Here is a 133,511-nt window from a genome sequence, read left to right as displayed (position 1 = left end):
GGCCCTCAGTTCTGATCAGTGATCCCCTGGTTATAATTACATGCAGGGAGGTAACCTTTGAGAGGGGTAAATAGCTGCAGTGTAATTAACCTACTGTTTGATCCAATACTGCACTTGCCAAGTATTAAAGGATACATTTTGTGTGGCTGCTGTATAAAAAAATAAGTAACATCCATGTTGGAAAGTAACTATCCCCTGTGTACAGGGAAGTAATAAAAAGACTAAGGGAAAGGGGTTAAAGCAGAGGTGGGTAACCTTTTTTCTGCCGAGGGCCATTTTGATACGTACAACATTATTTGTGGGCTTGGTGCAGGCCACGCTGCCTCCGTGTGATGCAGGCCACGCTGCCTCCGTGTGATGTCACACCGGGGCGGAGCCACAATCACCGGTGATTACAGCAATGCCCGGAGCAACCTGAGGATGCTCCGGGGAACTGTAAGGGCAGCGGTGTGACCATCTGAAGCATCCTAAGGATGCTCCAGGCGGCACTGCTGCATAGATTCTGGCTGCAGTGCCATTCAAGGCACCTTGCTCGTCAGATGAGGCAAGCAGAAAAAACTCAGAGGGCCAGACCAATTGATTCCGGTAGCCTTATACGGCCCCCGGGCCTGAGGTTCCCCATCCCTGGTTTAAAGGCTCAGGAGTGACCAAATTAATTTACTTCCGTACAACATGTACCAAACGTAAGTAGTCATTATGTTCCCAAATAGTCCCATCATTCTTTTTTCTTGTCTTTGAAAGTATATGAATAATTTAGAATTAATTTACATATTGTTTTTATTTTTAATATTTTATTACATTTTTTACTGTTTATTTTTTCATTAATTAAACATTTTAGCTGCAGTTATTATATCTCTAGTTTCCTATGTCACTATGAATTATGTATCACTTTTGTCACTGCATATTAGATAATAAGGTTCTTTAGGCTCCCATACATCAGCAATCGATTGTGGCAGTGGTGCATTTTGCAGATGATTGTGCACATAGGCCCTGATTCAGAGCCGGACGCTCTGACCAGAGCGCTCGCTCTGAATCAGGGCCCACCTCCATAAATATGGAGCGTCCTCCTGGACGCTCGTATAGCTGTGGGTCACCACCCACAGCCTATACGAGTGTGCAGGATGATGGCCAGTGCGAGCAGAAGCCTGCGGTTGAGTTTTTCAACCGCAAGGCCCGGAGTGATTTTGGCTCTATCAGAGCCAAAATCACTCCCACTGACATCACTAGTGATGTCAGTGGGGCCGGCTTCTGACGGTAGGCGTTCCCTTGGGAACGCCTCCGTCTGGCAGGCACGCCCACCAGAGGGGGCGTGCTGTCAATCAACATCAACAGCACGCCCCCTTTGATCAGACACAACGAGCGAAGGAAAGTCCTTCGCTCGTCGCGTCTCGCGCATGCGCACGACGGAGCTACCTCCATCGCGCGCATGCGCAGTGCACACCATCGACCCACTTGCGAGCGGATAGCCGCTCGCGAGTGGGTCTGAATCAGGCCCATAATCTGCAATGTATGGTCGCAGATTTCAACCAAAAAGTAATTGGAATAAGTAAATCAGGTTGTCCAACATGTTGTATTTCACAGATCAATTGGGGCTGTAGCTTGCTAGTGTAGGGTAACAATCGGCAGATTTGCAGACCGTTATTAGTAAACGAATGGAACTTTCAAGTTTGGCAGATCTGTTTTTGCTGAAAATGATCTGAAAAATCACTGAAATAGATCAGTGATGTATGGGTGCTGATTGCTAGATTAGGAAATCCATCGGACAACAACTCTTCATATTGTTCAATTGTGGTTTTGTTGAGTGCTGATGTATGGGGGCCTTTTCTCTACTGGCATTAAGGAAACACCAGAGACTTCACATGTGAAATGTATTTGACATTTGATGTGCAAATAGCACTTAAGCCGCATACACACGGTACGATGTGCTGTATAAACGATATTGGTGAAATATTTCCCTTGAACTTTGTGTAGTACAGGACAAACGTTTTTGGGTGTACAAACTGAAAGATATGTTTGAAATATATCTTATAGTGAAGTCATCCTGCCACATCTCTGAAATGGCAATTCTTGACGATATACTGTAGTCCAAATTGGACTGCATGTACGGATGACCAAAGATATCGTTATTGTCCAGCGGGAGAGAGCATCATTGGTTGTTCATTGCATACACATGGAATTATATGAAATGTATATCATTGAACGATATCGCTATTAGTCATATCATTCAAAGGTATCATCTTGTGTGTATGCCCCTTTACACCTGCAGTTCAGAACAAGAAGTGTTGTCGAAGCTGGATAATTGGCTAGGACAAGATCAGCTTAAAATTAGATCGAAACGACGCAATCTTGCGAATGGCCGCAAGACACCATCTTGAAAATGAGATCTGCAAGACGCCATTTTGCGAATGGCCGCTCAGCGCCATTTTAGCTAAACTCACACTTAAGTACATATGGCAATGATATTATTAGCATCTGGCGATCGCATATTTTTACCAAACCCCATATGCACATTAATACTAGGGGTGTGCACCGGCAACTTTTCGTGTTTTGGTTATGGATCTGGATCTTTCTTCATGTTTTCTATCTGGATTGGTTTTGCCAAAACCACCCTTCCGTGTTTTGGGTTCTGGGTTTTGTGTTTTGGATCTGTATTTTTTTTTAAAAAAGCATAAAAACAGCTAAAATCACAGAATTTGTGGGTTTTTCTGCTCCTATGCTATTATTAACCTCAATAACCTTAATTTCCACTCATTTCCAGTCTATTCTGAACACCTCACACCTCACAATAGTGTTTTTATGTCCAAAAGATTGCACCGAGGTAGCTGGATGACTATGCTAAGCGACACGAGTGGGCGGCACAAACACATGGTCCATCTAGGAGTGACACTGCAGTGGCAGACAGGATGGCAGTTTGAAAAACTAGGCCCCAAACAGTACATAATGCAAAGAAAAAAAAGAGGTGCAAGATGGAATTGTCCTTGGGCCCTCCCACCCACCCTTATGTTGTATAAACAGGACATGCACACTTTAACAAACCAATCATTTCAGCGCCAGGGTCTGCCACACGACTGTGGCTGAAATGATTGGTTCGTTTGGGCCCCCACAAAACAAGCTGGCAATTAATCTGTCCCTGCACAAACTGGCTCTACGGAGGCAAGATGTCATCCTCATCCTCCTCATCCACCGATTCCTCACCATCTTCAGTGTTGTGTACATCCTCATCCTCACAGAGTATTAATTCGTCCCCACTGGAATCCACAACCACAGGTCCCTCTGTAAGTTCTGGAAGCTGGTCTCCCTGGAAGAGTTGATAATTCATTTTATGAACATCATCTTCTCCACATTTTGTGGAAGCAACCTCCTACGCCTTTCGCTGACAAGGTTCCCGGCTGCACTAAACACTCTTTCGGAGTACACACTGGAGGGGGGGCAACTCAGGTAAAATAGAGCCAGTTTGTACAGGGGCCTCCAAATTGCCTCTTTTTCCTGCCAGTACAGTAGTGCCAAGCGTACGGACTGTCTGACATGCCTACTTGGATGCTGTCACCGATGTAATCCTTTAACAGACAGACACATGCTTGTCGCTGCTGCTTTGAGGATGTAGGTGCGGCTACAGCCCACACAATTCACAAACACAGAAAAAAAAGAAGAATTTTTTATTTTTTGTGGAGCGCACTTTGAGGGTTACACCATCCTTTAACAGACAGACGCACGCTTGTCGCTGCTGCTTTGAGGATGCAGGTGCGGCTACTGCGCATACATTTCACACACAAACACAGAACCAAAGAAGATTATTTTATTTTGTTGGAGCGCACTTTGGGGGAAACACCACCCTTTAACAGACAGATGCATGCTTCTCGCTGCTGCTTTGAGGATGCAGGTGGAATCTAGATGGGATTTGGAACCGGGGACACATTACCTCCATCAATTGTCTAACTCCCACTGCACTAATGGCGGATACCGGATGCACGTCTAACACCAACATAGCAGTCAAGGCATCATTTATACGTTTTGCTTCAGGATGACTGCTGTCGTACTTCATCCTCCTCGCTAAGGACTGTTGGAGGGTCAATTGTTTAGTAAAAGTAGTGGTGTTCCTACTTCCTCTCTGGGATGATGAACAACTCCCAGCAGCAGCAACAGCACTAGGAGGAAGTGGTTCTTGATCTTTCCCTATTTTATTTTTATTGGAGAAAGTTTGGTCCTCCATTTATGTTATATTGATATATACGTGCGGCTAAGGCGCACACAAACACAGAAAATAAGTTTTTATTTTTGTTGGAGACTAGTGCACTTTGTGGGTTACACCACCCTTTAACAAATGAGCCAGCCGGCCCTTTACTTATGGGACACAGGCGCACGTTTGGCGCTGCTCCTTTGTTGATGCACGTGCAGCCACAGTGCACACAATTCACAAACACAGAAAATATTGTTTTATTTTGTTTGGAGTGCACTTTGCGGGTTACAGCACCCTTTAACAGTCAAGCCAGCCGGCCCTTTACCTATGACACAGGCACTACGCTTGGCACTACTTTGTTGATGCACGTGCGGCTACTGCGCACACAATTCACAAACACAAAAAAATATATTTTTTTATTTTGTTTGGAGTGCCTTTTGGGGATTACAGCACCCTTTAGCGGTCAAGCCAGCCGGCCCTTTACTTATGGGACACAGGCGCACGCTTGGCGCTGCTCCTTTGTTGATGCACGTGCAGCCACAGTGCACACAATTCACAAACACAGAAAATATATTTTTATTTTGTTTGGAGTGTACTTTGGGGGTTACAGCACCCTTTAACAGACAAGCCAGCCGTCCTTTTACTTATGGGACACAGGCGCACGCTTGGCGCTGCTCCTTTGTTGATGCACGTGCAGCCACAGTGCACACAATTCACAAACACAGAAAATATATATTTTTTTGTTTGGAGTGTATTTTGTGGGTTACAGCACCCTTTAATGGACAAGCCAGCTGGCCTTTTACTTAAGGGACACAGGCGCACGCTTGGCGCTGCTCCTTTGTTGATGCACGTGCAGCCACAGTGCACACAATTCACAAACACAGAAAATATTTTTTTATTTTGTTTGGAGTGCACTTTGGGGGTTACAGCACCCTTTAACGGTCAAGCCAGCCGGCCCTTTACTTATGACACAGGCGCACACTTGGCGCTACTTTGTTGATGCACCTGCGACTACAGCGCACACAATTCACAAACACAGAAAATATTATTTTTTTTGCACTTGGGGGGAGCACCCTGATGGACAGAGCACCCCTTGGACAACACTACAGCACCACTTTAGGACTGGGACACTACACAGGACTTTGGAGTGGACAAAGCCCCTATGGACAACTGACTGCACAACACAGTCCATCCAGCCCCTATGGACTTTGGAGGAGTGGACACAGCCCCTATGGACAACAGCAGCACAGCACAACACAGCCAGCCCCTATGGACTTTGGAGGAGTGGACACAGCCCCTATGGACAACAGCAGCACAGCGCAGCACAGCACAACACTACACTGCACTACACTACACTACACTACACAGCCAGCCGTAACTCCCACCCTCCCTCTTCACTGTCCACAGCCGAGTGAGAAAACTGGCACCGATGCGGGTACCTTATATAGAATCCAAAACCCGCGAGACCCGGAAGGTGGGATGATGACGTTTTGCCTCGATTTCAGTTCCGAGTCAGGCGGGAAAAGTCGAGCCTGACTCGGATCGGCCTCGGATCGGGGGGCTCGGGGGGGGTTCGGATTTCAGAAATCCGAACCTGCTCACCCCTAATTAATACACACAGTTGCGCTGTTAACATGTCACACATTAGCGAATGCATAATATCCTGCCCCAAGTTAACTAGCGTCTTTTTCCCAAACCCCTAATACTTACACAATGCACACTCACATAAAAGGTTCCATAGCTTCAAAGTGTAAGATTCAAGTTTTATGCATTTATTACTAATGCTGTGAAATAAAGGCTATTTGGTATCTATGGTTTAATACGTGATAAGTAAACCGTGTTTGGTGTTTTACTAATCTGCACTTTCTCAACAGCTTTCCGGTATCATCGGTGTGAAGATCGCAACATGCATTCTCAACTTATGGACCGTAGAGAGTTAAAACACCAAAATGTACTTTGTAAAATTAACAGCTTAGATCTGCATGAGGTGGGAAAATGGAGACAAAAGGCTGTCGGAGGCAGGCCTGTGTCCACTTGAATCGACCTGTTAAATGTCCTGTAACAGAAGCACCGTGATGGAGAACCAATGGGATCGCAACAAACCTCTCTATTGTGTTGTCTATTTCTGTAAGGGTATACATATATGTGTGTTATGACCCCCATCTGGAGTCTTCATGCTGATGCTGTTGATTGAGGTTTCTTGTTGATGCCGGTAACTGGTCCCAGAGCGTGTGCGTATGCATATCTGTACCTTGGGTCTGTATAATTTCTTTGCGCTAAATTGTATTTAGACCACAGCATGTAATTATCTGTACTTTGCTTGAATAATAACCTTTCTGCGTTGGAAACACATTTTCTCAAAGTCTGAAGGCATTTATTTACTGTATGACTGCGTACGCAAATAGCATCAATTTTAGAAGGTATAGGCAGGTTTTAGAAGGTATAGGCAGGAGCGTATAGAGGTTTGAATTCACTATCCTTAGGGTCAATAGAGGAAACCCTGTACTACTTGTGTTAGCTTATACCCCTTTTACACCACTGCTAAAACCTGGGTTATTGTAGGGTTTACCCGGGTTGCTGCTAGGTGTAAAAGGGACAAGGGTTGGATTCCAGGGTCAAGTGGCCCAGCAATCCAACCCAAATAGCTTACAGGGTTTAACATAGGATCAACCCGTGCATCCTTGTAGTGTAAATGGGTAACCCGGGTCCTGTTTACAGCATGAGGACATCCGGATTTCTCGGCACTTGGAGATGATGTCATTTCCAAGCACCAGGAGAAGTGTTCCACTGCACCACAGAGACAATGGTTCTGTCCTGGTTCTGACCTGTTTTGGAACTGTGAGCCTGAGCGCTCGCAAGCGGGTCGATGTTGGCCAAGTGCGCATGCGCACGATGGAGGCGGCTGCGTCGTTATGGGTCTCGCACCAAAGGGGGCGTGCTGTCGATGGTGAGTGACAGCACGCTCCCTTTGGTGGGCGTGCTGGGGGCATGGCTGCCCAGACGGAGGCGTTCCCATGGGAACGCCTACCGTCTGAGGCCGGCCCCACTGACATCACTTGTGATGTCAGTGGGAGTGCTTTTGGCTCTGATAGAGGGCTTGCGGGAACGAGACCCTACCACAAGGGTCTGGTCACAAGCCTGATGGTCGCGATGATATTGACCATCGCGACCATCTTTTTGGCCGCTCGCTATAGCTGTGGGTGGTCGCTCTTAATTTCAGAGGGACGGCCCTGATTCAGAGTGAGCGCTCTGTCAGAGCGTCCGGCTCTGAATCAGGGCCTGTGATCCAAATCTCGGGTCAGACCCTGAGCTTAGGTGAATAACCGATATTACAGGCATCTTAAGTAAATGGAGCATGCAACATTAAAAAGATTCTGCCAGCATGCCTCTACTTTCAACAGCAGATGCAAGCAAAGTGAGTATGGGGCCATTGAAACTAATAATTTTCATGCTTTTAACAGCAATGAATTTTATTTAGCCTGAGTCAGATACATTTAATGAATGGAGCAAAAGACATCAGTACATGGCACCTGAATGCTACGTTGGTATAGTAGCGAGAGTGGAAATACGCACACTTATCATCATTAGAGTTCTTTATTTGTTAACTTATTACAAGATACACAGTGCTGTACATTAAAGGAACCATGATACAAATAAATTACATTCCATGACATTAAACAGAATGTAATGATTGCCCTGACCACAGAAGCTTACAATCTAAGAAGTTTCGGGAACATCTGACACACAAGGTAATGAAATTACAGTTGTACAGAAGCTGCTGGTGAATGGCTATTGTATGGCATTGTCGGTGTAGTAGTGTGATTATGGAGCGGACATGCTTCTTACTGTAGCACAAGTTAGTCTTCCTTGGTTTTAATATTGAGAGTCTAAATGGGCAGTGTAGTAAGTTCCATGTAACGGGGATCTGCACAGACGGGGCCCAATTCAGAGGTGGACCCTGATGTATCCTCTCTTTCATTTGTTGGCGTACTCACGGGAGTGATAATATGCCAATTCTAGTTTCAGCCTTCTCCTGATGTAAAAGCGTGTACTACCTGTGCAAGTACTGAGACGCCCACTTTCAGCTTCTCTGCAAGCTGTAACACCGCCGGTGATTCTTGGCACTGCACCATTGAAGCACCATGGCCGCACCTTTGACACTCACACCTTTCTATGGCAGGTGCAGTTTCTCCATGGCCTCTGTGAAAGCGGCTGTGCATCTGTACAGCCGCTATCACTGACACCCCTGGGACACTTCAATCACACGTTAACTTCACGCCACCTCCCAGACACTGCCCAGGAATGCCTATCACTCTGCCACCCCATTACTAATACTGTCTGCCCCGATCGCTTTAGCACCTTTGTGCGCACACTTAGGGAAGCCAATAAAGAGATTTCCAGAGAATGGCAGCAGATAAAGAAGAACAGGATGTAGAGTATAAATGTGTCTTGTAACATAGGGCCTGATTTAGACACGCTCGTGAGCGCACAGTGCTCGCAAGCGGGTCGATGGGCCCCCACTGCGCATGCCGGCTCTGGCGTGTGCATGCGCGAGACCTGGCCAGCGACGGATGCTCCATCGCTACGGGTCTCGCACCAAAGTGGGGCAGCTGTCGATTGTGATTGACAGCTTGCCCCATTTTGGAGGTGGCAGGGGGGGTGGCTGGCCAAACGGAGGCGTTCCCGAAGGAATGCCTGCCGATTGGGGCGGCCCCACTGACATCACGAGTGATGTCAGTGGTGAGCTTCCGGCTCTATGAGAGCCAAAAGCTCACTGGGGCTTGCGGAAACGGGAACCTACCACAAGGGTCTCGTCGCAAACCCCGATTGTCGTGATGGTCGTGTCCATCGCGACCATCACCTGTCCGCTCGCTAAAGCTGTGGGTGGTCACCTACAGCTATGCGAGCGGCCAGGAGGCGGTCTTTAAAAAAAAACAGGGATGCAATGATTCAGAGCGAGCACTCTTAAAGAGCGTCCGGCTCTGAAATAGGCCCATAGTTCATGATTGATCACATCGGCAGAATAGAAAAAAGATGTTGGAAATATATGAAAACAGCAGTGTTTAATAATAATAAGTCACTTTATACTGCATGGAACCCTCATGTTATGTGAAAAAAACATTAACAACTTAAATGATGATTTAAAAAAAAAAACTACTCAGAAATAGTTTTTTTTCCTTTAGTGAATTAGGTGAAGAACATATATTTTAACTTATGCAGAATGATTTCATTACAAAATTTTATATATATTATATATTATTATATGTATTTTATATACTGTATATATATTTGTAAAAAAATGTTTTTTTTTTCAAACTTGGGAACATCGAATCGCCACTATCGGAACTTCGGTAACATCACTACCATTGTGACTTTCTTTTTCCCAGAGGCTGCAGGCCCCAGGTACACACTAGGGGGCTGAGAGGGGGTTAATTTACTTTCCCCAGCTGCGGCTAATCTCTGCAGCCATTGGGTGGGGGGTCTTGCAGTGGTGACCAATCAGCAGTGATCGGCAGCATGACAGACACTGGGTGGGGTGCACGGAAGCAAAGAGTCCGGTAGGTCCCTCTGAGAGCAGCAGCTGCGGGAAAATTCTCTTCCCGCAGCTGCCTATGCTGTCTATCTGATCAAATTGTTTGAGACCAGATCAGATAACAGACAGCCTGGTGTGGTCACAGATGATGCGACCATGCCAGGCAAGTGGTTAGTTCATGCAGAGGCGAGGAAGTGGTAGCCTGCACATTTATTTATTACGTTGAAAAAACAATATTTGTGACTGCTTTGTAGCATGGCCTGTTGCAGAAAGTAATTGATGGATTCTTGCTTCAATCTTTACGTTATTCCTTACCTAATGTAGAGTAAAAGAGATATGTCAGAAACAGACTACCCTTCTTTGTATGCACGACTCAGTAATATGGAGCTTTTCTTACACTCCCATGAATCTGTCAAATGTCAAGGTGGTTACATGCAATTGTTCTGCAACGCCTAATTCCTGCCCTGAAATGCCCTATGTCACAAAAAGACAGATCTGGCCTGGTTCCTTCAACTCAGAATAGGATAGACATATGCACAAATGCAGCAATTCACATCTGTGCATGCACTTAGTTTATACACAAACTCACTGTCTGCGTCTGTACTCATAGATCCTTCTGACTCAGAATGAGGCTCATTACCAGCACCAGAGTTTTGGGTTTCAACTGTCCAAACCACTGGATAGTAAATCCTGTGATTTGGAGGTAAAAGCCCCGATGCTGGAAAAAACACTTTATAGTATATTTAACACCAAATCTTAAAAAAACTGAAGAAAAATAAAAAAAAACATCATATAAGCTAAGCAATTTCCAGTGAATAATGACTGTAACATTTTCCTTAGTGTTTATTAAGCTTACTGGTTGCGTGGTTTACGGCCATGGACATAGAAAAAACTGTCATGATCGCAGATATCCATCCTTGACCTATCATTACAGAGAGCTACTTTAATTTCCTCAATTTCATAACCAGCTTCTTTAAATGCTTTTTCTACATCCTCTTTAGTTAAGGACAGGCAGGAAAATATTTTCTGACCGATATAGTAGAATGTGCAGTTAAGAACACCCTGAAGAATGATGTGACCTCCCGGCTTAAGCAGGTCATTAAAACTTTTCAGTGTGTTGCAGAAGGCTTCCAGGTCTTTACATGGTGCTTCCAAACAGAGACAGCTGAGAAGACAATCAGCTTCTGGCATAACCACAGGATCATAGGGGTTCTTCTTCAGTGCATCACATTGCAGAACTTTTGTCACTTTTCTCCGCAGCTTTTCTTCCTTTTCCTCCCAGTTGTCGCTGGCAAGAAAGTTAACATTAGAGATGCTTATTTCTTCAATCCTATGATTTACCCATTGTGGCTCTTAGCACTATGTACATTTATGATACGCGTTCCTAAAGGATATGAAAGACATCGTTGATGTCTACGGTCTAGTTGTGAATTTATATCACATTTACTTTAATTCCCTTACATGGGGGTGATGTATCAAACCTTCTAAAGAGTACAAGTGAAGATGTTGCCTATAGCAACCAATAAGATCTTACCTATAACGTTATAGAATGGACAAGATAAATAATATCTAGAAACTTATTGGTTGCTATGGCCAACTTCTCCACTTGTCCTTTTTAGAATTGTGATACATCTCTTCTTTTTTTCCATAAGTTAGGTGAAGTACTTAGTATATCATAATACTCCTACTAAGTGATTATTTCTGTTGGTACTCAGTGGAATGAAGTACAGTCACTTTTAATTCTTATAACTAGTTCAAGACACAGAAATAAATCAATATAAACATTTCATAAATGAATAAAATAAGCTGATATACACCTATCCAGAGAATGGACACTACTAAATATATTGGATCAACTTGTATCTTTAGGTGGTAGCCAGTACCTCTTTTTCCTTGAAAAAAAGGCACTGCTTATGCCTCGTCCTAGTCGGAGAAGGGTATGGAAGACAATTAGTAATAGAAAGCAAATGTTATGGTATTAACTTGGTACTGAGTATATTATTTTTTGATTTGGTGATCTATCTTATTCAAAGTTGTGATATACATTAAAAGAAAATATAACATATATAAATGCTATCTTAAATCTATATGTAGCACCCTGTGTTGACACAGCACACTGTAGATGAGAACGTCCACCGACGCTGTTAGTCACTAGAAGACCTTCAGTCACCCCAAATCCAAATGCAATTACTCTCTATTTGATTGCAAAACACATATCAAGAGTGTGTGTTATGTTTTGTTTCTCTCTCTCTCTCTCTCTCTCTCTCTCTCTCTCTCTCTCTCTCTCCCTCTCTCTCTCTCTCTCTCTCTCTCCCTCTCTCTCTCTCATACAAAACAGCCAGTGCTCACGTAGAAGATGTAATGTTCTGGGTGCTACATATCGGAATCCCAGAACCTGATCCAGGACTGCAACTTCAACCATATAAGCACAAAAACATGAGCACTCGCCTTGCAAAATACATAACAGAATCATTTATTTATTACCCAAAACCAGCATGGTCATTGGGGGCTGAATATGGACTTCGAAACTAAGTGGTTTCTTTAATTTAGTAGGTGTGGTTCATATTTATATTTTTATATATTTATACATACTAAAGGATAAAATACTTTTTTATAAATTTATTAATTGATTTTATACCAGTGAGATCAATATTTGAGATCCAAATTGATGAATTTTACCTATTACAATCAGAGGATAAGGTAAGTTATCCCATAAGAGAGGAGGTATGCATATCCACCACATTTTATATCAGTACACCATATTCTGTGGACCTTGTTGAGATCTGGCACCTTTTTCCTATATGTAATACATACACTAACTGTGGATCATGCTGGTATCTAGTATTTTTACACTTCATATATGATATGATTGCATATGTATATGTACAATTACTTATATATACCTGTATTTATGGATTTTTTCATTTTTAAAACTATAGATACATATTCTTATTTTTTAAACTATATTTTATGTATTTCTTAGATTTGATTGCATATGTTTTTTTTGTATATATGTACAGTCAGCTGTTATTCCAGCCCCTATAAGAGGAAGGAATTGAGTGTTCAGATTCTTCCTATGTGGAACGCACAGCCATGTTCATTTGCCAAACACCCGGTGTCCACATTCCCCGCCTGGAACGCACGGCCATGTTGCCTGGATCGTGGACGCCGGGTGTTTCCGGTCGGGGAATGGCATACTAGAGGTGCATCAGCTGTGTTGGTCCCCTAGGGTAGAATGGAGCTCTTCAGTTTTCCTGCTGCTCGCAACCTATGTAGGTCGCCGCCAATGAGGATGAACTTCCAGCGGAAATATGTCCAGACGTGGAACGCATAACACGGAACTTTGGGGATGTGTATATATATATATATATTTAATAACCACAACACCGAGGTGATATTTATAAAGATTATATATGAGTTTGTCATACATAAGAAATGAGGTGCATTTTTGTTTTTGGTTTTATTTACTTATGATTTACCCCGACTCTGTCCCTAATTGAGACGGAGGGACGAGTGAGGGTATTTAAATTGATATCCCAGCCCTAGCAAGGTACACCTTGACAAAGACTGAGGTCGAAACGCGTTGGTGGATGGGCTAGGATATATTTTTAAAGTTGGAGCCTTGCTTCCCTGCTAGCATGGTAGTCCGGACCTATATCCACGTTTTCATGTGATTGCATCTTTTCTATCTGCTCCATTTGTATATGATTGTCATTGGATTTTTATATGCTAAATAAAAGTGTTGGAATAAATCCTAATACTTAATCTCATATAAACAAAATCAAAACATGCTTTATGGATATGAGATGAAAAAGAGGATTGGCAAAGGAGGAGGGACTGTATCGAGTATATAAAGAGACCTTGATACGTCCATCTCAACTTGGTTGATTGTGAGTTTGGGTACGCCCATCATCGTTTTCATTGTTATTTATATTTCTGGATATATTAAGAATTCCATTCCTGTTACCGGTTACATAGAGGATAAAGAAACCTTTTTTGGTGTTACATACTCCGTTTTATACGTGAGTATGGTATGTTATCTGTATACTGAGGATTTAAAGGGGAAGACTTTGCTCAGAGGATTACCTAGACCTACTACATTATTGGTTCTCCCTTTGTTTTTTTGTTTCCCTTTTCTTGAGGATTACTTCATATGGAAGCAGGCATTTGAAAATCAAGACCACCCATAGGACCAAGGCTATTTATTGGGAGAAATAACACTTGGATTGAACTTACTAAAATAAGTAACTTTTTTACTTTTTGGGATATGAAATTGTTTTCATACTGTGGTAAATATTGTACCTCTACTGATTAGTTTCTCAGCTGTGCACAGTTACGGGAGCACTTTAATCTTTTTGCAGCATGTTCATTGAGACCAGTTGTGGTATCCATAGCACATTAGTGCAATTGCAAAGGAGAATATATAACAATAGTCTACGTTTCATTCATCTCTGTGACCATTTTCAAGACCAATAGCCATAATCTGTAGACTGCTCTCAACAGTATCATCCATTAATACTGTTGGGAGGGGTCTACAGATTTCTGTTGGTGGTCTTGAAAATGGCCACAGAGATGACCGAAACTAAATATATATTGTTTGGGTCTAATTACATTTCCATCAGATAATTCAGAAAAATGACCACATACTTCCATATATTTCCTTGGATTCTCTCTCTTCTGCCAACAAACTCCCCATTTCTAGTTTTATTACTGAGCAGTGTCTGGACCTCGGCAGTGCCTCCAAATGAAACCCTCCCTTACAGGGCTATGGTTTACTATGCCTCCACCCAAGCTACTCTCTCTCTCTCTCTCTCTCTCTCTCTCACTCACTCTTTTCCAGTTTAGTAAACACCCAATATAAATCTCTTCTCTGACCTCCCCTCCATTATCCTTGGTGACTTCAATATTCCAATTGATATCCCCACAGAATCCAAACTCCTTACCCTCACATCTTCATTTGGTCTCTCACAATGGACCTCCTCACCCTTACATGTGAGTGGGCACTCACTTGATTTAGTCTTCACTCACCGCTGTAATATTTCTAATTATTCCAACTCCCCATTCCCCCTCTCTGATCATCACCTTCTTTCTTTTAGCCTATCTCTCTCTCCCTCCTCTCCTCTACCTCCGAAGGCCACCATCACTAAACGTAACATTGAGGCTATCAATGCCGTTTCTTTATCTTCCCTGCTTGACTCACTTCTCTCCCCTATCCTCTCTCTCTCCTGCCCTGAACAAGCTGTTTCCCTATACAATGCCTCCTTTACTTCTGCTCTGGACTCTGTTGCACCGGCAATCACTACTCTCCCTCGCAGATCCACACTACAACCCTGGCATTCCAAATGCACCAGATAACTGCAAAGGTGTTCAAGAACTGCCGAGCGACAGTGGAGAAGATCAAGCTCTAAGGCAGATTTTCTCCACTTCAAATGTATGCTCATCCTACAGTGTTGCCCTTTCCCTATCTAAACAGTCCTATTTCAAGAACCTCATTTCCTCCCAGTCCTCAAATCCCCAGCGTCTCTTCACCACCTTCAACTCCCTCCTCTGTCCACCCCCTCCCCGCCTCCCCTCCTCACTCACTGCCATTGACTTTGCTACCTACTTTACAATCAAAAATCGATTCAATACATCAGAACATCACATCCCACCAGTCCCCCTGCTCTAGACCTCCTTCTTTCCCTGATCACCCATCTCCATCCATTTCACCGACTCTGACATTCTTCTCCCCTGTATCTGGAGAGGAAGTCATGGCTCTCATCCAGTCCTCCCCCCTTTCTACCTCCCCCCTTGACCCTATCCCTTCACGTCTCCTCCTTGTGCCTGTTCCCATCTTGCCCACCTCCTCAATCTCTCCCTCTCATCTGGCATGTCCCTTCTGCATTCAAACATGCGATAGTCTCCCCCATTCTTAAAAAACCTACTCTTGATCCCAACACTCTCTCCAACTACCGTCCCATCTCTCTCCTCCCTTTTGCCTCCAAGCTCCTTGAGCGTGTTGTTTACAAACGCCTTACAACCTTTCTTTCATCCCACTCCCTCCTTGATCCTTTTCAGTCTGGCTTCCGTTCTCTCCACTCCACTGAAACTGCCCTCACAAAAGTCAGCAATGACCTCCTTGCTGCCAAATCCAAGGGCCACTACTCTCTGCTTATTCTCCTTGACCTCTCTGCTGCATTTGACACTGTTGACCACCCTCTCTTGCTGCAAATCCTTCACTCCCTTGGTTTACGTGACACTGCTCTCTCATGGCTGTCGTCCTACCTCTCAGACCGGTCCTTCTCTGTCTCTTCTCATGACTCCTTTTCCCCACCACGGCCTTTTACAGTAGGTGTTCCCCAAGGTTCCGTTCTTGGACCTCTACTATTCTCCCTCTATACATCCTCTCTAGGTGAACTCATCAGCTCTTTTGACCTCCATTATCACCTCTATGCTGATGATACTCAGATCTATCTTTCTTCCCCTGACCTCTCCCCCTCTCTCCTCACTCGTATCTCCAACTGTCTCTCTGCTATTTCTTCCTGGATGTCCCAGCGATTTCTTAAACTTAATATGTCTAAGACTGAGCTGATCATTTTTCCACCCTCCAACATAACCTCACTTCCCACTATTTCTTTAACAATTGATGGCACAACTATCTCTTCTAGCCCCAAGGTGCACTGTCTTGGAGTAATCCTGGACTCCTACCTCTCCTACAAACCACATATCCAGAGCCTCTCACAGTCCTGTCACTTCCATCTCAAAAATATTTCCAAAATTAGACCCTTTCTCACCCAGGATGCCACCAAAACCCACTCACTGGTCATATCCAGATTGACCCTTTCTCACCCAGGATGCCACCAAAACACACTCACTGGTCATATCCAGATTGGACTTCTGTAACCTCCTATATGGCCTCGCCAACTCCCATCTCTCTCCTCTCCAGTTTGTCCTCAATGCTGCTGCTCGACTCATCTTCCTCTCCAAATGCTCTACATCTGCCTCCCCTCTCCTACTAGCCCTCCACTGGCTCCCCTTCCCTTTTAGAACCCAATTCAAGGTTCTCACACTTGCTTACAAAGCCCTCACCCATTCCTCTCCCATTTACATCTCTGACCTCATCTCCCTCCACTCTCCTGGCCGCCCCTTCATTCAATCAATGCACGCCACCTCTCATGCCAACTGATTACTTCCTCCCACTCCCACCTCCAAGATTTTGCCCGTGCTGCTCCCGACCTTTGGAACTCTCTCCCTCTCCCTATCAGACTCTCCTCCTCTTTACAATCCTTCAAACGGGCTCTCAAGACCCACTACTTCATCAAAGCCTTCCAGCTCCCATCCTAACTTGCTGCAACATGCTCCTTCCTCCGTTTACCCCATCTGTGTCACACCTGTTTGTCTGCCCCTCCCCTTTAGAATGTAAGCTCTTACGAGCAGGGCCTCTACCCTCTTGTGCTTCTCCTTACTTTACTACTAGCACTAGCGCTTGGCTCAGCCTCAGACACAGCCCGGCCTTGGCAGCCCAGCTGTGTGTGGCATGATGTCAATGAGGTCACGCTGCGCACAGCAAGGGAATTGGGGTGGGCAGTGTCTGAGGCTTATCCGAGCTCTTGTGCTCAGCAACACTGCCCTGCCCCAAAAAAATACAATCACACTTGGCCCATTTTAAGTTCAATTCAATCCTGGGATCCTAGGAATCCCAGTATTGACATTTTTTTGAATCCCGGGAGCTAAAAAAATGGGCCGGGATTGGCCTCCCTACTCAGTACTGTCAGCCCACATCAGAATTCCTAACTTTTGTGGATGCAAAGGTGGCTCCCATGAATCTCTCCACCCTGTTTGCCTACTGCAAATGTGTTGACAGGATAAATTCCCTTGCAATGCCCTTGTGTTCCGGTTGCTGAATTAATCATGGTCTATCTTTTCCTTGATACCTCTGAGTAGATTTAAATCTGCAGGTTTAAAAAAGCTTTATAGATCCTACGATGTTTGAGGTTTGCTTTAATATATTCTCAGCTTTAAATTATACTCAGACACAGTCCATATTCTTTTTATCTCAGCACAGTCATTATATAAATATTTCAGGTACAAAATATAAAAGGACATGTCATGGATGGCAATCCAAGGGGGTCTGCCCCTAAGGACATTCATGCACTCCCGTAACCTGTGCAGGTACAGACATTGCCCCTGGTGCATCTCGCATGAGGAAACATCTATGCACTTGTTTTGGGACTGTACTTATCCACAGTTGTTGTTAGATGCCCTGGAACAAGAACTCAGAGACTGTGGGCCTGATTCAGAGCCGAACGCTCTGACCAGAGCGCTCGATCTGAATCAGGGCCCTCCTCTGAATGGAGCGGCCTCTTGGACGCTCGCATAGCTGTGGGTTAGCTGCATCCATGATGATGGTCACGATGGTCAAGACCATCGTGACCATCGGGCTTGTGACGAGACCCTGCGGTAGGGTCTCGCTGCCGCAAGCCCTGGAGTGATTTTGGCTCTATCAGAGCCAAAATCCCTCCCACTGACATCACTACTGATGTCAGTGGGGCCGGCCCCAGACGGTAGGCATTCCCATGGGAACGCCTCCGTCTGGCAGCCACGCCCCCGGCATGCCCACCAAAGGGGGCGTGCTGTCAGTCACCATCGACAGCACGCCCCCTTTGATCAGACACTACGAGCGAAGGAAAGTCCTTTGCTCATCGCGTCTCGCGCATGCGCACGACGGAGCTCCCTCCGTTGTGCGCATGCGCATTCGGGCACCATCGACCCGCTTGCGAGCGTCATTCGCTCGTGAGTGGGTCTGAATCAGGCCCTGTGTGCCAAGGAGCAACCTTTCGTACCATTCAGTACTTTATGGACTGTTTCCTGGCACCCACACTTATGGGGCAATCCAGGAGGCCTGGCACCTTATGAACTGTTTCAAGGACACTGTGTGCCGCCTCATTCTCAGGAGGGAGAGGATGTCTATCCAGGACTGTCGCAGGCTGATTCACAGCCTGCTAATAGACTATTCCATCATGAACAGCCCTGAGGAAGAAGAGGACTAAACCCCCCCTTCTTCTGTCCCTCTCCCCATGTGTGACTGTCCAACAAGGACTGGGACAGTGGGCCCCTTCCCCCTTTTCACAGTGCTGATGTTTTATTGATATGTCTTTCTATTTATTCACCCTCCCCATATATGTGTCTGTCTTTCAATAAAAACTTCAGATCTGTGATTCCCCCTCCCCTCTATCCTCCACACCCATAGACCTTGTTGATTTTTGTGCTTAAGTTTTGAATGACTAGTGCTGAGCATTATGTATAGCATAGGTTGTCTTGGGCTATATGTTTTGCAATGCATTATATTGTATGTTTGATTATGTTTGATAGTGTATTGGGTGTAAGCTGTGCTGCGACACAGTACACTTGTATGTATGGTTTATGTATGTTTTTTGCTATCTTTATGTTAATAAAGAATGCTTTTTCAATCAAAAATATAAAAATCTACAGAAGTTTCTTTAAAAACAACATTGGACTTTGTGCCTCATTTAGCTTTCCTTTGCAGGAGTAGTAATACATTGCAGGAGTCAGTACTATTGTGCAGTGTAATAAGTCTCTTATTAGATCTGACTGCCAATGGAAAGGATTACATATTAACCTTTTTCTACCGTGAGCACAAAAGATACAGTTTATTCAAGCTTGCGCAACTAATTAGGAACAAAGGGGTCAGTTTATTAACAAATCTAAACACCAGCTGCATATTTCTATTTCTGAATCAGGGGACCATTAATAATAATGGGGATTGCGATCTGCAGCGCTAATAAGCACTTTGCATTGTGCTGCTAGTACATAGGATCAATACATACAATTATGCATTGGTACATAGGCCCCTCAGTGCATAAAAAAGTTTAAACCAATGCTTTTTGGAGCTGATTAGCAGCCACTGATCTACATAAATGGATGTGTGACATTTAATTACAGACTATGGCCCTGATTCAGACCCACTCGTGAGCGGCTGTCTGCTCGCAAGTGGGTCGATGGTCTGCGCATGCGCACGATAGAGGGAGCTCCGTCGTGCGCATGCGCGAGACGCGACGAGCGAAGGACTTTCCTTCGCTCGTAGTGTCTGATCAAAGGGGGCGTGCTGTCGATGTTGATTGACAGCACGCCCCCTTTGGTGGGCGTGCCTCCCAGCGGAGGTGTTCCCAAGGGAACGCCTACCGTCAGAAGCCGGCCCCACTGACATCACTAGTGATGTCAGTGGGAGTGATTTTGGCTCTGATAGAGCCAAAATCACTCCGGGCCTTGCGGTTGAGAAACTCAACCGCAGGCTTCGGCTCGCAGTGGCGATGGTCGCGATGGTCAAGACCATCGCGACCATCATCCTGCACGCTCGTATATGCTGTGGGTGGTGACCCACAGCTATACGAGCATCCAGGAGGGCCCTGATTCAGAGCGAGCGCTCTGGTCAGAGCGTCCGGCTCTGAATCAGGGCCTATGCTATTACTCTACATAAAATAATTACAGTTATCAGTTTCCATCACGTTTAACACACCATAAAATCAAATAACATATGCATGAAACCTAAGCCATGTGCCTCTTTTCACATAAAGGGCTAGATATATCGGCGTGGGGCTAAATTTACTAAGTGAAAGTTTTTAGAAATGAAGACATTACCCATAGCAATCAATCAGATTCTAGCTATTATCTTCGCGCTTCAGGGCATATTAAGAGAGGAAGAGGGTCGGTGTGCACTCCCTGTTTGGGTCCTTCTCCTCTCTCCCGGACAACCAGCAGCGCATTGACCGAAGCAGTAGACTCTGTGCACTAGACATTTTCCCAGCGATTTCCCTACTGCGCATGCGCAAAACACCAGAAGAATGGCAGTCAGTGGTTGTCATTTTCGAAGGGTTTTGTGCAGCACTGCTACACCCAATGTGGGACTTCGGAGAGAAAAGTATTAAAAATATGGGTGCAGGGTGTGCGTTGTGGGCCCCCCCCGCAACACACACCCTGCACCCATTATAGATACGCCCCTGCAAGTGTTGTGACTGCATGCAGTGAGAGCGGAGCTGCAAATTAAAAAAAGTAATAAAAATATACTTTCTATTGCTTGTACTATGGGCCTGATTCAGACCCGGTCACTATATGCTTTCTCTCGCAAGCGACCCGATGGTCTGCGTGCACGCATGCACACGCATTGCAGTGCGCAAACTACACATTGTGATCGCATACCGCCCGCTCGCCCAGCAAAGACAGTCCAGCAGAGTGAGTGACAGGAGAGGCCGTTTGTGGGTGGTAACATGGCCAGTCCATTAAAAACGGGGAAGAGGAGGTGCGAACACAGGCGTGCCTGAGTGTTTCAACGCCATTTTTAAGGCGTGCATAATTAACAGGCAGCGTCATAGTTCACGTCACTTGGCTGTTTTTTACACTGAAGTCCTCATAGTGATTGCGGTAGGGTAAGGCAACTGTAAGTGCTGCATTAGCTTCAGATGGTGCTTGATGTACCAATGTTTTAAGACACCTCCAGGAGATGACGTGCACTAGTGGGTGGCTCTACATACTCTGATGGGCGGCTGCATGCGCAGAGCGATGGCCCGCACAGCCAAAGTGGGTGTACTCTTGTCTATGGATAACAGTCAATCCAGAGAAGAGCAGGAGCAGTAAGTAAATACTAGCACTGCAGCTGCTGACACCAGTCATGATGAATCCATTACTAGTCCTTTAACATCTATTAAAGCTTTAGGGCATCTGAAATCAAAAAGTCAATATTTTTCAGTGGTAAAGAAAAAACACATCTACTAAAGAGAAAGTTTAGTGCAAAAGAACATAAAATTGCCAACATGCCATTCTCCACACGCAGTGGCAAGGAAAGGCTCAGGTCTTGGCCTTTACTTATGAGAGGAGGTTCTGCAACTGCTATCAGTGAGACATATTATTTTGCCTCTCATGACTATGTAAGCTCTTCGATGATATAGAAGAGGTGTCAAAAAATGTAAACCCGGAAAATCAGTGCCGAAAAAATAAACAATAAGGCAGTAGAACAAACTATATGTTCAGAAAAGTCACAAATCCCTGAGAGGAGTCTAAGTGTGTCCACGAGTGCTATGTGTGAGCCAGACTTTTTTTATGCTGTACTCGTTGAAAAGCCTCCTTCCATTTCTGCACCCTCTACAAATGTGGGGATGAGCAGCACATGTACAGCTTGTGACATAATAGAAATCGAGAATTATAGTGAGGAGGAAGTGTAACAAGAGGATGAGGGGGATATTTGTGTACCATCTGAGGATGTTGATGATGGGGATGTTGTTTGTGTAAGTCAACCACCAGTGGCAGCAGTTCTTGCTCATGATAAAGAGAAAGCCATTGTCATACCTGTGTATAGAAAATCCACCTTTTGGGTGTGGAATTGTTGTAACCAAAATCCTGACAACATTTGTGAAGGATTCTGTACCACTTGTGAGGCCAAAGTCAGTAGAGGTAGGGACATTAATCAGTTAGGCACATCCTCCCTGTTAAATAAATTGCATGAACTCAATGCAAATGACATAACAAAATTATAATAATTTGTAAAATAATAATAATAATCTGTCCGGTATCAGCTACCAGCAGTTTGGACCAGCACATGCAAAGTCCATTGCCAACACCCTCAACATCAACCTCCTAATTAATGATTGGAGGTAGTTCTTCCCAAAAAATTTTTGTGGGACCCCAAACAAACCCAGGACTTCAGCCACAAAAGTGACAGTCCCTATTGCTGAAGTACTTGGTTTGATAAACTGTGCATGTCCTTTTTAATATACAGCATAAGGTTGTGTGAGAGGGCCCAAAGACAATTCCATTGTGCACCACTATTTGTCAAGATATTGTGTGTGTGTGTGTGACAGGCAGTGTACTGTATATTGCTCTACTTTACTTTTGTATTTTGCAATGTCATTTATCACCATTTCTCATCCAGCCATATAGGCCCCATTTCTTGCAGCTTCTTAGCAGATGCAGACTAGTATCATTAAATCATATAATTATTTATTTAGTTTGACTCATAATCAACTTAATTGGGATTGTGGTTGTTTGTTTTTTAACAATCCTTTCCACTACTCTTATTTGCTATTTTATGGTTACATTAGCAACACTAAATAATCATGTGTGGAGATTGTATATTCTCCCTGTGCTTGCATGGGTTTCCTACATATACTCCTTTTTCCTCCCACACACCAAAAATATACTGGTAGGTTAATAATTGGCTCCCTACAAAAATTAACCCTAGTGTGTGTGTGCACATGTGATAGGGAACATAGATTGTTGTAAGCTGCACTGGAGCAGGAACTGATGTGAATGGGAACATTTTCTCTGTAAACCACTCCTCTCCTACCTCATAAATTTGCTTCGTAATCAAAAAATTAACTTATAGTATATTTACAAATTTATCAGTCCTTCCTTCCTTTCCCTGCCTTCCACTATATACTGTACATACTCCACCTCCCTTGGGCCAGTGATCTAGTTCTTGATTAATGAAAACATTCTTGGTATCTAATATGGGGTTGTATAGTGTATTAACATAGCCATCCTGTATGCCACTACATTGCCACTCTGTTTTCTAGATGTGCCACTGCACTTAATCCAGTTCCAAAACCAAAACATGGGGGTCGGCGCACATTTCTATTATTAATATACTAGCTGAGATACCTGGCTTTGCCCAGGTTGAAGACTGGACCTGCAACATTATCCTTGCCTATAAGCTCATTCCAATTATTCTGAATTGACCCCACTATTTGCTAACATACATGCAATCAGTGGTGTAAGTACCATGGGTGCAAGGAATGCAGTTGCTATGGTGCTCAAACTGCCTCTGTGGCTTGTTGGTTCCCCTGCACCCAGTCAACAACACAGGGTGGGCCCGTCATGTTAGCAATATTGATATGGTGCTGGCAGTCATGGAAAGACAGCACTGCAGGTCACAAGGCAATCACAGCTTGCAGATCGGAAGCCAATCAGCAGTGGTGGCTCCTGATTGGCTGCTTGTCTGCAAGCACTGATTGGCTTGAGACAGGCACCAGATTAAAATTGAGCCAGTGGCTCACCTTCCCCTGTGTGCCATCTGTAGTTAGCTGGCATCACGGTCCCACCCAAATCCACACCTGCTAGCTGCTGATGGCACACAGGGGAAGGTGAGAGGCTGCTGGAGGGGCACTGGGAGGTGAGTTGCTGGGGGGGGAGGCATAATGTGTAAGGGGCACTGCTATTGTGTGGAATAATGTGTTATATGGGGCACTACTACTATGTGGCATAATCTGTAAAGGGATATTCTGGTATAATGTATAAGGGGCATTACTTTGTACTATGTTCTCATTATGCCCTTGCATACTGTACAAACACAGAGGCTAATATTAACTTGCATGTGTCATCAAGTTTGCTCAGACTGAGATTAAAATGATACTTTTGTTGCATTGTCATAGATTTTTGGCAGACATCCAATTTCCACTGGATCCAGCTCTAGAACCTGTGTAATTTAAAATGCTCCCCATTTTTAGGTATTGTATGACAGTGTGTTGCCCTGATGAAGTTCAAACCTAGGAAAAAACGTAATCCTGGTCAAACTACACCACCATGCTAAATTTGGTGGAGCTAGGTTCAAAACTGTGGCCGTGCATGAAGGACAAAAAGACACACAGACAGACATGTTTTCTCGCTTATTATATAAATAATTCTAAGTTTATACTTAACCCTTTAATATTTGTTTAGTTATCAGTCCCTACCTATTATTTTCCAGCTCACACACAAATTTCACAATTGGCGTCCAGTCAAAGGCATCAGGGTCCTTCCTCAGCCACTTCTGCAGTTCTCTGCGATTTTGCTCAAGAAAATCAGAGGTGATTATGTTGTTGAACACTTCACAAGCAGAGAGGAGGTGGTAAATTGTTGGCCCGGCACCAAAATCAATTAGTAAATCTCCTTCAACACGACCTTAGGAATAAAACACAATTCAAGTTTCAGATCAGTAACCTTAAAACTTTGAAATGTGATGGGCAAAAATAAACTATGAATATTTATGTTTTCTCAGAGCATGCATGGAAACACTGAACCCAAATGGACTACTGTGTATTAGTGCTATCTGTGTTCATTCAAATAGGTAGCTCTGGGCCTTTATATGTGAAAGCAACACAGCCAGCTTGCTGTCATATGGAGGATTGCTGGAATAGATTATTTTAACACAAACAGAAAAACTTTCTCCAAATCACTTTGCCTGACACAGCACACTTGCACCAGCATGTGAAAAGACAGTCATAATTAGGATTTTTAGAAATCTTGCGCTTTAGGAATCTCAGTGATATTAATGTGTCCATTTAACTTTGCGCAATCTTTATGAAAGAATCAAAGTTAATAAAAAATAACGATACTTGTGTACTTTACGGACACATTGCAGAGAGACTTGTGTACTTTAAGGACTCATTGCAGAGAGACTTGTGTACTTTATGGACTCATTGCAGAGAGAACCAAATGAATGTTTTAAATGGTACTTGTGTACTTTACAGACTAATTGCAGAGAGAACCCAATGAATGTTTTAAATGGTACTTGTACCGAAAGTTGTCCACACCGAAATAAGAAAGTTGTCCCCTCGCGGGCTTGCCACGCTTCGGGCTTGGTTATATTCACCATCTATGCCCACTTGGATGGTAAGGAATGATGCTGGACACTGGCTGATGACGTCCGGGTCCTCTCCGTGAAGGGGATTTAGACATTACCATGATTGATAATAATAATGAGTGTAGGACACTTGGGGTCTCTCTGTAATTAGTCCGTAAAGTACACAAGTACCAAAATAACTTCTTGATTGACAGAATACGAACCAATATGACATCAGACTAGTGCATCTAAATATCATTTAGAGCTGAAAACTTTTTTATACACAGAATAATTCCTTTAAAGTACAATACAAATGTAGTTGCATTGAAACAGAACGTAAATAAATAAAAAAAACAATAAACTCAGCACTCGCCATCATAAAATCACCCACCATAATACATTAATAATGGATTTTTGGTTCATGGATTGATTAATACATTTAAGCCTGCAGCCCACATCACGTGACCCCATTTCTCTGCAGGTCCTACATTATCAGTCATAATTTTGAAAACCTGGTAGCTGCTATCACAGAGTTTATACTAAAGACATGTTAACTAGTTTAAACTTTAAAGCTCACCTGCCAACTAACTTATGGCTTTTAAAGGTAAAACAGTAACTAAACATAGCTGCTATCATACTACCAAGAAAGCAGCTGATACAAGTTAAAATAAATGAGCTTGTATAGGGGTGCATGAGACAGTTGTAATCACAAAAATGTTAATTAACAATTAACCAAACATACAAAGTCAGAAATCAACTGCACTCGCCACTCCTAGATTTGGGCTATGTATAAATTAAATTTTTGCTAAATTACAAATCTTTTCCCAGATAAAGTTTTTAATGTTTACCTGGAGCAAATGTTTCTTGAAGATTCCGTAAGGCAAAATCCATCCATTCTCCAACAAAAGCTCCTTCCTTTGGAGCATAGTATGTCCTGAAGTAATCTATGATGTTAAATTCATCAATGTAAGTCTGTGATGGGGTGTATGGGGTCACCATGTTCTCGCCTTTGTAAAGGACAAATAACACTTCCTTCACTTTGTCACTAAAGGATTGCTACTGGAATATGTAATAGCAGCCTTTCCAATCAACAACACTCATGTGAGTACAAGTAGGAAGGGCTGGAGTTAGTATAAAATGTTAACCATTTAACTGATGATTTTATTTAATCAAAAATGTTGCTTATATTAAAATTGAATTGTTTAAAAATTATTTAAAAAATTTATCTAGGGGATGTTTGCATCACCCCCAATCTTCTTGTCCATAGGCTCCCATTGTCATTTAACATCACCCCCCCATCAAAGGAGCACCCGTGTCAAAAGATCTCCAGCAATACCAACCTCCAACCCCCTAGTGATAATTGGTCCCTCTGACAGAGCCCCCACCCTCATCCCAAGAGACAATGGTCCTCATTCAGAGGCGGTTGCAAGAAGCGAGCGCTCGCTCTGAATGAGGGCAGCTGCTTGACTTTTCAAGTGCGGCCTACTGGTTGCTAGCTAAGCTGTGGGTTACCACCCACAGCTTTAGCGACCGACCAGGTTGATGGTCGCGATGGTCAAGACCAACGCGACCATCGGGGCTTGCGACAAGACCCTAAGGCTGGGTCTCGGCAACCGCAAGCCCCAGGGAGCTTCCTGCTCTGATCGAGCAGGAAGCTCCCCACTGACATCACTGCTGATGTCAGTGCGGCCACCCACAAAACGGCAGGCGTTCCTTAAGGAACGCCTCTGTTTGTGAAACCACCCCCCCCGCCACACCTACAAAACGGGCCGAGCACAGTGCGGCCGCTGCTCGTGCATAGGGCCTAAACATTGACCCGGTTGCGAGCACTCAGCGCTTGCAACTGGGTCTGAATTTGAGGTCCAATGGGTGCCCAAGTTGGTCCCCCCTCACCATGTGTTGCTATATATATGTAAAACAATTTTTAGATATCCCTACCCCTAACCAAAAATATATTTTAATGCTCTGCATACCCCCACTTACCCCATTACCCCCCTCCCTCTGTTGTCTAGCCCCATCCCCTCAGGTTTGCAGAGCTCAGTGAAGCATGGGGCAGGGGGGACTGATCATCAGTCCCTGCTGCTGCAGCCAATCTCAGCACTTGTTCTCAAGGGGAAATATGTTCCCCTCCTCACACTTTCTGGGCCACCATTCTGCCAGTGATGTCTCCAGTCACAGACCATTACATCACTGCAGGAGGGTCCAGGGAAACAGAGGAGATACGTTTTTGTACAGAATGGATCTCCTCTGACTAAAGCCAGGGGACAGAGCAAGCTGGCATGGTCGACTGTGAGGCTCTGGCCAGATCACATACGACCACACCAGTTAAGTGGTTAAACAGATCTGATGTTCTTCACAGTTACATTATTTATTACCTCTAAACTGTTGTGTTAGGTGTTGGGATATGATTCTTTCCATGTTCTCTTGTTTTGTATATTGTATCTTCATTGTACTGTATGCCCCTCTCTCCCTACAGGTATAAAAGGCTTGTAAGTATATCAGAGATAGTTGGAACATTTTGTGACCTGTTCCTATAGCCAGCCACACTTTTTATCTGTGCTTGCTGTGTTCTTGGCTTTTCTTCAGTCAGGACCCTTGAGTCTTCCATTAATTTTTATTAGTCTGTGTCTTTTGTATGCTGTTCCTCTTCCCACTCTGTGTCTGCCCTGTTATCCTATTATTGCTACAGTAACTTCCCAATTCTCTGTGTCCTAGTCATGTCACTTCTGTCTTCCTCTACTGTAATTATAAGGTTCACTGTGCTATTTAAGTCCTGGGGCATGAGTATACCCAAAGGTAGTGTTAAATTGAAATGTAACTGCTAAGGACCACAGGTAATACTGAGAGAGGGAACTTTCTCTCCCATAGTTGCTTGGATGCCACTTACTTTCTCTCCCCATGAATACTGTATCTAATTACTGCTTCATTTCTGTCTAAACTTTGTAGTGTTTTTGTTTCAAGGAGAAGCTTGTAGCAAAGAATGATGTTCAGTGTCGGCCTGGAACATAAAGGGCCCACAAGGGGAATGCAGTGGTAGTGGCCCATGCTTAAAAGGTGTGGTCGTTGTGACCAGCCACCACAGACTTTTATCTAACCATTAGGTAAAACTTGATGTCGTTTCTATAGAAGGGAACCAAGACCCCATGTTGATCAGTGGTCCTGCTCCACCAGGTAACTGGTGTCTAATAGTTCAACAATCTATAATTTGAAGTCTTGGAAAGTGACACCTAGAAGAGGGGGGTGGGCCCAGAGGAAGTGGGGCCCACTGGGGATTTCCCCTGTACCCCTGTGGCCCAGTCCAACCCTGGTGATCTTGAAAGAGAAGTGTGCTACTGTGCAGACTCCATCTTCCTGTCCCTCCAGGGAGGCTTCATTTACTGTATTAAGATGGCTGCCATAGATAGTATTGCACATGCATGGCACCATCTTACCACTGTGTGGAGTGAGATGGTGGGATATAGACGTCTCCTACTTAGCTCATGAGCGACTGGCTATTACGTGCATAAATGGCTGTTCCAGTACCCTATACCACTACCCTCAAGTATCATACACTCACTGGCTGGTGAGCTGTGTAAAACCCTGTTCTGCTCTAGTACCAGTGTTTATGTAACAGTGAGTACGGCTCATTTAATGAGTACAGCTGGTTAAATAAATGGGCTGTTCGTGGCTGTCTGACTACTCACCAATAACAACAACTGTAAACACATAATTTCCAACATGTAGTGCCTGTGGTCTCTTTATTTATTTTCATTGACCTTTGGGATTGATTCCAGACTGATTACATATTTTGAGTTTTGACCTTACGGTGCGTGACTATTCTTTTGTCATGACACTTGGGTACAATAGCTGTCTTTATTGTATATCCATGAATACTAAGCCCTCCTTCAATAATCTCCTATGCTATCAATCCTTTCCATTAATGTCTTTGCCCTGCAATTCCATTCTATGATCACATGCTGATACGTACATCTAGTGGGTCAATATTTAAGAGGTGCCAATACTTGTAGTACAAATAGTCTACTTATCAATCTAACACTGGACCTAGATATACTGTATTTAAAATATAATCAGTCATGACCTCATACATTTTCTTATGGGTAATTATACAAGTATGTATTAATGTAGCATGTGATTATGGTGGGTATTGCAGTATATGTTGTTCACTTGATGCTTATCTTGGACACTTTTGCATATGTACTTTTTGGATATGGGAATTTGGAACTTTACTGTATGTCTCATTTGTAATAATTACTGCTATAGATTTCCTGGTGATCTAAAAAAGTTGCTGACACAATAACTATTTTGTAAAATTTGTTAACACAATAAAAACACTTAATACAGTAAAACTGGAACTGATGCAATGATGCATGGTATTATTTTCACATGATATTTTTATATAACCAGTTCCAACACTGGAAAACTATTTTTTTTTTTAAAGAATCCCTCCCTTTCACTATGGATGTTCAGCGATCTATGATTAATGGAGAGATGTATCAAGCTGTATCAAATATGGTGCTAGATAATACTTTTTTCAGACCAAATTACTAGGTCAACCCTGGCTCACACTCCTTTCACACTGCACTATGGACCCGGATTATTGCCGGGTCGTCCCTATTCACACTGAATCTGTGTCATGCAAAACAGTATGTGTCATATGAAATGGACTTTTTTTTGGCACACAAAATCAGCTAATTTTAGGCATGGTCCAGGTCATAGACCCAGTCTGTCCAGTGCATGTCCTTCGGGTATCGTTATTTTTTATTTTACCAAGACCTTTGGACTACTACCTCGAGGAGGAGACTGACTTCCTTCAGGTAGTAGGTAAGTATGTAGTGTGAGTGTGAGTGAGTGAATGAATGTATAATAATGATTACAGTATTTGTTGTGTGTGTACTGTGTTTTGTTTAACATTTTTTTCACAATGGGGGTACAAGAGCCTCCGGCCTGCTGGCACTTGTAATTTTATGAGTGCAGCAGGGCAGGCTGTAGTTCCACTATGAATAACAATATTGCGAAATCATTTAACCCATTACTCCTGCACCCACCAGCCAGGGGTGCAGGGAAGAGCCCTGGGCTTTCAGATCAGGGCAGTTTAATGCTCCAGAGGCATCCCCACCTTATGAAGATTGCCAGACCAGGACTGACCAGTTTGGGGCTGGTTAATGCTTTGTCAGGAGGACCTCATGCTGTGTGTTCTCCTGCTGATGCAGCATTACCACCCCGGCTGGTTCAACCTGGTGCTGTTTAATGGAAAATAGGGGCAACCTCATGCCGGTTTTTCCCTCGATTTTTCATGACTAGACCAGGATAAAAGGTCCAGGGCTGGTTCTGAATTTTTTTTAAACTATTTAGCTGTTTTAAGCCTAAGAAGCATGCACGGATCATAGTGATCTGTGCATGCTTCTCCCAAACTCCACTGCCTCGGGCAGGTGTATTATTTGGGTGGTTTGAATTTTTTTTCGATTTCCAATCCGACTATTAGTAAATGAGCTGGCTATGGGAAAACATTCTTGTTTGATTGATGTTATAGTTTGGTCAGGATTCAGTTTTACAGTCAATTTTATATTCAATTTTTACTTTAGTAAATCCCTGATTTGCAAACTAAAATTGAAATGGACTACAAATACAGCAATATCGACCAAAAATCAAGAGTTAGGGTTAGGCACCAGGATGGATAGTTAGGGTTAGGCACCACAAGGGAGAGTTAGGGTTAGGCACCAGGAGGAAGAGTTAGGGTTAGGCACCAGGAGGGATAGTTAGGGTTAGGCACCAAGGGAGGGTTAGGGTTAGGCACCAAGGGAGGGTTAGGGTTAGGCACCAGGGGGGAGAGTTAGGGTTAGGCACCAGGAGGGAGGTTTAGGGTTAGGCACCAGGAGGGAGAGTTAGGGTTAGGCACCAGGAGGGAGGGTTGGGGTTAGGCACCAAGGGAGGGTTAAGGTTAGGGTGAAGATCAGGGCTAGAAAACAAAAAAAATCACGTGTCGACCATTTTTTGCTGCGACTTTTTGACCCTGCCGACCATTTGCAACTGTCAACCTCCTTGCATGTCGACCTTTATTGTGTCGAACTTTTGTTCCTGTCGACCTACTGACTGTCTATCTCTTATACCACATCCTGATAACAGGAGAACAAAACAGAAACAAATATAGGGTCTGATTCAGATTTGCTGTTTGCATCACTGCTGTGGCCTTAGATGCTGTAGCAGGGCTGTGGTCGGTGACACCTGGTGCTCCAAATAGCATCATGCGGCTAAAATGGGGGTGTGGCCTCACTGCACACACCACTTTCATCCCAATTTCGGGCTGCCCCCAGATGTTAATGTGCAGCACCTGGCTCCCTGCCACTGAGAAGAAGCTGGCATTTTAGTGTCACCCTCTCGGAGGCTGACATCCAGTGTGGTCTGCCCATCCCCTCTCCACAAACTGTCACAGCATGTCAATCATAATGCAGTTTAGGGCACTGTGACCATAGTCACAGTCAGGGGCGCCGAGTGTGTGTGGGGGGGAGCGGGTACTATTTACCCAGCCACAGCAGTCTCTTATACCTGTGGGGGAGAGCGATCACACTGATCGTGCCCCCCTGGCTTTGCGTGGGCTGAGGGGCTCACAGCGTGTTTCAAATGTGTGTTTTTTTTTCTCGAGGGGGCGTGGCCACGCCTCCGACGATTAGGCCATGCCACCATCTTTACCTGGGCCCCTGGTCACAGTAGGACACCGGCACTGATAACAGCGAATGTGCAAATCTTTAACAATCTGATGGTTGCAGACACATAATGGTTTGCATACAACTTTGAATCTGGCCCACAGTGTAGTATAGACCTGATTCAGAGACAGATGCCATGTTGATTTTTACGAAAATTGAGAGATTGTTTGCAATTGCACATGCATATTAACCACACTGTGCAAGTGCTGTGATCCTCTTGTGATTGCAAATGCACTGAGAACCCATACACAAAGTGAGTGACAGTTATCGTTATGCACTAGTAAGCTTTGGAACTATTACCATCTTTTTGCATTAGTATCCTCAGCACAAGAATGGCTCCCAGGGGGGAGGGGTGGGCCAGGGGCCACCTGTAACAATTCTTCTCTCTGGCCACTATCACTGCAGCTGCATCTGTATAGCACAGCACCTCAGGCAGTGAAAGAGAGGAGATTGCTTATGCTCAGTGGTAGCAGATTACTCTCCTTCACTGGAATGTAGCCAGGAAGCCAACGGTCTAAATGCCAAATGCCGGCTTCCTGACTGTCAAATCCCGGCAAGGTACTAATGACAGGTGTTGAAAGCCCGGCATACCGAACGAAGGTAAGCCACGCGCCGGGCATGGACAACCACGGGGGGGTTAGGTATTAGGGCTCCTGGGGGGACTTAGAGCTAGGCACCCCCCCGTGAGGGTTAGGTTTAGGCTAGGGGAAGGGGGGGTTAGGGTTAGGCACCCGCCCCCTGGAGCCTTAGGTTTAGGCTGCGGGGACGGGGGGGTTAGGTTAAGGCACTTAGAGGGGGGTTAGGGTTAGGTACTTGGGGGGGTGGTTAGGGTTAGGCACCCCTAAGGGGGAGTTAGGGCTAGGGGGGAAAATAGGATTAGTTATACTTACCTTATTAGCGATCAGGATCTTCACCCCTGCCGGGCTTCCACTGTCATTACATACTACAGCACTCTCACTACCCAATGTGCTGCTGCAGCAGTGGTGGGCAGAGAGGAGAATTTTTCACATGTGGCTTCCCCATAGCTGCCCCCCCTTCCCTGCCAGGTCTCTCCAGCCAGCCTGAGCCTGGGTAAGAAGTACACGCACTTCCCACCTCTTGGTGCCCCTGTTCTTATGTTGCTCCCCTGTCCAATCATTTACGTATACCTTTATTTCCACCGCCACTCCATCATCTTTTATTGCTCAAGGCATCACTTCTGTAACTTAATAAAGGACTACTTTTCCATGTTATCACCGATCCTCAACTTAACTTTCTCTAGAGTGCTGTGATGTCTGTCCCTGATACTATCACCATAGCCTCCATTAATGCCTGGGGCCTAAACATACATGAGAAGCAGTCTAAACTTCTTTGTACCTCAGAAGCAGACACCATCCTTGTCCAGAAAATAAATTTTAAGCATGGCCCCAAAGCCCCCTTTCTTTGTGGACATAATTTTTGCAAGGCCTTATTTAGTAATAACATTGAGGTGAAGTATAAGGGTGGTGCAATTCTACTCTCTAGAAAACTTTCTGTGATAATGTTGCTGTTCATAGTTTGGTGAAGGGTAGACTTCTGATAACTTGTAAAATGTAATTTCCCCAATTTACATTTCTCAATGTTTATGCTCCTAATCAGAATTAATCAAATTTTTAAGGGATATTTTAGATATTTTTCCTTTTTGGTGACCTCAACTTGGATCTAGGTCCTGCTGTAGATATGTCCAACAATAAATAATAATAAATCTAGTAGGTTAATGACAAGACAAGAGCACATTGAGCACAGAGGTTCATTTCCTACATTCACTCTGTCACAGATGATTTCAGTTGCATGAATTTGGAAATACAGTATATGTTAAGCCACCAGGCCATGGCAAGTCATCTCTGTTATGAGGTCCTAATGCTACATGATTACCTACTTTGCGTCATATATTTATACATTTCTATTTATTTACTGACACGCTCTCTGGTACAGATGTCTGTTGAAACTGGATGCTTTAATGAGATCTCTGTTCATGAAAACACCAGGACCAGAGAAGCACTGACAATAGGGTAGGCCACTAGATCAGGAATTGAACCAGAGTATAAGACTGGAATGCAAAGTGGACACAACCTGGAATCAATCATGGAGAGTTCAACCGCAGAACCTGATCCCAGGAAATTGAAGCTGGAACTCACTACAGAGAACCCAAGATCATGCAGTCAATGGAAACTCAGCACTGGCACAACCTAAAACTGGAGTCAAGAACTCAAGACTGAAACCAGGAATGAAAATGTCATAGCTGTGCACCGAATACCGGAGCACAGACCTGGAACCTGCACACTGATCTGCAGAGCTGGAATTGTAACATGAAACTCAGCACTTTCTCCAACTACCAGATAAAAATCTAGAGACCAGATACCTGCACCTGATGGTATGCTAGCAGAAGATACTAGCTGCACGTGGTAGAGAGACAGGTGTTTCCTGCTGAATACTGGTTGAGAACAGATACAGATGGCAATAAAGAGTACTTGTTGGAGATCAGGCCTAGATGATAATACAGAGTGCTTCTCAGAGATCTAGCAGACATTTTAGTGCTTGATCTCTAGCAAATCTTTTTGCATTATCAGGTTCTGAGTGAAGCAGAGCATATACTGGAAATCAGGCACTTGCAGAGTCAGAGTGTTAGCAGGAGTGCAGGCACTTAGTTTAACAGAGTGGAGCTGGAGATACAGGTAGAGAGCAGGAGCAACTGGAACCTGGAGCCAGGAAGTAATCCTCTTCCATAGAAGTGAGTTGCTCTGGCACGTAATAAATTACTGGAGCAGGTTTAAGTAGGGCAATTTTAGCACTAATGTGAGTGCAACTTTGGAACCAACTTTACTAAGGAGTTAACCTGGGAGGAATCAAATATAGCCATGCCCATGCAGCCAGACAATTAGCATATAATGGAGAGGCTGCACTGGATGGACAGAAGTGCAGGCAAATATAATGTGACAGCAAAAGATACGATAAGTGGGACTAAGACCCCGATGTGTGGCACTCTCCCCCAGACAGAAAAAACCCTTCATAACCCTTTCACTATACAAGAAGTAGAGCAGACTAACCCCTCCTCTCCTACTGGTAAAGGTCCAGGTTCTGATGGCTTCACCATCACCTATTAACCACTTAATTGACCATTTTCTTTCCAAAAACTGCTCAGAAATTGTAATTTTTTTTGTTGTTGTTATGATTGAATTAGGACAATAACATCTATTTATAACACCCCACAAGACTTTCTATAAAAAAAAAAACTTTTTTTGAAACACATAACATTAATATTGATTTTTAGTAGATTGGTCATCGATATATCAGTCCATCAATGTTTAGAACATCGCGACTATCACAACTTTCATTTTCCCAGATGCTGCTCCTCTGAGCAGCCACCAGGTATGCCAGATGGATAATTTACATTTCCCTTGGTGACTGCTCCTCACTGCAGATGCTAGGTGGGTGGTTCTGTCGTGCTGGACTATAATCAGTGATCGGCAGCATGGCAGACACTTGAGGAGGGTGCAGTCACCAACTGTACATTTCTGATATAAATGATATGACCACACCAAGCAAGTGGTTAAAATCATTTTTTAAAGATAGTCTTGCTCTGTTGCTTTGAATGCCAAATCTAGAGGCCCACATTACCATTATATTTAAAGAAAGCTTCCAGTGTCCCAGCTACAGGCATACTGTATTTCACTTGTCAATTTCAACCTATGCATATACAGTATGCCAAGATAATTTCCAATAGACGACATCTTCTACTCTGGGTTTCATCAATTGTCATAAGGCGCAAGACAACATGACTAAAGCCCGAAACTTGATACACATTGTGTCACAGATGCTGATGATTAGCAGCCATCTATGTTCCCAATTCGATGGAAGTACTTTTTCCATCGAATTGCAGGTATTCAATGGTTGCCAGCCATCAGATGCAGATTTCAGATGCCCATCTGATTGTTGGCTGGTCTTTTTTGAGCTGCAGACATCCCAAAGTTGTGTTCACAGCTCAGCTAAAGTAGAACATGTGTGAAGCTTTGACTGCCTATGCACATGTGCAAAGTATAACCATCGATGATGGCTATACCATTGAATACAGTAGTTATGATGCGATAGATAGTAGCCATTGCATTCCTAAACAGGACTCTATGGGTCTGATTCAGACCCGCTCGCGAGCACATAGCACTTGCAAGTGGGTCGATGTTTGGCCCCTGCGCATGCGTTGCCTCCGGCGTACGTATGAGCGAGCCCCAGCAAGTGACTGAAGGTCAGTCACTCCGGGGATCACTACAAGACGGGGTAGCTGTCGATGTTGATTGACAGCTCGCCCCATTTTGTAGGCGGGGAGGGGGGGTGGCTGCACAAATGCAGGCGTTCCCTTAGGAACACCTGGAATTTGTGGGTGGCCCTACTGACATCACTCATTATGTCTGTAGTGGACTTCCTGCTCTATAAGAGCAGGAAGTCCACTTGGGCTTGCAGGAGCCAAGACCCTACCACAGGGTCTCATCGCAAGCCCATGGTCACAAAAATTGTGACCATCGCCATGCCATTCGCACAAGCACGTGGGCGGAGAACCCCTGATGGACAGATCACTCCCTGGACAATATTACAGCACCCCTTTAGGACTACAACCTTTATGGGACACTGCACAACACAGCCCAGCCAGCCCATATAGACTTTTGGAGTGGACATAGCCCCTATGGACAATTGACTGCACAACACAGCCCAGCCAGCCCCTATGGACAACAGCAGCACAACACAGTCCAGTCAGCCCCTATGGACAACAGCAGCACAACACAGCCCAGCCAGCCCCTATGGACTTTGGAGGAGTGGACACAGCCCCTATGGACAACAGCAGCAACACAACACAGCCCAGCCAGACCTAACTCCCACCCTCCCTCTTCACTGTCCACAGCCGGAGTGAGAAATGGTGCCGACACGGGGACCTTTTATAGAATCAAAATCCCGCGAGATCCGGAAGGCGGGATGATGACGTTTTGCCTCGATTTCAGTTCCGAGTCAGGCGGGAAAACACAAGCCGGTCTTTGTTTCTGGCTCGAATCAGGGAGGCTTGGGGGGTTTGAATTTCACAAATCCGAACCTGCTCATCCCTAATTTGAAGTTGTGTGAGTCAGATGTGGAGGAGGAGGTGTCTGTGCAGCAGCCTTTGGAGGAGTCTGAGGTTAATGATGATGAGTCTTTGGTGAGGGCAAAAAAAAGAGTGACCGCAAAAAGTGTTTCTCCTTTAAGGAGAATGTGGCCCTCGTGTGAGTGGTTATAAAACGTTTGGCCGCCATGCCTCAAGAACTTGTGGACGCAAAAAGTCGATGATATGGAAACACATTTTGGATGAGGTCAACTGCTCTGACTTGTTAAAGCGCAGTGTGGAGGTGTGCAGAAAGCGTTTCAGCTACATAACACGTTGTGTGTGTGCAAAAATGCAGCTCAAAAGGCAAACTGAGGATCACCATTCCAGTAGGAATGGCTGGAATATGAGGAGCGACTGTGCAGCAATATTTCTTCTTAGCTGATGCAGTCATTCATGTGCACAACTCAGAAAGCAGAGTGAGTAATGTCTTAATGATAAACTTTAGATTGTTAGTTTAATGTTTTGTGTATAACATAATGGGGCCTATGTATCAAGGCTGGGAGAGAGACAAAATTGTAACAAATAAATTACCAGCTAATCAGCTCCTAACTTTCATTTTTAAAACACAGCCTGCAAGATGTGAATTGGAAGCTTATTGGTCAGTACTTTATCTCTCACAATTTTTTATCTCTCCCAGATTTGATACATAGGCCCCAATATCATATAAAAGATATTTATACAACTTGATACCAAATCTGCATAATACTTTACAAACAACGTCCTGTGTTTTGTACATACATGAAATTATTTAGGAATCATCATTTATATGTGTTCACACAACCATAATATTTTTGATGCCAATATAGTAACTTGTTTGTGAAACTCCCAAAAGTACAAATTTATTTCACCCAGAAAAAAAGCCATGTGTAGTTCTTTCTGCTATTGTAAAATGTTTACATGCTTTACGTATTTTCATGATTTAAAGGCTAAGCATTATGCAGGGGCATCTTTAGAGAGGAGGGGGCCCGTGTGCATTCCCCGTCCGCGGCCACCTCCTCTATTCTGCGGCGGCCATTTTTCCAACTTTTTGTACAGCGCTGACACCCGGCGCAGGACCTTGGAGAGGTAAGTTCTAAATAATATGGGTGCAGGGTGTGCAGTGCGGGCCCCCCTGGACCCGGGGGCCTGTGTGCACCGCACACCCTGCACCCATTATAGATACACCCCTGGCATTATGGCTACAAAAGTACAGTTGCTTGTCTGGTATTGATATGGTTAACCCAGTGTACATAGGATCCATCTCTCATAACGTTCTAAACATGCCCATGCACGTGTTGGCAGACTACATGGACATTTAGTAGATTAGTTTAAAAAAAAACCCTGCATTCTTGGATTTAAGTATTTTAATCTATTTTTACCATGTTACATCACAGCAAACGTACCAGTGGAAAAAGGCCAGCATCACAGGCACCCATAAGGCACAATGAGGGCAAGGCAGGTAAATATACCCTTGCAGGTTTGTGGTTTGTTTACTCAAATTGTGCCCATTAAATTGACATGTTTCAATTATTTAGTGCCCATCTTCAGCATGCCAATCTGGCAAGCAGCCACTGCAACCTTCTAGCTTGACTCGGCCAAAACAACCAAAACCTTCATGTGCACAGCCATTTGGTGAGTATCTGTAAAGGATAATAAAAAAACTTATTATGTTTTATTTCAGGCAAATGTCTTTTTAACAGCTTAACACATTTGTTACTTAGGGGCTGTTTTATGAAGCTTTTTTACCTAGTGCTGAGAAGTGAACACAGTGGAGAGGTTCACCATAGCTAAGAATCTGCATCTACTGTACAGTACCTACCATTTTTTAAAGTGTCCTTTTTAAATGCTTCTGCTAATTTACTGTATATACTGTAGTTGCTATGGGAAGCTTCTCAAATGCCAAACTTTACCAATATTTTCAAGCTTCATACATCAACCTCTTAACATTAGATACACAAATCTAAACACCTGCTTATTGTCCTGCTTTATGTCCTGCCCTTTCATAATTGTTTTTTTTTTTTTAAATTGAGGCATATTCTACAATTGCCCATTCTGCTGTGTGTACAGTTATATCATCATTTCACACATACTGACCAACTGGTCTGCTTTATTTCAAAAGAGTGGTGAGCCACATTTGCCCACAAAAGAACAACTTGCTGGACCTGTGGTAGCACAAGAAGAATATATCATGATATCATGTTAGAGATGTTTCCTGCCATACCAGTAAGGCCAGAAACACCATTCCCACCCAGGCCAGATTACAAGAGCCCCCCACCAATCAAAATGCTGATGCTGCCTCTGCCTTCCTCGCCTCCATGGCTGATTTCAATGACCTTCATGTGGGATAATGGACACACAAATGAGAAAGTTGTTGCAAATGAACAGGCATCTCCGTAAGCATAACAGTAGCCCCTCGGCCAGTAATGAAAGCATCAAGCAGCTAATTCTAATATTGATTCAAATTTATAAAATCTTGTCAGATTACTGGAATTAAACCACCTTGTGTTTGAGGCACAAACAAATGCTAACATTATTTTCCAGGAAAATTTACGTTGATCCACATAACGGGGATTTCTTTTTGGGTCTCTTTAGAATGTTCCAAACTCAAACCAATGCCTTTAGGGATATTAACCACATGAACTCATTGGGTACATAAATTATTAACTGGTTACCTGAAGCACAAAGTATCCCCAGAACCAGTTTAAAACCCTCACTTGCACCAATGTCTCCTGTGAGCCAATATTCTGTGAGCCAGTTACGGTGTATCTGCACACTTGTGCTAATAGAATGCATTTTAGGGTAAAAAGATGCATAAAAGACGCTCGGCACTACCGAGTCACACAGCACTCCTGCGCTATGTGTGGAGCAACTTGTAGGACACAGAGGATAGATGTATTTGGACTCATCTCTATTACTGTGCTGAAAAGTACCTGTCCCCAAAAGTGACCCTACAGTAGATGCATATTACTGTACCGAGTCCCAATAAAGCAGCCGTAAAGTAGCTAACATTGACCAGAAGATGCACACTAAGCATTACATAATGACAGAGCAACTGAAGTTCAGTTATTTTAAAGAACTCTACTGAAATGAAAACATTTCTCTCAACATCCCACCGCAGTACAAATTTTATCAGTGGAGCACTCACCACCTAGAGGTTAAGCAGTGTATTACATGCCATGGCTTATCTTTCATTGTAGAATACCACGGTACGCCACAGTACAGCCATCACATAACATTCCCTGGAGTGACACAGGAGGCCTGAATGGCACGCTATGAGCAACAAACTAGCTGGGCACATCTGTAACAAACAGCCCTGCCTGCTCACTGTCTATTGTATAATCTGGTGGGGGAGGTTGTTGCAAGCACAGATTATGTAATAAACTGCAGATGAGCACAATGTCAGAGATTTTATCTAAGTAATAGAGCAAAGTCCTGCAGGTTTATTAAGACAGTGGAACCTAGATTTAATAGCACAAATGTAGGTTCTGTCACTGAACTAGTGATTATCAATATATTTGCACTCAGCAGGACTATCCTATCAGGAAGCAACGATTGAGTTAGAAGCCAGGAGATGCAACCATACCCTAAAAAATGCAGTTGAAGGTTAACATGACAGAATTTATAGGTGTATAGGAGGAATATGTACTTACCCAGTAGCCATCCCTCCGGTATTTGTCCCACTTCAACTTAGAATAGAGGGATAACTGACTGAAGATAAAAAGCATCATGACATGAGCCAAGATAGCCCACCACTGCTCTCATGATTCTTTGTTTTGCATCACAAACCATTTGTACATTCATAGAATGCCCATGGTGATGGTTAAGGTAAATGTGGGCCCTAGCCTTAGGCAAACTCAGCCCAATATGTGTGCAGTCTATAGCACATAGGGCATTTGGGATTCCTGAGATGCTTCAAAATACTAATCTGACATCATACCACTATGAGTCCTGGCTAGGGAAGCAGATCTAGGTGTAGAAAAGGGGTCTTGAGTGTGGCTAGGACTTGGCACAGATAGCGGGAGAAGGTGGCTAGCAATATGCCAACCACCCTCCCTGTCACTTACTGACATTTTCTAGTAGCAAAGAAGCACAGAACAGCCAGCAGTTTGTGCAGGCCTGATATGGCTCATGACTATGCAGTGTCTGCCTCAAGCTGAGTATTAACAAGGTCATGCAGGTTCATTGAGTTGTTGCAGTTGTTGTGGAACATCTATATGACCTCATCATCAGACACTGCATTGAGATGTAACCGTCCATGGAAGAACCTAGCCCTATGTATGTTCTGTGATACCTCCACCTCTTGGTGTCTATTCTGTTTCTTGCTTCTGGGCCCTTTCAGTCAGATGGTGCAATCCACATGAAATTGCAGTCTGTGCCCTAAATTGCAAGAGAGAAATAATTGCTGTCCAGACAATAATTGTGGTTCCAAAGCACAAAAATTCTTATTGCATTCAAAAAGAAAGGTACACGCTTTCATCTAGCACAATTAACACAAAGACAACACAGAAAATAAGATACAGCCCAATACATATGCGTGCGCACTGGTCCCAGCATACAATCATCAGTCCAGAAGCCTGTGGTCATCCAAGGAGAATGGCTGTATGTTGGGATCAGCAAGCAGGCTATATACTTTACAGATCACAGATAACAACAATGTAGACAGACAAACAAAATTCCATTGGTTCTTGCTCTTGATCTTTGTAGTACGCTGTAGTTCATAGGACAGTTCATATGTTGTCACTAGGGGTATGTCCCAATTCTCCAACAATATCTTGAGATTACATTGTCTTTCTTTAACTGGTTTAAGACACTACATACAGAGTATACATTCTAACCAATAATTCCCTATGATCCATAACCATCGAATGCAAGATGCGACTCTCTCGCTGATAGACTTGAATATCTGGAAATAAACATGGTGTCAGTATAGTACCAAACATGCCATGTCTACCATGTTGTATATCTTAAATATCATATAGGCAAGAAGTCTGATTTTTTTAACAAAGGCGTTCCTATGCTTATTTAGAATACAATTGTTAGTTCTTCTTAAACACATCAGCATTGGACACAAGGCAAACAATTGCTGACGATATTTAAACTTCTGACAATTGTTCCTAACTCTACATTCAGAACACTTCAATTGTGCATATCAGTGTCTGTGTTATATTTCAATTGCCACAGACATACTGTATCTGTATGCAGAGCTTCTCAATTTATATGCAAAACACTCACAGTATCTTTGTGTATTTGTAGTTACTTTTCTCAGACATACTCCTGCTTCTCACACACTTGGCTAAACCTTGAATTATATATATATATATATATATATATATATATATATATATATGCACATTTGTGTGCATCGGCTTGCTTCCAATGCAGAGTAGCATCCGATTTTACTCTTTATCAGCTCATAAATGACTAGATCGTCAGATAATAATTACAAACGATCATGACCAATTATTTGACTTCGACAGTCCACATGACAGAAAAGTCTGCTTCAGCCATGATTGAAATCACTGGATAAAAAAAAAAAAGAAGAGAAATCAGGGTGTGCTGACTATTTCTCTCTCAAATAAAAAATCAGGAGCATGTACAAATAATGCATTTATTAAATCTTAAAACGCATAAAAGGCAAAAAATATAAAGAGAAAGAAAGACATGAAAATGAATGATATTGTGACAGGGTCAGCATAATACCACATGAAGTAAATGTGGAATATCCAGATCTCCCAGGTTAGCCAGAGAAAAGGCATTAGGAATGTGTAATGTCCAGTTCAGGTGTTGACTTAATCAGAGTATGGAGAGGCAGCAGATTACAGACTCCTATGTTAGGCTGGTTTAAGAGCTGCTGAGACACTGGGGAATCTGATCTTGATTGTGAGATAGTCATCCAGGTTATAGGCCCGGGGGTGACTACTGTTAGGGGTCCTGGACCTGCGAGCTCACTGAAGAAATACATTGCTGTTTGTAAGACTTTGTGTCACATCTTGCCAGTGAAACTGCTACAGTATATCCTGCATACCTGCCTGTGGTGAGAAATAAAGCTCCTGATGGATTTTACCCAATCTATGTGATTCTTGTCACATTTGGCACCCAAACAGGGACTTGCTGGAAATTACTATGGAGCCCGGATACACCCACAGTGGTAGTGAGATGGATTGCAGGATGCTACCCGCTGCGCAGCGGCTTGGTGAGTCTGAGTCGCTTTACTAGAAGCTGGGTAGGTGAGTGTGGCAGGCAAGCCATAAAGCGGCAGTTGTTCACAGTGATAACTTGTCTGTGTATAAGCAAATTGTGCACAATATAAAAACTGCTTAATTCCTATGCATGTGGTTGATTACCCAGGGAAGTAGTGCAGTTTTAAAGCCAGCTGTTATAGATTGCTGGGGATCTGGCTTGCAAAAGAGAATTTATAAAGTCTGATAAGTTTGTCCATAAAGGAATAAAGCAGGGTAATATGGAGCAATTTATAAGTGTTTGCTGAATTGGCTACAGGGCAGCAGACCCAAATTCAGCTATTACATGCAGAGTTAACTGAAGTGAAGAAAGGTGGGCAGGAGCGAGAGATGTTACAGAAGCTTACTCCATCTGATGACATTGAAACTTTTCTGCGCTTCTTTGAGCGTACTGCTGCATGTTTAAAATGGCCTGAGATGGAGTGGGCTGCCAGAGTTGCTCCCTGTCTCACAGGGGAACCTCAGAGACCATATGTTGATTTAAACGTGACTGAGGCAAACTCCTATGCGCACTTGAAAAACGCCATATTAGGAAGAGTTGGATTGAATGGACCTAGCAAAGCTGAGGAGTTTCAGGAATGGCAGCTAAACCCATCTGAAGCTCAAAGGGTGAGCTAGCCAAATTAGCCAGGCTGAGTAAGGCATGGTTGCAGCCGGATAAGAACTCTGCTCAGCGTATAGTAGAGATGGTGGCTTTGGATCATGTTGTGTGGGTACTAGATTGTGTGGTGCAACAGTGGGCTCTACAGGCTGATCCTCAAATGTTTGAGAAGTTAGCGGTGGTGATTGAATGGTACCTGACTCTTAGGGAGTTAAACAAAGCCAAACAGGGATTCCAGCCAGTTACCAAGCTTAGAACCCAGGTCCCAGTTGTTAAAGCCAACAGCCCACCTCCAGCTATGTGTTTTGACTGCGGCGAGCCCGGTCATTTGCGCCGGCACTGCCCAAAGCAGTCGATGGACTGTAGTGCTGGAAAAACAACTCGACCAGTGGTCAGCATGGCTGCTGGAAGCATTTCCCCAGCGCAAACCACCTTGTTTCATTTGATGGTGTGAGTTGAAGGATGGGAGGTCTGGGCCTTAGTGGATGCTGGCAGTGAGTTAACCATCATCTCTGCCAACCTGGTTCCACCTGGGGCTGCTCAGGTGCTATCCCCGGTAAAGATTCTAGGTCTACATGGGGATGTTGAAGAATGCCCTCGAGTGCACTTCCCAATATTGATCAAAGGGCAATCCCTGAAGGTGATAGCCACAGTAGCCGCCAGGCCACCCTACCCATTGATCCTAGGTCGGGAATTTCCGTTGTTACAAGAGGTGGTTACGTGGCACGATGACAACAGAAGGTCCACATCTGAGGTGTCTCAGGAGTCAAGCTCTGCTGTTTCACAAAGTTTGGTGGCTGTAATGTCCTGCTTGGCCAGTGAGCAACCAGAGGGGAGTGAGACCGAGACACAGTGGGTTCCCATTGGCAAGGAAGTGTCCTTGCAGGACTTTGCCCAGGATCAACAGAATGATGGGAACTTGATAAATGCATTTGAAAATGTTGTGGAAATAAATGATAGAGTAATCACGGCTTTACCAGCAGGTGTACCATACTTTGCATTTAAAAATGATTTGTTATATCATGTAACATATTTGCAGTGTAAGAGACTAGACCAATTGTTTGTTCCCCGGAAACACGAGCAGTTGGTGTTAAGGGTGACTCATACACACCTGTGGGGTGGCCATTTGGGGGAGGAGAAAACTCTCCAGAGCCTTCAGTTAAGATTCTTCTGGCCCAGCATTCATGCAGCAGTAAAGAAGTATTGTCAGGAATGTCAAGTGTGTCAAAAGACAGCACCCTGGCCAGGGTTTCGGGCACCCTTGGTTCCCCTCCCTGTCATTTCTGTACCTTTTGAAAAAATTGGTATGGATCGGTTAAGGCCGGTGGAAAAAGCTGCTCGTGGGCATCAATATATATTAGTTGTGGTAGATTATGCCACAAGGTACCCGGAGGCCATCCCACTACGTAACATGAAATCTAGCACTATTGCCCGGGAATTGTTGATGCTATATACCCGCTTGGGAATACCAAAGGAGGTCTTAATGGACCAAGGTACCTCTTTTGTCTCTAAACTAATGAAAGATATGTGCCGACTGTTAAAGGTAGATATGCTTACTACCTCAGTTTACCACCCGCAAACAGAAGGGCTTGTTGAATGCTTTAACCAGACCCTTAATCAAATAATAAAAAGACCGGTGTCTGAGGAAAAGCGAGTTTGGGAGTTACTCCTACCCTATTTAATGTTTGCAGTGTGTTGAGGTACCCCAATCCTCTATGGGATTTAGGGCTCGATTCAGACCCGGACGCTAAGCCGCGGATGCACGCTATGGGTGATTGTTGCCCTTCTGTGCATGCGTATGCATTGCAGTGCATGCACCAGTCATTGCCTGAGCGCTACTTTGAGTGACAGATAGTGCAGTTTGTGGGTGATAACAGGGGAAGGTGCTTGTGAATGGGGGAGTGGTGCTGACAAATGTAGGTGTGTCTGGGCAACAAAACAGAGTTTTATGGGTGTGCATATATGCATGGAAGCATCATTGTACACGTCACTTGGTTGTATTTCAGCCTGAAGTGATCACAGTTCTTGCGGTGGAGTAGAGTCTACCTCAAGTGCTGCATGCAGCTCCGATGGCTCTCGATGGTTCTGATTAATCATCCACTTCCTGGAGATGACGTTTGTTAAGAAAGAAAAGTGGGCATCTTTATACCAGCATAGCGGGTAATACTGGGTTTGGGATGCGCTTCGGGGTGGTGGTGGTGTTGTGGGATATAGAGGGTTGGATGATGGAGGGGGGAAGGTTTGAGGACAAAAAAAGGGAGGGAGGGGGGGAGAGAGAGATAGAGAGAGGGGGGGTCCAGGTGTGGATGGTGCTGCACCGTACAGTAGGGGTACCTGATCCTACTATTGGATAGATATGGTAAGATTGGAGGGTACGTGCGCTCCTTGGTTGTGTGTGTGTATTGGTGGGGAGAGGGAGGAGGGAAAAAAATGGGGGGAGGTTGGGGGGAACAGATGGCTGTATGGTTGGCTGTATGTGGTGGATGTGTTGTTGTAGAACAGAAATACTGGAGGCTGGATGGGTTGTGGAAGAAACAAATACGTTTATTTGTATCTATGTGTGCACATAGGGGGTGGTAGTTGCTCAGTAGGAGGCACAGTGCTCCTGGAGGATAAATGTCTCTTAGATGGTTCGTGGCAGCATACACTGCCCAGTTGTTGGTGATTTGGGGTGACAGGGCGTATCCACAGTGTGGGGAGTAGGGTCAACCCTTTCAGGGGGCTCCTTGACATGCAGTTCTGACTACTGCATGCTTCCCTGCTGGACCTATGGTCGACAGACTTCTGAACTGGGATGCCCTGTTGGAGGTGATCAGGGGTGCTCCCACTTTGCGGCATCCCACACTGGTGAGGAGAATGGGTGCTGACCTACCGGTAGGTGCCCAGGTCCATTGGTGTGGGATCAGTTCTTCTCAAAGTCCAGTATGATGCCGCCGTGGGGGACGTGCACTGTTTCAGTGGCTCACGTCCGTGGATGCAGTGCAGGTGAAGCCTGTGCTGCGTACGGTGGTGTGATCAGCGTGTGCAGCGCTGTCGTTTGGCAGAGGCTGGGGCTGGTGTGAGTGGGGACCAGCGTCCGGTTAAGCGCCGCTGCTGCCTTTCAAGAGCCCGGATTGGGGCGGATGTAGATGCAGGTGGGTTCTAGATGGGTAGGTGTCTTGGGCTCTCCAATGTGTTTCGGCACAGGTGCCTTCTTCAAGGAGGTGTCACCTTCTTGAAGAAGGCACCTGTGCCGAAACGCGCTGGAGCCCCAGACACCTATGGCAGCAGCGGCGCTTAACCGGACGCTGGTCCCCACTCACACCAGCCCCAGCCTCTGCCAAATGACAGCGCTGCACGCGCTCATCACACCACCGCACGCAGCACAGCTTCACCTGCACTGCATCCACGGATGTGAGCCACTGAAACAGTGCACGTCCCCCATGGCAGCATCATACTGGACTTTGAGAAGAACTGATCCCACACCAACGGACCTGGGCACCTACTGGTAGGTCAGCACCCATTCTCTTCACCAGTGCGGGACGCCGCGAAGTGGGAGCTCCCCTGATCACCTCCAACAGGGCATCCCAGTTCAGAAGTCTGTCAACCATAGGTCCAGCAGGGAAGCATGCAGTAGTCAGGACCGCATGTCAAGGAGCCCCCTGAAAGGGTAGACCCTACTCCCCACACTGTGGATACGCCCTGTCACCCCAAATCACCAACAACTGGGCAGTGTGTGCTGCCACGAACCATCTAAGAGACATTTATCCTCCAGGAGCACTGTGCCTCTAACTGAACAACTACCACCCCCTATGTGCACACACAGATACAAATAAACGTATTTGTTTCTTCCACCACCCATCCAGCCTCCAGTATTTCTGTTCTACAACAACACATCCACCACATACAGCCAACCATACAGCCATCTGTTCCCCCCAACCTCCCCCCGTATTTTTCCCTCCTCCCTCTCCCCACCAATACACACACACAACCAAGGAGCGCACATACCCTCCAATCTTACCATTTATGCCAGCATATGCTCACTCTGCCGTCGCTCTTTAAGACATAGAGGGCGTCCTTACACCAGACAGTGCGATCGTGGAATTTGCATACCCGGCCCCTTTTGGCAGCGAGAGAGTGCAGCTTAGCGTCCGGGTCTGAATTGACCCCTTAGTCCCTTTGAACTCCACTATGGGAGGCACCCTAGAGGGATTTTAGATCTGGTGAAAGAAGGATGGGAACAACAGTCATGCCAAGAGCCTAACATCATTCAGTTTGTGACCCAATTGTATGGCCATTTAAGGCAAATTGTGCCACTTGTGAATGAGCACATGGATAGGGTACAACAGCAGCAAAAACATCGATATGATGTGACCGAGGTTAATTGTTCTTTTAAACCGGGAGACAAGATACTGGTTCTGGTACCCACCACTGAAACCAAAATGTATGCCCAGTGGTGAGGCGCTTATGAAGTTATAAAGGCAGCAGGACCTGTTAATTATAAGGCTCGACAGGAGGGTAGAAGGAAAGAGGTGAAAATCTACCATGTAAACCTGTCAAAACCCTGGAAAGAGAGCGCTGGTCAGCACTCTTTGGTTGCTTAGAAAATCCCCGAATGTCAGGTATCCATTAAAGTTACCCTTAATCCCTGCCAGAAACAGGAGGCCGTGAGTTTAGTAGCACGGCACCAAGATGTGTTCTCTGCCATTCCGGGATAAACCCAAATTATCCATCATGAGTTACTCCTCCCAGAGTGATAATAAAACATAGGACATACCGTATACCCGTAGCAGGCAGTGGTTAAACAGAAAGTAGAGGAAATGCTGAGCCTAGGGGTCATAGAGCAATCAAATATCGAATGGAATCCCATAGTATTAGTGCCTAAATCTTCAGGTACTTTAAGATTATGGAATGATTTTCGCTAATTAAATAAAGTGTCACAGTTTGATTGCTATTCTATGCCCCGAGTGGACAAGCTGGTGGAGAATTTAGCTACCAGCCAGTATTGCACCACCCTAGATTTGACAAAAGGGTATTGGCAGATTCCTTTAACTGAGACTGCTAATGCCAAAACAGCCTTCTCTACCCCAGAAGGTTTGTTTCAGTATAAAATGCAGCCGTTTGGTCTGTATGAGGCTCCGGCAACTTTTCAGAGGGCTATGAACAGGTTGCTGGGACCTCACAAGGAATATGCAGCTGCATATTTAGATGAAATAGTCATCTTTAGCCCCGACTGGGAGTCACACCTTCCAAGAGTAGAAGCAGTGTTGCAATCATTACGGGCACATGGGTTTACTGCTAATCCTTAGAAGTGTGCCATGGGAATGGTGGAGGCAAAATATTTGGGATATATTGTAGGCAAACGGCAGATAAAAACTCAGACCAGAAAGGTGGAGGCAGTCCTCACATGGCCTAAATCCAAATGTAATTCCCATCTCAGAACATACCTTGGCCTAGTGGGTTACTACCGCAGATTCATTTGTGATTTTGCCATTAGGGCAGCACCATTAACTGAGTGTCTTAAACAACAGTCCCCAGACAAGATAGTATGGTCTAGAGCAGCAGGAGCTCATTGGCAGGATTTAAGGCTCGTCTTGTGTGCAGAACCTTTTTTGCAGGCTCCTAACTTTAAAAAGCAGTTTATATTGCAGACAGATGCTTCTGGTACAGGATTGGGAGCAGTCCTTTCCAAAGTGGTAGAAGGGGAAGAGAAACCCATCCTCTACCCTAGCTGGATATTGCTGCCCAGGGAGCGCAAGTACTCAACTGTGGAGCAAGAGTGCTTGGCAATTAAGTGGGCAGTAGATTCGTTAAAATATTTTTTGTTTGGGAGGGAGTTTTTGTTGGTTACAGATCATGCCCCTTTACAATGGATGCACATGAACAAAGAAGTGAATGCTCGTGTAACTCACTGGATTTTGTCTTTACAGCCATTTAAGTTTGAGGTGCGGCATTGTCCGGGGAAAAAGCACCTCAATGCTGATGCCCTTTCCAGAAGGTTTGTTGGGCCGATCCTCCAAGCAACCCTGTGGTGAAGCTAGAGGAGGAAGAGGGTGAGGATAGCAAACTGTGGAAAATGGTAGAGAGCTGTATACTCAGACGGATGGCACAAATAGATGTTGGCAAGGCAGATAGCTAACCTGAAAGTGTTTTAGCTTTACCAGGGTGGTTGAAGCTATGGGGGGAGGAGTGTGATAGGGTCACCATAATTCCACATGAAGTAAATGTGGAATATCCATATCTCCCAGGTTTGGCAGAGAAAATGCATTAGGAATGTGTAATGTCCAGTTCAGGTGTTACCTCAATCAGAGTCTAGAAAGGCAGCCGATTACAGACTTCTGTGTCAGGCTGGTTTAAGAGCTGCAGAGACACTGGGGTGAGATAGTCATCCAGGTTATAGGCTTGGGGGTGTGATAGTCATCCAGGTTATAGGCCTGGGGGTGTGATAGTCATCCAGGTTATAGGCCTGGGGGTGTGATAGTCATCCAGGTTATAGGCCTGGGGGTGTGATAGTCATCCAGGTTATAGGCCTGGGGGTGTGATAGTCATCCAGGTTATAGGCCTGGGGGTGTGATAGTCATCCAGGTTATAGGCCTGGGGGTACTAGTGTGAGGGATCCTGAACCTGCAAGTCCACTGAAGAAATACATTGCTGTTTGGAAGACTTTGTGAAACATCTTATCTGTGAAACTGCCATATCCTGTATACCTGCCTGTGGTGAGAAATAAAGCTACTGATGGATTTTACCCATTCTACAGTATGTGATTCTTGTCACAATATATATATAAAAAAATAAGACATTGAAAGAAATCCAGATATAAGGATCTTAAAACACTACATAGAATCCTTGGTGTATTGTTGTAAAGGTTGCAACAATGTTAATATTAACTCATTAGAAAAAAGAGAAAAGATAAGATATAATGTCCAGTGCACTTTCATGGGTTCAATGTGCCCATGTTATGTTTTCTGAATAAACAGTAAAATATAACTTTTATTATGTTTCTTAAAATATGATGTACAGATATACTTGGCGAAATATAAAATTAAAGAATTTAGAAAGTGAAAAAAGATTATAATGAAAAGTGATTAAAAACACTTCCTGGTGCTGTCAGTCATTCGGATCTTTGTTAATATCTATCTGTGAATGCTAAATTGGCTAGGTTACACTGTAACAAAATTGTATAAAGTAACTTATGGGTGTTGTCTCAAAGTACCTTTCCAGAGACTATGTAGTAAGAGGTTGAGTCTCCCATATCCAAATATTCCGAAATACGGAATATTCCGAAATACGGAATATTTTCAGCATGACTGAGATAATGAAACCTTTGATTTTTGATGGTTTAATGTACATAAACTTTGTCTAAGGCACAAATTATTAAAAAGATTGTATAAAATAACCTTCAGGCTGTGTGTATAAGGTGTATATGAAACATAAATGAATTTCATGTATGTACACAAACTTTTTTTGATGCACAAAATTATAAAAAATATTGTCTAAAATGACCTGCAGGCTGTGTGTATAAGGTGTATATAACACATAAATGTATTCTGTGTGTATATTTGGGTCCCATTTCCAAGACATTTCATTATAATATGCAATTATTCCAAAATACGGAATATTCCGATATCCAAAATACCCCTGGTCCCAAGCATTTTGGATATGGGAGACTCAACCTGTATCATGTAATTACCTAAGATAGCAGCTTTTATATCCAATAATATGTGAGGCGTTACCTGGGTGCTGCCGGTATCTGCACAATTGAATGCGGCCTTAGGATCAAACTTTGATATTGTTATATAATGTGTGATATGTGTATGTAAGTGTGTTCGTGGGGACTAATGCCCGAATCGGGAGAGAGCACTGGTGTACCCACCTAGCTTACTATTATACCCGCGGGACACCCAGGGACTATTGAATCCTAGAGATAATACTGAAACATATTACCTGAACTATTCTGGATCATTGTGATATACAGACAAGCATTTAATCTATGATCTATGAAATAATTAACCTCATCAACACCGAGTGACACAGTGCTATTATGAATGTTTTATTGGCTACAGTTATTTAAGGACAGAGCAATGATATATCATCATCATAGTGAGACCTTTATGGCAGTATAAAGATTTAGTGTCAAGATACCATTAAAAGGTATAGGACTCACATATTATTGGATATAAAAGCTGCTATCTTAGGTAATTACATGATACTGTCTTACTACATAGTCTCAGGAAAGGTACTTTGAGACAACACCCATAGGTTACTTTATACAATTTTGTTACAGTGTAACCTAGCCACTTTAGCATTCACAGATAGATATTAACAAAGATCCGAATGACTGACAGCACCAGGAAGTGTTTTTAATCACTTTTCATTATAATCTTTTTTCACTTTCTAAATTCTTTAATTTTATATTTCGCCAAGTATATCTGTACATCATATTTTAAGAAACATAATAAAAGTTATATTTTACTGTTTATTCAGAAAACATAACATGGGCACATTGAACCCATGAAAGTGCACTGGACATTATATCTTATCTTTTCTCTTTTTTCTAATGACAATACTTATATTAGATGGTCTAGTGGCACCTCCAAACAAATATATTTTGGTTTAATATACCTATAAAATATAATGTTATATGGGGTTTCATATGAAGAGAACATTTAGTAAAATTTCTGAATATAATAAATATATATGAATAATAAGGTCGGTGCGGCACCAATAGTGTTTTTTTTTCTGCTAAAAGTTAATATTAACTCGCTCATCCAGAAACAATTGTAACATATAATTCCTGAGACAAAGTAGCACTTTTTTAATTATCAGAGTCTCTTACTATAGCATAGATAAATCCTCCTTGCATATTAAATAACAGAATTATATTATTCTGATTAATTGGCAGCAAAAACACTCACCTAGTTGCTATTAAAATATGATCCTTATTTGAGGCAGTAGATATCAGGTAATTCTGCAAGTAGTCTTAATTATATAAGCACAGATAGACCAATGCACGGTCTTATCAGATTACTGAGGAGTATGCTTAATTGACCTGGGTAAAATCATGGTCAGTAGTTTACCCCCGATACACTCGCCAATGCCCTTGTTAATTTCAGATTGAGGTCTGTGGGTAAGCGGCTTTAGTTCAGGGGATTCATATCCTAGCTCCACAAATTCTTAGGAGCAACCATTGTGCATATACAATATCCACTGGGAGAAGATCAATCTCTAGCTCCACGCTTACTCATAGCCTGATTGTGGCAAGGTTGTACTGTGCAAGTAATGTGTGATGACTGGTGGGCTGCAGTTCCAACCGGTGGGTGGACAGGTTACCGGTGTCCAGCTGAAATATTGAGCAGACTTGTCAGTAGCCAGGATTTCACGAGTGCAGTTGATGCAAGTGCAAGGTATCAGGCACCGCAGTTTGTCACAGTCTGCAATTCTGGTGTCTAGGTGGGTAGGGTGTACGGAGGTCAGCATTATCAAGTTCCCACCGCTTCTAACGTGTTTACCCTTACAGCGTGAGGAGGATTGTGAGTAACTGCTCTAAGGGCTGTCTTAAATCACTCTCCAGAGTATAGTGTCTGCTGTATAGGGTCTTTGATTAAAGTTTGCCATTCCTTGTTTGTTACTGGATGGTAACATATAAAGCAGCAGTCTAAAACAGAAATCATTCAGTCTCAAATCAGATAATTAGCTAATATACTGTATATAATAGAAATATTAAAAGAACATATTTGAGCACACAGAATGTGCTGAAAATAGGAAGCTCAAACTCTATACATAATCATATATAAGATCATATAATATTGATTAAATCCTAATGTGAAACTATAAACAATATTCATGCTAAATAGTATAAGAAACTATTTCAATATTATTAATATTTATATTGATTATTTTTTATTTATTATTTTGTACATGCTCTTGATTCATGAACCGCAAATGCTTATTCGTAATAACCCTCATGGTGAAAGTTTTACTTTCTTTATTGTTTATTTATAATAGCAAAAAAAATCTATTTAATGCAAACTTCTAGAAATCCATCTTTAATACGATCTACAGTATTTCCCAAAAGAGATCATAAAGGGAAGTACACTAATAAACCTGATAATCTATATTAACAATAGAAGGTTTCTATTTGAGGATAAACCTAATTATAATCTACAGTATGTCAATATTGACAATACAGGATTTAAATATAAGAAACTACATTACCTTAAAGGATATGAATAAAGATCAGACATTAGTCTATAATAACCATTATTAAAATAGCATACACATAACCAATTTAAGGTGTATATATACACATATAAAGAAGTGTACACATATACTGTAGATCCCTAAGAAAGATCATAAAGGGAGGTAGACCATTAGACCTAATAATAATCTACTGTATGTCTATGGTTGAAATCACACAGTGCTGCAGCAGAGTTGGGCGCCTTTTATAAGCATCTTGTTTGAGCCTTTCCTAATTGAAATGTTTTGCATGTGCAAACAGGCCACTGATTTGGTCGCCTATTCATTATGTACATTGCATTGCGATTTGCGTGCGAGTTCACTTGTGTTGGCAAACACAGATCTTAGTAAATCCAATATTTGTATTCATGTTAGTGTTATTTATTCAATGCTTGGTCGATGGGGAAATGTAGTGCAAAATTGTGTTTGACATGTGAAATCCATGCGAGTTGGCATTTAGTAAATCCCCAATTTGCAAACTTACAGGTTTATAACTGACAAAACTAAATCTCACCAACATGGTTCTTAGTCAATTTACACCTCCACAGAATATTGACATTATGTGATTCTCCTTCAATCAGAGTCCAGGTCAATGGCACACTGTCAGACCAATTCTTTATAAACAGTGGTACCAGACAGAACTATCCATTGTCACCAGGAGCACAGCAAGACCTATATTGGCTCCATAGCAACATTTTTCCACATTCCCCCTTACTGAAGGGAAGCATATCTGCTGTCACGGGCCCTGCCATTTCTTTCTTCCTCACTAATGCTTGGAGGAAACCTGGCCAGATGTGTAGCCAAGACAGTAGTTAGAATTAGGAGCATAAGTGTAGGTGTTTTATTTCAAGTAGCAACCACACCTACTGTTACTGATTGTCACCCTTAATCATCATTCTTTGTATGGAGACTCTGGCAAGATTCATCAGTGGGAATCTCAAAATACAGTGTCTGGAATTCTGGATGGTGGAGATGAACACAAATTGGCTAATAATTTGCTGGCTACCATATCTAAGCAATTCACCTCTCTTCCACATTTAATTCTTGACTTTGAGAAATTTAGAAGACTTTCCAATTTAATTTATTTTTTCCAATTTCTTGGCCCTCAACATTTTTTCTTCGCCCTCTGCCATTTCTGACCTTAGGTAAGAATTCCTGTTTACCTGGCACCCAACCCACATAAGATATCGAAGTGTCAAAATATTTTTTTTTGTTTACATGAACTTTGAGCAACTGCTCTCATCGCTCCATTAAGGCTTTGATAACTGGTATTTGAAACAACACTCCTGGATAGGCAAAACCAATGTGGTGAACAGATACACACTTCCTACATTGCTATACACCATTCAAACACTAGCAATACATACGGTATACCAAACTCCTGGTTTCAAACAATACAATGTATAATTTGGAAATTAATTTAGTATTGGAAAACTCCTAGAAATAGGCAAGTTGATTAATCTCAACCTAAACACTTGGAAAGTCTTGAACTGACATAAAAATATTACCACCATAATTATTTTGAATAGAAGTATTATTTGGACCAGAAACAGAGATATCAAACAATGGGTCACCATAGAAGGTTTCTCTTTAAAACAACAATATGAAATAGTAAAGTCCCTTGATTGTTTTGGATCCTGGGAAAATAGGGCAATCACCTGACAATCACTCCCACTCATACTGTACCACATGTCTTCTCTGAGTTTCACCCTGTTACTACCTTCCTTGCAAACCCCAGTTCCCTTTTGGGATCTAACCCCACCCATTTTGGGTAATAGTATAGAGAGAATTTTTCAAGTTTTCTAGTTGGTGATTATATCTGGGCTACATCAATTCTCACAAATTCACTCTAAATGGGTTACTGTATGTCTCACACTCAGTTTTGGAAGTATCTACAACTCAGATATATTTTGTTGAGCTCTGACAGACTAAAACTTGCTAAAAAGGATTTTACCCTCTGTGAAATGTATATATTTCCCAAGTTACCCATACATACATTCTCCTCATTTTAAAATCTTGTAAAAGATAATTTATCTAGTACCTTCTCTGACTATACTAAAGCTTGGACAAGGGATCTGAGATCGTCTCCGGCAGAATTAGATTGGCAGGAAAATAACCTCAAGACCTACTCCAGTTCAGTTGGTTATACTGTTAGGGAGACACAATACAAGATATGAATTCAATGGTGTAGGCCGCCCTCCCTCCTCCATACTATTTTCCCCTCAATTCCTGGTAAATGTTGGAGATGCCGTGGTTTCTTAGGTAAATTGCTCCACATATGGTTGGACTGCCCATTGATGAAACTCAGGTGTCAATGTCATTGCTATACAACTCTTGGGTGCTCATGTCCTTATATGCCCAGCCTTCTGGCTATTGGCCTCATTCTCTGACAGCCAGCTTTAAAAAAACTCTTCTTCTACATTTTAGCAGTGCCACTAGATTGGTAATCCCTGTATTTTGGAAGTACCCCATACCCCCAAACATAGGGATTAGTTCCTTAGACTAGATTACTGTATGTCAATGGAAAATACTGTCCTCAGCAGTAAGAGTTTAATAGCAGGTAATGTTTTTCATATATGCATTATAAAGATTCATATAGAAATTACATGTCTACTTTGCCCTCACCAGGACACAGATCCTAACCCATTCCTGTTTCTAAAGCTCTCTTTCCAGTGGACATTGATCTGATGTCCCTTACTGTGCTTACTCCCTCTGATCAATAGTCTCATGAGTGATCCTGTACCTCCCACACTCATCTCAAGACCTTCCCTTGTTTCTTATGATTACCTTTCATGTACCCTTTGCTCACATAATTTACAATAATGATGCAGTTTTTTGCTCTTGGCAACTATCGTATATTGTAGTTATTGTGAAATTACCTATTGTTATTCACCTATATTGTGTATTGGTCTTATGCTAATATTACCATGTATCTGTTTGGTACAAATGTGTCCACATACAATTATCCTCCGTGTGCTACAAGTCACATTACGCATAATGTGTGAGTGCCTTGTGACTCGGTAGTGCTGAGCGTCTTTTCGTGTGACTTTTTACCATCCAGTGCACCCTATAGGACGCACAAGTAGCTTCTGCTAATTAAAATTATATGCAGCATGCCCAGTTAGCAGTATCTGCTCCCTTTTTGGTTAAGGCAGTAATAGGAATTTTCATGAAAGAAAAATTGTGAATAAAACATCTATAATAATTTGTAAAGCCTAGAAATCTCTGTTTTGATTTCAAGTTAATGGGTAGGATTCTCAAATTGAGAATGGCTTATAGTTTGCTTGGATTCATTAAAAACCCTTTGGAGGTGATAATATATCCCAAGAAAAAAAAAATTTTCACCTCAAGCTCATACTTTTTAAGTTTGAAAAACAAATGATTCTCTCAATGTTTTTGTAAAACTTGATTCACATGAAAACGATGCATCTCAGTAGGCTGAGAAAATTAAATCATCTAAATAGTCAACCATAAATTTTCCAGGATACTTTCATAACACATCATTGATCAAAACCTGAAAAACAGCAGGTGCATTGGAAAGACCAAAAGGCATTACCGGGGATTCATAATGTCCATACTAGGTATTAAATAGTGTTTGCCATTCATTCCCTTCCTTGTTACAGATCATGTTATAAGCACCTTGCAAGCAATTTTTGAAAAGATAGTGGCTTTCTTGAGGTGATCACGTAATACAGATATGAGAGGTAACTTATAGGTATTCTCAGTGCTATTTTTCAGCAGGAACATGCAGGAACTCAGTTCCTGACCCTTTCATTAACTGTACTGGGCCAAAATGTATTTTCCACAAGATAAGTTTTATTTGAAATGCCCTTTTGAGTGCTTTTTTTCTAAATACAATACATATATATATATATATATATATATATATATATATATATATATATAGCACTAATCCAAGGCACTCACCGTTCCTAGATTTGGGGTGCAACATGGTAAATGACCACATTGTTTAAATAGAAATCACGGGGGCTCTGCACTCACCATAATAACTAATAATAATAATAATAATAATAATAAACATAATAAACAGTGGGGTTTTAGTTCATGAATTGATCAATGTATTTAAGCTTGCAGCCCATTGTCATGGGACCCAACTTTACTGCAAGTCCCTACTCTATTGCTCAGAATTATAACATGGGCAAAGCCTACACATTAGTGTTAAACTCAGGATATGCTATCAAGGTTTAAAGCTCACAGCAACTTTGCTTTTAAACGTGAGACAGTTACCAAGCACACCTGTTGCAAAGCACCTAGGAAAACAGCTGACACAAGTTAATTAAACTAGTTAAAAGGGGTGCATGAGAAAATGTGATCACAAAAATTATTAATTATAAAAAATAATCAAAATAAACAAAAAGCACTAATCCACGACACTCACCATTTCTAGATTTGGGGTGCAACATGGTATGTGACCACATTGTTTAAAAAGAAATCACAGGGGCTCTGCACTCACCATAATAACTAATAATAATAATAATAAACATAATAAACAGTGGGGTTTTAGTTCATGAATTGATCAATGCATTTAAGCTTGCAGCCCATCGTCACGGGACCCCACTTTACTGCAAGTCCCTACTCTATTGCTCAGAATTATAACATGGACATAGCCATCACATTAGTGATAAACTCAGGGTATGCTATCAAGGTTTAAAGCTCACAGCAACATTGCTTTTAAACATGAGACAGTTAACAAGCACACCTGTTGCAAAGCACCTAGGAAAACAGCTGACACAAATTAATTAAACTAGTTAAAAGGGGTGCATGAGAAAATGTGATCACAAAAATTATTAATTATAAAAATTAATCAAAATAAACAAAAAGCACTAATCCACGACACTCACCATTCCTAGATTTGGGGTGCAATATGGTATGTGACCACATTGTTTAAATAGAAATCACAGGAGCTCTGCACTCACCATAATAACTAATAATAATAATAAACATAATAAACAGTGGGGTTTTAGTTCAAGAATTGATCAATGTATTTAAGCTTGTCAGCTGTTTTACTAGGTGCTTTGCAACAGGTGTGCTTGGTAACTGTCTCACGTTTAAAAGCAAAGTTGCTGTGAGCTTTAAACCTTGAGAGCATACCCTGAGTTTAACACTAATGTGAAGGCTATGTCCATGTTATAACTCTGAGCAATAGAGTAGGGACTTGCAGTAAAGTGGGGTCCCGTGACGATGGGCTGCAAGCTTAAATGCATTGATCAATTCAAGAACTAAAACCTAGGGGTGAGCGGGTTCGGATTTCTGGAATCCGTACCCCCCTGAGCCCCCCCTGATCCGAGGCCGATCCGAGTCAGGCTCGACTTTTCCCGCCTGACTCAGATCTGAAATCGAGGCAAAACGTCATCATCCCGCCTTCCGGGTCTCGCGGGTTTTGGATTCTATATAAGGTACCCGCGTCGGCGCATTTTCTCTCTCGGCTGTGGACAGTGAAGAGGGAGGGTGGGAGTAAGGGCTGGCTGGGCTGTGTAGTGTAGTGCAGTGTAGTGTTGTGCTGTGCTGCTGTTGTCCATAGGGGCTGTGTCCACTCCTCCAAAGTCCATAGGGGCTGGCTGTGTTGTGCTGTGCTGCTGTTGTCCATAGGGGCTGTGTCCACTCCTCCAAAGTCCATAGGTGCTGGCTGTGTTGTGCTCTGCTGCTATTGTCCATAGGGGCTGTGTCCACTCCTCCAAAGTCCATAGGGGCTGGCTGGACTGTGTTGTGCAGTCAGTTGTCCATAGGGGCTGTGTCCACTCCAAAGTCCTGTGCAGTGTCCCAGTCCTAAAGGGGTGCTGTAGTGTTGCCCAGGGGGTGCTCTGTCCATCAGGGGTGCTCCCCCCAAGTGTAAAAAAAAAATATATTTTTTCTGTTTGTGAATTGTGTGCACTGTGGCTGCAAGTGCATCAACAAAGGAGCAGCGCCAAGCGTGCGCCTGTGTCCCATAAGTAAAGGGCCGGCTGGCTTGTCCATTAAAGGGTGCTGTAACACCCAAATTGCACTCCAAAAAAAATAAAAAATAAAATATTTTTGTGTTTGTGCATTGTGTGCGCGGTAGCCGCACGTGCATCAACAAAGTAGCGCCAAGCGTGCGCCTGTGTCATAAGTAAAGGGACAGTTGGCATGACTGTTAAAGGGTGCTGTAACCCCCAAAGTGCACTCCAAACCAAATAAAAAAATATTTTCTGTGTTTGTGAATTGTGTGCACTGTGGCTGTACGTGCATCAACAAAGGAGCAGCGCCAAGCGTGCGCCTGTATCCCATAAGTAAAGGGCCGGCTGGCTTGTCCATTAAAAGGTGCTGTAACCCCCAAATTGCTCTCCAAAAAAAAAATATATATATATTTTTGTGTTTGTGAATTGTGTGCCCAGTAGCCGCACGTGTATCAACAAAGTAGCACCAAGCGTGCGCCTGTGTCATAAGTAAAGGGCAGGCTGGCTTGACCGTTAAAGGGTGCTGTAACCCCCAAAGTGCACTCCAAACCAAATAAAAAAAAAAAATTTGTGTTTGTGAATTGTGTGCACTGTGGCTGCTTGTGCATCAACAAAGGAGCAGCGCCAAGCGTGCGCCTGTGTCCCATAAGTAAAGGGCCAGCTGGCTTGTCCATTAGAGGGTGCTGTAATCCCCAAATTGCACTCCAAAAAAATAAAAAAATATATATTTTTGTGTTTGTGAATTGTGTGCGCAGTAGCCGCACGTGCATCAACAAAGTAGCGCCAAGCGTGCGCCTGTGTCATAAGTAAAGGGCCGGCTGGCTTGACCGTTAAAGGGTGCTGTAACCCCCAAAGTGCACTCCAAACCAAATAAAAAAATATTTTCTGTGTTTGTGAATTGTGTGCACTGTGGCTGTACTTGCATCAACAAAGGAGCAGCGCCAAGCATGTGCCTGTGTCCCATAAGTAAAGGGCCGGCTGGCTCATTTGTTAAAGGGTGGTGTAACCCACAAAGTGCACTAGTCTCCATCAAAATTAATAAATTATTTTCTGTGTTTGTGTGCGCCTTAGCCGCACGTTTATATCAATATAACATAAATGGAGGACCAAACTTGCTCCGATAAAAATAAAATAGGGAAAGATCGAGAAACACTTCCTCCTAGTGCTGTTGCTGCTACTGGGAGTTGTTCATCATCCCAGAGAGGAAGTAGGAACACCACTACTTTTACTAAACAATTGACCCTCCAACAGTCCTTAGCGAGGAGGATGAAGTACGACAGCATTCATCCTGAAGCAAAACATATAACTGAGACCTTGACTGCTATGTTGGTGTTAGACGTGCGTCCGGTATCTGCCATTAGTGCAGTGGAGGTAGTGTGTCCCCGGTTACAAATCCTGTCTAGATTCCACTTCACTAGGCAGGCGATACCGAGACTGTACAGAAACGTCAGAACAAGTGTCCTCGGTGTCCTGAAAAATGCCGTTGTACCCAATGTCCACTTAACCACGGACATGTAGACAAGTGGAACAGGGCAGACTAAGGACTATATGACTGTGACAGCCCACTGGGTAAATGTATCACCTTACGCAGCAACAACAGCAGTGTCACCAGTAGCAGCATCTCAGAAATGCCAGCTCATTCCAAGGCAGGCTATGCTGTGTATCACCGGTTTCTGTAAGAGGCACACCGCCGACAACCTCTTAGAGAAACTGAGTGAAATCATCGCCCAGTGGCTTACTCCACTTAGACTCTCCTGGGGATTTGTGATATCTGACAACGCCACCAATATTGTGCGGGCATTACATCAGGGCAAATTCCAGCATGTCCCATGTTTTGCTCACACAATAAACTTGGTGGTGCAGAATTTTCTGAAAAGCGACAGGGGCGTGCAGGAGACGCTTTGGGGGGCCCAAAACATTTCTGGCCACTTTTGCCATTCAGCGACTGCGTGCGCCTGTGTCATAAGGAAAGGGCCGGTTGGCTTGTCCGTTAAAGGGTGCTGTAACCCCCAAAGTGCACTCCAAACAAAATAAAAAATTCTTTTTTTTTTCTGTCTTTGTGAAATGTGTGGGCTGTAGCCGCACCTCCATCCTCAAAGCAGCAGTGACAAGCGTGCATCTGTCTGTTAAAGGGTGGTGTAACCCTCAAAGTGCGCTCCACAAACAAAAAACAATTCTTCTTTTTTTTCTGTCTTTATGAATTGTGTCTGTAGCCGCACCTGCATCCTCAAAGCAGCAGCGACAAGCATGCATCTGTCTGTTAAAGGGTGGTGTAACCCTCAAAGTGCGCTCCACAAACAATAAAAAAATTCTTTTTTTTTCTGTCTTTGTGAATTGTGTGGGCTGTAGCCGCACCTGCATCCTCAAAGCAGCAGCGACAAGTGTGCGTCTGTCTGTTAAAGGGTGGTGTAACCCTCAAAGTGCGCTCCACAAAAAATAAAAAATTCTTTTTTTTCTGTCTTTGTGAATTGTGTGCACTGTAGCTGCAAGTGCATCAACAAAGGAGCAGCGCCAAGCGTGCGCCTGTGTCCCATAAGTCTGTTAAAGGGTGGTGTAAACCCAAAGCGCTCCAAAAAATGAAAAATATTTTTTTTCTGTGTTTGTGACTTGTGTGCGATGTAGCCGCACGGGCATCAACACAGTAGCAGCGCCAAGCGTGCGCCTGTGTCATAAGTCAAGGGCCGGTTTGGACATCTGGTCCGGACTGAAGGCCGTGCCAACAATTTCTGACAAGTCTACTGTCACTGCATATGATACTGTCCTCAAAGCAGCAGCGACAAGCGTGCATCTGTCTGTTAAAGGGTGGTGTTACCCCCAAAGTGCGCGCCAACAAAATAAAATAATCTTCTTTTTTTCTGTGTTTGTGTGTGAAATGTATGCGCAGTAGCCGCAACTGCATCCTCAAAGCAGCAGCGACAAGCGTGTGTCTGTCTGCTAATGGGTGGTGTAACCCCCAAAGTACGCTCTAACCAAAATACAATAATCTTCTTTTTTCTGTCTTTGTGTGTGAAATGTATGCGCAGTAGCCGCACCTGCCTCCTCAAAGCAGCAGCGACAAGTGTGCGTCTGTCTGTTAAAGGGTGATGTAACCCTCAAAGTGCGCTCCACAAAATATAAAAAATTCTTCTTTTTTTTTCTGTCTTTGTGAATTGTGTGGGCTGTAGCCGCAGCAGCGACAAGCATGCGACTGTCTGTTAAAGGATTACATCGGTGACAGCATCCAAGTAGGCATGTCAGACAGTCCGTACCTGCACTGGCAGGAAAAAGAGGCAATTTGGAGGCCCCTGTACAAACTGGCTCTATTTTACCTGAGTTGCCCCCCAGTTTTGTGTTCTCCGAAAGAGTGTTTAGTGCAGCCGGGAACCTTGTCAGTGAAAAGCGTAGGAGATTGATGAAGATGATGTTCATAAAAATGAATTATCAACTCTTCCAGGGAGACCAGCCTCCAGAACATACAGAGGGACCAGTAGTTGTGGATTCCAGCAGGGACGAATTAATACTCTGTGAGGATGAGGATGTACACAACACTGAAGAGGGTGAGGAATCGGTGGATGAGGAGGATGAGGATGACATCTTGCCTCCGTAGAGCCAGTTTGTGCAGGGACAGATTAATTGCCAGCTTGTTTTGTGGGGGCCCAAACGAACAAATCATTTCAGCCACAGTCGTGTGACAGACCCTGGCGCTGAAATGATTGGTTTGTTAAAGTGTGCATGTCCTGTTTATACAACATAAGGGTGGGTGGGAGTGCCCAAGGACAATTCCATCATGCACCTCTTTTTTTTCTTTGCATTATGTACTGTTTGGGGCCTAGTTTTTCAAACTGCCATCCTGTCTGCCACTGCAGTGTCACTCCTAGATGGACCACATGTTTGTGCCGCCCACTCGTGTCGCTTAGCATAGTCATCCAGCTACCTTGGTGCAACCTTTTGGACATAAAAACAGTATTGTGAGGTGTGAGGTGTTCAGAATAGACTGGAAATGAGTGGAAATTAAGGTTATTGAGGTTAATAATAGCATAGGAGCAGAAAAACCCACAAATTCTGTGGTTTTAGCTGTTTTTATGCTTCTTTTAAAAAAAATACAGATAAAAAACCCAGAACCCAAAATACGGAAGGGTGGTATTGGCAAAACCAATCTAGATCCAAAACACGAAGAAAGATCCAGATTCAAAACCAAAACACGAAAAGTGGCCGGTGCACACCCCTACTAAAACCCCACTATTTATTATGTTTATTATTATTATTAGTCATTATGGTGAGTGCAGAGCCCCTGTGATTTCTATTTAAACAATGTGGTCACATACCATGTTGCACCCCAAATGTAGGAATGGTGAGTGCCGTGGATTAGTGCTTTTTGTTTATTTTGATTAATTTTTATAATTAATCATTTTTGTGATCACATTTTCTCATGCACCCCTTTTAACTAGTTTAATTAATTTGTGTTAGCTGTTTTCCTAGGTGCTTTGCAACAGGTGTGCTTGGTAACTGTCTCACGTTTAAAAGCAAAGTTGCTGTGAGATTTAAACATTGAGAGCATACCCTGAGTTTAACACTAATGTGATAGCTATGTCCATGTTATAATTCTGAGCAATAGAGTAGGTACTTGCAGAAAAAGTGGGGTCCCGTGTCGATGGGCTGCAAGCTTAAATGCATTGATCAATTCATGAACTAAAACCCCACTGTTTATTATGTTTCTTATTATTATTGTTATTATGTTATTATGGTGAGTGCAGAGTCCCTGTGATTTCTATATACAGTCAGGTGCATAAATATTGGGACATTGACAGAATTTTCATATTTTGGCCTCTATTCACCACCAAAATGGCTTTGAAATGAAACAAACAAGATGTGCTTTAACTGCAGACTTTCAGATTTAATTTGAGGGTAATTACATCCAAATCAGGTGAACGGTGTAGGAATTACAACGGTTTCTATATCTGCCTCCCACTTTTTAAGTGGCCAAAAGTAATGGGACTATCAACTCAAAAGCTATTTCATGGACAGGTGTGGGCTATTCCCTCATTATTTCATTATCCATTAAGCAGGTAAAAGGACTGGAGTTGATTCTAGGTGTGACATTTGCATTTGGAATCAGTTACTGTCGACTGTCCATATGAGATCCAAAGAACTGTCACTATCAGTGAAGCAAGCCATCATTAGGCTGAAAAATCTAAACAAACCCATCAGAGAGATAGCAAAAACATTAGGTGTGGTCAAATCAACTGTTTGGAACATTCTTAAAAAGAAAGAACGCACCGGAGAGCTCAGCAACACCAAAAGACCCGGAAGACCACGGAAAACAACTGTCATGGATGACAGAAGAATTATTTCCCTGGTGAAGAAAAACCCCTTCACAATAGTTGGCCAAATCAAGAACACTCTCCAGGAGGTAGGTGTATATGTGTCAAAGTCAACAATCAAGAGAAGGCTTCACAAGAGTGAATATAGGGGGTTCACCGCAAGATGTACATCATTGGGGAGCCTCAAAAACAGGAAGACCAGATTAGAGTTTGCCAAACAACATCTAAAAAAGCCATTACAGTTCTGGAACAAGATCCTATGGACAGATGAGACAAAGATCAACTTGTACCAGAGTGATGGGAAGAGCAGAGTATGGAGAAGGAAAGTAACTGCTCATGATCCAAAACATACCACCTCATCAGTGAAGCATGGTGGTGGTAGTGTCATGGCGTGGGCATGTATGGCTGCCAATGGTACTGGTTCCCTTGTATTTACTGATGATGTGACTGCTGACAAAAGCAACAGGATGAATCAATTCTGAAGTGTTTTGGGCTATATTATATGCTCATATTCAGTCAAATGCTTCAGAACTCATTGGACGGCGCTTCCTAGTGCAGATGGACAATGACCTGAAGCATACTGCAAAAGCAACCAAAGAGTTTTTTAAGGCTAAAAAGTGGAATGTTATGCAATGGCCAAGTCAATCTCCTGACCTGAATCCGATTGAGCATTCATTTTACTTGATGAAGACAAAACTGAAGGGAAAATGCCCCAAGAACAAGCAGGAACTAAAGACATTGCAATACAGGCCTGGCAGAACATCACCAGGGATGAAACCCAGCGTCTGGTGATGTCTATGCATTCCAGACTTCAGGCTGTAATTGCCTGCAAAGGATTTGCAACAAAGTAATAAAAAATGAAAGTTAGATTTAGGATTGTTTAGTTTGTCCCATTACTTTTGGCCCCTTAAAAAGTGGGAGGCACATATAGAAACTGTTGGAATTCCTACACCGTTCACCTGATTGGATGTAATTACCCTCAAATTAAATCTGAAAGTCTGCAGTTAAAGCACATCTTGTTTGTTTCATTTCAAAGCCATTGTGGTGGTGAACAGAGGCCAAAATATGAAAATTCTGTCAATGTCCCAATATTTATGCACCTGACTGTGTGCGTATATATATATATATATATATATAAATATATATTGTGACAGTATCACCAGAGATGGCACTGGTGAGCAGCAGATCCTGTGTGGGGCAGGAGAGAACTGCCCACACAGAGAAGAAAAGGATTGTGGGAAGATGCCTAATTGCTGGCCAGTGGATTCAGTCCAGGGAGGACTGAGGCAGACCAGTCAGACAGTCCAGGTGGGACTGCAATTGGAGACCAGTGTGTGCTGGGAAGCCACCAGTAGCTAGGAAGCCGGTGTTAAGACTTACTGTAGTGAAAATCCTAAAACCTCTAAAAGGCAGTGTTCAGAATGCAACTGTGAGGCTGTGGCAGCTAGCCAGCTAAAGACCAGACCAGAGCCTGTGTCAGGATAGTTGACAATTGAGAAGCCAGAGGCTAAGCCAAACCAGGCTAATTATCCTAGTGTGAAGGCCCCCATACATCAGCAACTGATTGCAGCAATCGTGCAATTTGCAATCGATTGTGTATGATAATCTTTCCCTTTTTCAATCGATTGCAGATTGCAGAATTGCCACAATCGATTGAAAAAGGGAAAGAGTTTTATACACAATCGATTGCAAATTGCACAATTGCTGCAATCAATTGCTGATGTATGGGGGCCTTAAAATGCTTAAGCTCATTAAGTCAAGGCATTGTACTGAGAGAACAGAGATTCCTTTTGAAAGGCTGTTAAAGAGACAGTGCTTGATATATGCTGGCAATTGTAATGTCATACAAATTAAAATGTTTTGCTGTGTTGAAAATACTTTTGAAGGCAAAGTGTGATATAGTGAAAACAAAAATGAAAGTTATTCCTGTGCATTCTGTGAAAAGAATTATAGAAAATAAAAAGAAATATGTTAAAGGCAGAGGGCCTGCTACAAAGACCCAGTTTCAAGCTGAAGAGCAGCAAATCCAGGACTGGATTACATTTTTACCGTTACTATGGTTTACGGGCATGGACATAGTAGTGACTATGGAAGTGATTTAAAGTTACTTAAAATCCTCTTTGGCAACTCTTTTCAAAATACTGGGGCTCAGATTAATGTTCCAGAGAAAGTGACATTTAAATTGCCAAAGCAGAGTAAAACTGTCAGTGTGTGTAATAAGGTGCTTGGTCCACCAGATTGTCATCATGGAAGAGTTTGACCATATGAACAAAGTTATGCATGATAGACTGACATATTGTTATGCACAAATAAGTGACTTGGAGAGGAAGTCAGCTAAAGAAGTGTTTGTACAGTACATAAGCCAGTGGAAGAAAAGTTGCTCAGTGAATTGTCCTCTTTGAAAATGTCACTTAAACAAGAGCAAGATGAGAGAAAGCTGGGGATTGAGGCTCTTAAAGAGAGAGACCTCAAATTGGCAGCTGTGTCTGGACACCTTGAGGAGGCTGAAGCATTCAAATGTATTACAAAGTATGAGAATGATGTGCAGCTAGCAAAGAATGAATTATAAGAGCAAGACATTGTTGAATTGCATCAAAAGTCTGAAGTGAGTCAGTGCCCTGGGTGTTTATTTTCTTTGTACAATATGCACACAGTAAAGCAATTGTCTTTTATTTATACCAGGAATGCCATGTGTGGACTCTAACTCTGCACCTAACACTGCACCACTGACGCCCATCTACTGGGCTAAATACCCCTGTGTTATCACAATATATAAAAGTATACTGTATATAATATTTTTTTTTCTATAGCTCCACCCCCATTAGTTTCACCCATACTGTAGTTCCTGAACCTTTTTTTTTTTCAGAGAAATAGCCCTGGGTATTCTTGACTGTGATTGTATTCAAGCCTGTGAAATCAAATCGATGCCAAAGACCTCCATCTTTCTTAGAAACAAATAAACATCCTCCCCCTACAAGGGATTTAGAAGGACTAAAAAAAAGCACCTTTCTCAATATTCTCTTGAATATATTCCTCCATGGCTTTTGTTCCTGGTACATATAGAGCATAGAGTCTTTGCTTATACAGTTTAGTTCCAGAAATTAATTCAATATCACAGTCATACAGTTTATGGGGAGGTAATGTATCAGCTCTGCTTTTAGAAAAGACAATAAAAAAAATCAGGAAATTGTAGAGGGAGCCCTTCTGGAACGTGTTGCACTATTTGTGCTGGCAATGACAGACATTAATCAACACAGTTAGAACCCCAATAAATTGTTCTGTTATCACGATTAATTATTTGATTATGATGTTTAAGCCAAGGATGTCTCAAAATGAATGGAACCATAGAACAATGGGTCAAAGGAACACCATATTTTCAGAGTGCAAGGAACCCACTGTTAAATGGACTAGAGGAGTCTGAAACCTAATTTTGTCACTTATAAAGGGATTTCCATCCAGACTGTAAACCACAACAGCTTTAATATTATCAATACAAGGAATACAAAGAGATTTTCACAGATCATATACTTAAAGTATATATGTAGAAAGAGTGTGGTTATAATTTCATGTTCATGAATAAGAAGAGACTGTATGGGTGTTTATAGAAATAGCAATAGATTTTAATAAATTTAAAAATAATCAAAATCAATCAACATCGATGCTGTGTTGGGGCTAAATCACACGTTTACCATATCAAAAAATGTCGGTTAGTAAATGTGTGATTTAGCCCCAGAACACATCAATGTTGATTCATTTTAAATTGATCAAACTCGATTAAAACCGACCTTTAGTAGTTTTTTTGAAAAATAGAGTAAATGTTTACTGTGTCTCTGTGATATTATTATAAATTTTTATTTAGAAGGCACAATAGGCATACATAGTACCTTTGAGGGAGAAAACATGTTTGCACATTACATAATAATTAGGGATGTGCAGGCTCGGATAGGTTCGAGTTTGCACATTGACTTCGGATTTTTCCCTCCAAAAAAACGGAACTCAGAAAGAGGCAAAACGTCATCTTGCATGGACGAACATCATCATTCCTGGACTTTTGTCCAGGAATGATGATGTTCGTCCATGCAAGATGACGTTTTGCCTCTTTCTGAGTTCCGTTTTTTTGGAGGGAAAAATCCGAACTCAACGTGCAAACTCGAACCTATCCGAGCCTGCACATCCCTAATAATAATGGAGTATACAAGCACGAGTACAATACACAAATGGTAAATATAACACAAAAACATACTGAATCATAGGTAAAAACATTTTTATAACATCACAGTCTGGGTAAAACAAAAAACTGGGGAAACTTGGTGTATCTTGAAGGAGACGGTAGTGGATAGTGAGTGGGGAGTCAAATAAGTAAGTACTCAATGAGCCCACAATTAACATATGGGTGAGACAACAGTGTCAGTGTCCCTGAAGAGGATAAGGGAGTGGACTAAAGAATTTCTGATGTTAGTTTTACCTGGAAAAACAAAGTCAATGCAAGCAAAATAAACAAAATAAAAATTTGAACCAAGGATACCACTGTTTTAGTGGTTCCAAGAAGTGATAGGTTACATTTTTACCGTTACTATGGTTTACGGGCATGGACATAGTAGTGACTATCATGGTCACAGATATCCATACTTGACTTATTATTCCGAGGAGTAACTACTATTCTCTCAATTTCAAAACCAGCATCTTTAAAAGCTATCTCCAGGTCATTTTTTGTTACCAACAAGCAATTAAACCGTTTGTTACCAACATAGTAAAAGGAAGAATTAAGCATACTTAAAACCAATAAGTGTCCTCCAGGTTTGATCAGGTTTTTAAAACTTTTCAGAACATTGCAATATGATTCCATGTCCTTACAAGCGGCTTCAAGGCAGAGACAGGTGATGAGACAATCAGCAGGGGGCAGGACAAGAGGCTCATAAGGGTTAGTTTTCAATGCATCACATTTCAGGACCTGTTTCATCTTACTGCGGAGCTTCTCAGCTTTTTCTTCAAAGTTCTCTCTATAAAAGTTACACATAAACTGTTATTAATTGCCATATATTTCTACTCATAGTTATATTTCATAAAAAAATCCATAATACACTATTATAAAAAGTGAACTAAAGTTCAGAAAGAATATAAAAGGTATCTAGTATTTAGCAGCAGTATTCAAACATTCTACAACACAATATAATGAGCCATCAAGTTCTTAGCATACAGGTGGACATTAACCTCAACTCAATATATCTGGTTAGTTGGCAGATACAGGTACGTCATTGCCTCCCCTCCTCACTCTCTACCCTTGAATTTGCCACAAACTTTACATCTAAAATTGAATTCAGGACACCACTTCTTACCGGACCCTTGTCCCCACATCCTCTTCTTACCCTGCCAGCCTCTCCCCATCCATACAATCTCTTAAATCTTTCCCTCTCATTCTGCACTGTTCCCCCTACATTTATGCATGTTCTTGTTTTCCCATTCTTAAAATAAAAACCTGATCTTGACACTTTATACCCAATCTCTATCCTCCCCTTTGCCTCCAAACTCCATGAGCGAATTATCTAAAACCAAATGACCACCTTTTTTTTCCTCCCCTGCTTGACCAATTTCAGTCTGGCTTTCATTCTCTCCACTCCACAGAAAACTGCCCACACTTAAATTAGCAATAACCTCCTTGCTGCCAAATCCACCACTTTTTGCTTATTCTCCTTGTCCTCTCTGCTGCTACTGACACAGTGGACCACCCTCTTCTTCTGCAAATATTTCACTTTCTTGGTGTGTGCAATACTGCCCTCTCCTGGATGTCCTCCTCCCTCTCTGACCAATCTTTCTCTGCCTCCTCTCATGATTCCATTTCTCCCCCACTTTCACTACCAGATGGTGTCATCCAAGGTTCTGTTTTTGAACCTCTTCTATTCTCCCGTGGCATATCCTCTTTAGATGAGTTCATCAGCTCTTTTGGCCTCCAATATCAGCTCTATGCTATTGACACTCAGATCTACCTCTCCTCCCAGACCTTTTCCCTTCTATCATATCTCAAGCTGTTTCTATTCAGTTTCCTCCTGGATGTCACAGTTCTTTCTTAAATTTAAAATGTCTAAGACTGAGCTGATAACCTTGCCAGCCTCTAAATAACCTCACTTCCCTCAATGTCATATTATTAACAGAATGTAGAACAAAAAATGAGGCCTGTAGCCTCACCAGAGAGCACTGTTCAATTGATTGAGATTCAATTCATATATTCAATTTTATTAACATTAAAAAACTAATTCATATATCAACATATGATAATGCCGGCAATAACACGAAAAATCAATAAATAATATCTCACACGTAAAAAATACAATGATCATTATAATTAGTGTACTCTATTCCAATAATAAACATATATGGAGACCTTGGTCCTTATTAGCAACAACCAGGAACAACATGTATCCCAAAGAGCACCTAGATATTCTGCAGTTTAATAGGCAAAGTTTGTTAGAGCCAACAGCTGGCAATATTCCTTTTGGAACTGATTAATGTCCCTAAAGCAGAATAGCAAGATGGCTTTTGTATATAGAGATTGTTAGTCAGTTTAAAAAATCCAAGAAATGAAAAGCTATATATCATGCAATTCAACCTTTTCTGAATGGTTAGTGGGGTTAATAAGCGCTTATAGAGTGATGTTAGTAATCAAGATCATGCATGCTATAGTAAGCAGCTATTTGTAATCCCGTTTAGTTCTGAGGAAGCCGCTGATGGTGCACACTAGGCGGAGAAACACGTTACACATGGTACCTTGACGGTGGAGGCGGTAAAGTAATATTGACAATTGTCATAGCCCTATTTACTTATTTGGAGAGAGGACTGCATGGTTACAACAGACTCCCTTGATACCTGTGGAACAGCAGCAGAGAATATTAAACCCAACATGTGGTGAACTAAACAGGATTAAAATTAGCTGCATACTATAGCATGCATGATCTTTAATCACACATCACTGTAATGTGCGATGCCCATCAAACTGTAATGTGCGATGCCAGCATACTGTAAATTGCGAGGACAGCATATTGTAATATGTGATGCCGACATACTGTAATGTGTGATGCCAACGTACTGTAATGTGATGCCAACGTACTGTAATGTGTGATGCCCAACACACTGTAATGTGTAATGCCAACATACTGTAATGTACAATGCCAACATACTGTAATATATGATACCCAACATACTGCAATGTGTGATGACAACATACTGTAATGCGTGATGACAGCATACTGTAATATGTGATACCAAAATACTGTAATATGTGATGCCAACATACTGTAATGTGTGATGACAGCATACTGTAATATGTGATGCCAACATACTGTAATGCACAATGTCAACATACTGTAATGTGTGATGACAACATGCTGTAATGTGTGATGACAACCTACTGTAATATGTGATGACAACATACTGTAATGCACAATGTCAACATACTGTAATGTGTGATGACAACATGCTGTAATGTGTGATGACAACATGCCGTCTCAACCACTGAAGTAAAATTTATTTTTAGATGTTCTTTAGATTTCTTCATCCTTTTTTGTACAAAATGCCATAATTAGTATGGTTTAGAACATGATGTATTTTACAATATTGACTATGTTTAATAAGGAATTACATCATGTGGCTGATAGAGTTGTACACAAGTCAGCCGTATGTCGTTGTCATTGTATGCTTTGAATCAGACCCTAAATATTCTTCACCATTAGACCAACATGCTTTATTTTATGTGATAATCTGGTGCATGCATTTTAACATGAAGGTGCTGTCACAACTCACGGATGGATAGTGGATGCCTGCCCCTTCATTGGGATTGACAATATAGAGTACTGAGGCATGGAGTCTAACGTGGCAGCAGTATTCACCAGGGACCTCCGCAAGGAAGTTTGGACTTGGCTGCATTTGACCCGCAGGTCGCAGCCCTCAACCTGGTTCCCTTGTACAGTTGCTGGTGTTTATTTGGATCATGTTGAATTCAATACATGAGTATCAGTAGTCAGCAGGCAAAGTCAGAACCAAGCGGACAAGATGGTATCACTGTCACAAGGCGCCATGCTGTCAATGCTGTGCAGGGAGAACTCCAGACAAGCGTTCACTGAAGTCTCCTTCTTCCTCCTGTTAGAATCTGTGGTTAGCAGCATATTGTTTGCAGTTCCAGTCTTGGTTGCTGCTGAGCCTCTGAACTAATTACTGCCTGTCAGATGCACACTGATTGATTATCCTATCTGAACACAGCCCAGGTGCTCAATAATCTGGCATTAGGGAGACTTGCTCTGGTTGGGCCCTGTTTCTGTTATATTCCTGCCAGCCCTTCACTCATTGCTGGTGATAGAGCTTCTCGTACTTCCAGTTGTTCCAGTCTCCTGTTTTCCAGTCAAGTTCCTGAGCCAGTCTACTGTGTTTATGTACTGCCGTTTGTCCCATCCAGGTGCCGCAGTCTGCATTCCACTTGCTCGTGCTGCTTGTGTTATCTAGGTGGCACAGTGTGCTTCCTCCACCTAAAGTGCCAGTCTGTGTCCAGCACCAGTGTCGACCCGGCGACATTGTCCGCAACTCAGCGGTCCAAGTGCACAATCCAGCGCACCGATGCCAGTGTCATCCCGGGGACACTGGTAGCAACTCAGCATCCTCAGTGCGCAATCCAGTGCACCGTCGCCAGTGTCATCCCGGCCGCACTGGTAGCAACTCAGCATCCTCCTGCCAAGTCATTCTGCCCTCAAGGCAAAAACCAGCTCAGAGGCTGCTATCGGCCCAAAGGCTGCATCACCACTCATAGGCCCACAGGCCTCAACCAGCCCAGAGGCTGCTAACAGCCCAAAGGCTGCATCACCACTCATAGGCCCACAGGCCTCAACCAGCCCAGAGGCTGCTACCAACCCAAAGGCCACTTCACTTCTTTTAGGCCCTCAGGTCTCAACCAGTCCAGGGGCTGCTACTGGCCCAAAGGCCGTATCACAACTTATAGGCCCACAGGCCTCAACCAGCCCAGAAGCTGCTACCGGCCCAAAGGCCACACCACAGTTTACCAGCCCTCAGGCCTCAATCAGCCCAGAGGCTGCGACAGGCCCCAATGGCCACATCACAACTATACGGCTGCATCTTGCCAAGATACTCCAGCCCTCAAGGCTGTGCAGGACTTTTCCCCACTAGCGACTCTAAGCCCTTATCAATACCGAAGCAGAAAAAACAAGTCATGGAGGATAGCCAAGGTCAAAACCGTTATGCAAGCACAGTATCACGGTGGGGACGGAATCAGGTCATGAACAAAGCCAATGTCAGGAACTAGTATCAACAATCAGTAGAAACGCTGGAGTATGGTTTGGGAGTCTATACTTTGGCACCTGCCTTGTGCGCAGAGACTCCCTTAATAGGAAGGAGTTCAATTCAATTCTTCGTGCTAAACATGATGTCACATTTGGCGCATCTGTCTCTTTAAATCTTCTTGCAGGTCAGTGCGTGCACCCCTAGGGCAGTCACTGGGTGAGGACAGGAGAAGGACCTGGGATCAGAACACTAGCTGCAGGTGCTGGGGACTCCCCACCTGCTGCCCTATGCTGACCAGGACTCCAGTGCTGGCAGACCTGGTAAGTGGGTGACATGACATTAGCCCCCCTCTAGGGTTGGGCTCCGAACACCCCAAAAACAGCTTGCCAGGGAACTTCTGATGAGATTTTTGGAGAATTTGAGGTGCAAGGATATCTGAGGCCTTGACCCAACAACATTCCTTGGGACCATATCCTTTCCAGTCCACAAGGAATTGAACTGTACCTCAAAAAACACTGTAGTCCAAAATCTTTTTCACTTCATACCCTTCCTGCTGATCCACTAGAATAGCTGAAGGACAATCACAAGGTGTCGAAAACTGATTCAGAACCTGTGGTTTCAAGGGTGAGATGTGAAATACATTTGGTATAATAAACATGCCAGGAAGTTTAAGGGGGTATGCCTCTGGGTTGACCACATGGAGGATACGGAATGGCCCAATGAACCTGGGTTCAAATTTCAATGTGGGCTTCTTCAGTCGCAGATCATTGGTTGAACAGTTGAGGAATCCTCTTCCTATTCCTGTCCAGAAACACTTTATACCTTGAAGGGGCTATGCACAAATTTTCTTAACCTCTTTTCAGATATTGAGGAACTGATTCACTAGGTCATGGACAACTGGGAGTGATACTGACTGAAGGGCTGGTAGACCATACTGAATGAAAAGTATCGAGTGGCCTGAAGTCTCATGGAAGAGCTAGTTATGCGTGAATTCAGCCCATGGTAGCAAGAAGACTCAATCATCTTGCCTGACCGTCACATACATTCAAATTAATTTCTCCTGATTCACTCACTCCATCTGACCATTACTTTGGGGATGGAAGGCTGATGAAAAGCTCAGGTTAAACTCTAAAACACTTACATAATGCCCTCCAGAATTTGGAGGTAAATGCACCCCATGGCCTGAAACAATGTCCAGAGGGAAGTAATGCAACCTGAATATCTCCTTTATGAAAGCCTCCGCTAGCCTTGGAGCTGAGGGTAGGTCTATTAATGGAATAAAATGCGCCACTTTAGAGAACCTGTCAATCACTACCCAGATGGTATTGAAACCTTGACAGGATGGCAGATTGGTGACAATGTCCATGGAAATATGGGTTCAAGAATGATCAGGTACTGGTAATGGATGCAGAGGACCTAAAGGCAAGTGAAGTGGAACCTTATGTTAAACACAGGTAGAACTGGCTGCCACATAATCCTTAGCATCTTGACAGATTATTGGCCACCTATACTCCATAAGTATAAGCTCCACCTGCATGACTGGTGAAACGCAAACCATGTGCCCATTGGAGCAGTTTTGCATGGAGTTCAGGTGCTACAAATGTCTTTCCTATGGGAATTTTGACCCTGGTAGTTACTGCCACAAAGCAGGCAGGATGGAGGATGGGCTTATCCTCTCAAACCTCATCCTCCTCAGCTAAACTAAATGAGTCAGCTTTGATGTTTTTGCTACCTGGCTGATAAGTGATCACCACTTTGAAGTGGTCAAAGAACAGTGACCATCTGGATTGATGATCATTCAGACAGTAAGCAGTCTTAAGTTAAGTAAGGTTCTTGTGGTCAGTGTAAAGCATCACTATTTTGCCCCCTCTAATAGGTATTGCCATTAATGCATGGGCAGTTTGATGGCTAACAATTTATTTATCCCTGACAGCGTAATTTTTCTTCGGAGCTCAGGACTTGTTTGAAAAGAAACCACAAGAGTACCACTTCCCCTCCTCATTCTTCTGCAAAACCACTGCTCCAACACCAACTGTAGAGGCTTCCACCTCCATATATAAAGGCAGGTCACAATTGGGTTGCCTCAGGATGGGAGCAGAGATGAAGCACTGCTTCAAGTGATCAAATGCAAACCCAGGTGTCTTTGAACTACTTGGTAAAAGATTTGTGAAGGGAGCTGCAACAGATGAATAGTTACTGATGAACTGCTGGTAAAAGTTACAGAAGCCCAGGAAATGTTGTATTGCCTTTAACCCCACTGGACAGGACCAGTTGACAATGGTGGGGAGCTTCTCTGGATCCATTTGGAGACTAGAGGCCAAAATAAAGTAACCCAAGAATGCCAGCTCCTTTTGTTCAAAGGAGCACTTCTCTAACTTGCAGAAGAGCGGTTATCCCGAAGTTGTGACAGCATTTCGCATACTTGCTTACGATGACTATGACCATAGAGAAGATCAGGATGTCGTCCAAATACACCATGATGTACTTATATAACAGGTCTTGAAAGATGTTATTCATGTACTTTTGGAAAACAGCAGGTGCATTGCATAAACCAAAAGGCATGACCAAGTGCTCATAATAGCCATCATGCATGTTAAAGGCTGTCTTCCACTCATCTCCCTTTCAGATCCTGATTAAGTTATAAGCACCACGGAGATCTAATTTAGAAAAAAACTTTTCCCCTTTTATACGATCAAAGAGTTCCGAGATTTGTGGTAGTGGATACCAATTCTTGACGGTGATGGTTTCAGAGCCTGATAATCAATACATGGTCTTAACCCTCCATCTTCCTTTTTGACAAAATATAAATCAGCTCCTGCAGGTGACTTAGACTCCTTGACGAACCCGCGCTCAAGGTCTCCTTGATGTATTCAGATACAGCTTAGGCCTCAGAAAGCAAGAGAGGAAACTTTCTCCCCATAGAAGGCATCTTCCCAGGCAGTAAATATAAAGTGCAGTCCCATTCCCAATGATCTTGGGAGTGTTTCAGTAGCCTTCTTGCTGAATATATTTCTAAAGGACTGGTATGGAGCTGAAAGGGGGTCATCTGAAGTGGCGGACGAACTCTGTATTACACAATGTGGAGGTCTAATAGTTATCAAGCACATCTGATGGCACTGAGTTCCCCATGACAGGATTTGGGGTTTACTCCAATCTAATGTGGGAGCATGCTTGCATAGCCATGGAAGACCTAGGATAATAGGACTCTTGGCTAATGGGAGTTTGTAGAAGGATATAAACTCCCGATGGAGAGCACCCGCTTGCATGGTAATGTCTGGAAGTGAATGCTAGCTGTGGGAAGTTTATTCCAGTCTACTCCAATGATAAAGAGTGGCATATGCTGCAGCATACTATAAATCCCTAACTCCTGAACCTTTTTTTGCTGTAATGAAGTTCCTGTCAGTGTCAGAGTCCATGAAGGTATTGAGTGTCTCTGGGGTCTTTTCTAATAACAGGATCACATCAATTGAGAACTGAGAAGGACTGCCCTCTTTTGGGGTGTGATTAAATGCACCTAACCTGACCACACTTTAATCAGTTAGGGCCTCTCATTTCCGGGACACTTGGAACAGCTTGCAAGGAGGTGACCCAGTTTGCCACAGTACTGGGCTCTACTGGAGACTCAATCAGAGCTGTGAAATCTTGAAGCACCAAGACTGTTCCCTCTCTCATGCCCTCTCTTTGTTGCAAATGTCTACCAAAATACAAAAGGATATTAGGTCATCCAAAGATGCTGGCAATTCTCTGGATGGCAGTACATCCTTGAATTACTCTGACAGACCGTGCATTATGCAGCAACCAGGACTTTATTGTTCACCCCTAACTCTGAGGCCAGGGTTTGGAAATGCATGGTATATTGTCAATTGGTTGCCTTGCTTCAAATGCAGAATAGCTGATACTGCAGAAGCTACTTGTGTGGGCTCATCGAAGACCTTCCAAAAGTCTGCAAGGAAATCAGTGATTTTATTGACAAGTGGGTCACTCCTTTCCCATAATGGAGAGGCCCATACCAATGCCTGTCTGGACAATAGCAAAATTATTTAAGCCACCTTTGTCCTCTTGGAAGGAAAATTTGCGCTTGGACCTCAAACTGAATTGAGCACGGATTTAGAAATCCACAACAGCCTTTAGAATCCCCATAATATGTCGAGGGATTCAGAATTCTTTGTGGTGCAAAAGTACCTGCAGCTTGAATGGCAACCACGGGAGGTGTTGCTGGTTGTACTGGAGGTGGCTGAGATACATCAACTCGTTGCATCAATGTCTGTAGACACTGCATAATCTGGGTCTGGTCTTGTTCTTGCTTTCTGAGTCTAGCTAGGAGATTATCCAGCAGATCTTGAGGTGAAAAATTACCAGCGGCATCCATTTTTGGCCAGAGTATTCCGTCACAACTCAGGGATAGATAGTGGATGCTAGCCCGTACTTCTGGATTGACGAAACCCAGTACTGAGGTACAAAGTCTAATTTGCCAGCTGATTCACTAGGGACCCCTACAAGGAGGTTTGGACTTGGTTCCCTTTTGTAGTTGCTGGTGTTTTTTTGGAGTAAGTGGAATACAATTCAGAAACTTATAATGGATAAATCCTGCACCAGTGTCCAATGGACCAAATATGTATTTTGTTGTAATACCATAGGTTCAAACCTCATCAATTCCATTAAATCATTAAATGAATAAATTTTTTATTACTTCTAATATAAATTTTTAATTTTTAATGAGGGTGCTACCATGATGCTATACGTCATGGACAATTGTTTCAACAAGAGAAAAGAAGAAAAAAAGCATCTTTTTGGTGCACTCTGAACCAAAGTTCAGAGTGCACCAAAAAGATGCTTTCTTTCTTCTTTTCTCTTGTTGGAATACAATTCAGGTATATCAAATAGTTGACAGCTTGATCAGAACCAAACACGGACAAGATGGTACCAGGAAGCATATAAAAACAGGATACGGAGTATAGCCAAGGTCAAAACCGGAATACAAGTGCAGTACCAGGTAAAAGACGGAATCAGGTCGTGAACAAAGACAAGGTCAGGAACAAGTATCAATAATCACTGAAAATGCTGGAGTATGGTTTGGGAGCCTTAACTCTGGCTCCTGCCTAGTGCCCAGAGACTCTCTTTATAGAAAATAATTAAATTCAGCCACCGGAGGACAGGAGAAGAAGCTGGGACCAGAACACTAGCAGCGGGTGCTGAGGACTCCCTGACTGCTGCTCTAAGCCGACCAAGATCCAAGCACTGCCCTACCCAGTAAGTGAGTGTCTGGATCGGCCACGCTGTGACAAGTGCATTGATAATAGCTGCACTTCCATATTACCAGAATCAGACCACCTGAAGCTCACCATGTCCTGAGCAGTGCTTCTGGACAGCCTTATTTATGGAACTACTGACACCTGTTCCTGATTAGAACATCTTCCAGACAGCTACAGTGTTCTTATTGGCTGTCAATGATGTCAGTGGAGATTGCAGTGTGGTGAGTGGTCTCCCTATAATTTTAAGTCCATGGATGGACCCACTAAGATGTTCTCTAGTCTGAAGTATATTGTTGACCAGATATATCTTTTAATCAAGTTTGTCTCCATTTAATCTTATGTGGATTACGTGACCAAATAAAATGATCCAATTCTTGATATTTCATCTACAATACTTACAGTATTAATTGGACACAGACTTTCTTGGTTTAATTATACATCAGACTTGAAGCTTTTTTTACAATACAGATTTTTTAAATGATTTTTGTGTTATATTTTGATATGTATATTTTTTACTGTATTTATTAAAATTATGTCATTGTATGTTTGAGCTCCTTTCTAGTAAAAATATTTATATTACTCACTTAAATGCCCTTAATTGAAAACATTTAAATTAATATATCTTTTCCATTTTTCAGATTGTCCTTAAAATGATCTGGTTCAAAAGGATTTACTCTGGTCTAGGAACTGTATCAACTTTATATTTTGGTATACATACATATTGGTGTTTAGATTGTTGTGCCTGAATTTTATTGTTGTTTTTTAATTACTTTACAAAAACACTTCATGCCTCCATTCTGCCTCTCCGGTGGTAAGTGTAGATGCAAACAACTGCATATGACTTCGCATAACGGCTTATTTCCTTAGCAAGCATAGGGGGTATTCATACAAGGTACACTATGCTAATGAATGTACATTTAAATCTGCATCAGCTCATTAAATTTAACAAACAAATGATTTAGGGTGCCCTCATTTACAATGGCTTTAAGGGTAACACCACACAAAAATAATAAAGTAAGACTGAAACATGTCTGTTTCTCTTATCCAGTAGACATTTTGGAAAGAGCTGATCTCCTTATTAACATATCTAATCATGGAAACATGCAACTGACATTTTTTTAATCGAGTTTGTGTTGAGTTAGCCTTTTAGCTAGGCTGATCTCAACTCAAGACCCTACTTATGCCTGTTTTTCCAGCTCGTACACAAATTTTACATACAGTATGTTGTCTAGTGTAAAACTTTTCAAACCCTTCTTCAGCCATTTCTGTGACTAAACAAGATTTTCTTCAAGAAAATCAGAGGTGATTATGTTATTTCAGTAAGTTGAAGTACAAGTAAGGTAATCATTTTAAGTTATGCTTAATTCAAGTGAAGACGCTGTGCATACCTGTTCCCTTCAAGTTCGCATACATATTTAATAACATGAGTCCAATCTAAATCACTGGGATCCTTCCTTATCCATTTCTGAAGTTCAGCACGGTTTTGTTCAAGAAAATCAGAGGTGATTATGTTGTTAAATACTTCGCAAGCAGAAAGTAGTTGGTAGATGGTCGGTCCAGAGCCAAAATCAATCAATGTGTCTCCTTCTACACCACCTTTGAAAAAAAAAATAGTGTATATATATATATATATAGTGTCCTGGAACAGGCGTCACTCGCGGCGTCTATGATAATCAGACTTCACATACTCGTTGTTTAAATCAACGTTTCAGGACTCTTTATTGGTCCCTTCGTCAGGATACAAAAAAAGTAAGTGACAATTTCTTACCTTAAATACACCTTTGCACCCAGTGAAAAAGCCTGCTGAATTTCCTTCAGACGCCGTCAATGTGACGTCACAAATGGAGTGCTCCCCATCACCATAGTAACATTGGAAGCTTAAGGCTACGGAAGCCTACAATAGCCAAAATACAATAAATAGCAAAGTGCATAATAACCTATAGGGTCAATTAGCGCACCACGTAGTGGTACAAGTATCTAATAGCTAGTTTCACATATTGCAACAACCGATGTATTCAACCTATAAGTTGATCAATATTAAAACTAATAAATGGTATTTCAGATATACTTGAAATAATAAACTATCTTGAATGGTATTTTAGATATACTTGAAATAATAAATTATCTTAACATACATTTTCTTCATAAGCTCAATTATAACACTATAACTTGTGCCACCTATCCCTGGGTATAAACATACTGCTTGTCAATTAAAGTCACATACACAGATATGCAAATATTTATAAAAAACATTGCAAATTCAACTGCTCATTTAATCCCTTAGGTGACATAGTATCTAATTTAAAGATCCAGCTAGATTCAAGCTGTAAAAATTTTCTAGCTCTATCACCTCCACGGATGTTTTGTGGGACATGGTCTATTATCCTATAGCGAAGGCTTGACAAGTTATGCTTCGCTTCCACAAAATGCTTGGCCACTGGCTGATCACTATGGCCTTTGTTTAAAGCAATTCTAATCGCACTTCTGTGGAGGGCAATACGTTCTTTAAACATACGTTCAGTTTTGCCCACATAGCTTTTGCTACATGGGCAGGTGATCATATAAATCACAAATTTTGATGAGCACGTCAGGAAATGCATGATGTTATATTTTTTCCCCGTGTGTGGGTGGTGAAAACTATTGCCACTGATCATATAGTTGCACGTAGTGCAATTAGGGCATCTATAACATCCCAATTTTTTACCACTTAAGAAATGACTGCCCAAATAGTTGGCCTTTTTAGTAGTGACATCTGGTTTCACTAATAGATCCCTCAGACAGCGTCCCCTTTTGTAGCAATGCATAATAGATTTATTATGTAACAATGTTAATTCAGGGTCACTGCTAACTATGGGCCAAAGTGTTTTAACTGTTTGTGATACCTTCTCACTGGCCGTACTGAAATGATTCACCCAAGGAATTCTGTTTTCTTTATTCTTTTTGACTTTAGTGACAAGCAAAGAGGCTCTTGAATGTTTCAGAGCCTTATCTCTCTGTTTAATGAGATCCTTCTTTTTGTAACCTCTACGTTGAAATTTATCCAACATAATATCTAATTCCTGTTTAAGGGAGGACTCATTACTGTTAATACGACAAATTCGGGAAAATTGAGAGTACGGCAAACTAGTCGGATGGAAGCTGGTATAATGCAATAAGTTGTTACGATCAGTGGGATTGTTGAATACCGAAGTGCACAATTTGCCACTCATCAAAGAAATTTTAACATCCAAATAGTTGATTACATCAAGATTCATTACAAATGTAAACTTCACCGGGTGTGCTAAACTATTATGTCTAACAAACACATTATTCAGATCATCCATTTGGCCTGTCCACAACACTAGTAAATCATCTATATATCTAAGATATACAAATAAGTATTTCGATATTTCAGGGTCAATAAAAAATATTTCTTTTTCTACAGAAAACATGTAGCTATTAGCGTAGCTTGGTGCTACCGCCGAGCCCATGGCACATCCTGATACTTGTAGAAAAAAATGGCCATCAAAAAAGAAATAATTTTTAGTCAAAATAAATTCAAGCAGATTAATAAAAAAGTTAATCTCCGGTCCTGTGTAGGCAGGATTATTAGTAATTAATTGCCTTACAGCCCACAAACCTTCCCTATGCAGGATACATGTGTATAGGCTTTGAACGTCCGCCGTGCACAAAATCAGATTCTCCGGTATCGATGTAAGGGAATCCAAAATCCTCAACAATGATGTCGTGTTTTTAAGCCATGTCCGTTCTTTTTGTATACATGGTTGCAAGTGGCTATCTAAGTAGACCGCCACTGGTTGCATTAGTGATCCCCTGGCCGAAATAATCGGTCTTCCCGGGGGTTTCACCATGGATTTGTGTACTTTAGGTACAGAGTACATCAGTGGACAAACTGGGTGATCCACAGTCAGGGCTCGCTGCAGCTCCGATGAAATGATGCCTTCTACAACTGCTTGTGTCAAAATAGAGTCAAGTTCTTTTTTAAAAGATGTTACCGGGTCACCTTGTAATGGTAAATAAACTTTATGATCTCTTAATTGGCTATAGATCTCCTCCTTATAATCATCTACATTTTGAATTGTTATTGACCCACCTTTATCCGATGGGCGTATTACAATATCATCATAGCTCTGGAGATCTCGTAAAGCCCGTCTTTCTGCTTGATTTAGATTAGGAAAAATCTGAGGCTGACATTTAATTTCTTCAGATACTGTTGTTTTCAATAGTCGGGAAAATGTTTTCAATGAGCTATTAGATGTTGGTGGATCAAAGGCTGAACCAGGCTGTAGAGCTTTAACTTTAGCCGGAATTATTTCACCTCTATTAGATGCAATCTGTGGCGATGCTTTGAAGAACTCTTTTAATTTAAGTGCTCTATTTAATTTAAAGTTCTCCACCTGCCATGAAAAATGATTAAATCTGGTTGTGGGAATAAACGAGAGGTCCTTATTCAGGACATTGCTTTCATGATTTGATAAAGTTCTCTTCGAGAGATTAAATATTATATTCTCCGATTCTGAGGTGGGCGCCTGTTTCCACTTCTCCCTTTCATTTTGCCGCGACTTTCGGGTGCGATGTCTCTTATTCCTGATGGGAATGCTCTCGTTGCTGTGCCTAAAGGGTACTGTTGTGGTGTTGAGTTAATATCTGCATCACTCTGTGCTGATTCAGCTGATGACTCAGTATTCGAGAGATAACTGCGGAATCTCCTTGTTTTAAAATATCTCCTCTCTTGTAGTTGTGAACCCGTCAACCAGCTATACACCTGTTGCTTCTCATAATCATTTTCAACCTTTGCCAATTTGGATTTCTTAAATTTAATCAACTCTTTAGTGTGTTGATCCATTTGGTTCTGGATCTTTTCAATCCAGTTAATAGAACCATCTTTCTCTAGAGTATTTTTATTCATTGCCTCAAAAGAGCTCAATTGATCCCTGGTAATTTTTAATTCCTTGGTCGCTTCCTCTATCACTAATAAAATTAGGTCTAGAGAGCATTTGTTTAAAATGGCAATCCATTTTTTACAAAAAGGAATGTCATGTCTGCCAATAGTCGGAATATTTTTTATACGAAAGCCCCTTGGTGTTTTCTAAGATTTGTAGTAGTCTGACAAGGTTATACAGTGATACAAATAATCAGTCTCTCTTTTTTTAAGCTTAATCCAGTCACGGAACAAGTCCTCATTAGTCACTTTATCTTTTTCTGTTAACCTCTCTTTAAACAGTATCGATTGAGCTTGTGCTTCAGTGTAGCTAAATGTATCTCCTGTTTGCAATTGTATACAAGTAGTAATTCCTTCCACTTCATCAGTTTGCAACATAATGAAAATCACTGATTAACTATTGTAGCAACTGAATTCCAACCACTTCCAATATTGATAGCAAATAATATTGCAATGTATCACAGTCTTACAAGGACTAATCACTTGTTTAGAAATGCAACATATAAAATAGATGGTGGGTGCCTTGCCTGTGGAGACTCCAAAACGAGTTTTGCTGAACTCTCCAGATAAATAGTATATAGTCTTGCCGGCACTCCTCGATATAAGGTAAAGTACTGCGCCCGGTGCCTTCCTTATTACCTCTTTCAAGTTGGAGAGGAAAATACAAAGTCCTGGAACAGGCGTCACTCGCGGCGTCTATGATAATCAGACTTCACATACTCGTTGTTTAAATCAACGTTTCAGGACTCTTTATTGGTCCCTTCGTCAGGATACAAAAAAAGTAAGTGACAATTTCTTACCTTAAATACACCTTTGCACCCAGTGAAAAAGCCAGCTGAATTTCCTTCAGACGCCGTCAATGTGACGTCACAAATGGAGTGCTCCCCATCACCATAGTAACATTGGAAGCTTAAGGCTACGGAAGCCTACAATAGCCAAAATACAATAAATAGCAAAGTGCATAATAAGCTTCCAATGTTACTATGGTGATGGGGAGCACTCCATTTGTGACGTCACATTGACGGCGTCTGAAGGAAATTCAGCAGGCTTTTTCACTGGGTGCAAAGGTGTATTTAAGGTAAGAAATTGTCACTTACTTTTTTTGTATCCTGACGAAGGGACCAATAAAGAGTCCTGAAACGTTGATTTAAACAACGAGTATGTGAAGTCTGATTATCATAGACGCCGCGAGTGACGCCTGTTCCAGGACTTTGTATTTTCCTCTCCAACTTGAAAGAGGTAATAAGGAAGGCACCGGGCGCAGTACTTTACCTTATATCGAGGAGTGCCGGCAAGACTATATACTATTTATCTGGAGAGTTCAGCAAAACTCGTTTTGGAGTCTCCATAGGCAAGGCACCCACCATCTATTTTATATGTTGCATTTCTAAACAAGTGATTAGTCCTTGTAAGACTGTGATACATTGCAATAGTATTTGCTATCAATATTGGAAGTGGTTGGAATTCAGTTGCTACAATAGTTAATCAGCGATTTTCATTATGTTGCAAACTGATGAAGTGGAAGGAATTACTACTTGTATACAATTGCAAACAGGAGATACATTTAGCTACACTGAAGCACAAGCTCAATCGATACTGTTTAAAGAGAGGTTAACAGAAAAAGATAAAGTGACTAATGAGGACTTGTTCCGTGACTGGATTAAGCTTAAAAAAAGAGAGACTGATTATTTGTATCACTGTATAACCTTGTCAGACTACTACAAATCTAAGAAAACACCAAGGGGCTTTCGTATAAAAAATATTCCGACTATTGGCAGACATGACATTCCTTTTTGTAAAAAATGGATTGCCATTTTAAACAAATGCTCTCTAGGCCTAATTTTATTAGTGATAGAGGAAGCGACCAAGGAATTAAAAATTACCAGGGATCAATTGAGCTCTTTTGAGGCAATGAATAAAAATACTCTAGAGAAAGATGGTTCTATTAACTGGATTGAAAAGATCCAGAACCAAATGGATCAACACACTAAAGAGTTGATTAAATTTAAGAAATCCAAATTGGCAAAGGTTGAAAATGATTATGAGAAGCAACAGGTGTATAGCTGGTTGACGGGTTCACAACTACAAGAGAGGAGATATTTTAAAACAAGGAGATTCCGCAGTTATCTCTCGAATACTGAGTCATCAGCTGAATCAGCACAGAGTGATGCAGATATTAACTCAACGCCACAACAGTACCCTTTAGGCACAGCAACGAGAGCATTCCCATCAGGAATAAGAGACATCGCACCCGAAGGTCGCGGCAAAATGAAAGGGAGAAGTGGAAACAGGCGCCCACCTCAGAATCGGAGAATATAATATTTAATCTCTCGAAGAGAACTTTATCAAATCATGAAAGCAATGTCCTGAATAAGGACCTCTCGTTTATTCCCACAACCAGATTTAATCAATTTTCATGGCAGGTGGAGAACTTTAAATTAAATAGAGCACTTAAATTAAAAGAGTTCTTCAAAGCATCGCCACAGATTGCATCTAATAGAGGTGAAATAATTCCGGCTAAAGTTAAAGCTCTACAGCCTGGTTCAACCTTTGATCCACCAACATCTAATAGCTCATTGAAAACATTTTCCCGACTATTGAAAACAACAGTATCTGAAGAAATTAAATGTCAGCCTCAGATTTTTCCTAATCTAAATCAAGCAGAAAGACGGGCTTTACGAGATCTCCAGAGCTATGATGATATTGTAATACGCCCATCGGATAAAGGTGGGTCAATAACAATTCAAAATGTAGATGATTATAAGGAGGAGATCTATAGCCAATTAAGAGATCATAAAGTTTATTTACCATTACAAGGTAACATCTTTTAAAAAAGAACTTGACTCTATTTTGACACAAGCAGTTGTAGAAGGCATCATTTCATCGGAGCTACAGCGAGCCCTGACTGTGGATCACCCAGTTTGTCCACTGATGTACTTTGTACCTAAAGTACACAAATCCATGGTGAAACCCCCGGGAAGACCGATTATTTTGGCCAGGGGATCACTAACGCAACCAGTGGCGGTCTACTTTGATAGCCACTTGCAACCATGTATACAAAAAGAACGGACATGGCTTAAAGACACGACATCATTGTAGAGGATTTTGGATTCCCTTACATCGATACCGGAGAATCTGATTTTGTGCACGGCGGACGTTCAAAGCCTATACACATGTATCCTGCATAGGGAAGGTTTGTGGGCTGTAAAGCAATTAATTACTAATAATCCTGCCTACACACGACCGGAGATTAACTTTTTTATTAATCTGCTTGAATTTATTTTGACTAAAAATTATTTCTTTTTTGATGGGCATTTTTTTCTACAAGTATCAGGATGTGCCATGGGCTCGGCGGTAGCACCAAGCTACGCTAATAGCTACATGTTTTCTGTAGAAAAAGAAATATTTTTTATTGACCCTGAAATATCGAAATACTTATTTGTATATCTTAGATATATAGATGATTTACTAGTGTTGTGGACAGGCCAAATGGATGATCTGAATAATGTGTTTGTTAGACATAATAGTTTAGCACACCCGGTGAAGTTTACATTTGTAATGAATCTTGATGTAATCAACTATTTGGATGTTAAAATTTCTTTGATGAGTGGCAAATTGTGCACTTCGGTATTCAACAAGCCCACTGATCGTAACAACTTATTGCATTATACCAGCTTCCATCCGACTAGTTTGAAAAAAAGTTTACCGTACTCTCAATTTTTACGAATTTGTCGTATTAACAGTAATGAGTCCTCCCTTAAACAGGAATTAGATATTATGTTGGATAAATTTCAACGTAGAGGTTACAAAAAGAAGGATCTCATTAAAAGGCTCTGAAACATTCAAGAGCCTCTTTGCTTGTCACTAAAGTCAAAAAGAATAAAGAAAACAGAATTCCTTGGGTGAATCATTTCAGTACGGCCAGTGAGAAGGTATCACAAACAGTTAAAACACTTTGGCCCATAGTTAGCAGTGACCCTGAATTAACATCGTTACATAATAAATCTATTATGCATTGCTACAAAAGGGGACGCAGTCTGAGGGATCTATTAGTGAAACCTGATGTCACTACTAAAAAGGCCAACTATTTGGGCAGTCATTTCTTAAGTGGTAAAAAATTGGGATGTTATAGATGCCCTAATTGCACTACGTGCAACTATATGATCAGTGGCAATAGTTTTCACCACCCACACACGGGAAAAAAATATAACATCATGCATTTCCTGACGTGCTCATCAAAATTTGTAATTTATATGATCACCTGCCCATGTAGCAAAAGCTATGTGGGCAAAACTGAACGTATATGTTTAAAGAACGTATGGCCCTCCACAGAAGTGCGATTAGAATTGCTTTAAACAAAGGCCATAGTGATCAGCCAGTGGCCAAGCATTTTCGTGGAAGCGAAGCATAACTTGTCAAGCCTTCGCTATAGGATAATAGACCATGTCCCACTAAACATCCGTGGAGGTGATAGAGTAAGAAAATTTTTACAGCTTGAATCTAGCTGGATCTTTAAATTAGATACTATGTCACCTAAGGGATTAAATGAGCAGTTGAATTTGCAATGTTTTTTATAAATATTTGCATATCTGTGTATGTGACTTTAATGACAAGCAGTATGTTTATACCCAGGGATAGGTGGCACAAGTTATAGTGTTATAATTGAGCTTATGAAGAAAATGTATGTTAAGATAATTTATTATTTAAAGTATATCTAAAATACCATTCAAGATAGTTTATTATTTCAAGTATATCTGAAATACCATTTATTAGTTTTAATATTGATCAACTTATAGGTTGAATACATCGGTTGTTGCAATATATGAAACTAGCGATTAGATACTTGTACCACTACGTGGTGCGCTAATTGACCCTATAGGTTATTATGCACTTTGCTATTTATAGTATTTTGGCTATTGTAGGCTTCCGTAGCCTTAAGCTTCCAATGTTACTATGGTGATGGGGAGCACTCCATTTGTGACGTCACATTGACGGCGTCTGAAGGAAATTCAGCTGGCTTTTTCACTGGGTGCAAAGGTGTATTTAAGGTAAGAAATTGTCACTTACTTTTTTTGTATCCTGACGAAGGGACCAATAAAGAGTCCTGAAACGTTGATTTAAACAACGAGTATGTGAAGTCTGATTATCATAGACGCCGCGAGTGACGCCTGTTCCAGGACTTTGTATTTTCCTCTCCAACTTGAAAGAGGTAATAAGGAAGGCACCGGGCGCAATACTTTACCTTATATCGAGGAGTGCCGGCAAGACTATATACTATATATATATATATATATATATATAATCCCACATTGGACCGGCACTCCGTACAAACAAGTTAACTTCGCCCGGTGCCCCCACAAAACGACTGGATATCCTACAAATGGTGCGGCACTCATGGACAGGAACAAATCAAATAGGTGGTGGATACATGAATTAACGTTTCAGTTGCTTTATCCAACTGTCTTCATAAAATACAAAGATATAACAAACACCTACCTTAAATACCCCATTTCCAATCACCACGTGAACGGCGACGTCCAGCTGTGTCCATTTGTTCAACCGCTACTTCCGGCTGCAGCTGATGATATCAGACTCTGCGCGCACACCACGTGACCCAACACCCGCGTTGCTAGGCAACAATATAACATTAGTTTACATCAGATCGATAATTTGCTAAAATAGCAAAACATATAATATCACCACAACAGCTATGTCTAAAGTAGGAATCAAATCAACCAATTGTTTTTAATAAACAAATGTTAACTACAGTCACTATTTACGTACTGATGTTACTATTCACACCGCTAGACCCAATCTAACATTAAACAAGAAAACATGAAATATACTGTCATTATGTTTATAATTATATAGTTCTATCATAACCACCTTCCAAAATTGTAAAATTCTTTTCACATTAGATCAACACCATGAAAAAATTCTGAGGACAATTTTGAAGAAAATTTTTTGAAAATTTTTTTTTATGAGAACAATATCTGAACAAAAGACCCATGCTCACTAGGAAAAACCCCAACTAACCCAAGATAGTGTACATCTTAGCAGAGATTGAATGTAACATCGGCTCAATATATCACATAGCCCAGGCCATCGATACCTCAATTACTGAGTACTTGGGTTAGTAACAACACCACAACAATTAGCCAGGTGTCCCTTAAATTCCAATAACACTAAAGAAAGTATAAATCAAGACATCCAAAGGGAACTCTAGTCTGACATGATTAATCCATTATTTAGTCATAGAATTCAACAAAAGCCAGCCAGAGGAAGATTGTCATTTAGACCCCTAGGATGAAGTACATCAAGCCTCAATATCCATTCTGCCTCCCTCCTTAATAACATTAACCCACGATCACCACCTTGCATTAACGGGGGGATGTGGTCAATCATGCGATATTTTAATGACACTAAAGGGTGTTTTAATTCCTGGAAATGTCTCGCTACAGGTTGTTCACTGGATCCATTGGCAAGTGCAGCTTTAATAGTGGATCGATGTGAAGCCATTCTTTCCTTAAATTTACGTTGCGTTTTTCCCACATAGGAAAGTCCGCAGGGACAAACAATTTGATATATCACAAACACACTATTGCATGTAAGATGATGTTGTATTGTAAACTTCATGCCCGTATGTGGATGAAAAAAGACATTGCCAGGAATTAGAAACCTACATGTAACACATGTACATCTGAAACAGCCACGGTGTTTGGTGGCCAAAAAATGTGATGGACCGCTAGACTCTTGTGAAAAATAGTTGGTTTTCACCAAAAAATCTTTTACATTTTTTCCCCTAGAGTAACAGGGCATCAGGTTCATGTCACCTAACCCAAGATCAGGGTCGCTTGCAACCATTTGCCAATGTTTTTTTTAAATTTTATTAATCATGGCCGAGTGTGTATTATACCGAGTTACCCATGGGAACCTATTACCACTAACCGTACCAGATATTTTACAGAGCAGATCCTCTCTATTCAATGTAAGAACCTTTTTCTTAGTTATTAATAGTTGATGCTTATCATAACCACGCAAAGCGAATTTCTCTACCATATCATCAAGTTGACGTGACGCGATGTCTTTATCGCTATTGCTTCTAAATACCCTTAATATTTGGGATTATGGCAACCCCATCTTTAACTTATGAGGATGGCAACTTTGGAATTGCAATAATGTATTGCGGTCTGTTGGTTTTGAAAATAGTGTTGTAATTAATTTATTGCCTTCTTTGATCAATCTAATATCCAAAAAGTCGATCTGCGCCTGGCTCATTTTAAACGTGAACTTCATCGGGCTATCAGTAGCATTATGTGCCTCCATTAGAGTGATACATTTCTCTTCAGTACCTTTCCAAAATATGAGCAAGTCATCAATAAAGCGTGTGTAGAGAACAATGGGCCTAATTCAGAGCCGCTCGTAAGCGGCTGCTCATTCGCTCCCAGCGATGTTTGCCCAACTGCGCATGCGTACGGATCGTTATACGCATGCGCGAACCAGTCAGTGCGGTTGAAATTCATGTGCTCGCAAAATAGCGAATGCCTGATAATTTGAGTGACAGGAGGAGGCGTATGTGGGTGGTAACAGGGGAAGGTGCTTGAAAACGGGGAGTGGAGATCTGAACGCAGGCGTGCTTAAAGGTCAAAATGGGCATTTTATGGGTGTGCATAATTAAAACAGCAGTGTCATTGACCACGTCACTGGGTTATTTTAAATCCAGAACTGCTTGCAAGATTGTGGTAGCAAAAACCAACCACAAGAATAGCGAGCAGTTCATACACTGGTCGATGTACTCGATTAATCTAATAAATAGCTGACATGACGTAGGATGCGAGCGGCCAGGGGGCGTATTTATCCAAAAAACGACCGCAAGTTTTGTTCGCTCGTTCTGACCTAGAGGCGTGAACAGACTGCAAAGAGCGAACGGTTCATTTAAATAGCCACCCCTATTTTCTGGACGATCGATCGCTAATTGCGTCCGGCTCTGAATCAGGCCCAATGTCACTACTGATATTCTGATCTTGAAAAAACAACTTTTGCTCCACCGTTAACATATAACAATTGGCATACGCCGGAGCCACGGAGGACCCCATGACGCAGCCAGTTATCTGTTGATAGTACACCCGATCAAACATGAAGAAATTCTTTGTAAGAATAAGTTCCAATAGGGTCATATACACATCAATCTGGTCCACACTGTAAATGTCACTGCCCGTCAATAGTTGTCATACTGCATCCAACCCCACACTGTGGGAATGATAGTGTACAGGCTTGACACATCCGCTGTAATCAACCTTATGTTCTCATGCAAGGTCCCAAATGATTTAAGCTTGTTGAGAAGAAAAGTACTATCAAGCAAAAAATTTGGGTAACTTTGAACTAGTGGTTGTAATAATGAGTCCAAAAACACCGATGCAGGCTGAAACAACGACTCTCTGGCCGATATAATGGGTCATCCAGGGGGTGGAGTTATACCCTTGTGCATCTTCGGCAAAGTGTATATCACTGGTGTGATAGGATATTGTGGAATAAGAATTTTAAACAACTCATCATCAATAACAGAACTGTCCCTAGCCAACAATAAAATTTCAGAAAGTTCTCTTTTAAATTGGGGAGTCGGATCCCCACTTAATTTACAGTATGTATTAACATCACTAAGCTGTTTTAAAATTTCTTGAACATAATCCGGGGTATCCTGTAATACAATTGATCCCCCCTTGTCAGCAGGGCGAATAGTTAAATTTGAGTTCTTAAATAGAGATCTCAATGCTTCTCTTTCCAATTTAAATAAATTAGGATGAACAGGTGGACTGTCTCTAATTTCAAGTGTCACTTCTTGATCCAAGGTTCGCATGAAGGTTTTAATAGATTAATTATATGAGATAGGGTCGAAATTCGATTTATCACTCAATTTTTTCAGTTTTGTCGGAATTGTCACGTTAGAGGAAGAAACAGCTGGCTGTTTAGGATTTTTATGGAAATACTCCTTCAATCTTAGTTTACGCTGTAGTTGATATTTTTCAATTTGCCAGTTCACATCCTCAAGCTGACAAGATGGAACAAAGGAGAGACCCTTTTTCAGTAAAACTAGTCTCGCTATTAGTTAATACATGGGAGGAAAGGTTAAATATTACTTCCTCCATGGTAGTGGAGGTTTGTTGCCACGTTTGCCCTCGTTTATTACCCCCACATCAGGTCCGTGAGCATGGGTCTTTTGTTCAGATATTGTTCTCAAAAAATTTTTTTTAAAAAATTTTTTCTTAAAAATTGTCCTCAGAATTTTTTCATGGTGTTGATCTAATGTGAAAAGAATTTTACGATTTTGGAAGGTGGTTATGATAGAACTATATAATTATAAACATAATGACAGTATATTTCATGTTTTCTTGTTTAATGTTAGATTGGGTCTAGCGGTGTGAATAGTAATATCAGTACGTAAATAGTGACTGTAGTTAACATTTGTTTATTAAAAACAATTGGTTGATTTGATTCCTACTTTAGACATAGCTGTTGTGGTGATATTATATGTTTTGCTATTTTAGCAAATTATCGATCTGATGTAAACTAATGTTATATTGTTGCCTAGCAACGCGGGTGTTGGGTCACGTGGTGTACGCGCAGAGTCTGACATCATCAGCTGCAGCCAGAAGTAGCGGTCGAACTGATGGACACAGCTGGACGTCGCCGTTCACGTGGTGATTGGTAATGGGGTATTTAAGGTATGTGTTTGTTATATCTTTGTATTCGTGTGTCCACCACTTATTTGATTTGTTCCTGTCCGTGAGTGCCGCACCATTTGTAGGATAAATATATATATATATATATATATATATACACAGACATTTATATTAAAGTCATATTACTTTTTACATTCACGGTACTTCCAAACAGGTCTACTTTGAGGCACATGCAGCAGTAAGTTACCTTGTGGGAGAATTATCAACGTGTGGAGAGAGATCAAGTGCCTTCCAATCAGATGCTATCTGTCATTTTCAAACTTACAGTCTATAAAATAACACTTTATCTCTCTCCATGCTTTAAGAAATATCCCCCTTATCTCTAATTGTATTTCCCACTCCCACAACCATCAGACCATTATTTTAATCATAATGATACCCACATAGACTTAGGACCATATACTTGTTTCTAGTAAATAAAGACACATGTACATTCTAATCTTTTTTAGAATCCTTCAAATTTAAAAAAAAAAAACTACATATACTGTATGGAAAGTGCTCAAGGTTTTAGAAACTGAATTAAAACTATTAGTCTGCTGCCATTCAAACTGCAAAAGTTTCTATATCTATAATTTGATAATATGCCACCTAATGATATTGTTCCTCAGATCATGTAAGCTCTCACGGGCAGGATTGTCTTCCCTATGTGTCATGTCTTTCCACTATCAGTCTCCTTAACATGCCCCTGGTTCTGTATGTGAATTGGTTGAATTTGCATCCATATTTCTAATTCTGGATAGCAGTATTGTTTATGTCTGTACTGTCTGTCTTGCATTCCCTGTGCCAATATGCCGGGTTTCCATGCTGTGACAGGTGCATTAATAATAGCTGCACTTCCATATTACTGGAATCAGACCACCTGCAGCTCACCTTGTCCTGAGCAGTGCTTCTGGAAAGCCTTATTTATGTAACTGCTTGATAGTCTTATTAGGTATGCGCTCACTCACAATTATGCCATAGTGGCTGCAGGAGCTAGAAGAGGAACCTTATCTCTTTGTTCTTAAATGGGATCAAAAGGGGAAGTTCCTGAGCTCAACTATGGGTGATTGGTTCTGTGGTTGGTAGTGTAAAGTGTATCACAATTAAACAATATACTTGTGTCCCAAAATGATTTTACTCATAAATTTAAACCTTAATTTAGATGAGGTTTCTCAGAGGAGTGATTAAGCAACACATATGTAAAATGAATAGGTCATATAACTAGATAGGTTCTAGACATTTTTACATATTGGTGATTAGATTGTTGTGCTTTGTCTTGAATCTTATTGTTGTTCTTTCATTACTTTACTTTTCTACATAAGAAAACGCTTCATGCCTCCATTCTGCCTCTTCGGTGGTAAGTGTAGATGCAAACAACTGCATATGACTTTGCATAGCGGCTTATTTCCTTAGCAAGCATAGGGGATATTCATACAAGGTACACTATGCTAATTAATATACATTTAAATCTGCATCAGCTCATTACATTTTACAAACAAATGATTTAGGGTGCCCTCATTTACAATAGCTTTAAGGGTAACAGCACGAAAAAATTATAATGTAAGACTCAAACATGTCTGTTCCTCTTATCCGGTAGACATTTTGTAAAGAGTTGATCTCCTTATTAACATATCTAATCATGGAAACATGCAACTGCCACGTAAAAAAGTCTCACTGGCAGGATTGTCTACCCTATGTCTTTCCACTATCTGTCTCCTAAACATGCCCGTTTCTGTATGTGATTTGGTTAAATTTGCATCCATCAATTTTCTTCGGGATAGCAGTATTGTTCATATCTGTACTGTCTGTCTTGCATTCCCTATGCCAATATGCCGGCATTTCCATGCTATTGAAAAGGCAACTCACATCTCTTGTGGCTAACTGAATCAACCCCTTTGAATAACATACAGCATTTCATCTCAGACATAATAGGTACCATAGTTAATATGTCTCATCATTACCTAATGTATGATACTGTTTGCCTCTACTGTTTCATCCAATATACAGCTTTAATGCTTATCCACAGAACCCTTTTTTTTCCCTATGTACAAAAGACATCTATAAGTACGAGGAAACACTGCATCAGCATACCCTAACATATAACCACCCAAATTTGTGGATGGATATTAAGATAATGTTATCAGTTATTGTCACAATGTTTCTCTATGCAGCATAAGTATCACTATGTCAGCATAGTACCATTGAAGACATAACCACACTTGCATTCTCTCCATATGATTCTATTGTTTTTGAACAACACTGTGTGTATATATATTTTATTTGTATTTTGTCATGTATCTTTATGCATATTCTCATTGAAAATTATCATTGTTTTGTATAGGGATGAGTGGGTTTGGTTCCCTGAGAACCGAACCCACCCGAGCTATGGGAATTCGAGGCAGATCCGTGTCGACACGCGTTTTCCCACCTCACTTGGATCCGAAAATGAGGCAAAATGTCATCATCCCTCTGTTGGATTCTCACTGGTTTTGCATTCTATAAGGGTCCCGTGATCATCGCCATTTTTTGAGTCTGGCTGTGGAGAGTGAAGAGGGAGGATGGAGGGAGCTGGAATCTGTGCTGTTGCATGCTGACATTGTGCATAGGGGCAGGCTACTGTTGTCCATTTATGGGCTGGCTGTTGTCCTGTCCATAAGGGCTGGCTGTTGTCTATAGAGGGGATGGCTGGCTGTTTTCCTGTCCATAGGTGCTGGTTGTTGTCCTGTCCATAGGGGCTGGCTGCTGTCCTGTCCATAGAGGCTGGCTGGCTAGCTGTTGTCCTGTCCATAGGGGCTGGCTGTTGTCCTGTCCATAGGGGCTAGCTGTTGTCCTGTCCACAAGGGCTGGCTGTAGTGCTGTGTTGTCTAGGGGGTGCTCTGTCCTTCAAGGGTGCTCTTTACCCACCCCCAGTGTGAAAAAATAAAAAAAATTGTGTGTTAGACACACTTGTCATCAGCGCAGCAGTGCTGTGCTGCTGTCTGTTTAAGGGATGTTGCTTCTTTCAGGGGTTCACCCCAGTGGTTAAAAAAATAAAATAAACAATTTTTTTTGTGTGCGTTTAGCCACATCTGTGTTGTCTGTGTCTGTGTCATCTGTGTCGTCTCTGTGTATCATCCAGCAGTATTCAGCCATCATGCTGACGTCCCAATGACCCTGGTATCTTCTTTCTACATCTTTAACATCTTGGTGGAACCGTTCACCCTGTTCTACACTGTAGTCTCCGAGATTATTCGGGAAATGCGTTTCGACCCGCATAGGGTCTTCCTGTGGGAGTGGTGTCCACTCCCAGAGGAAGACCCTATGCAGGTCAAAACGCATTGGAGGCATACCCACGATACTATTGCAATCTTTCTCCGCTGGCACTCGCACCAGGGCACTCTTGTTTGAGACCACACACAGATGTATCATGTGAGTGGTCCCGATCACATGACCCGGAAGAAGCAGAAGTCCAGGATGCTGCCGCCAAGCACCCGAAGTTGGTCACCCTCAGCCTAGTGAGTGGCCAGGAGGCCGACTCTGAACTTAGAAGCATTTTGCGAGCGGCTCTGAATGAGGTCCCCAGTGCGCTGTGTTTATCCATTTCTCCCTTATACAGATTATGCCTACAGTAGTAGAGCCCCTTATACACATTTTGCCAAACAGCAGTGCCACATTTACAGATTATGCCAATTTATGTGATCTGGGCCTTGTCCATGGTCACTTACAGGAGCATGGGCCTAGTGCCACAGCCCTAAGGCCTGATTACCCTCATTGGTCTAGTGTCCGACAACCTGGTGGTCTAGGGAAGGGTTAATAAATACCAGTGGTCCAAGGCACTCCATTGCTCCTCAGCCACCATGCGCCTATGTCACTCCTTTACCCATCAACCAACATGCCCCCTGTGTCACTCCATTACCTACTGTCACCATGCCCCCTACTTCCTCAATTACTGTATAATCATTCTCAAACCTAATTAAAATAGTATCCCAGAATGCCGCCTAAACCTGGCAACCCCTCATTCTCACTCAATTAGAAACATGTTCTAGAACTGCTCCATAAAACTGGCAAGCACCCCTTTTTCCTTAAGTAAAATAATGTCCCAGAACTGCCCCCTACACCTAACAACCCCCCTTCTTCCTGAATTACAATCATATTCCAACTTTCCTCCACTGGAAAACAAGATCCACTTAAATTTAAATAGACCTCAGATCTATGGGGGCAGCCCAGTACATTTACTCACCCTCCTCTGAGTCCTGCTAGTGTGGTCTGTCCTGTATACTGCTCTCTTCCCCAGTCTGCATTGCCACTTGCACTGCTGTTTCCACTGCTTGCTGGATAGCTCCAGCCATTCATCAATCAGCATTCAGATACTCTGACAACTGTAATTGGTGGATGGCCAGCGTCTTTCACGAATCAATAATTCTGCAAGTAGCAGCCTACATTGTAGTGAGGCAGCGCAGGCAGCACCGCTATGTATTCTTGGACTCCAGAAATGACTGGTATTCGGAGGCAGGCAGAGAATGCTGCTTGGTCACTCTGATCCCAGCCATGGAGCATCCTCTGCTTGCCTCTGAGCCACACCATTAAAAATCTACCAGCCCAGGGAAATGTGACAAGCTCAAAAAGTGAAATGCAAGAGGTTTGCTCAAACACAGTTTCTAGTAACTCAGAGGTAACTTGTTTTTAAAGTACTAAAACTACCACTAATATATTTATTACCAGTTGTTTATGTAGCACACACATTTTCAGCAGCGCTTTTCAGATAATATTTGACCATTCACATTAGTCCCTGCCCCAGTGTAGCTTATAATCTATATTCCATAGACAAAAAACCTTACGGTTTCACATGTCCCATTAAGGCTGCTTAAACATGAACTGAAAATTCACAAAACCTACCGAATTTGTGCCACTCAAACTCCAAAAAGTAATGAAATTATGATAATTAAGGCTGACGCCTTAATGGACGTGTTCCTTGCATAATACAGATATGGTATGCCATTACACCATGTGGTTAACTTCAGATTCAGCACACTCACAGAGTGAGATTGCTGTTACTCACAAAATGGTGTAGCTGCTAATTCACAGAAATGTGTGCTCATTGGAATATACACATGCAGTCTATGCAACTGAGGTCTGAGCAGAACATAGAGCTGCACAGGTGGGATAAGAGTAAGGTGAATGGGGGGAGAAGGCAGTGTGGTGTGGATGGGGCAGACAGAAACATAAAAAATGAGGACTTGGGAGTAATCTATATTTCCAACTGTCAGTCTTTTCTGACACTCAGGGAAAACACAATAAGGGGCGCACAAAATAATGGAGGTGTGCGAACAAGAAGCAGCTCACCTGGAGGATAGGCTAATCCTAAAAACGTGAAATGCAAAAGAGAAAACAGGGAGCGCTACTAAAAGATACACTGATGGACCTGATATATATCAATGATGTCTAGAATCATTAAAATAAACACATAGTTTAATAATACTAAAGTTTCATCAGGAAATAAGTATACATATTGGTGTACAAAGACACAGAATAATTAGTAGACAGATTATTCAGCAATAACAAAAAAACTTCATAGCTAAAAGAGAAGAAAAAAAAATAATATATAAATTGTACAATTTTATGGTAATGCAGTGTCTAGGTAATGATTACCGTCCTGATGTGAGTGCCTGCTCTAGGGTCACAGTTCGTCCCGGCCGGGAAAGATGATAATGGTGAAGGTTGAACTCAGAAAGATGTGAATCTTTGGCAGCTTCTGTAAATTACAGTTTGCTCAGGATATACTTGATTATTCAAAGTACTATGGTGTCGGCTACTGTGCGAATGTTTCACTCACATAGGACTAGCCGTGATGTAATGAGCAAGTGGTTTCCCACAGGTGTCGGGTGTATTTGGTAAGCCACAATCGGATGGTTCACGGAACAAGCTGCCCTGAACAATGCAGCAAGCCACCCCAGTGGACCGCATCTCCCGCAGTAGTGCACCGACCGTGTGGACAGTCCAGCAATAGCCAGCGGTCTCCTGGCACAAGTCCTGCAGTTCCTGATGAACCTTTAGTATTATTAAACTATGTGTTTATTTTAATGATTCTAGACATCATTGATATATATCAGGTCCATCAGTGTATCTTTTAGTAGCGCTCCCTGTTTTCTCTTTTGCTTTTCTGACACTCAATTAGGATCACTTTTCTGCTGTTCTCTATGGTGGATTTTTGGAAAGGCATAACTCAGGGTAGGGGGTGCATTTAGATTGGGGTTTGTTTTATTAGGTAACTATTGTTCAATGGTAGGTGCTTTTGGGGTTTAGGTAATTGAAAAAAGTTATTTTTTAAACTATTGCCTTCCCAAATCCACCATTATAGAGATTGGAATTTTCAACTTGATGTGGAGCCTTAGTAAGAGCATCTATCAGGTACTTACTGTGGCTTTACTTGGGTGCACGAAGATGGCAAAGTCAGTGCGAGCGGTAGTGGTGGATGGGCTTGGGGGAAGGAAGCAGCCATAAGTTACAGCAGGAACTCAGGGGGGCAGCAAGTGTTAGCTGTGGCCAGGACCCAGGGGCGTTAGTGGTGGCGGTGGGGCAGGCAGAAGGACCCGGGGGAGGTAGCAGCAGACAGATTCAGGCTTGGATCTGAAAGATCCGTGATACCTGCATCGGTGTATAAATAAATACAGAGGCACGGATAGGATCAGTGAGACCCATCTGTGCTTCTGTAATTAAAAAGAAACCTTGTGTAAAAACAAAAAAAAATGACGTGGCCCTACCCCCCAAATAAAAACCAGCTTCGGAGCCCCAGTACTGGTTGGGCTAAATACAGGGCACAAATGATGTAGGGGTCCTCTGTATGAAGCACAACCAGCACCAGGCTAATCAGAACCAGTCCTGGTTGCCAAAATACGGGGAACAAATGACATAGTGATATCCCGTATTTAGCGCAACCAGCACTGGGCTCTGAGCCGGTCCTGGCTCTGGAAATACAGGGGGAAAAAATGCATAGGGCCCCCCTGTATTTCCCAGAACCAGCACCGGACCCTTTCTAGCAGGGGGGTGATACCACAGCCAGGGGAGCCCTTTCACTGGGTCCCCGAGCTAAAGCATCACCCCTAAATGCTAGTCAGCCCAGGCCAGTGATCTCTGGGGAGTTGGGGTCCCCCCAATAAATGGGCCCCCTCTCCAGGGCACCCCAGGCCCAGGCTGATAGCCCAGGGCTATCCCTGGCACCCCTGGGCATTGGGAAAGGGTCTAGTGCTGGTTCTGGGAAATACAGGGGGGGCCCTATGCACTTTTCCCCCTGTATTTCCATAACCAGGACCGGCTCAGATCCAAGTGCTGGTTGCGCTAAATACGGGGGACCCCTATGTCATTTGTCCCCCGTATTTTGGCAACCAGGACAGGTTCTGAAAAGCATGATGCTGGTTGTGCTTCATACGGGGGACCCCTACGTAATTTGTCCCCTGTATTTTGCACAACCAGTATTGGGGCTCCATAGCACGGAGCTGGTTGGTTTTGGGGGAGGGGGCCACTCCATTTTTTTTTTACACTGGTTTTATTTTAAAATACAGAAGCACAGATGGGTCTCACTGCCCCGTTCCTTCATCTGTGTTTGTTTTTTTTAAACACAGATGCAGGTATTTTGAATATTCCAGATCCGAGCCTGCATCTGTGTGCTGCTGCTACCTCCCCCGGGTCCTAACGCCTGCACCACCACCGCCGCCTGCATTTCTTTTTTCATTTATTTTTGCCCTGAAATTTTGCATGCAGCACTGTGTCACAGTTCTACCCACCTCTACCAAATTTCAACTTGCTACCTTCAACGGCTTTCGAGTTGTAGCCCCTTAAACACCCTGCCCCCCCTTCGGAATTCTCTATTGAGAAATCTGTTTTTTTAGATGCAGCCTTAATATAAGGGCACAACTGGGCCCTTATAATTCCTTACTACATGTACACACACATACACACTAAAGTCAATTTCTTAGTTGGGAGCCAATTAACCTATCAGTATATGTTTCAATTGTGGGAGGAAATCGGCAGTAGAGAGCTGTATATTTTAACAGGCAGAGTGATAGAATTTTCATTGCATGATATTTAGCTCTGCCTTCACTACATCAGGACTTGGAGAACAGCACAATCACAGTTCTAATGCTAGTGTAATACAAGTCAGGGTAATACAGTAATAGGCTCTGACATAGCCGGAGCCAAATTCAGGGATATCTACTAGCTAACTTAAATATCAACTCAATATATTGCTAATAATGCTTTTGCAGCATATACTGTACATTTTTCCACTGCTAAATATTAACCTGGAGTAAATGTTTCATGAAGAATCCGTAGAACAAAGTCCATCCATTCTCCAATGACATTTTCTGTACCTTGTGCATAGTATGTCTGGTAGTATGCTACAGGGTTAAAATCATCAATGTATTTCTGTGGGTTCTCCATGTTCTTCTCTTATCAGAAAGATTCAAACTGTGTTGGATTCTTTTGGACACTTAAGGATAAAGAAACCGGTTATTTAAAATTAGGTATTTAGTTATTGGAATGAAACAAATCATACAGGATATATAAAAAACATGCCATCATTTGGTTCAGTTTACTTTTAATTATTTTTCATACCCTTAACTTTCATGAACTATGCAAATGGAGCCATTTATCATTGAATAACCAGATGAGAAACATACTTTCCTGCACTGTAGTATAGAAGCATGGTTATTATTAAATTTAACGTGGACCAAAGTTCAATACACTAAAGATCTGGAAAATGTGCAAGGTGGAAACTTAGCAATACAAATTATTTTTATCATTTTGTCTTTTGAGATTTTTCTCCTTGTACAGTATACTCCATTTCACTTAAATTATGTCCTAAATAATCAGTTCAAGTGCATCAGGACCAGTGGTGCCTCCTGCCATTGCTGGTAGCAGGTTCTGTAATTGTGTGCATGCTCAGGATAGTGATATAGCGACTTACTTCTAGGGACTGCATCGGCTGCAGCCCACAGAGTCCAGGTAAGGCTACCGTGATAGTGAGGGAGTGTACTGGCAGTCCCAGGACAAGTCTCATGGGGAGAAGTCATCTCTGCATGTTTAGTGGCATGAGTGCCGCCCCACTGCTATAAATATATACCAAAACATGGGGGTCGGCGCACAAAAAAGAGTCAGCTTCAGGATTAAGGGAAAGATCTACCTTTTATCCTGTGGAATCTAGAGGTTCATTTATTGACATGTTTACACATCTAGTCAAGAAAGACTTTGAAAAACTTTATATGAAATTGCCAACAAGTTCAAAGAATTTAACTGCAGCAGAAAATAAGTCTTTAATAATTTGAGGGAAAATAAAAATCTTGTAATAAAACAAGCAGATAAGGGGGGGGGGATTGTGTTGCTAGATCGTGGAGATTATGAGAAAGAAATGTTTAGGATATTAGAAGATGGAGCATCTTATATGAAAATAAAAAGTGATCCGACAAAAGAGTATCTTGCTGAGCTGAAAGTTCTGCTAGATAAAGGTAAAAGTTTAGGTGTGATTACAGATGAAGAACATCAATATATGTATAATGAATATCCACGATTAGCAACCATCTACTATCTGCCAAAGATACATAAAAATCGGGATATGCCTCCTGGCCGCCCAATTGTATCAGGCATTGATTCCCTTACAGCACGAGTATCTGAATATGTAGATATTTTTTTAAAACCTTATGTATTCTTGCTAGAAACATATATCAAAGACTCCACACATGTTCTGCAACTTTTAAAAGATTTTCAATGGGAGGAAAGCTATTCATGGGGAACAATCGATGTTCAATCACTTTATACATCAATTCCCCATCAAAAAGGAATAGAAACTATAGAAAAACAATTGGTGGAGGATCCTGCAGTAGATAAATTTAAAATCATATTTTTATGTGAATGTGTACATTTTGTGTTAAAACACAATTATTTTACTTTCTTGAATGAGTTTTACATCCAAGCATGTGGCTGTGCTATGGGGACAATTTGCGCACCGAGTGTGGCGAATTTGTATATGGGAGATTGGGAGAGTAAATATGTGTTGTCAAATAACCCTTTCAGTGAATACATCGTATTTTTTAAGTGATATATCGATGATATCATAGTGGTGTGGCGGGGTACTAAGTGTGAATTTTAAAACTTTATTGAATATCTGAATACCAATGAATATAATCTGAGTTTCACTTCCAACTTCCAAGAGAAAAAGATTGAGTTTTTAGATCTAACACTCAGTACAGAAAATTGTAAGAATAAAAAAGTTGAAACTTATACTTTGTTTAAGAAAGTTGATAGTAACAGCTATTTAGATTCCTGGAATTGTCATCACACCAAATGGAAAAAGAATTTGCCCTTCTTGCAATTAGTCAGACTGAGACGCAATTGTAGTACCCTGGAAAAATTTGATGAGCTTTGTGAAGTATACAGAACAAGGTTTTTGGAAAAGGGCTATTCTGGTTCTCTCATTAATGCAGCCATATCAAGAGCAAGGCTGCTAGATAGAAATAATTTAATTCTATACCAAAAAGAAGATTCGAGTAAACAAAAGGAATCAGAGCATATGAAGTGTGCTTTTATCACACAGTTTAATAATTCTCATAATGAAATCCAACATGTGCTTGGTAAATATTGGCATATTATTAAGGTGGATCCAATTCTATCTCCATTCTTACCGGAGAAACCAGAAGTCATTTTTAAAAGGGCAAGAAACCTAAAATCTTATTTAACGCCTAGTATATTACCTGCATTAAAGGAGGAAAATAGGACTCATTCGTTTTTAGATATTAGTAATGGTTTTTATATCTGTGGTAAATGTAAGGTATGTCCACATGGGCTTAATAAGAAAACATTATTTCATGATGGAGGGGATAAAGAGTTTAAAGTGAAGGGATTCATAAATTGTAACACCATGTTTGTAGTCTATCTAATAGTGTGCGGGTGTGGAAAGCTATATATTGGCAAGACCAAAAGGCCTTTGAAAATAAGAATTCTCGAGCATCTGCGAAATATTAAAAATAAGGAAGATAATCATAGTTTACCAAGATATTTTAAAAAATGTCAGCATAGCAGTCCCGCAACTTTAAAATTTATGGGGATAGAGCATATCAAGGTGGATAAAAGAGGTGGAGATCGGGAGAATGTATTGACACAACGGGAAACGTTTTGGATTATCACCTTAAATACTCTGTCCCCTTGTGGTTTAAATGAGGGATTTGAGATCACCCCCTTTTTGAAAAAAATTATTATACATGTGATTCCCATCCATCCTGTGTCCTTACATTCATATGTTTTTTTTTTTAATGTATTTTCACTGTACTTTTGATGGCTGTTATAGTGTTACAGGTTTAGCATTTTTTCAACTTATGTGCATGTGTTTTTAATTATATTTTATAAAATGTATTTTTTCTTGCAGGATTGCAACTGATATGCATTTGTATCTGAGGTGTATCAATGTTGTTTTTCACATTTTATGTAATATATTAACAATGTATGCATTATTATTCTGAGATCCAGATGTATAAATGCTTGTTTAATATAGCAGTGTTTTCTGTGAGACATTTTCTATGAGACATTTTATACTTGTATGTTGCCATTTGAGCAGAGTGAAAGTATTAATTGTAACAAGCTACAGCTGTGAATCATTAAGTGTTGTGATGAATTTAGAGATGTGAGAGCATTGATGCTATTTAAAGGATGACTGTAGAAACGCCAGCCAGCCTCCTGATGAAGTTAAACAAGGGAAGGGGGAAAATGGGAAAGAACGTCGCACTGGCTGTTTAGATGAAGAAATATATATTATGCCACTATTCCCAGATTGATCTATATCTGAGTCAATATACATGAAACGGGTAGTGGTGGTGCTCACTAGAGTTTAAGATACATAAGCAATTTGAAAAAGGAGAAAAAAGGAAACTCTGTTTGGTGAGCACTCTAAACTGTCGTAAATCTTATGTATAACAAAATTAATATCGTGAATAAAGATGATAATATTAATAAAAGGGAAAAAGTTAGTATCATTGTACGGGGATGTTATTAAATGAGAAGACTGAGACTACTTATTAGGATCTAGTTTATAGAAAAGCACTGTAGCTATTGTACTCATTTAAGCCTCCTGGAATGAGTGTGCCCAATCTAAAGATCCATTCTGTTTCTTTGCGTAACAAGATGGTATTGAGGTCTCCTCCTCTAATACCCATGTGGATCTTTTCAAGGCAAAAGGCTTGAAGTTGCCCGACATTACTCTGATGTTTCTGTAAAAATGCCTGGCAACTGAGGTGAGTTTCTTCATTTTGAGGGTATCTGATCTCGCATTTCTGATATTGCAGGCATGTTCTCAAAGACGTAGTTTGAAAGTGCGTGTTGTCATACCCACATATCTGTAGCCACATGGACACAATAAACAATAGACTACGCCGGCGGTATTGCAGTTGAAGTATTCCTGTATGGTAATCTTACTCCCAAATCTATCTTGTATCTCATTAGTAGTAATGATGAGATTACAGGCCTTACATCTACCTTTCACTTTTGTTTTTCTTCTAGACATTGGCTCATAGTGACTATGTGTGAGTAGATCCACCAAATTCCTTGCTCTCCTCCAAGTCATGGAGACCTTAGTCTCCAAACGATTCTTTAAGTCATTATCCAGAAGTAAGATTGGCCAGTGTTTTTGCAGAATACTTTGTAAAGTTTGCCACTCTTTGCAAAAGTCTCCAATGAATCTAATGGTATTACTTTCCTCCTTGTTCTTAATTTTGGGAAATAAGAGGGTATCCCTATCGATCTTAGAGACTATATATTTTGGTTTTTTAATAGAGCGATTACTATAACCCCTGTTTTGTAGTCTCAAACAGAGATCTCTACATTGCAGTTGATAGTCATCGTCATTAGAACAATTTCATTGTAGTCGGAGAAATTCACCTTTTGGTAAATTAGAAATGGTGGGCGGGAAGTGACAGCTTTTTTCATGTAACAGACTGTTGGTAGCTGTTGCTTTTCTGTACAAATTAGTAACAATTTCTCCATTGGTTCCCTTATTGATTCTTAGGCCCAAAAAGGAGATACTCTTATCACTCTGATCCCATGTAAATTTTAAGTTGAGATGATTAAGGTTAAGGATTTCCATAAACTCAAGAAATTCCTGTTTCTGACCTCCCCATATGACAAAGACGTCATCAATGTAGCGTAACCATTGAATAACATGCTGTGTATACTTCTCATTTACCTCTGAGAAGACTATCTCCCGCTCCCACCAACCCAAGAATAAATTGGCATAGGTGGAATACTTCAACTGCAATACCGCCGGCGTAGTCTATTGTTTATTGTGTCAATGTGGCTACAGATATGTGGGTATGACAACACACACTTTCAAACTATGTTTTTTAGAACATGCCTGCAATATCAGAAATGTGAGATCAGATACCCTCAAAATGAAAAAACTCACCTCAGTTGCCAGGCATTTTTTACAGAAACATCAGAGTAATGTCGGGCAACTTCAAGCCTTTTGCCTTGAAAAGATCCACATGGGTATTAGAGGAGGAGACCTCAATACCATCTTGTTACGCAAAGAAACAGAATGGATCTTTAGATTGGGCACACTCATTCCAGGAGGCTTAAATGAGTACAATAGCTACAGTGCTTTTCTATAAACTAGATCCTAATAAGTAGTCTCAGTCTTCTCATTTAATAACATCCCCGTACAATGATACTAACTTTTTCCCTTTTATTATATATTCATCTTTATTCACGATATTAATACTACACCAACAGTGCGTACGTACCACGTGTATTACAAGTGTGTTCCAACCTATATTTCATGACATTACTATTACTCTTATCAGGACAACCTGGAGATGGTCACTTTTTCTTGAATATCACTTCTTTATATTACAGTATTATATAAACAATTTATTCCATACACGTGCACTCTTTCTATTAAATTGGTAACTACCACAGTAATCATGCATTAGTTACATGAATAATCCTATCACACACATACAGCTTCGCTATATGTATTCTAGCACCCTCACTATATTAGCTTGTCTTTTCTTTTTTCTTTTTCCTTTTCTTCTTTCTTTTTGTTCTTCTTCTTGTTTTCCCTACTCCTTTCACCTCTTTTCTCTTCTAATCTTCATTATCTATATTGTTGTTAGCATTAATAATTTACCATTATTATCTTATATTTATTTTTACTTTTATTATTATTTTTACTTTTTATTCATTTTTATTCATTTTTATTATTATTAATATTTTATTTTATTTTCAATATTGTTATCTCTACCCAGCACAGCACATACCTAGGTGTTGGGTAATATTTAATAGTGAAATATGCATCAAGTACCATGACCATTTTGTTGGTTGAATTTTAACTAAGTATGTAATGGTAGTGGGAATTGGTAAGTGCATGATTTAAATCGAAATTATCATTAGCTTAAGAACAATTTATTAAGAATGCTATTGAATAATATAGAATATAGGTATACGTATGCCGTTTAGTTACCTTTATATCTCAATAAATTCACACTGTTAGAAATTTATAATTGATTAATTTATTATGTGAATAGTCAATTATATTATAGAACCCTTTGTTTATTGCTACTCTAATACGAGGTCCTTACAAATTAAGTTGCAACATTAATTCAAATGTTGCCAGATGTCACTTTTCAAAGTATAGGGATGCCGTCAATAGAACACGTTCTCTTGTTCTGATAATGAAAGAACGGGATGTGGTTTCTAATGGCTGTAAGATCTGTCCTTCATGGCCAATCAAAAGATGATTGGCCATTCTATTCCTCTTATACCCGGGCCTTTTGAGGCATGTTGCCATCACATCATTTCCTCCGTGACCAAGCCAGCACGGCGAAACGCGCATCGGGGTCAGCAAGGCAGCATCGGGTGTCTGTGGACATTACATGACACATATCTCCATCAGGTTCCCTATTCCCGGAGTTTTCTCCATACTAATGCTCTCAATGATGTATACATTTATATGCTTATGATCTTAGATCTCTATATCAACTACTGGGTATATTTTTCATTAATAGAAGTTATTTACGGTTACACTTTAATGTGACTATCTGGATGCGTTGAAATGAATTAACATGATGTCAGTATAAAAAAGAATAAATGTACTAATTATGCTAATCTAGCCTGTTGTCTATATCCATTAAAACGCAGAGGATCACAGTACCAATTACACTGATAGATAGAACATGTGCTATATGAGGTTCAACCTGAAAAACAAATAGGACAAATGAAAGGGTCACCTGCGACTTTACTCTGACATAATTAATTTTGCACTATGCTGTATATTATAAAATTATTTACTTGAACATCATCACAGCCTTTCCCTTTTATTTTGGCAACATAGATTTATTAGAATATATGCAGTCACTCCGTTTTCTGATAAGTTGGTTATGTTGCTAAAAATGTTATATCAGATGTAATTGTCTGTACGGAAATCATCTGGTGTACTATACGACAAACAGTGACAACTGAGATGTGTCTAATTATCAATATAGTCTGCTGTAAATGTTACAACTCATGCCAATATTTAATTAAAGAGTTGCAGTAGTGTTTCACTGGGACAGAGTCTATATGTGATTTAGTCACAGGTTGATTCAAAACACCTTTTCTATACCGTGTATTGTATATCCACCTGAATAATCCTCTGCTAAAACATTTGTTTCAATGTCATATATTTTGCTAGACATATGACAATCTAGTTTGTTGCATTTTCTGTTATATACAAAGTTTCAAGGGAATACATGTCTTAATGTGATTATTTGCTCAGGATGCTGAATAGATGATATAAAATAAAGTTACTACTGCTTAATAATAACAATCATTGGGATATATATGTTTATATACATGCAATGGAATTTTATTGATAACAGCAATTATGATGGATATAGTGACTAAGTATCACTGATTAGATAGTCAGTCATATTGGTTCTCACCTCAACTACTGACTTATTATGAGAAATCATTCTAATAAGTATGATCAGTGATTTATTCTGTTATCATATATCATTATATTCTATCCCTTATTGTCACTTCTCTATTCCTCTATTAACCGACGGTTATCTCAAGCTTAGTAGTTCTCTCATTAGGGGTCCAATTCTAATATAGTTAGACCCATAACAGCAGAAATGAAAACTTGAGTAACACTGCGGTTACACTGTTGTTTCCATGGGCAACCTGCCTTTCCGGTAATCTCTCACTCCTCATAGATGGACTTTGGTCTAAGTGAGGAGCAGTAGAATGAGGTTTGACAGCTTCTATGCCCGGACTTTTCTAAATTCGATAATTTAGGGAATATTGATGTTATGCATTAGGGGTTAAACCGATGTTTGCATAAATTATGCTATGTAAGCTTGATTATAATTGAATTCTATTATCTGTATATTTCGCCATCTCTTGATATATTGGAGGATGTATGTATTTTACTATTATTATGTGTTTGTTAGAATTAATATATTTTTTTGATACTTGTGAAGTGTTGTGTACAACAGTGAGTCTATTTTAAAGATCAATTATTAAAAGTTATGTTTTATTATACATAAGATTTATGACAGTTTAGAGTGCTCACCAAACAGAGTTTCCTTTTTTCTCCTTTTTCAAATAGCCTCCTGATGAAGTCTTATGACGAAACATGTAGTGGCGTGGCTTGGCGTTTTCGATTGTGCAGAGGAACCAGTTCCCAGAGAAGTCCCTGGAGACGTCCAGGTTACAGACCGGGTGACTGCCTCTGCTTATTCTTGTGCTGTTTACGCTAGTGGTGGCTCTGACTGCTTGTTCTGGTACGAGCATTGTCATTTTTAAAGATTGCAATAAAATATTGTTATACTTTTAAGCACGATGTGGCGCCCCCTTTCTATGTTTTCTTTCTGGTGTTGTTCCCGGCTGGATTCGGGGGTTCTTAATTGGGGAAGATGCCGATCCATTTCATATACAGGATCTCTGCTTCACAATCCCACTTTCATATGTGAGGAATTGGTTACAAGACACTGTCTGTGCAATCACTTGTGGGACTCATTCCCTGGACATTGGTATTGTTCCAAACTCTGAATTAAGCGCACTAATTATTTTTTTCTATATATATATATATATATATATACACTAGGGGTGAGCGGGTTCGGATTTCTGAAATCCGAACCCCCCCGAGCCCCCCCGATCCGAGTCCGATCCGAGTCAGGCTCGACTTTTCCCGCCTGACTCGGATCTGAAATCGAGGCAAAACGTCATCATCCCGCCTTCCGAGTCTCGCGGGTTTTGGATCCTATATAAGGTACCCGCGTCGGCGCCATTTTCTCACTCGGCTGTGGACAGTGAAGAGGGAGGGTGGGAGTTAGGGCTGTGTAGTGTAGTGTAGTGTAGTGTAGTGCTGCTGTTGTCCACTACTTCAAAGTCCATAGGGGCTGGCTGTGTTGTGCTGTGCTGCTGTTGTTAATAGGGGCTGTGTCCACTACTTCAAAGTCCATAGGGGCTGGCTGGACTGTGTTGTGCAGTCAGTTCTCCATAGGGGCTGTGTCCACTCCAAAGTCCTGTGCAGTGTCCCAGTCCTAAAGGAGTACTGTAGTGTTGTCCAGGGGGTGCTCTGTCCATCAGGGGTGCTCCCCCCAAGTGCTAAAAAAATAATATATTTTCTGTGTTTGTGAATTGTGTGCGCAGTAGCCGCACGTGCATCAACAAAGTAGTGCCAAGCGTGCGCCTGTGTCATAAGTAAAGGGCCAGCTGGCTTGACCGTTAAAGGGTGCTGTAACCCCCGAAAGTACACTCCAGTCCAAACCAAAAAAAAAATTATTTTCTGTGTTTGTGAATTGTGTGCGCAGTAGCCGCATGTGCATCAACAAAGTAGTGCCAAGCGTGCGCCTGTGTCATAAGTAAAGGGCCGGCTGGCTTGACCGTTAAGGGTGCTGTAACCCCCGAAAGTACACTCCAGTCCAAACCAAAAAAAAAATTATTTTCTGTGTTTGTGAATTGTGTGCGCAGTAGCCGCACGTGCATCAACAAAGTAGTGCCAAGCGTGCGCCTGTGTCATAAGTAAAGGGCCGGCTGGCTTGACCGTTAAGGGTGCTGTAACCCCCGAAAGTACACTCCAGTCCAAACCAAAAAAAAAATTATTTTCTGTGTTTGTGAATTGTGTGCGCAGTAGCCGCACGTGCATCAACAAAGTAGTGCCAAGCGTGCGCCTGTGTCATAAGTAAAGGGCCGGCTGGCTTGACCGTTAAAGGGTGCTGTAACCCCCAAAGTACACTCCAGTCCAAACCAAAAAAAAATGTATTTTCTGTGTTTGTGAATTGTGTGCGCAGTAGCCGCACGTGCATCAACAAAGTAGTGCCAAGCGTGCGCCTGTGTCATAAGTAAAGGGCCGGCTGGCTTGACTGTTAAAGGGTGCTGTAACCCCCAAAAGTACACTCCAGTCCAAACCAAAAAAAAAATTATTTTCTGTGTTTGTGAATTGTGTGCGCAGTAGCCGCACGTGCATCAACAAAGTAGTGCCAAGCGTGCGCCTGTGTCATAAGTAAAGGGCCGGCTGGCTTGACCGTTAAAGGGTGCTGTAACCCCCAAAGTACACTCCAGTCCAAAAAAATATATATTTTCTGTGTTTGTGACTTGTGTGCACTGTGGCTGCACGTGCATCAACAAAGGAGCAGCGCCAAGCGTGCGCCTGTGTCCCATAAGTAAAGAGCCGGCTGGCTCATTTCTTAAAGGGTGGTGTAACCCACAAAGTGCACTACTCTCCAGCAAAAATAAAAAAATATTTTCTGTGTTTGTGTGCGCTTTAGCCGCACGTATATATATCAATATAACATAAATGGAGGACCAAACTTTCTCTGATAAAAATAAAATAGGGAAAGATCAAGAACCACTTCCTACTAGTGCTGTTGCTGCTGCTGGGAGTTGTTCATCATCCCAGAGAGGAAGTAGGAACATCACTACTTTTACTAAACAATTGACCCTCCAACAGTCCCTAGCGATGAGGATGAAGTACAACAGCAGTCATCCTGAAGCAAAACGTATAACTGAGGCCTTGACTGCTATGTTGGTGTTAGACGTGCATCCGGTATCCGACATTAGTGCAGTGGGATTTAGACAATTGATGGAGGTAGTGTGTCCTCGGTTCCAAATCCCGTCTAGATTCCACCTGCATCCTCAAAGCAGCAGCGACAAGCGTGCGTCTGTCTGTTAAAGGGTGGTGACACCCTCAAAGTGTGCTACACAAACAATTAAAATATTGTTCTTTTTTTTTCTGTCTTTGTGAAATGTGTGGGCTGTAGCCGCACCTGCATCCTTAAAGCAGCAGCGACAAGCGTGCGTCTGTCTGTTAAAGGGTGGTGACACCCTCAAAGTGTGCTACACAAACAATTAAAATATTGTTCTTTTTTTTTCTGTCTTTGTGAATTGTGTGGGCTGTAGCCGCACTTGCATCCTCAAAGTAGCAGCGACAAGCGTGCGTCTGTCTGTTAAAGGGTGTTGTAACTCTCAAAGTGCTCCAAAAAATCAAAAATTTTTTTTTAATGTGTTTGTGACTTGTGTGCGATGTAGCCACACTTGCATCCTCAAAGCAGCAGCGACAAGCGTGCGTCTGTCTGTTAAAGGGTGGTGACACCCTCAAAGTGTGCTACACAAACAATAAAAATATTCTTCTTCTTTTTTCTGTCTTTGTGAATTGTGTGGGCTGTAGCCGCACCTGCATCCTTAAAGCAGCAGCGACAAGCGTGCGTCTGTCTGTTAAAGGGTGGTGTAACTCATGAAGTGCTCCAAAAAATAAAAAACTATTTTTTTTATGTGTTTGTGACTTGTGTGCGATGTAGCCGCACTTGCATCCTCAAAGCAGCAGCGACAAGCGTGCGTCTGTCTGTTAAAGGGTGGTGACACCCTCAAAGTGTGCTACACAAACAATAAAAATATTCTTCTTTTTTCTGTCTTTGTGAATTGTGTGGGCTGTAGCCGCACCTGCATCCTTAAAGCAGCAGCGACAAGCGTGCGTCTGTCTGTTAAAGGGTGGTGACACCCTCAAAGTGTGCTACACAAACAATTAAAATATTGTTCTTTTTTTTTCGGTCTTTGTGAAATGTGTGGGCTGTAGCCGCACCTGCATCCTTAAAGCAGCAGCGACAAGCGTGCGTCTGTCTGTTAAAGGGTGGTGACACCCTCAAAGTGTGCTACACAAAGAATAAAAATATTCTTCTTCTTTTTTCTGTCTTTGTGAATTGTGTGGGCTGTAGCCGCACTTGCATCCTCAAAGCAGCAGCGACAAGCGTGCGTCTGTCTGTTAGAGGGTGGTATAACCCTCAAAGTGTGCTCCACAAACAATTAAAATATTGTTCTTTTTTTTTCGGTCTTTGTGAATTGTGTGGGCTGTAGCCGCACTTGAATCCTCAAAGCAGCAGCGACAAGCGTGCGTCTGTCTGTTAAAGGATTACATCGGTGACAGCATCCAAGTAGGCATGTCAGACAGTCCGTACCTGTACTGGCAGGAAAAAGAAGCAATTTGGAGGTCCCTGTACAAACTGGCTCTATTTTACCTGAGTTGCCCCCCCTCCAGTGTGTACTCCGAAAGAGTGTTTAGTGCAGCCGGGAACCTTGTTAGCGAAAGGCGTAGGAGGTTGCTTCCACAAAATGTGGAGAAGATGATGTTCATAAAATGAATGATCAACTCTTCCAGGGAGACCAGCCTCCAGAACGTACAGAGGGACCTGTGGTTCCAGCAGGGACGAATTAATACTCTGTGAGGATGAGGATGTACATAACACTGAAGAGGGTGAGGAATCTGTGGATGAGGAGGATGAGGACGACTTCTTGCCTCCGTAGAGCCAGTTTGTGCAGGGACAGATTAATTGCCAGCTTGTTTTGTGGGGGCCCAAACGAACCAATCATTTCAGCCACAGTTGTGTGGCAGACCCTGGCGCTGAAATGATTGGTTTGTTAAAGTGTGCATGTCCTGTTTATACAACATAAGGGTGGGTGGGAGGGCCCAAGGACAATTCCATCTTGCACCTCTTTTTTTTCTTTGCATTATGTACAGTTTGGGGCCTAGTTTTTCAATGCCATCCTGTCTGCCACTGCAGTTTCAGGCCTAGATGGGACACGTGTTTGTGCCGCCCACTCGTGTCGCTTAGCATAGTCATCCAGCTAACTCGGTGCAACCTTTTGGACATAAAAACACTATTGTGAGGTGTGAGGTATTCAGAATAGACTGGAAATGAGTGGAAATTAAGGTTATTGAGGTTAATAATAGCATAGGAGCAGAAAAACCTACAAATTCTGTGATTTTAGCTGTTTTTATGCTTTTTTTCAAAAAAATACAGATCCAAAACACAAAACCCAGAACCCAAAACACGGAAGGGTGGTTTTGGCAAAACCAATCCAGATCCAAAACACGAAGAAAGATCCAGATCCAAAACCAAAACACAAAACACGAAAAGTGGCCGGTGCACACCCCTAATATACACACACCATAAGAAAGAGGCAGCACTCCAGGAGTTGTAAGGCAAAAACAACAGCCGATGCTGTCAGGGACGCCATTAGGTGGGGAACTGCTGGGTCTGGTGTCCTGGGCAGAGAGGGGGGCCAGCACAGGGGCGGACCTACATGTGATGCAGCAGGTGCCCTTTGGGAGTAATGGCCTGCAGGTATCTTGGCACGTAGCAGATCGGAAGAGTATACAGTAAAATCCCTTCAGTAGCTGTACCTGGAAGTGATGTGAGTGAGGGCAGAAGTGGAGGTTTCTGCCCACACTTTCCAGGAAAATAACAAAGTTGGCCCCTTGCGGGCTCGCTTCGCTCGCCATGCTGTGGGCATGGTAGCCCACTTCGCTCTCCACAAGAATATATTCCCCCTCTATGCCCACTTGGATGGTAGCGAATGACGTTGGACACTGGCTGATGACGTCATCGTACAGAAACGGAAGGGGATCTATCTCATTCCATAGGAAATCCTAATCACTGAAGATCCGCATTGTGCAGCTGTTAGACAGTGATGAATTATCATAGCTTCCTATATTTAAGGGGCACTTCCTGGAGCTCCCCCAGACAATGAGCTCAGAGCAGCTCAGCATATGCCTGACAGAGCAGTGTGACTCACCAGTCTGCCCACTCAGAAAACAGTACTCTCGGACAGGCTGACTCCTCCCTTTTGCAACAGGCGGCAGTGAGGGCCTCTCAGCATACTGACACAGAGGTATGTTAACTGGGGAGGGGGGTCATACAGAGGGGGATGTCTGAGAGGGGGGTCACTGACAGAGGGAATGTCTGTATGTCTGGGGGGGCCCCTGCCCCTGACAGACAGAGGGGATTGTCTGGGGAGGCACTGACAGAGAGGAATGTGTGTGTCTGGGGGGGGCACTGACAGGGGAATGTGTGTATGGGGAGGAGTCACTGGCAGGAGGGAATGTGTGTGTGGGGGGCCACTGACAGACAGAGGGGAGTGTCTGTGTGGGGGGCATTGCTAAGAGAGAGAGGGGAATGTGGGGGAGGCACTGCTGGGCGATAGAGGTGATTATAAGTGAGTCACGGGCCCCACAATTTCTGATGGCAGCCCTGGGTGCTTTACTACTGTAGTAAAGCACTGGCTGTTGTTTTTGCCTTACAAGTCCTGGAGTGCTGCTTTTTTTCTTGTGGTTTGTGTTGAGGGGCTAAGGTCCCCCGGGTGAGCACCCTGGCAGGTTATTCAATTCTTTTTTCATTTGTATGCCTGTACTGTGACATATTCTCTCTCTCTCTCTTTCTCTCTCTCTCTCTCTCTCTCTCTCTCTCTCTCTCCCCCCCCCCCACCCACCAATATTCCGAAACACAGAATACTTTTTAGCATGGCTGAGATAGTGAAAACTTTGCTGTTTGGTTCAATGTACACAAACTTTGTTAAAAGCACATATTATTAAACATATTGTATACCATTACCTTTAGGTTGTGTGTATACGATACACAAATGAACTTCATGTATGTACACCAGCTTTGTTTGAGCCACAACATTATTGAAAATATTGTAAAAAATACCTGCAGACTGTGTGTATAAGGTGTGTATAAAACTTAAATGCATTATATATATATATATATATATATATATATATATATATATATATATATATATCCATATGGTATGCAAATATTCCAAATTACGGAATATTCCGATATCCAAAATGCCCCATGTCCCTAGCATTTTGGATATGGGAGACTCAACCTGTATATGCTCATCAGCCATAACATTAAAACCACCTGGCTAAAATTGTGTAGGTCACCCTTTGTGCTGCTAAAGCCCTGACCCATCGAGCCATAGACCCCACAAGATCTCTGAAGGTCCCAAACATTTTGGATATGGGAGACTCAATCTGTAATATATATATATATATATATATATATATATATATATATATATATATATATCACTCTAAATAGTGCTGCTTCCTCAATAAGCTTTAAGCATGTTAGAATGTATTCTAGGAACCCAGAAAGAAGTTATTGTAAAGAGTATAACATCTTATGTGATAAAGAACAATCTGTTATGTACAGTGCATCAAGGATTAAAATACTTAGCATGAAACAAGCCTGTTTAGCTGTCAGTCTCCAACAACCCTTTCAGTGCCTTCACCTCAGCAATTTACACTCAAAGAAGGCAATTAAATAATTAGGGGTTACAGAGTAATTTATTTGGTTTACTCTGCAACTTCTACATAGTACAAACAAATGCACATAATATACATACTTTATTACATGGTAGGGGGAAGGGGTTATCTTAATGAATCGCACTGATTCTAAAAATTAAATAGAGGTTATTAAGTGATATAGGGGTCTATTTACTAAGCAGTGTTAGGAGACAGAGTGAAAAGTGATAAGTCTGTGATAAGGTGCCAGCCAATTAGCTCCCAGCTGTCATCTCACAGGCTGTGTTTGAAAAATGACAGTTGGGAGCTGATTGGCTGGCACCTTATCACTTTCCTATCACTTTTCACTCTGTCCCCTAACACAGCTTAGTAAATAGACCCCACAGAGACATATGAGAAACTTGATTCAGACCCAAGAGAGAAAATTATTAGTGAGATTTTACTTATAGACAATAAAAGTATTTCAGATGAAGAGTATAAATATCTCAATGTAAAACACCCATGAATACCAATATTTTATATAGTGCCCCAAAATCCATAAAAGATTAGAAAATCCACACAGACGCCCAATTGTTTCCATGATAGGATCTGTCACTTCCCATGTATCTGAATTGATAGATGTTTATTTGAAAAAGTATGCTTTTGCTTTGAATTCATAAATTAAGGATTCAACGCAGACCATAGCCATGTTTAGTGAGTTTTAATGGTCCATAGACTGACATAAAGTTGTTATATATGTGCATACCACACATAAAAGGAATAGGTTCAATAGCTACATACTTGGACATGGACCCTGAGATCAATGGGAATAAGAAAATATTTTATATTTCAGAATCAGAGCATGATTCAGATCGCTATTCTGCTAATACGCACGCAACGCAGTTGCCAATATCAGCGGTGATATGTAAATGTTTGCATTTACATTGCGATTGCAGCCTAACATAAGGACGCTCTCTTACCCTTACACACATCCATATACTTTGGCAACATAACAAAATAATCGGTAACATCAGTTAAAGCAGGGTCACTTGGGAACTGCTAACTTCAGCGCACTCTATGAGGCCTCAGGTTGCGAATGGCCACACGCCCATGCAACGGCATTGCACTTAGCTGTGGCCATGTGCAATATTCTACGCCATGCCGTGCGCTGCGGTTGCACCATGCAATCTATGGATTCGCGGGTGTGAACGCAGCACGCGTACCCATGAGCAAGTATGCGACTCGCGCAATGCATGGCGTGAACTGCCGTGAAAGCGACAAAGATGCAAGAGGACACATTTGTATTGCGTAGTATTAGGAATTAAATAATTCTTACCTCCCCTTTGTGTTTCTCTCCTGTATGAGGTTAATAGCAAACAATCTTTTGACTTTTCTGTGCTGTCATTGAAGGTTTATATAGCTCTCAGTGGTTTCCCAAGTTAATCACATGATATGTTATTTTGCAACTAACATACCTCTCCATCTAGGCAGATATTTAAGGTTAAATAAGGATTTTACTTATAAACGTATATGGAGAGTTTTGTTGTGTATGTCTGTCTTACTCTTTAGCCAGTTAATACTTGCAATTTGTACTTTTGGGTTCAGTAATGCTGGAGTGCTCTGTCTGTATGTTCTATGTTAACTTTAACCACCTAACTGCCATTTTTTATTTTTTTTAAAGTGACCTAATATTTTACAATTTCTTTTAGCTTTAAATTAGTCAAAAACATTTTATCTATAGATAAAAAATTATCCGATAGCTGCGATGGGCAACAACTCCACTTCTAAAAATTAGCAATAGTACTCACAGGAGAACTTCAGTTTTTCTTTTTTGCAACCAGAGTGCGGTTCAGTATTTGGTATTCTGGGACACAAATTTGGCAGTGATGTCGATGGTCATAGACCACATGTTAGGATTAGATGTAATAAACCAATTTGTCTATTGTGCAAACATCAAGGTTTCAAATCAGCGTAATTTTTTTTTCAGCTATTCAAAGAACTGCTCTGGAAGTTATAGATGGGTTGTGCATATGTCCCAGGTTTCTGACTTTTGACTGTTGTCCAGAACTCCAGTGAAATTTTTTTGGGTTGAAAAGCCAGCCTTCCAAATATATTGGGATCAAGTAAGAAACAGTTTCAGTGTTCCCTGAAAGTTAATGAAGAGAGTGTGGGGGCCTTTATTCTTTAGATTTTCATTATTATCTCCTTGTATTAAAAATATCTGCTAATTGTTAGAGGTGCGCTCCTTGCTGCCTCTGGGCCTGATTCAGTCCCGGTCGCAAGCACTGAGTGCTTCGAACCGGGTCGATGGTGGCCCAGAGCGCATGCGCACGACAGAGCCAGCTCCGTCATGCGCATGCACATGACCCAGATAGCGACGAGCAAGCCATTGCTCCGGGTCTCGCACCAAAGGGGGCATGCTGTCGATGTTGAGTGACAGCATGCCCCCTTTGGTGAGTGGGCCAGGGGGGTGGCTGTCCAGATGGAGGCGTTTCCATGAGAACGCCTACTGTCAGGGGGCGGCTCCACTGGCATCACAAGTGATGTCAGTGGGAGAGCTTTCGGCTCTGTTTGAGCCGAAAGCTCTCTGGGGCTTGCGGCAACGAGACCATACCGTAAGGGTCTCGTCGCAAGCTGTGGGAGGTCACCCACAGCTATGCGAGCGGACAGGAGGCTGTTCTAAAAAAAGAAGCCCGGCCCTGATTCAGAGTGAGAGCTCTGTCAGAGCGACCGGCTCTGAATCAGGGCCTCTGTTTACTGGCAATAGCTTCCAGGCACTAGGACCCAGCAGCTCTCCATAGAGACACAACCTCCGACATGGGCCTTTTGCACATGCACAGCTACATTCCGCATCTTTTCCTCTGATTTATCCGGCTTAGTGGACGTGCCCCATAGTAAGAGAGGATCCCAAAGTCTACTTTATTACCAGCACTTACTATATAAAGGGATCTCACTACCACCACTGTGTATAAGCAGCACATACTGTACAGGCTGCTTACACCTGGCCACTGCAAAACCCAGCATAATGCTAAAACTTCTGGCTACAACTGGACAATCCTATTAACCTGTACCTGCTGTTAACCCTTTGTTACCTGTTCCTGTTTTTGACCTAGTTAATAAACCACCCTGTCATTAAGTTTTCTGCCGTGTGGGTTAACTTTCTTTTGCACACTGCTTCCACCTACCACTGTAGCCTCTGATTATACTAATGTGTGTTGATCATTTTGTAGATGTTTCTGGACAGAGGAGGAAAAATCCTGCTCCTATAGTTGTTTTACTAAAGAATTTTAACCAAGGTTTGGATTAAAACAAATACTGTATTTTCCTCAGATAAAAGGCCATCCAACTTCAAGCCTAACATGTGGCACATCACTAGCCCACCCACTGGAGCCTGTCACAGGTCCTAACCTGATACTGCAGGCTCTTATGGATTCAGAGGTTACACAATACTGTTAGTAGGGACTGGTGCACTTGACTCCATAGTATCTCATCTGGGACTCCTTCCCCAAATGCAACACAACTATACTCATCTACCAGCCATCTTTACACTTTCACCAGGGGCCCAATGTAAACAGGACAAGCCCATGATGAAGTACCTCTGGTACATGTCTAACCTGCAGAACCATAGCTAGAGGTCTGTGAGTTGGGGCCCTTGGGGTGACACCATCACTGCCCCCACCACACCATGCCATCAGGTTTGCATTTACCTCTGAATCAGGCCCATAGTCCTCTGCATTGTTGTATTAGGGTGTGATGGTTCACATTAAAAAAATAGTTATGCTATATTCAGTGAGAAGGGCAATGTGTATAAATTAGAGAAGTAACTCAGTTGCTTAGAGAGAAAAAGCAAATACTATACATCAGAGTGACCAACAGATGGAAAAATGTCCTAGTACAGCAGGCACCACGCAATGTATGATGATGTATTAAATATTATTGCAAAATCTAGCAAAATGGATTTCAGTGATTAGGCAAAATAATGTTTGGTACTCCACAGAGTCACCTGACTAACACATAAGCTGCATACACACCTAAAGATTTTCTGTCCAACCATCCAACTAGTTGATTGGTTGGAATGAAAATCTGGTAACGTATGGGAGTAAATGATGATCAGCAATTTGCTCCTAAATGCCAGAAAAGAGATGAAAATTGTTGCCAGACAAGTTTGTTAAATGTTTGATCTAAACAATTTGTTCAAACAACAGTTTTTGTCCATTTTCCGGCGTTTGGGAGCAAATTGCTGATTGTCATTTGCTTTTATTCCTTACCAGATTTTCATTCCAACCAAACAACTAGTTGGAATGGTTGGATAGAAAATCTTTACGTGTGTAACCAGCTATAGGCAATATACTGTACAAGTTGCTAACTGTGGCTCTCTCTGTGATGATTATTGTTATGACTTATATATACTGCAATTAGTGCTTGTATTTTCTGTGTACTGTACATGGATCGGCTTTCATTCATGTCTTGTTATTATCACTTTCCATCATGTTTAAACCACATGAGATAACATATACATGTAACCTAAGCCATGTGCCTCTTTTCACGTAAGCGTCTGGATATATCAAGCCTTGGAGAGACAAAAAAGTTGGGAGAGCTGAAGTGGGAGATGTACTAAGCCTTGGAGAGAGATAAAGTACCAACCAATCAGCTCCTATTGTCACTTTACAGGCAGTGCTTGCAAAATTACAGTTAGGAGCTGTTTGGTTGGTACTTTATCTCAGTCCACTTAATCTTTCTCCAAGGCTTAGTACATAGACCCCCATAAAGTGGAGAGAGATTATCTCAATCCACTTTATCTCTCTCCACTTTACAGGGGTCTATGTACTAAGCCTTGGAGAAAGATAAAGTGGAGAGAGATAACGTACCAACCAAGCAGCTCCTAACTGTAATTTTGCAAGCGCTGCCTGTAGAGTGACAGGTTAGATAATCTACAATATTATACAATCTTGACACTACTGTAAATACAGTACTTTACCTCTTGTCAGGCATTGCCTGCGTGGCAGTGTGCCCTGTCCCTGGCTCCCTTGGGGTGCCCCGTGGAAGACTGTATTGGAAAAAAATATATGAACATTACAGTGCTTTATTTACCTTTGTACGGTATGGTGCTACATGGTTAGGCTAGCTCCTAACAAACTACATAAACGAACAAAACAATAAAATGGCTACTGTACAGAAAGACAATGCAGGAAAAGTACTGTACAGTATACAGTCTAAACATTGCTACATCAAAGGTCATGACAATGATTTATGCATCAGGGTGGCAGACACAGAGGGTTACTGTAGGTGTAGAGTAGATAATAGTCATTAAACTGTGGGAGGTTACTGTATGTGGGACCAGGGCCGGATTGGGACTAAAAATAGGCCCTGGCACTTACAGCACACAGGCCCACCTCACGTCGGCTCCTTGCATAAACTCCTCCCCTTACTATTCCTGACTCCTCCCACTTCTTAGTCTACACTCTTACAAATATAATTAATATCAGAACACCATACAAGTAAACATCATTCTCTGTATTAAAACACACACAACAGAGCACATCCAGCAGGGGATCCAAAAATGTGCCATAGTCATACTTAGGGGACAGAGAGAGAAAGAGAGAGAGAGACTAGGGGGATAGAGAGAGAGACTAGGGGACAGAGAGAGAGAGACTACGGGGACAAAGAGAGAGACTAGAGGGGCAGAGAGAGAGAGATGAGGGGGGCAGAGAGAGAGAGCCTAGAGGGGCAGAGAGAGAGAGACTAGAGGGGCAGAGAGAGAGAGAGAGACTAGAGAGGCAGAGAGAGAGACTAGAGGGACACAGAGAGAGAGACTAGAGGGACAGAGAGAGAGACTAGAGGAACACAGAGAGAGAGACACGGAGACAGAGAGAGAGACAGAGAGAGACAGGCACTAGTAGGAGAGAGAGAGAGAGAGAGACTATGGGCCAGAGAGAGAGAGACTAGGGGGACAGAGAGAGAGAGAGACTAGGGGGACAGAGAGAGAGACCAGGGGGTCAGAGAGAGAGACCATGGGGACAGAGAGAGAGATGAGAGAGAGACTAGAGGGACAGAGAGAGAGAGAGACTAGAGGGACAGAGAGAGAGAGAGACTAGAGGGAGAGATAGAGAGAAACTAGAGGGAGAGAGAGAGAGACTAGAGGAACAGGGAGAGAGAGAGACTAGAGAAACAGAGAGAGAGACTAGAGGAACAGAGAGAGAGAGAAAGAGACTAGGGGAGAGAGAGAGACTAGAGGGACAGAGAGAGAGACTAAAGGGACAGAGAGAGACTAGAGGGACAGAGAGAGAGAGAGAGACTAAGGGAGAGAGACTATAGGGACAGAGTGAGAGAGACTAGGGGGGCAGAGAGAGAGAGACTAGGGACACAGAGAGAGAGAGACTAGGGGGACAGAGAACGAGAGACAAGAGGGACAGAGAGAGAGGGAGACTAGAGGGACAAAGAGAGACTAGAGGGACAAAGAGAGACAAGGAGGACAGAGAGAAAGAGACTAGGGGGACAGAGAGAGAGACTAGGGGGAGAGAGAGAGAAATTAGGGGGATAGAGAGAAAGAGACTAGGGGGACAGTGAGAGAGACTATGGGGACAGAGAGAGAGAGAGTGACTATGGGGACAGAGAGAGAGATTAGGGGGACAGAGAGAGCGAGAGACTAGGGGGACAGAGAGACTAAAGGGATAGAGAGAGAGACTAGAGGGACAGAGAGAGAGAGAGAGACTAAGGGAGAGAGACTAGAGGGACAGAGCGAGAGAGACTAGGGGGGCAGAGAGAGAGACTAGGGGGACAGAGAGAGACAGAGACTAGGGGGACAGAGAGAGAGAGACTAGAGTGACAGAGAGAGAGACTAGAGGGACAGGGAGAGACTAGAGGGAGACTAGAGGGACAGAGAGAGAGAGAGACTAGAGGGACAGAGCGAGACTAGAGAAACACAGAGAGAGAGAGACTAGAGAGGCATAGAGAGAGAGAGAGACTAGAGAGAGATAGACTAGAGAAACACAGAGAGAGAGAGAGACTAGAGGGACAGAGAGAGAGAGAGACTAGAGGGACAGAGAGAGAGAGATACAGAGACAGAGAGAGACACAGAGAGAGACTAGAGGGACAGAGAGAGAGACTAGGGGGACAGAGAGAGATAGATTAGGGGGACAGAGAGAGAGACTATGGGGACAGAGAGAGAGAGAGACTAAGGGGACAGAGAGAGAGACTAGGGGGACAGAGAGAGAAAGACTAGCGGGACAAAGAGAGAGAGACTAGGGGGACAGAGAGAGACTAGAGGGACAGAGAGATACTGTATGAGTGAAGGGGCAGAGTGGGCAAAAAACATTTGCAATAGCTAGTGATCCAGCAAATTGGTCCAAAATACTAGTATAATCCCACATATCAGTGTGTGCTGGTAGCTCTTTTATTCCTCCTCGTATAAAACTGTACAGTCTCCTCTACTGTAAATAATAAAAATAACCCACGTTTTTGTGTATTATGGGAGTTGATATTTAAATTAATACTGCCTCTCTATACTATCCCTGCCAGTCTGCAGTCTCCCTAGAGTATCACTTACCAGCCTTTCTAATGTTAGTGCTCAAAGCCCCCTTTAAAAAAAAATCTATAATGTTTTTTTGTGTGTACTAAATACACCTTACCTGTATGGTGATTTCTCTGCAATAGGTGACCTCTGAATAAATTGATCCTGCTTGGACAGTATCTTCAGTCAGTATTCATTATTTATGTTGGAGATCACATGGTCCAGAAAATGCCTGTTTATGTAGGAATGTAATCAATGTCATCATCATACATCTTACTGTGTCACTCCAGCTCCCTATGTCTTTCCAGTCACGTGTACCCTCCAGCCCCCTTCATCACTCCATCCACATGTCCCATGTCTCCCCTCCAGCCCCCTGTCACTATAGCCACATGCCATATGTGTCCCCTCCAGCCCCCTCTGCCACTCCAGCCATATCCCCCATATGTCCCCACTAGCCCCCTGTCACACAAGCCACATGCCCCACATGTCCACTACAGCCCCTTTTTTCACTCCAGCCACATGCCCTGTGTGTCCCCTCCAGCTCTGTAATTCTAGTCACCTACCCTCTGGGGAATATTCAATATGGGAGCGAAAAGTCAGTCCTGGACTTTTTGCTCCACATCAGAGGTTTGAGTGGGGATAAAGTATCGGGCGCGTGCCCGCTTATCCCTGTATTCAATGAAAAGGTGCGGAATTGGGACCCGGTGAAAAACTGACTGGCGAAAAGTCCTATGAATTTTCGGGAATTGATCCTGGCACACCCCAAAAGATGTCCTGACATGGGGAATCACTATAGGTACCCCCGATTTGGCCTTCTGCATATTGTTGGGATTTTTAAATAGCCTCGGCAGGTGTCTTTTCCCGACTTTGAAGAAGTAATGAAGAATAGCACTTAGGTTTTTTTGGGGCAAAAATTAACTATGCCCATCAAATTTGGGGTACATGAAAATGGGTGCAAGTATATTTTGAAGTCCCTAACGTGCATTTTGAAAATTCTTCAAAAATGCACCTGCCGCTAACACCCGCACTCTTTTAAACACCTGCCACATACTTGGGAACCCCCCTTGAATTTATTTAGTTATTTAAAAACTTGTTCCCCATATTTTTTTTTTAACCCCAAAATTAAAATATTTTTTTTGGGGTGTCCCTATTTTTTTTTTTTTACTTTTTTTGACATAGTTCTTTTTTAGGAGCTATTCACAGGGGTGCAGGCTATTTTTTTAAGCCTGCACCCCTAAACTCCAATTCTGCATTTTTTTCGCCATATAAAACATGGTGATAACTTATCCCCATTTTTTTTCAAAGACTTTTCGCACCGGCGAAAAGTCTTTGAAATTGAATACGGGGATAATTGTAACATACGAAAATGGCGTCATCAATTATCACCGATTCCGACTTTTCACAGCCAAATTGAATATGGCCCTATGTGTCCCCTCCAGCCTGATCTGTCACTCCAGTCACATGCCCCATGTCTTCCATCCAGTCCCCTCTGTCACTCTAGCCACATGCCCTATGTCTCCTCTCCAGCCCCCTCTGTCACTATAGCCACATGCCCCCTCCAGCCCCCCTGTCACTCTAACCACATGCCCCATGTCTCCCTTCCAACCCCCTCTGTCACTTTAGCCACATGCCCCCTACAGCCCTCTTTGTCCCTTCAGTCCAGCCACATGCCCCATGTCTCCCATCCAGCACCCCGTCACTCTAACCACATGTCTCGTATCTCCCTTCCAACCCCCTTCTGTCACTCCAGCCACCTGCCTTGTGTGTCCCCTCTGTCACCCCAACAACCAACCCTGTGTAGCCCTCCAGCACCTTCTGTCACTCCAGCCACCTGCCTTGTGTATCCCCTCTTTCACTACAAGCACATGTCATGTGTGTTCCCTCTGTCCATTACTTTTAATTACTTTTCTCCCCTCTCCTCCTCTAGAAAGTGCCTGTCAGCCTGCCACAGCCTTACTAGTCACTACTCACTACAAAGACGTCCTCCTCTATGAACTGCTGCTTTGCTCCTCCACTGCTCTTCTACTACTGAAAAAGGAGCGAGCGTGCATGTGCGGCGTGATGTCTTCACGCTTGTATACACCTTTAGAGTGCTGTATTTTCTAAAATTGTACCATTAAGCTCGTGCAGTTGTACTATGGAGATTGGTTGCTACAGTAAGATACCCCTCAGAAATTAAACATAAACAATAGATATTAAAATGTAAAAGTGCTGGAGCGTGGTATTGAATAATATCCCTCTATAAATTGAGATTAGTGGTGTACTCTCACATATTTTATTTATGCAATTCATCAAAATGTATCTACAGTATAATCTTAAAATATAAACAATGATACACTGTAGTATTTTACAGTACAGTACTTTGATGCTACAGTAGTTAGAATAGATGTACTGTACAGGGGAGTAGCGAGGGTGGTTCCAGTGGAGCATGAGCTCCGGACGCCAAAATGGACAGAGGGCGCCATCCAGAGTTCCGGAATTCATGGGGCGCTACATAGTATAACGGATGCCTGCTAGTTTTATCTTGGTTAGTTTGCTCGATATCCTAAATAAGTTATGGATTTTAAAAAAATTAATTAGGAAACCTGGAATAATAATAATAGTGGTAGACAGAACATGACATGGTTAGTAGTACTTACATTAATATAGGCGCAATGTATATTTGCGTAGTAGGAGCATAGCTGAGAAGGGAGCTTCCCATAGGTGTCCCCACTCCAGTGATAGCTGCTCAGGACAGTAATTGCAGTAATAAGCTGTGCACCCACTGGAATCTCACTCTAGCACATGTATTCTGTCAATTTAAGTTAAATGATAAAAATATATAATACAATATCCTCTATTGACAATGATTCAAAGGAAATAAAAGTCAGACCCTAACTGCTATACATAAATAATGCAGTGTCAAAGCAGCTACCCCTTAATGTCAGATAGTGCATCACTAAAGCATTCCATTCCCCCAATGGGACCTAAATGCCCAGCATAACGCTGCCATTGTTTCCTTTTCTTCACTTCAGTATTCCCCCGCAGGCTGGCCAAACCCCACTAGCACAGTTCAGTATAGGGAGGTGGGCGCTATGACATGCACTTTCTCCGGGCGCCATGGTTCCACGCTACTCCTCTGGTACTGTATGTGTTTCTCTGTGGGAAAATTTCAGGATCAATAGAGTATCTTATTGTTTATATTTTAAGATGACATACTGTAGATACAGTACATTATCTTCATGAATTTTATAAATAAAATATGTGAGTACACTATTAATCTGAGTGACATTCTTCAATACTGTACCACACTCCAGGGCTGCTACTGTAACAAATACTGTACTATACTGACACATGAAAATCGTGCCATCTTCAAAATCCCAACACCGTTTAAATACAGTACACACAATGGAAAATTATAGTAAGAACTACAGAAGACTCTAGCAATAAGAATTACTGTACCTCTCCACTACTGTTGTACCTGCCAATCACTGGTTATTTGGGGAGGCAGCATACAGTAGGAGCTTATATAATATGCAGCGAGATATACAATAGGCTCTGTGGTAAAACAACCTGGCTTGGCCTTGTACATCACATGATTGATGATTTAAAAATGTGACTATACACTACTTGCCGATACTCCAGTACAGCCTGCATCTCGCTAGAGTACAGTATGTCAAAAGCACCATTTTCTGTTTTGGAAAAAGAATTTTCATTGCAGTAATATGGTGATGTACTGTACATTGCATTATTTACTGTTCAGTATTTACCTTCAATTGGCATTGGCGGTAGCTCCTCCTCTGTGTCCATTGGCTCTTCCTCTAACGGTAAAAAGAGACTGCATTGGCTATACTGTACATTGAAGATATTGTTAGTGTGAAAGTCTGAAGGGGGGAACATGATGGAAACTATCAACTACTCTATGTATCAAGGCTTTCAGTAAGGTACAGTACAGGAGGGAGAGAGACACACTGAAAAGGAACATATAGTAAGTACACAGTGGTAGAACAATGTGCTGTACACTACAGAACTTACATCTTGGGGGGGCTGCTGTCAGCCTCTATAAGAATGCAGTCTGTGTGTCAAAGAAAAACAAATGTTGTCAAGTCCAAAAATTACAGTAACTACTGTACTGTCTCCCTAACAGTACTAATTACCACTATCCTCTGACTCCTGGGCTGGGTAGTGCTGGACCCCTTTGGTTTCTGGAATTATAGGAAAAAATTTTTTTTGTCTCAAAACAATGTTGAAAAAAAAAACAAAGTTCCTATAACACAAGTACAGAAATAATTAGTGTGTAAGGAGAAGAGGTTGGAGATGGGTCTTTGGAGTACAGGAGGGAGAGAGAGAGAGATACACTGTGAAAAGGAGAGAGATAGAAGACAAAGTAGTGTACAGTACTTACGCGGCCCTGAAAGGCGTCTGGGCCCTTTTCCATACCCGGGGCAGGGGGGGAGGGCTAAGGCCCTTCAGTTTGTGGAACAATGTGTAAAATGGTCAATAAATTCAACCAGCCAGTATTACTATTATTACAGTACACTTTTTTGACAGTATCCACTTACTATACAGTTTTGCTCATGGACACTAGACCAGACACAAAGCAGTGTAGGCCATGCTGGATTCACCAGCATAGCATCGTTACTAATATCCCCTGATTAGGCTGCATGTACAGCCCACAGGGGATATCGGTAATGCCTCTGGGGAGCGCGTCCTTGGTGATTTACTGCATACACACTAGATGATATGAACAAAATATCATTGAACCATATTGTTATAGTTCATGTAAATTGTCTAGTGTGTAAGCCCCTTAATACAGGTCACCGAAACATACTGTATAGTACTGGAAAATAAAAAAAACACACAAGGACAGAAATAATTAGGACCTCATTCAGACCCGCTTGCAAGCGCTGTGCGCTTTCAAGCGGCCCAATGGTTTGTGAATGCGCATGTGCACGCTTTGTTCTGCACATGCGTGAAATACTCTGTGCAATCGCAGCCTGCTTGCTCACCCAGCAAAGACAGCCCCCAGTGAAATGAGTAACAGGAGAGGCCGTTTGTGGGTGGTAACAGGGGCAGGACAATAATAATGGGGGAGTGGAGATGCAAACGCAGGCGTGCCTGGGTGTTTCAACGCTGTTTCTGAGGCATGCATAATTAACAGGCAGCATCATAGTACACGTCACATGCCTGTTTTCTACACTGAAGTCCTTGCAGTGCTTGCGGCAGGGTAAGGCAACCACAAGTGCTGCGATCGCTACCGATGGTGTTCAATGTACCAATGTTTTAATACACTTCCTGGAGATGACGTGCACTAGTGGGCATCTCAACATACACTAATGGGTGTCTGCATATACAGAGTGATCGCTCGCACAGCCAAAGTGGGAGTGCTTATGCCATGGTGAGTAATTGCTTCCCATGCCCTCACTTTGACAAATTTGCATATGCTGGATGCGAGCTATTGCATCTAGCGAGTGGGTCTAAATGAGGTCTTTAGTGTGTAAGGAGAAGAAGTTGGAGATGCGTCTTTGGAGTACAGGAGAGAGCGCGAGAGAGAGACACTGAAAAGGAAAAAAAGGAGAGAGATAGAAAACAATGTAGTGTACAGTACTGTACTTACGCATACTGGCAAGTCGACTGGGCCTGGGTGGAGAGGGCTGAGGCCCTTCAATTTGTGGTACTGTGGAAAAAAATTTACATTTTTCCTCAAAACAATGTGGAAAAATTTCAATAAACTTAGCCTGACAGTACTATTACTACAGTATTATTACACTTTATTGACAGTATCCACTTACTGTACAGTATGGCCAATGGACACTAAACCAGGTGTGTATGAGCCGATATTGTTCGCCATGGGCCCGGCAGCAGTGTCGGATTCGTCAAGTGTACTCTATGCTCACTTGCTGATGCCGGCAAAGAGGAAAGACGAGGGGATGGGAGGGTACAGTAGGCCATGCTGCATTCGCCAGCATGGCATTGTTAACATTATCCCCAGATTGGGCTGCATGTACAGCCCACTGGGGATATTGTTGATGCTTCAGAGGAGCGCGCGCACGCATCCTTGGTGATATACTGCATACACACTAGATGATATGAACAATATATCATTGAACCATAATATTGTTATCGTTCATGCAAATCATCTGGTGTGTAAGCCCCTTAATAAAGGTCACCGAAACATACTGTACAGTACTGGAAAGTAAAAAAAGTATACTAGTACAGTACAGAAAGAATTAGTGTGTAGCATCTTTGGAGTACAGCAGAGAGAGAGAGAGAGAGAGAGACACACACACTGTGAAAAGGAAAAAATTAGAGATATACTGTAAAAGACAATGTAGTGTACAATACAGTACTTACGTGGCCTGGCAAGGTGGCTGGGCCCAGGTGCAGGCTCCTGGGAGCTGGAAGGGCAGCGGTGGGGGCAGCGATCTGTGAAAAAAATAAACATAATGTAATTTTGACACAGATGAATTTAACAAATGTCAATACTGTAAATGGAGCCTAAGCGTACTATTACACTTCCTTGCCAGTACTATTACACTTCCTTGCCAGTACTATTACACTTTCTTGCCTGTACTATTACACTTCTTTGGAGTACAGGAGAGAGAGAGAGAGAGACACTGACAAGGGAAAAAAGGAGAGCAATAGAAAACAATGTAGTGTACAGTACAGTACGTATGCAGCCTGGTAAGGCGGCTGGGGCTGGGTGCAGGCTCCTGGGAGGTGGGGGTCTGGGGTTTGGAAGAGCGGCTGTGATCTGTAAAAAAAAACATAATGTAATTTTGACACAGAAGAATTTAACTAATATCAATACTGTAAATGGAGCCTAAGTGTACTACTGTATTACACTATTTTGCCAGTACTATTACACTTCTTTGGTGTACAGGAGAGAGAGAGAGAGACACTGACAAGGGAAAAAAGGAGAGAGGTAGAATACAATGTAGTGTATAGTACAGTACTTACGCGGCCTGGCAAGGCGGCTGGGCCCAGGTGCAGGCTCCTGGGAGGTGGGGGGCTGGTGCCTGGAAGGGCGGCGGAGGTGACGGTGATCTGTGAAAAAAAAACATAATGTAATTTTGACACAGAAAATTTAGCAAATGTCAATTCTGTAAATGGAGCCTAAGCGTACTATTACACTTTTTTGACAGTACTATTACACTTCTATAGAGTACAGGAGAGAGAGAGAGATACACTGACAAGGGAAAGAAGGAGAGAGGTAGAATACAATGTAGTGTACTGTACAGTACTTACACGGCCTGGCAAGGCGACTGGGCCTGGGTGGGGAGGGCTGAGGCCCTTCAATTTGTGGTACTGTGGGAAAAAAAACATGTAATTTTGCCTCAAAACAATGTGGAAAAATGTCAATAAATTCAGCCTGACAGTACTATTACTACAGTATTTTTACACTTTATTGACAGTATCCACTTACTGTACAGTATGGCCCATGGACACTAGACCAAGTGTGTATGAGATGATATTGTTCGCCACGGGCCAGGCAGCAGTGCCGGTGTCATCAAGTGACTCTATATACACTTGCTGATGCCGGCAGTGAGGAAAGACGAGGGGGTGGGAGGGTACAGTAGGCCATGCTGCATTCACAAGCATGGCATCGTTAACAATATCCCAGATTGGGCTGCATGTATAGCCCAATGGGGATATCATTGACGCCTTGGGGGAGTGCGCGTATGCATCCTTGGTGATTTACTGCATACACACTAGATGATATGAACAATATAGCATTGAACCATATTTTTATCTTTCATGCAAATCATCTGGTGTGTAAGTCTCTTAATACAGGTCGCTGAAACATACTGTACAGTGCTGAAAAATAAAAAAACACAGGACAGAAAGAATTAG

At 42.1% G+C, this 133,511-nt stretch overlaps 2 protein-coding genes across 2 annotated transcripts; both read right to left on the bottom strand.

The window, feature by feature from the left end:
* Positions 1–10,562: 10,562 nt before the first annotated feature.
* Positions 10,563–26,322, bottom strand: LOC148504752 (indolethylamine N-methyltransferase-like). The gene is made up of 3 exons (XM_088448514.1): positions 26,148–26,322; positions 24,431–24,638; positions 10,563–10,998 (listed from the first exon to the last, which is right to left on the bottom strand). Exons 1-3 carry the CDS (start codon positions 26,296–26,298, stop codon positions 10,563–10,565), a joined length of 795 nt encoding a protein of 264 aa, XP_088304640.1. The 5' UTR covers positions 26,299–26,322.
* A 43,267-nt stretch (positions 26,323–69,589) lies between these two features.
* LOC148504751 (indolethylamine N-methyltransferase-like) lies at positions 69,590–119,533 on the bottom strand. Its single transcript, XM_088448530.1, has 4 exons — positions 119,505–119,533; positions 102,882–103,069; positions 81,333–81,540; positions 69,590–70,413 (listed from the first exon to the last, which is right to left on the bottom strand). The coding sequence occupies exons 2-4, from the start codon at positions 103,018–103,020 to the stop codon at positions 69,987–69,989; spliced, it is 774 nt and encodes a 257-aa protein (XP_088304656.1). The 5' UTR covers positions 103,021–103,069; positions 119,505–119,533; the 3' UTR covers positions 69,590–69,986.
* Positions 119,534–133,511: the final 13,978 nt, after the last annotated feature.

Source organism: Taudactylus pleione, unplaced genomic scaffold, assembly GCF_031769625.1.
Source record: "Taudactylus pleione unplaced genomic scaffold, aTauple2 ptg000457l, whole genome shotgun sequence".
Classification (NCBI taxonomy): Eukaryota; Metazoa; Chordata; class Amphibia; order Anura; family Myobatrachidae; genus Taudactylus; species Taudactylus pleione.
This window is presented reverse-complemented; position numbering and strand designations above follow the sequence as displayed.

Excerpts from the sequence above, each read along its gene's own strand:
- LOC148504752 (XM_088448514.1), bottom strand. The coding sequence starts at position 26,298 with ATGGTGACCCCATACACCCCATCACAGACTTACATTGATGAATTTAAC. Across the intron at positions 24,639-26,147 it reads TCAAGAAACATTTGCTCCAG|GTCGTGTTGAAGGAGATTTA; the intron begins GTAAACATTAAA and ends TTTATTCCTAAG. Across the intron at positions 10,999-24,430 it reads TGTGAGCTGGAAAATAATAG|CGACAACTGGGAGGAAAAGG; the intron begins GTAGGGACTGAT and ends CTTTCTTGCCAG.
- LOC148504751 (XM_088448530.1), bottom strand. The coding sequence starts at position 103,020 with ATGGAGAACCCACAGAAATACATTGATGATTTTAACCCTGTAGCATAC. Across the intron at positions 81,541-102,881 it reads TCATGAAACATTTACTCCAG|GTGGTGTAGAAGGAGACACA; the intron begins GTTAATATTTAG and ends TTTTTTTCAAAG. Across the intron at positions 70,414-81,332 it reads TGCGAACTTGAAGGGAACAG|AGAGAACTTTGAAGAAAAAG; the intron begins GTATGCACAGCG and ends TAACTTTTATAG.